The sequence below is a fragment of the Oncorhynchus kisutch genome, linkage group LG12 (genome assembly GCF_002021735.2).
Source record: "Oncorhynchus kisutch isolate 150728-3 linkage group LG12, Okis_V2, whole genome shotgun sequence".
NCBI lineage: Eukaryota > Metazoa > Chordata > Actinopteri > Salmoniformes > Salmonidae > Oncorhynchus > Oncorhynchus kisutch.
Window position 1 is genome coordinate 34,134,570 of NC_034185.2, and position 107,848 is coordinate 34,242,417.

General features: G+C 42.6%; 6 protein-coding genes and 1 long non-coding RNA gene across 13 annotated transcripts; 4 read left to right on the plus strand and 3 right to left on the minus strand.

Annotated features, from left to right (window-relative positions):
* Window positions 1-2,174: 2,174 nt before the first annotated feature.
* On the minus strand, window positions 2,175-4,669 carry LOC109900903 (alpha-(1,3)-fucosyltransferase 9-like). The gene is made up of 2 exons (XM_020496792.2): window positions 4,409-4,669; window positions 2,175-3,681 (listed from the first exon to the last, which is right to left on the minus strand). The coding sequence occupies exon 2, from the start codon at window positions 3,671-3,673 to the stop codon at window positions 2,573-2,575; it is 1,101 nt and encodes a 366-aa protein (XP_020352381.1). The 5' UTR covers window positions 3,674-3,681; window positions 4,409-4,669; the 3' UTR covers window positions 2,175-2,572.
* A 20,400-nt stretch (window positions 4,670-25,069) lies between these two features.
* Window positions 25,070-29,436, plus strand: LOC116376519 (uncharacterized). The gene is made up of 2 exons (XM_031837400.1): window positions 25,070-27,906; window positions 28,660-29,436. The coding sequence occupies exons 1-2, from the start codon at window positions 25,424-25,426 to the stop codon at window positions 28,742-28,744; spliced, it is 2,568 nt and encodes an 855-aa protein (XP_031693260.1). The 5' UTR covers window positions 25,070-25,423; the 3' UTR covers window positions 28,745-29,436.
* LOC109900909 (uncharacterized) lies at window positions 25,417-48,131 on the minus strand. Of its 4 annotated transcripts, none has more exons than XR_002256660.2 (3): window positions 47,950-48,131; window positions 47,172-47,237; window positions 25,417-25,523 (listed from the first exon to the last, which is right to left on the minus strand). It is a non-coding gene; the product is annotated as an uncharacterized LOC109900909 (long non-coding RNA). The 4 variants fall into 4 exon arrangements; XR_002256659.2 differs by lacking the exon at window positions 47,950-48,131 and adding an exon at window positions 47,460-47,915; XR_004211933.1 differs by lacking the exon at window positions 25,417-25,523 and adding an exon at window positions 45,358-45,533.
* LOC109900906 (lactoylglutathione lyase) lies at window positions 36,799-40,271 on the plus strand. Its single transcript, XM_020496796.2, has 6 exons — window positions 36,799-36,971; window positions 37,357-37,439; window positions 37,789-37,929; window positions 38,444-38,502; window positions 38,627-38,716; window positions 38,903-40,271. The coding sequence occupies exons 1-6, from the start codon at window positions 36,903-36,905 to the stop codon at window positions 39,043-39,045; spliced, it is 585 nt and encodes a 194-aa protein (XP_020352385.1). The 5' UTR covers window positions 36,799-36,902; the 3' UTR covers window positions 39,046-40,271.
* A 51-nt stretch (window positions 48,132-48,182) lies between the features above and the next one.
* On the plus strand, window positions 48,183-74,440 carry LOC109900904 (BTB/POZ domain-containing protein 9-like). Of its 3 annotated transcripts, none has more exons than XM_020496793.2 (11): window positions 48,183-48,372; window positions 49,367-49,585; window positions 51,543-51,906; window positions 52,158-52,425; window positions 52,604-52,823; window positions 57,624-57,743; window positions 57,856-57,965; window positions 58,140-58,329; window positions 58,447-58,554; window positions 58,666-58,744; window positions 72,142-74,440. In XM_020496793.2, exons 2-11 carry the CDS (start codon window positions 49,398-49,400, stop codon window positions 72,340-72,342), a joined length of 1,848 nt encoding a protein of 615 aa, XP_020352382.1. In that variant the 5' UTR covers window positions 48,183-48,372; window positions 49,367-49,397; the 3' UTR covers window positions 72,343-74,440. The 3 variants fall into 3 exon arrangements, with proteins under 3 accessions (XP_020352382.1, XP_031693261.1, XP_020352383.1); XM_031837401.1 differs by having other exon boundaries at window positions 49,367-50,032; window positions 72,142-74,004; XM_020496794.2 differs by lacking the exon at window positions 48,183-48,372 and adding an exon at window positions 49,759-50,032 and having other exon boundaries at window positions 72,142-74,004.
* On the plus strand, window positions 74,131-94,420 carry LOC109900905 (AN1-type zinc finger protein 3). Its single transcript, XM_020496795.2, has 7 exons — window positions 74,131-74,668; window positions 74,797-75,164; window positions 78,007-78,047; window positions 81,183-81,380; window positions 91,848-91,916; window positions 92,010-92,183; window positions 92,374-94,420. Exons 2-7 carry the CDS (start codon window positions 75,100-75,102, stop codon window positions 92,526-92,528), a joined length of 702 nt encoding a protein of 233 aa, XP_020352384.1. The 5' UTR covers window positions 74,131-74,668; window positions 74,797-75,099; the 3' UTR covers window positions 92,529-94,420.
* Window positions 94,421-94,752: 332 nt separating this feature from the next.
* LOC109900908 (protein yippee-like 5) lies at window positions 94,753-97,892 on the minus strand. 2 transcript variants are annotated; one of them, XM_020496797.2, is made up of 3 exons: window positions 97,643-97,892; window positions 96,620-96,785; window positions 94,753-95,994 (listed from the first exon to the last, which is right to left on the minus strand). In XM_020496797.2, exons 2-3 carry the CDS (start codon window positions 96,758-96,760, stop codon window positions 95,770-95,772), a joined length of 366 nt encoding a protein of 121 aa, XP_020352386.1. In that variant the 5' UTR covers window positions 96,761-96,785; window positions 97,643-97,892; the 3' UTR covers window positions 94,753-95,769. The 2 variants fall into 2 exon arrangements, with proteins under 2 accessions (XP_020352386.1, XP_020352387.1); XM_020496798.2 differs by having other exon boundaries at window positions 96,620-96,839; window positions 97,643-97,844.
* Window positions 97,893-107,848: the final 9,956 nt, after the last annotated feature.

The window sequence follows — 107,848 nt, forward strand, 5'->3', positions numbered from 1 at the left end:
TCCCCATCTAACCTGACAGAGCTTGAGAGGATCTGCATAGAAGAATGTGAGAAACTCGGCAAATACAGGTGTGCCAAGCTTGTAGCGTCATACCCAAGAAGACTCAAGGCTGTAATACCTGCCAAAGGTGGTTCAACAAAGTACTGAGAAAAGGGTCTGAATACTTCTGTAAATGTCATACATCTGTTTTTGCTTTGTCATTATGGAGTGTTGTGTGTAGATTGATAGGGATTTAAAAAAATCTATTTTAGAATAAGGCTGTAACGTAACAAAATGTGGAAAAAGTGGGTTCTGAAATCTTTCCGAATGCACTGTACAATAACACAGTTGTAAAGGGATTTTCCAGATGAAACAAAAGGAGAGCAGTCATTGATAAAACCAATAAAAAAATCTATCCGATTTATTACAAGTTCTAACAGGGAATCACCTCCAGAACAGAAACAGAGAACATTTCTAAAATAACTTCTCTGAGAAGGTCCTTATACACTGCTCAAAAAAATAAAGGGAACACTTAAACAACACAATGTAACTCCAAGTCAATCACACTTCTGTGAAATCAAACTGTCCACTTAGGAAGCAACACTGATTGACAATAAATTTCACATGCTGTTGTGCAAATGGAATAGACAACAGGTGGAAATTATAGGCAATTAGCAAGACACCCCCAATAAAGGAGTGGTTCTACAGGTGGTGACCACAGACCACTTCTCAGTTCCTATGCTTCCTGGTTGATGTTTTGGTCAAATCAAATCAAATCAAATTTATTTATATAGCCCTTCGTACATCAGCTGATATCTCAAAGTGCTGTACAGAAACCCAGCCTAAAACCCCAAACAGCAAGCAATGCAGGTGGAGAAGCACAGTGGCTAGGAAAAACTCCCTAGAAAGGCCAATACCTAGGAAGAAACCTAGAGAGGAACCAGGCTATGTGGGGTCACTTTTGGTCACTTTTGAATGCTGGCGGTGCTTTCACTCTAGTGGTAGCATGAGACGGAGTCTACAACCCACACAAGTGGCTCAAGTAGTGCAGCTCATCCAGGATGGCACATCAATGCGAGCTGTGGCAAGAAGGTTTGCTGTGTCTGTCAGCGTAGTGTCCAGAGCATGGATGCGCTACCAGGAGACAGGCCAGTACATCAAGAGACTTGGAGGAGGCCGTAGGAGGGCATCAACCCAGCAGCAGGACCGCTACCTCCGCCTTTGTGCAAGGAGGAGCAGGAGGAGCACTGCCAGAGCCCTGCAAAATGACCTCCAACAGGCCACAAATGTGCATGTGTCTGCTCAAATGGTCAGAAACAGACTCAATGAGGGTGGTATGAGGGCCCGACGTCCACAGGTGGGGGTTGTGCTTACACCTCAACACCGTGCAGGATGTTTGCCAGAGAACACCAAGATTGGCAAATTTGCCACTGGCGCCCTGTGCTCTTCACAGATGAAAGCAGGTTCACACTGAGCACATGTGACAGACGTGACAGAGTCTGGAGACGCCGTGGAGAACGTCCTGCTGCCTGCAACATCCTCCAGCATGACCGGTTTGGCGGTGGGTCAGTCATGGTGTGGGGTGGCATTTCTTTGGGGGTCCGCACAGCCCTCCATGTGCTCGCCAGAGGTAGCCTGACTGCCATTAGGTACCGAGATGAGATCCTCAGACCCCTTGCGAGACCATATGCTCGTGCGGTTGGCCCTGGGTTCCTCCTAATGTAAGACAATGCTAGACCTCATGTGGCTGGAGTGTGTCAGCAGTTCCTGCAAGAGGAAGGCATTGATGCTATGGACTGGCCCGCCCGTTCTCCAAGACCTGAATCCAATTGAGCACATCTGGGACATCATGTCTCGCTTCATCCACCAACGCCACGTTGCACCACAGACTGTCCAGGAGTTGGCGGATGCTTTAGTCCAGGTCTGGGAGGAGATCCCTAGGGAGACCATCCGCCACCTCATCAGGAGCATGCCCAGGCGTTGTAGGGAGGTCATACAGGCACGTGGAGGCCACACACACTACTGAACCTCATTTTGACTTGTTTTAAGGACATTACATCAAAGTTGGATCAGCCTGTAGTGTGGTTTTCCACTTTAATTTTGAGTGTGACTCCAAATCCAGACCTCCATGGGTTGATAAATTTGATTTCCATTGATAATTTTTTGTGTGATTTTGTTGTCAGCACATTCAACTATGTAAAGAAAAAAGTATTTAATAAGAACATTTCATTCATTCAGATCTAGGATGTGTTATTTTAGTGTTCCCTTTATTTTTTTGAGCAGTGTATATTAGGCCAGTCTACAAATACCAAGTTTTCATAGACAAATGTGAGTATAAAGGCACGGAGACACCAGTAGTGTCTGTCGGCCGAGAGTACTTAACACCTCTGAACAGAGAGCCAGCCATAATGTGCAAACAGAGTGTAAAGGGATTGTAAATGTTGGCAGTCAGACACCCATCTGCGGCTGGTCACTAAAACACACATTCGATGCGGTGTATGCACTCCCTATGTGCTGTGGGATAAATCAAGATACCTTTTTGGTATATTGAAGATAATAGACATGCAAATTATGATAAAAGCTAAATGACTAATTACACAAAATACCATTTGTAAAGGTCGTGAACAACCCGGTATTCTTTATGTTGTCCTACATGGTCACATCCATAACAAATAGATTGGATGAATTCTTGACTCAGTTGAACCAGATGTTGCTGAGCAGAGAAGTTTCTACGCCACTGAAAGTAGCGCAGATATGCCTCATCATCCTTGTCCAACTTGAGGAGGAATTCAGCCAGTGCTTTTGCATCGGGAAAATCATTAACATGGATGAAGGAATCTCCTGGGACAAAGTCTTCATAGTTCTGTCTCGGTGGGCCCAATACTACTGGCACTGTTCCTGCTGCAAGTGGTCCGTTTAGCTTCTCTGTGATGTAGTCTTTGTGGACTGAGTTCTCAAAGGAGAGGTAGAACTTACAGCTGGAGAGTGTTGAGTAGTAGTCCTCATATTTCAAGAATCTAGCAAAGGCCTTGCCAAAGAGTTCCACTTTAATATGTTTGGCCAGTTCTCTGTAATAGTTATTCCGTACCCCTGTTCCAGTTGCAGGGTCTTTATTACTCACAATCCAGCAAACTAATTTATCCTTCTTTGGCAACACAAAGTCTTCACCCTGGCCTTTCCTTACGGTCAAGCGCCAACGCACAGGGATGTCTGCGTCTTCCCTATAACTCAAGGTCAAATTGAAAAGGTTATCTAGACCAGGTATCCTAATTGTGTTTGTAGGTGATTCCACGTGATACCAAATCCACTTCTGGAATGGTGGTCGAGGTGATGGAGGCAAGTTGGATAAATCGTGTTTGATGGATTTGTGAAAGATGAGCACACCATCTGCCTTGTTGTACAGAGACCTGTCATCTGTCAGGTGGCAGCCATCAATGTTGAAGAAAGTGGCACAATCGCTAAAATCAAACCTGCGGTTTTCAGGCCAGAACCACAACAGCATGATGGGCTTTTCTGGCTCTGGCTGCTTAGACAAGGACCTGTTCTCAGGTGGCTTTGAGTAAGGACCTGGCAAAGCAGGCTCGGGGGGGCAGATCTGAGAAGGAGCTGATTTATGGTACATTAAAAAAAGCATCAGAAATCCTCCTAGACCAAGAATCGAGAACAGGATGACACGTTCCAATCCAGAAGCCATTTTTGGTCCTGCAAAAAACAGAGAACATATATTTTAAGTCAGATCAATCTTGTTTTATGTATTAACAACCTGTTTTGTGTACAGGAAGTATGAAAACATAACAAATGCAACAAAAGCAGAAAGACCGGAACTGTAAACCATATCCTTTTACACATCAGCGAAGTTGAACCAACTAGTCAGACTAGCTTCAAAAGTACCTATTCTGCTTTTATCCATAATTTCCCCCTGTATCAGAAAGACAACCACCTATGAACCCAATAACTGGGGTGTAAGGAAATGTGCTCATGGCTCACTCTTTCACTATATACCCACTACCTCAGTTTTGTGTCTAAGTTAATAGTTAACTTTTGTTCTCAGTACAACACAGGTTAATGGGATTTTTACAATGGTGGGTGAGGTGTGCTTTAATGTTTACAATTTTGCTTAAGTAATAGTACTAACCTGCAGTTCTACTTTGTGTTGCCTTGTGCTGTGCTCTTTTGTGTAAAAACATTAAACCAGACTCGACCTGAGGGTTAGCCAATACAGTAAAACGACCATACGTGTTTTGGATTATTTTACTTTTACTCAAAACTGCACTCACTCTGACATGAACCTCAAAGAGGATCCTCTCCCTTCCTGTTCACAACAGACATATGAAACTAAGAAACCATGTTTGCATAGCAAACCTTGGTCTTAGTTTAAGTCTGTAGTTTAATGAGTTATATAATTAAAGAGAGAAAGATAACAACTCACCAGTCAACAGGTTGTTCTTGTCACAGAGTATTCAGAGTTGCTTGGTGATTATTCTTGCTTTGCGGGTTAATTCAAACACACTCCCAGTGAGAACTGTGCAGCTGTATGAGTTTTGTAATTGTCACTTTGGTAGTAATCTGTTCAAGTAAATACATTTGAAACAGTGAGAAGCTGTATCAAATTATCTTCAAAATATATAGCTATTGTTTGAGTTTGAAAAGGAAGAAACCGCCGACAGACCCTCTTACAGAAACAGGAAGCCTTCTCATTACGCTTCAAAGGAAATTAGGGGAGGGGCAAGGTTTTATCCACAACCAATGAGCATTCATTTTGCCCTTACCTGACCTGGAAGAACCTTCAATCTCTAAGCATATAGAGAATGACTGCCAAGAAGATCTACTAAACAAACATATCTGATATCACCTAATAGCTGATGAGCACAAAACCTTTGTGAAATGAATTTGAATACCTGTGTAAAGCCTGAAATCCAGACCTGTTTTAAGCTAACATTCCACACTTGGTACTCAGTGTCATATGCAAAGCATGCTCTTGGCATATGTGCAAACACTTCTGAAACTAGTAAAATAAGATACAATCACATTTTAAACAGTTGCAGGGTGTGGGCATGGAGAGGAGGGGCTGCAACAAGATACATGTGCTAGCAGCTTTCAAAGTAAAAGCTGTGTGACTAACATTACCTGACCATCGCTCAAATTTTCTAGCTTTCACCAGATTCGTTTTTTTTTTTTACCTTTATTTAACTAGGCAAGTCAGTTAAGAACCAATTCTTATTTTCAATGGCGGCCTAGGAACAGTGGGTTAACAGGGGCAGAACGACAGATTTGTACCTTGTCAGCTCAGGGGTTTGAACTTGCAACTAGTAACTTCTGGTTACTAGTCCAACACTCTAACCACTAGGCTACGCTGCCGCCCACGCTTATAAAGGGGGCGGCATGTAGTTAGTTAGCTGTAGTGGCGATTTTAGCATGTAAGTCTTGGTGTAATCTTTCTGTACTGAAACAGCCCTATTTGGTGCAACAAACACAGAGACAGGAACAATCACCCACGAAATACCTAAAGAATATGGCTGCCTAAATATGGTTCCCAATCAGAGACAACGATAACCACCTGCCACTGATTGAGAACCACTCTAGGCAACCATAGACTTACCTAGACTACTATACTAAACACAACCCCATCAATCTACAAAACCCCTAGACAAGACAAACACATAATACAATTGCTCCAGAAAGAGATTTTGTTTAACAAGTAATAGAATAAATCTAAAAAAAGATATGTCAAATGTATTGGCACCCTGGCAGAGGCAACCAGGTTTCGGGCTAAAATGTCCTGGTACATGGTAAAGCTCATGATGCTGTTGACCTTAACAAGGGCCACAGGACCAGGGTAAGCAAAATAGTCCCATAACATGAAATATGCAAGCACCATATCTGCACATGCTTTTGTTTTTCGACGCCAAACCCACCACTGGTGTGCGTGGCCAAAGAGCTCATGTCATCTGACAATAGCACCGCCTAGAGTTTAATAGACGGCATTGGCACTTGGATTGGAACCGGTCCTATGACCACAAAATCAACATTTTGCAATGGCCATCTCTGTCTCCAGACTTAAACCTTACTGAAACCCTGTGGTTTGAATTGATCCTCTTTTTTATTTTTTAAATAACCTTTATGTAGGAAAGACCATTGAGGTTAGAAACCTCTTTTGCAAGGTGGACAATAGCAATTAGGTGGTACCATGTAGCCTCGCCAACTCAGTGGTTAGAGGGTTCACCTTGAGATTGAAAGGTCGGGGAGTTTGTTCCCCAGCCGAATCATACCAAAGACTACAAAATGGGACCTGATGCGTCTCTGCTCGGCACTCAGCATCAAGGAGATGGATTGGAGGTAAGGCCATGCAATAGCCTACTGTCTTGTCCAGGGCGTGTACTTGTACATCAAGCTGCCACACTACAGAAACAGGAGATGGGCTCCTGCTCCTATGAGCCTTTCTGGCCAAGGCTACTTAAGGGAGAGTGGGGTAAATTGAGATCACTCCATCGAGGGAAATATTGTATTGTGGCCTTGTCTACTGAGGAAACTACTGACAGTGGCAACATTTTATTACAAACAGGCAAACTGTCAATCTAGACCACCAGGTGGCGCCACGTGTACACTTTAAAGATGTGAAGAATCTTTGTTGAAGAATACACCTGTAGAGGTTCATACAACTTTTTGATGGCAACATTGATCAACATTTACTGAAAAACAGCCATTTTAAATGAGTGCCTTTACAATCGCTAACATCCTTTAGCCCAATCTATAGTCACATTTTCAAAACTCTCAACACAATTATCACAACATCCGTCTGTTGTGGACCATACACCATTAACACAATTTATGTTGTTTTCACAGAATACCCATTCAATTAACATGTTTTTAAAATGCTTACATTTAATTTACATACAAGCTCATCCAATTCCAAAATGATGGCTCTTTCTTGTCTTATTTACAAATGCTTGCACACAGCATTCCAGAAATGAAGACCTAATGTTCAAAACCTTAAATATAGTATAAAGCCTCTACTTCTGCAACAACAGCAGCTCAAAAGCTATATTGAAATAGCTGATAAGCATTTTTTTGAATGAACAGATGGAGAAATAGATGATTTACTGTAAGTTGTGTAAAATAGACCAACCACAGCTGATTCCAATCTCAATCGGAGACATAGCCAGGTGTTGAAGTTCTTTCAATTGCATGGACATACACAGTAAAAAGGGGACTCTTTTGACTGATTTTGTTTAATGTGGATACAGAACAACACAGAGGAGCAGAGAGAGAAAAAATAATGTCTGGTCAAGGGAGAGGAATAGCTGGACCAGGCAGAGGTGTAGCTGGACCAGGCAGAGGAGTAGCTGGACCAGGCAGAGGAGTAGCTGGACCAGGCAGAGGAGTAGCTGGACCAGGCAGAGGAGTAGCTGGACCAGGCAGATGAGTAGCTGGACCAGGCAGAGGAGTAGCTGGACCAGGGAGAGGAGTAGTTGGACCAGGCAGAGGAGTAGCTGAACCAGGCAGAGTAGTAGTTGGACCAGGGAGAGGAATAGCTGGACCAGGGAGAGGAGTAGCTGGACCAGGTAGAGGTGATGCTGGACCAGGCAGAGGAGTAGCTGGACCAGGGAGAGGAGTAGCTGGACTAGGCAGAGGAGTAGCTGGACCAGGGAGAGGAATAGCTGGACAAGGCAGAGGAGTAGTTGGACCAGGCAGAGGAGTAGCTGGACCAGGCAGAGGAGTAGTTGGACCAGGCAGAGGAGTAGTTGAACCAGGCAGAGGAGTAGTTGGACCAGGGAGAGGAGTAGCTGGACCAGGCAGAGGAGTAGTTGGACCAGGGAGAGGAGTAGCTGAACCAGGCAGAGGAATAGTTGGACCAGGCAGAGGAGTAGTTGAACCAGGCAGAGGAGCAGTTGGACCAGGGAGAGGAGTAGCTGGACCAGGGAGAGGAGTGGCTGGACCAGGCAGAGGAGTAGCTGAACCAGGCAGAGGAGTAGTTGGACCAGGACAATGAAGAAAGAAAAGGTAGGGGGAAAGGAGTAAGAATGTGTGGTGGTGTTCAAAGGTGAGTAAGAGCTGTTGTCACTGACTCATAGACCATGGTTTATCACATGGTCTATCACTGAGAGAGGCTGGTGAAAGAGTCCAGCCTAATACCATGGTCTATCACTGAGAGAGGCTGGTGAAAGAGTCCAGCCTAATACCATGGTCTATCACTGAGAGAGGCTGGTGAAAGAGTCCAGCCTAATACCATGGTCTATCACTGAGAGAGGCTGGTGAAAGAGTCCAGCCAAATCTCAGACGGTCAACCATGGCTTCCATTATCTGTAATTTTCAGCAAACCAACAGGTAAGTAATGCATTTCACAAGGGCTTCTTCTATCATTACTGTTGCTATGTCCCAAAGTAACTGTAGGCCACTAGTCCCAATGCAAATACATATGTAGTATTTTTGTTCCTCTAAAGGATGCAACGTCTTCCTCCCTCTCAGGGAAGAGGAAAGCTCCTCAGTGAAGACCAAGAGCATGCCATTGTAGGATTGATCATTGCTGACAATGCAATAAAACTGGGAAAATTCAGACCCGAATTGTAGAGGACAACCTGGTATTTCACAACGTGGAAAGCATCAACCTGACTACCATTGGCTCGGACTCTGACCAAACACAGTTTGAATGAAACGGTTGTACACAGTTGCTTTTGAAAGGAACAGTGAGCGGGTCAAGGATCTCCGGCACCAATATGTCCAGGTATGGTCTATCCATTATGTCTTGTTCTACAGTGAGTTTTACACTATGCTACTCTACATGTAAACATGGGTTACAGTACATTCAGTAGGACATACTGAAAAGCATTTACACATACTGTGTTTGACTTCTTTCAGAGAGTCGTGGAGTTGGAGGCTAATCAGACCCCACATTAAATAATTTATGTAGACGAGGCGGGGTTTAACCTGGCAAAAACACGTCGGCGGGGAAGAAACGTAATCGGGAAAAGGGCCACCGTTGATGTGCCGGGTCAGAGAGGAGCAAATATCACAATGTGTGCTGCAATCTTGAGTGCTGGTTTGGTCCTGCAGAAATGCCAGATTGGTTCCTACATTACTGAGTGCCTTCTTTCTTTCTTTTTAGACGACCTCGACCAACAACTGGTGCCAGAAGCAGAAAGGGAACAGGTGGGAGAAAACATGAGGACATTTGTGATTGCATGGGACAATGTAGCATTCCACCATTCACATGCAATCACAAACTGGTTCACCCCCCCCCCCTACTCCCCTTTCCTCCCCCCCACTTACCTTTCCTTAACCCCATTGAGGAATGTTTTTCTGTCTGGAGGTTGGTCACATGACCAAATGTCCCTCCTGGATGCAACAGATGCCAGCTGCAGAGACATCTCAGCTGAAGACTGCCAGGGGTGGATAAGGCAGGCCAAGCGTTTCTATCCAAGGCGCATGGCGAGAGACGACATAAGATGTGATGTGGACGAGAACATGTGGCCAAATGCTGAAGATGGAATAGATTAGAACAGAACGGGGCATTTTACTGTTTCTCCCTGTGCCTTTTTTACTGTAATTGTTTTAGTTTTACACATTTGGAACCAAAGGCCATGTATGTTGGATGTGTTGTTGAACCAAAGGCCATGTATGTCGGATGTGTTGTTGAACCAAAGGCCATGTATGTTGGATGTGTTGTTGAACCAAAGGCCATGTATGTTGGATGTGTTGTTGAACCAAAGGCCATGTATGTCGGATGTGTTGTTGAACCAAAGGCCATGTATGTCGGATGTGTTGTTGAACCAAAGGCCATGTATGTCGGATGTGTTGTTGAACCAAAGGCCATGTATGTCGGATGTGTTGTTGAACCAAAGGCCATGTATGTCGGATGTGTTGTTGAACCAAAGGCCATGTATGTCGGATGTGTTGTTGAACCAAAGGCCATGTATGTCGGATGTGTTGTTGAACCAAAGGCCATGTATGTCGGATGTGTTGTTGAACCAAAGGCCATGTATGTCGGATGTGTTGTTGAACCAAAGGCCATGTATGTTGGATGTTTTGTTGATCCAAAGTCCATGTATGTCGGATGTGTTGTTGAACCAAAGGCCATGTATGTCAGATGTGTTGTTGAACCAAAGGCCATGTATGTCGGATGTGTTGTTGAACCAAAGGTCATGTATGTTGGATGTGTTGTTGAACCAAAGGCCATGTATGTTGGATGTGTTGTTGATCACTGGCAGCAATTTCTTGTTGCTAATAAAGCTTTTACTGCAGCAATTCTGTCACTATTTGTTTCTACTGTACATTCTATAAAGTAAAGATGACTCATTCACTTTTAGATAGCATGTTGCCAAAAATGCACACATTCGACACTCAACCAAAAAATGTAGAGTGGTTTACAGTTAAAGGAAACTGAATTATAAAAAACAATGGGTTTCGTATTGCCTATTGTAAGCAGGTAGAACTGAGACATGAAAAGTAATGCAGTTTTGTAATGCTATAAACTGTTAGTCAATCATAGCACAACGACTTTCAAATACTATTTGTTCCTCTTGGATAGAAATTTGCTGGTGTTTTGACAGAGTGATTAGATATTGAGTCGGGTTTGCCGTGTTTTAATAGAGTTAGTGTATGTGTTAGTGTATTTTCAAATGTAGAGTTGGTATTTACAGTTGAAGTCGGAAATGTACATACACCTTAGCCAAATACATTTAAACTCAGTTTTTCACAATTCCTGACATTTAAACCTAGTAAATATCTTAGTAAATAGTAAATGTCTTAGGTCAGTTAGGATCAACACTTTATTTTAAGAATGTGACATGTCAGAATAATAGTAGAGAGAATTATTTATTTCAGCTTTTAGTTCTTTCATCACATTCCCAGTGGGTCAGAAGTTTACATACACTCAATTAGTATTTGGTAGCATTGCCTTTAAATTGTTTAACTTGGGTCAAACGTTTCTGGTAGCCTTCCACAAGCTTCCCACAATAAGTTGGGTGAGTTTTGGCCCATTCCTCCTGACAGAGCTGGTGTAACTGAGTCAGACCAGAGGACATTTCTCTAAAAAGTACAATCTTTGTCCCCATGTGTAGTTGCAAACCGAAGTCTGGCTTTTTTATGTCGGTTTTGGAACAGTGGCTTCTTCCTTGCTGAGCGGCCTTTCAGGTTATGTCGATATAGGACTCATTTTACTGTGGATATAGATACTTTTGTACCTGTTTCCTCCAGCATCTTCATAAGGTCTTTAGCTGTTGTTCTGGGATTGATTTGCACTTATCGCACCAAAGTACATTCATCTCTAGTAGACAGAGCAGTATGAGCCGGCTTGACACCTCAGCGGAGGTGACCAGTCGCTCCTGATTCCCGGATTGTCCCTTTGGTTGGGGTCCTGCGGCTGGAGCCGCACATCGGGGAGGGGGTACTGTCACCTGTGCTCCCTCTCCGGCCTCTAGGTCATCAGGCTGCTCATTATCCCGCACACCTGTCACCATCATCACGCGCACCAGCACCTCATGACACTCACCAGGACTCCATCACCTCCTTGATTACCTTCCCTATATCTGTCACGCCCTTTGGTTCCTTCCCCAGGCGTTATTATTTATGTTCCTGTTAAATGTCGGTGCGCTGTTTGTGTTTCTTATGATCATTTATTGATTAAATGTATTCACTCCCTGAACTTGCTTCCCGACTCTCAGCGTACTTCGTTAAAATGGTGCTACGATGCCCCCGAGATTCATACTTTTAATTCACACTTTGTTTTACCCACAATTTTTTACCACAAGGACAAGTTATAAGATAAATAACTGCCTTAGTGGAGCATGTGATTACACCTTTGATTGGGGTCTGTTTCCCTGTTTGAGGGTGTTTAAAGGATCTACATTTATAAATGCCATTGCATTGAGCACAACTTGTAGTTTCCATCCAGTAGGGACGCAAATAGAAGTTGTGCAGAGATATCTTGGGGTGGTAAATCAGAGTTTACCAATTAATCGCTGAGATTTCTGCCCCACGAGAATACGACCAAGGGACGGCCCGAAAACACATTACCGATACTGTCATCGGAGTTTAGAATGTGCCAATGTTTGAACTATTCCCATAATTTGTTCAGAGCACTTTGAATAGCGGGTAGTTAGAACGCAAGAATGCTTCTTTTTGCAAGACTGTCCTTGAAAAAGATAATGTCTCGGTTTGTTTTGCATTTTCTCAATGGCAGTGTTAATCTGACCATTCTTGTAGCCCCTCTCCTTGAATTTTCTTTGTGTCTCAGCCATATCTGTCGAAATCTGATAGTTTTTTGCAAATTCTTTTGATTCGACAGAATTGGCTGTAGGGCAAACTGTTTTTCAAGGGAAGCAGGTGACAATTATCAGCCCTCAACAAACTGTTATGATCAGTAGGTTTCCTATAAAGATCAGTGTATCTCCTTTCATTTTTCAAGTGATCTACTCCGCTAGCCAGCACCTCGCCTAAATTGGTGTGCGTTTCTTTCGCCTCTAGATTAAGTATACTTCACACAACTTTGTTCAGGACATACTGTAACAAGGAAGTATTTACACCGCTTCACTTATTACACCTTTTGTTGTGTTACAGACTGAATTCAAAAAGGATGAACGTTTTTTTCCCCCTCTCACCGATCTACACACAATACCCCATAATGACAAAGTGCGGGGGAAAAAAGGATTTAGAAATGTTTGCTAATTTATTGAAAATGAAATACAGAAGTATCTCACACCACTGAGTCAATACTTTGTAGAAGCATCTTTGGCAGCGATTACTGCTGTGACTCTTTCTGGGTAAGTCTCTAAGAGCTTTCCACACCTGGAATGTGCAATATTTGCCAATTATTGTATTATTCTTTATAAACTTCAAACTCAAATTGTCAAATTGGTTGTTGATCATAGATCTGGTGGAAATCAGACTGAACCAGGTTTTCCTCTAGGATTTTGCTTGTGTTTAGCTCCATTCCGTGTATTTGTATGCTGAAAAACAATCACAAACATGCACATAACATGATGCAGACCTTTGGAACATGTACATTTAAAAAATTATAATAAATCCATGTAATATAGCCTACACCTTCACAATAAATCCATGTAACATAGCCTACACCTTCACAATAAATCCATGTAATATACACTACACTTTCACAATAAATCCATGATTTATTTTAGACAGGTCTAAAGAAGCATGATATGAAGAAAATGTAGTCTATTTTAGGAGAACAGAATAGCATACTCTTAGTTGTCTTTATGTTAGGTCCTGATCTGGCTATGCCAAATGGCTGTGGGCTACAATAGTTCATTTAGCAGACTTGCTTAGAATTCCGTGGCATTATTTAATATTATTTTATAGTATGAAGAATAGAATTGAACAAAGCTGAATAAAAATAGAAAGGATATTTTCTCTGAACGATTTTAGGGAGTGATTATGTGTTGAACAGTTAACAACGAAATAGGTACTCCTATATGCTTAATTTAGAGTTATTAATGTAACTTTAGTTGTTCTACAAACACTTGGCTATTGCGTTTTGATTTTTAACACTTTGTAAGGCTGCATTGATGCGACTCTAAATGATGATTTGGGAAAAAGTTGCTTGAAAGACATGAGATCTGCTTTGTTTTGTGGACAGGCTGTACACACTTCATCAGTCTCTCGTTCACAATTTGACAAGCACTTGATGATGTCTCAAATTTCATGGCGGCATCCCCTTTGTGTGGCCGTCATGCACCATCAACAAAAAAAAGATGTATGCCTTTTGCGGCCAGTGCCCTTGGCCCAGAGTGCTGTATTGTGCCCTTCTCTGTGAGTGCTGCTCTCTCACTCACATGGCTCTCCATCACGATCAGGTCTTTCTCACAGTGTACACCTTCGACAATGATACCTAGTCAGTTGTACAACTGAATGCATTCAACTGGAATGTGCCTTGCACATTTAACCCGACCCGTCTGAATCAGATAGGTGCTGGCGATTGTCTTAATCAACATCTTCAGCGCCCAGGGAACAGTGGGTTAACTGCTCAGAAGCAGAACAACAGATTTTTACCTTGCCAGCTGAGGGATTCAATCCAGCAACCTTTCAGTTACTGGCCCAATGCTCTAACCACTAGGTTACTGTGGATTGTTATTTTTTTTTTATTTTACCATTATTTTACCAGGTAAGTTGACTGAGAACACATTCTCATTTACAGCAACGACCTGGGGAATAGTTACAGGGGAGAGGAGGGGGATGAATGAGCCAATTGTAAGTTGGGGATGATTAGGTGACCATGATGGTATGAAGGACAGCTTGTGAATTTAGCCAGGACACGGGGTTAACACCCCTACTCTTACGATAAGTGCCATGGGATCTTTAATGACCTCAGGGAGTCAGGACGCCCGTTTAACATCCCATCCAAAAGACGGCACCCTACACAGGGCTGTGTCACTGCCCTGCCCTGGGGCATTGGGATATTTTTTAGACCAGAGGAAAGAGTGCCTCCTTACTGGCCCTCCAACACCACTTCCAGCAACATCTGGTCTCCCATCCAAAGACTGACCAGGACCAACGCTGCTTAGCTTCAGAAGCAAACCAGCAGTGGGATGCAGGGTGGTTATGAATTGATAATGTGGGGAAAAGATGGAGAACATTCAAAGTAAGGGGGAGAGACCACATATCAGGTGAAAAAATTTAAGTTCAAACATAAAATACTATTCCACATTTTCCACATTTTGCCAGTTTTGTGAAGAAAGTTTTCAATGTGTCCTGCTGCTACAACTGCACCCCATGTGTATAAGGGACCTTCACTGACAGCAGGGGTAAGTCTTACGTCAAGACGTTTCTTCTTGAATTCATTTTGTCCTATGTACTTTATTGCTCCAATGCTTCGATTATATTATTTGCCTGTACGTTGTCTAATCTCATATCTCTTTTTTGCACTTCACACCTGAATATGAAAATGTATCCCAACAGTGGCAAGTATAATATCTTACCATGTTTCCCTGCTTCTCATAGATCAGCACGACTGTTTCAAGTGTCCAAATGGCACTTGGTCCCTTAAGGAGTGAACCCATTGGAAGCCAGGTGGAACGACGGTCATCCCATTGCCCTGGTGTCTTTGGCAAATGTTTGAGGTGGTGCTACTGTTTATCATCTTTATTATTTTCTTTGTGCACAAAGAATATCTGCCCATGAAAAGAGCTGAAGTTGTCGGCTGGGCTATCAGTAAGTTTTGCGAGCGTTATTTGTTTCATGGGCAAACCGAGCCTCCGTGTACGGCTTGGGCTTCACAATGTGTGTCTCCTGCGTTCTAGTCAAGGCCTTCCGCACGTTTCTGGCCTTTCTTGCCTTCGATCAAGAGAAACAGGAGCGCCTTCATTACAAGCCTCCAGTAATCATCACTAGTCATTGCTGTCCAGGGGGTAATTTGCACCCTCTTGCTGATTGTTGACTCTCCCAAGGTAGGCAACACAACATCCCCACAGAGTATGCAGATCCAAGTTCATAGGTCAGGGTATTAGGGTGACCTACAAAGCCCTTCTTGCCTTGGTCTGCTTCCTCTTGACCTTCAAATTCAGGAAAGTCCCACCAACTTCAGCTAAACAGGCTACATTAGCTTTAGCATACTAATGTACCTCTTTGTGTGGGTGTGTTTCATCCCCATCTATATCTTCATGCATGAACAGAGCGCCACCCTCCAGGCCACTTCTATTCTAGTCTCCAGCTATGGCATTATCTTCTGCCACTTCCTCCTCAGGGGCTATGTGGTAGGCCTACTCTGCACTGAGAAGTTAGATACTACTTCCACAGACTCTGGAGTCGGCACTGAGATCAGAAGGCCATACCTCCCTCAAGGGTCTGACACCCCTTGTAGCTCCACCTCAACTCTAGACAGGGCCATTGGGCCCAGTCACCCCAACTGGGTCAGAGGTGTTCTTTATGTCGCCCCAACTTCAAATTGACTGCATGTCCTGACGGGAGCACATACAGTAATAGCTACTATAGTTCCCAGAAGACAACAGCTCCTATCTGCCTCTAAGGCAATACATAAGCAGGGGTGGAGTTACAATATCAACATATCAACATTCAAGTCATTCTATGTAGAATAACAATGCTATTTCAGTTACTTTTTATGTGTTGATGGAGCCATGTTAAGAGGCTAAGGGAATAACACAAATAGGCTAATCAACATAAATCATAAATTCTGCCATAAGGAGGAAGTGATGGAGGTTAATGAAATTACACAAGTGGCAACAACAGACCTTTCACAGGCTAAGCTCCATCTTTCTCCCCTAACAGAGAGGTACAGACAGCTGTCATGACTTTACATTCATTAATCTGATGACTGTTACTTATTTAATCCACTAACTATGTTTAATTGTTACCCGATTAAATTAATCATGTAACAATTAACTCATTAGGATTTGGGGCACCACGGAAGAAGTTGTTTAGAGAGTTACCATCTCCCGAATTAAACTCTATAAGGTCTTTACCTATTTCATCTATAATCATTACCTATAATTATATCCTAATTCGTAACCTCATGCATCTGCAAAAACCCGGACTTTACTCATGATTCAGTACCACACCAATTTGTTTGATTAGTTATTTACTAGCTAATTAAAATGTAGAAAACAGGATAACATACACACATAATACATGAGAAGAAAGGTCGCTAGTGGACTGACAAAATATGGCAGCAAATGAAGAGGGGTGGGGAGGAGAGAGAGAGAGGGAGAGAAAAAAAGGACACTTATCGTGGATACATTCTAGAACTGTCCTCACATTAATCATATACCTTGCACACAAACGCCGCCCGTTTGGAATAAGAAATCATTAATGTATTTACGTGTTAATGCCATTAATGCCCTCCTTCGGAAGAATGTTGGTTTGGCCTTTCAGTGGCACTCTAGAATGCTCGGGTGTCAAAAAGGGGGGGTCCCACCTTTTCCGTCTTCTTACTGTCACACTCTGATCTGTTTCACCTATCTTTGTGCTTGTCTCCACCCTCACCAGGTGTCTCCAATCTCCCCTCATTATCCCCTGTGTATTTATACCTGTGTTCTCTGTCTGTTGCCAGTTCGTTTTGTTCGTCAAGCCTACCAGCGTTTTCCCCCTTGCTCCTGTCTTTTCTATAGTTCCTGTTTTTGACCATTCTGCCTGCTCCTGAGCCTGCCTGCCATCCTGTACCTTACCCCACCACATTGGATATTAACCTCTGCCTGCCCTGACCCTGAGACTGCCTGTCGTTCTGTACCTTTTGGACTCTGATCTGGATTACTGACCTCTCCTTGCCCTTGACCTGTCGTTTTGCCTGCCCCCTGTTCTAGAAAATAAACTTTTGTTACTTTGACACTGTCTGCATCTGGGTCTTTCCTAAAATGTGATGCTTACGTCTTTTCACTCTGGATGATGCGCCTAGGGTGATGGTTAGCCAGATGCGTTGACGGTTCCCCTTGGTGAGGAGATTAGGAACATTCAGTGATTTGAGACTCGTAGTAGGATAGGATGGTTTGCAGCGTAGTATGATGGTCCAACTTCAATTAACTTTTCTCAACATCTGACTGAGCTTCTAGCCTACACCTTGTGTTGATTATTCAAGGTTCAGGATCCAGACCACTTTACACACACAGCAGCAACCTGGCAATGTTCTGGTCTTATATGTTAATTCTTAGTCAGTCCTTTTAAGCACTCTGGTCGAAAAGGACAGTTCCATCACACTGACAAGCTCTTCTGACCTCACACGTGGCTACTTTTTTATTTTTTTATTTTTTTATTTCACCTTTATTTAACCAGGTAGGCAAGTCATTTACAATTGCGACCTGGCCAAGATAAAGCAAAGCAGTTCGACACATACAACGACACAGAGTTACACATGGAGGAAAACAAACATACAGTCAATAATACAGTATAAACAAGTCTATATACGATGTGAGCAAATGAGGTGAGATAAGGGAGGTAAAGGCAAAAAAAGGCCATGGTGGCAAAGTAAATACAATATAGCAAGTAAAACACTGGAATGGTAGATTTGCAACGGAAGAATGTGCAAAGTAGAAATAAAAATAATGGGGTGCAAAGGAGCAAAATTAATTAATTAATTAAATACAGTAGGGAAAGAGGTAGTTGTTTGGGCTAAATTATAGGTGGGCTATGTACAGGTGCAGTAATCTGTGAGCTGCTCTGACAGTTGGTGCTTAAAGCTAGTGAGGGAGATAAGTGTTTCCAGTTTCAGAGATTTTTGTAGTTCGTTCCAGTCATTGGCAGCAGAGAACTGGAAGGAGAGGCGGCCAAAGAAAGAATTGGACTAGACTAGAGAGATATACCTGCTGGAGTGTGTGCTACAGGTGGGAGATGCTATGGTGACCAGCGAGCTGAGATAAGGGGGGACATTACCTAGCAGGGTCTTGTAGATGACATGGAGCCAGTGGGTTTGGTGACGAGTATGAAGCGAGGGCCAGCCAACAAGAGCGTACAGGTCGCAATGGTGGGTAGTATATGGGGCTTTGGTGACAAAACGGATTGCACTGTGATAGACTGCATCCAATTTGTTGAGTAGGGTATTGGAGGCTATTTTGTAAATGACATCGCCAAAGTCGGGGATTGGTAGGATGGTCAGTTTTACAAGGGTATGTTTGGCAGCATGAGTGAAGGATGCTTTGTTGCGAAATAGGAAGCCAATTCTAGATTTAACTTTGGATTGGAGATGTTTGATATGGGTCTGGAAGGAGAGTTTACAGTCTAACCAGACACCTAAGTATTTGTAGTTGTCCACGTATTCTAAGTCAGAGCCGTCCAGAGTAGTGATGTTGGACAGGCGGGCAGGTGCAGGTAGCGATCGTTTGAAGAGAATGCATTTAGTTTTACTTGTATTTAAGAGCAATTGGAGGCCACGGAAGGAGAGTTGTATGGCATTGAAGCTTGCCTGGAGGGTTGTTAACACAGTGTCCAAAGAAGGGCCAGAAGTATACAGAATGGTGTCGTCTGCGTAGAGGTGGATCAGAGACTCACCAGCAGCAAGACGGACCTCATTGATGTATACAGAGAAGAGAGTCGGTCCAAGAATTGAACCCTGTGGCACCCCCATAGAGACTGCCAGAGGTCCGGACAGCAGACCCTCCGATTTGACACACTGAACTCTATCAGATAAGTAGTTGGTGAACCAGGCGAGGCAATCATTTGAGAAACCAAGGCTGTCGAGTCTGCCGATGAGGATGTGGTGATTGACAGAGTCGAAAGCCTTGGCCAGATCAATGAATACGGCTGCACAGTAATGTTTCTTATCGATGGAGGTTAAGATATCGTTTAGGACCTTGAGCGTGGCTGAGGTGCACCCATGACCAGCTCTGAAACCAGATTGCATAGCAGAGAAGGTATGGTGAGATTCGAAATGGTCGGTAATCTGTTTGTTGACTTGGCTTTCGAAGACCTTAGAAAGGCATGGTAGGATAGATATAGGTCTGTAGCAGTTTGGGTCAAGAGTGTCCCCCCCTTTGAAGAGGGGGATGACCGCAGCTGCTTTCCAATCTTTGGGAATCTCAGACGACACGAAAGAGAGTTTGAACAGGCTAGTAATAGGGGTGGCAACAATTTCGGCAGATCATTTTAGAAAGAAAGGGTCCAGATTGTCTAGCCCGGCTGATTTGTAGGGGTCCAGATTTTGCAGCTCTTTCAGAACATCAGCTGAACGGATTTGGGAGAAGGAGAAATGGGGAAGGCTTGGGCGAGTTGCTGTGGGGGGTGCAGTGCTGTTGACCGGGGTAGGAGTAGCCAGGTGGAAAGCATGCTTATTGAAATTCTCAATTATGGTGGATTTATCAGTGGTGACAGTGTTTCCTATCTTCAGTGCAGTGGGCAGCTGGGAGGAGGTGTTCTTATTCTCCATGGACTTTACCGTGTCCCAGAACTTTTTTGAGTTAGTGTTGCAGGAGGCAAATTTCTGCTTGAAAAAGCTAGCCTTTTCTAACTGCCTGTGTATAATGGTTTCTAGCTTCCCTGAACAGCTGCATATCACGGGGGCTGTTCGATGCTAATGCAGAATGCTATAGGATGTTTTTTGTGATGGTTAAGGGCAGTCAGGTCTGGGGAGGCACAAGGGCTATATCTGTTCCTGGTTCTAAATTTCTTGAATGGGGCATGTTTATTTAAGATGGTTAGGAAGGCATTTAAAAAAAATATCCAGGCATCCTCTACTGACGGGATGAGATCAATATCCTTCCAGGATACCCCGGCCAGGTCGATTAGAAAGGCCTGCTCGCTGAAGTGTTTCAGGGAGCGTTTGACAGTGATGAGTGGAGGTCGTTTGACCGCTGACCCATTACGGATGCAGGCAATGAGGCAGTGATCGCTGAGATCTTGGTTGAAGACAGCAGAGGTGTATTTAGAGGGCAAGTTGGTTTGGATGATATCTATGAGGGTGCCCGTGTTTAAGGCTTTGGGGAGGTACCTGGTAGGTTCATTGATAATTTGTGTGAGATTGAGGGCATCAAGTTTAGATTGTACGATGGCTGGGGTGTTAAGCATGTTCCAGTTTAGGTCGCCTAGCAGCACGAGCTCTGAAGATAGATGGGGGGCAATCAATTCACATATGGTGTCCAGAGCACAGCTGGGGGCAGAGGGTGGTCTATAGCAGGTGTTAACGGTTAGAGACTTGTTTTTAGAGAGGTGGATTTTTAAAAGTAGAAGTTCAAATTGCTTGGGTACAGACCTGGATAGTAGGACAGAACTCTGCAGGCTATCTTTGCAGTAGATTGCAACACCGCCCCCTTTGGCAGTTCTATCTTGTCTGAAAATGTTGTAGTTTGGGATTAAAATGTCTGAATTTTTGGTGGTCTTCCTAAACCAGGATTCAGACACAGCTAGAACATCCGGGTTGGCAGAGTGTGCTAAAGCAGTGAATAGAACAAACTTAGGGAGGAGGCTTCTAATGTTAACATGCATGAAACCAAGGCTATTACGGTTACAGAAGTCGTCAAAAGAGAGCGCCTGGGGAATAAGAGTGTAGCTAGGCACTGCAGGGCCTGGATTCACCTCTACTTCGCCAGAGGAACAGAGGAGGAGTAAAATAAGGGTACGGCTAAAAGCAATAGGAATTGGTCGTCTAGAACGTCTGGAACAGAGAGTAAAAGAGGTTTCTGGGGGGCGATAAAATAGCATCAAGGTATAATGTACAGACAAAGCTATGGTAGGATGTGAATACAGTGGAGGTAAACCTAGGTATTGAGTGATGAAGAGAGAGATATTGTCTCTAGAAACATCATTGAAACCAGGAGATGTCATTGCATGTGTGGGTGGTGGAACTAATAGGTTGGATAAGGTATAGTGAGCAGGACTAGAGGCTCTACAGTGAAATAAGCCAATAAACACTAACCAGAACAGCAATGGACAAGGCATATTGACATTAAGGAGAGGCATGCTTCGTCGAGTGATCAAAAGGGTCCAGTGAGTAGAGAGGTTGGTTGGGGGTCACGGCGATTTAGACAGCTAGCCAGGCCATCGGTAGCAAGCTAGCATAGGATGGAGGTCTGTTATTAGCCACCTCTTGCATTCCGTCAGTAGATTAGTGGGGTTCCGTGTGGTAGAGGGGATTAATCCAAATCACACACAAAAAAAAACAATAGATATAGTTATAGAGGCCCAAGAAGAAAAAATAATAATAATAATAAAAATAAATAAATAAATTGTCCGATTGTCTATTCAGATAGCAGCCGATAAGACAGCTAACGGTTAGCGGGCCGCAGATGGGCGTTCAGGTAACATCGTGACGGAGGAGCCAGCTGGATAACTCCTTCGGGTAGATAACGTCGGCAGTCCAGTTGTGAAGGCCCGGTGGGGCTCCGCGTAGGCAGTAAAACGGGTCCGGATAGGTGATTGTAGCCCAGGAGTGATTGATGGAACTCTTCAGCTGGCTAGCTCCGGAATAATGATGTTTACTCCGGAATCGACGAAAGCCGATAGTCACACGGATAGCAGCTAGCTAGCTGTGAGATCCAGGTATGAATGTCCAGAGTTAGCGGTTGAAATCCAGGGACATGGAGAGAAAAATTGGTCCGGTATGTTCCGTTCCGAGCCGCGCTGCGCCTTACAAAACTGGCGATAGATTTTTGAGCTAAAGGATAGCTGATGACCACAAACCGTGGTTAGCTGAATACTAACGATTAGCCAGTAAAGAAGCTAACTAGCTTCTGATTAGCTTCTGATTAGCTTCTGGATTAGCTTCTGGCTAGCTTCATGGAGGATTACAGATTTTAGGTAAATAATACTTTTTTTATAAATATAAATTGGTGAGGCGGGTTGCAGGAGAATATTTTGAAGATGAGTTTATGGAAAATTAAAAAATATATATAAAAAGGTATGTGAAAAAAGTTGTAAATATATATATATATACGGGACACGACAAGACGAGGACAAAATACGTCTGAACTGCTATGCCATCTTGGAAAGCAAACCATACTTAATGTGCAAAGGATATGATTAGAAGTTATTTTTATGACTCCACATTCCTATCTTAACAGAAATACTTCCATAAATAGTCATATCACAGACAACGTATTGGATTGAAACTTCACAGATGAAGGGGGTATCCTTCCCAAATTACAGTATTCTGTCCGTACAGTTTTTACTGACATCACAAAATGAAAAACAATATTACATTTGGTTTCTACATCTCCCCACTGACCATTCTCCCCCACCAATCTGACCCATTCTGACCTTCACAGGACAGTCATGACACAGCCCTCTGGGCACACCACGCTGTTTATGGATAATAGGTCATATTTGGTTGAGACGATGATAAATGAGATTACAACCTATATTTTCCCACTCAAAAAGACAGCAAAAAGTTTGTTGAATTTCCAATGTGTTGTCACTATGTTTTTAACAATATAAAAGCACAACCAAATTCCAATGGTAAAGACCATGTCAGATTTTTGGTGTAGTTGTCACTCAAATGTCTATCACTGCATTTCAACCATTTAAAAGTACAGCAAAGTTAAAATGGGAATACAATGTTAGATATTTTGTTTACTTATACAACATATTCATGTGTTGTCACTGTGAGCCATCTAATAGCAGAACTAAATGACCTTGATTGCAGTTGAGATTACATTAAAAGTAGGCCTACATTGTGCAAGTGATCAATGGCATTCGAGATACTGTGCAGATTATTACAGCAATTGTGAAGATCTCCACAGGACTGCAACGACCTATGCATGCTATCTTATATAAGAATAAAGATAGTTACAGTAACCTCAATGTGGCTATGGATGTGTTACTCATTTTAAGGTCGAATGTTACATCAAATCAAATTGTATTGGTCACATACACACATTAGTTCTTGGTTTTCAATGCAACCAAATATCAACATTTGAAGGAGATGTTTCTTTTGCTTGGATATTTGCTTGGATAGTTCCACTGACTTAGTCTGGCTTTTATTCCAGTTTGTCTAATAATTCATTGACATGTTGGATTCACATTTTCATCTCAAACAAAAATCTAAATTAAAGAATAGAGCTGTTGATGACTTTGCAAATGCTATATAGGCCTAAATAGCATCATTGATGATATACAGTATGAGTGAAAAAGTATGGTTACATTTAATTTGCTCTGTTAAACCTATCCTTTGGATAGACTTCGATAGCAACAGTGAATCTATTTAGTTTACGTGGAGACCTCTCATTTTCACGGCAGCACATTGGTAATAGTCAGTGACAAATATCATAGCTAAGCAGGGTTGTACTGGGTTAAAAACCTGGATGGGAAACCAAAGGGTAGCTGTGGATCCATTCTGCAGTAGGAGGAGCTGCCCAGCCTTTAGTTTGTTTTCTGATAGTGGATATAATGTTGAAAGATCTGACAGTGTTTTAAAGGTAGAAATTCAACATATTTTACACAAGGTTTGTCTGTTGAAATCTGGTTACCATGATGACATAATCCTGTGGTTGAAATGCCAGCCTCAAAACAACAAATCCAATGTATTTTCCACCTAGATTCCACATCACAAAATACATCAAACAATGACGCTGAAACAATGTTGATTAAAGCAGTTTGTGCCCAGTGGGAGGTGATTTCCTGGTAGCCTACATTTGTGTGTGCACCTGACTAACCAGGTGTGGCAGGGATTACAGTGAGATACTAACTGTGTTGAGACAGTTGGCTATGGGCTCAGACTGGGCATGATTACCCTGGATTCCTATCTTAGCCCTGATGTATGTCCACAAGTATGACCTGTCCAATGTATGACAGAAGCTGTGACATTCAATATGTCTAAATGTATATGATCTAAGCAGAGCAAACAGGTTTTTATGCATACTTTGGTATGAGTAGATTAGGCACTGAGAAAATACAGTATGTCTAATTTAGCATAAAGATCCCTGTTGTGGTTCATTAATTTCCGTCTGTGTAGAGTATCATAATCGCAATCATGTGTCTCTTCTGGGAAACTTGACAGGCACGCACCAGAAGAGGAATTCAAGGTTATAAAATACATCTCACTGGGAAATGTTCAGCTTTGGAGCAAGGGGGGTCAATTGATGTCCCTGATGTCACTTTGCTCAGAAAGAAGATTAACAGAGGTGTTAGTGAAACTATAAACATAACATCTCAATGTACCCTGTATTTTATGACTTCTGGTGTCTGCTGATCAATCACAACTATATACAAACTTGTACGTAATTGCAATTCAGTATGGACCGTTGGTTTCATCAATTGGTTTGATTTATTATCAAAATGAACTTAGAACTTGTAGATGACTTTATATCGGTTTTTCAATTCAGTAAATAACACGTCTGTACATTTAGAAACACAAGACAAGGGAAACTTTACAGGGCACATGGAGGAGAGTGTGGTATGTGTCTGTGAACAAGAATAGTTGGATAGTTGGGAAACAAAACAAAGTAACTCAACTAGAGAACATGGGCAGCTTCCTGTCTCTGATTTGACCCGTATCTTAACTCCACTGTTGCCTGTTGCCTGTAAACATTCATTAGACCTACGGTGGAAGAGGTTGAAAAAGACACCTGACAAACTTGGCCCCGATTACCTTGATGGGCTTAGTATTATGTGCATTTGTGTGCGTGCGTGCGTGCATCATTCACTTAATGTGACCATCTGTGTGCATGAGTCCTCCAATCCTACTTGATCCGTTTAGCTCCTCAGTCTCTCTAGCTCCGTTTCATTGGGGAGGACTGCATAGCTTCCAGAAGCCTCAGCCGGACTGCACATACACGAAACCCAGAAGAATGTTAAAAATGATAGACAGTCGGTATGAGCCATCTATTGAAGAACCCAGTAAAGAAGATGGATTGAGAAGCTGAATTGCTGTTAAGTTAAGATACGCACCCTGCTGAACACACAAGTTTTCAAAGGCAATCAGACATACGCACCAATGGATGAGCAAGACTATCCACACGTAAGAGGTTAAAGATTTGGTTCTGTATCTCTTTATTGAAATTACATCGTAAACGAAGAACTTAAATCAAAACTATTTTTCCGACATTTGGACGTAAAAATGGGCTGTTCCCCATCCAAGGGTCAGCTTTTCCCCGGGGTCGCAGATGGGATCCACAAGGATCCGCTGCCAGGACCACCAAAGTTGGATGACATCAAACCTGTTGAGGGAGAAAACCAAGATATTGACGATATGGATATTGACAAAGAATTAGAGGAATTCTCATTATCAGAGGTGAATCCTATGGCCCCTCTGGGCAAAGTGTCGGACATGGCCCCCAACACAGCCGTTGTGTCAAACCCAGGGGCTGTCTCTGAAATCGAGGTCAAAATGACGTGTCAGGTGAGAGACATACAGAGTGAGAAATTACTGGAAAAGCAGGTGAAAAAGGTAGAGCAGCGAAGGAAATATAAGGGCGTCAAACAGGGTTGCCGAAAAGAAAAGGAGATAAATACCTCCATCATGCAGGGGAAGGTGGACCTCCCCATACACATTGTGAGAGCTCACCAGGCCGCCTACACATACCTGAACCCCAACATCTCCAAGTGTGAAACCCTGCTGGAGATGCTGGACCAGGTCGCCCAGACCCACCTCTCCCTGCAGCCCATCATAACAGTCATTGTAATGCTCTTCGAGGAGGTCAACCAGGCCCTAGAGGAGATGGCTGATGATGGCGAGCTGATGCTGAAGGAACATGGCAACCACATGGCCTGGCCCTCCGAGACAAGGGCCCCATATCCCATCCCTGCCAAGCCCAGTGCTGACCCATCAGAACCCCCGCCAGACCTGCTGCAGCAGCTGCTCCAGGATTCCACTGAAAAGTTTAAGCTGGTGGGGAGCTCGGTCCAAGTCCTGGGAGACACCGCACTGGAAGAGGCGGCAGACTACTTTGCCTCGCTATCTAAACTACTGGGCAAGAGGCTGCAGGCCAAGCGAGCGGTAGAGGAGCGTCTGAGCCAGGTGCTGGCACGCGTGGAGGCAGCCGCCAAGTGCAACCTCGATGACTTGTCTCTTCACAGCGAGGACAGCGGCATTGGGGGAGAGAATGAGTCGCTGACGGGATCAGAGCGTCAACGTCGCCAACGGGGGAGTTCTGGGCCCGGTGGCAGTGCTCGCCCCACACCCCTAAGCCATTCACCTGACAAGGTATGCCTTAATAAAAGTGAGGAGGAAAATGAAGTGGATGATGATGAAGATGAGGAGGATGAAGAGAGGTCAGGGAGGGTGCGGTCCAACTCTTCCTTGTCAGACCCCATTCAGACCCCCAAGCGCAGTGAGAGGCAGCCACCCAAACAACCCCAGACCGCTGCCCCCTTGGGCAGGCCAGTGAGACCGCCACACTCACAGTCCATAGAATCTTTCGATGTTCAGGAGCTGCAACAGAAAGATCTGGACCAGCGGATGGGAGACGACACTCTGAGGAGACACTCTTCAGGAAGGAGGAAGGTTTCTAGATATGAACTCAAAGGGTCCGCGAAGGCAAACCAAACACCAACTTCTCTACCAGCGATAGCACCACAACCCCCTGGCCGCAACTCCGTCAAAAGACTCATAAACACATTCAGTGGTGGGACGGATGTTAGACAAGTCCAAAGTCTCACTAGTACACACCTTAGGGGGTCTAGGAGGAGTGAAACTCCAGGTCCTCCCTGGCCAGTGGAAGGCAGGGAGGACCTAGATGTGGACTACCTGCCCCCACCTCCCCCTGAGGTCCTGATGGACAACTCCTATGAGAGCAACGAGGAGAACCCGGATGATCAGGGCGGGGAAGAGGAGGACATCACCAGTAGGGGCCACCCTGTGCCACACCAAACAAGCACCACCTGTCAGCGCCTGAGGGCCTCGTTGCAGACCATGACGGTTCTGCCCAACCGTGGCAGTGTCGGACCAATCAGGCAAGATACCATGGTGAGGGGAGATCATCAGGCTACATCGCTATACAGTCAGGCCTGTAAGATCATCCACCTGCGCAATGCAACTGAATCCACTCCTACGAGACCTGATCAGGGGGTTCGAGGACCCCTTAGAGCTGGGGTGAGCCTCAGGCAAGGAAGCAGCAACCACTATGGGGGGGAGTATTACCCCACCAGCATGCCACCAACCATCCCAACAGTCTACAGAGTTCGCCTACCACCCTCTTGTCCCTCTATTCAACAAGAACTACCAATCCCCCCTGCTTTATCACAGCCTAATCCACCTTCACGTCCATCCTCACCCCGGGTCCTGAGATTGAGCACAGAGAAGAGTGGTGAAGAAGACAGGTCACCCTCAGTGTCATTCAATGATGCCCGATCGGTGTTCTGTCAAAATAGCCAATCGAACTCCCAGATCTGGACCCCCTCCTGTAGCTCCACGCTACCCAGGGCCTATGGTGAGCCCTCCCGGGGAAGGCTGTCCACACGAGGGTCCCAGACTGTCAGTAGGCGCAGCCAGTCTGACCAGAGACCCAGCCTGATGACACAACGAGATGAGTCCCTTGTCCCAGGCACATCACAGGCCAGGATTGGAGGAAGTGCGTCAAATATCACCAATAACAGTGAGAGGTGAGTGTCTCCCTTTACTCCCTGGGTCTAGCTAAAAGTTCAATGCACCTTACGTGATGATCAAACAGGCTCCGGGAGGCGTCCGCGTGCACCATCGTGTGCATGTTAAGTTTGTCATTTTAAAACGCAAATTGATCATTTGAAAACCGATTTGCAATTTTGTTAGCACAGCTGAAAACTGTTGTTCTGATTAAAGAAGCAATAAAACTGGCCTTCTTTAGACTAGTTGATATCTGGAGCATCAGCATTTGTGGGTTCGATTACAGGCTCAAAATGGCCAGAAACTCCCTAGTCTATTCTTGTTCTGAGAAATGAAGGCTATTCCATGCGAGAAATTACCAAGAAACTGAAGATCTAACCAGAATAGAAAGAGGTGGGAGGCCCCGGTGCACAACTTAGCAAGACGACAAGTACATTAGAGTGTCTAGTTTGAGAAACAGACGCCTCACAAGTCCTCAACTGGCAGCTTCATTAAATAGTACCCGCAAAACACCAGTCTCAACTTCAACAGTGAAGAGGCGACTCCGGGATGCTGGCATCTGTTTTTTAACCCAATATCCTGTTAGCAGTGTTTCCATCACCATCACCCACACACCCTACCTACTGGCTCCAGATTTAACTTGAAAACCACCTTTTGGCATAATCCTGAACAGATTAGCTCTCCTTCCTCACTGCATCTCTCAGCTACCTTGCACGCTACCCCACATAATCCACCCATGCACTGAAGCCTATTCTTTTCCTGTTGTTTTATAGGATGGTCAAGGGTCTTGTGACGGAAGGGGAGAACCAATCAGATCCAAGTGATGCTGCTCCTACTGACTTGAACCCTGAGCAGTAGTTCATGGCAGCCTTCCAGGGCAGAATCTACCAAGCGAATTAGAGGGTGATGATTGAGCATAGAAAGGGATTATGGATTAGGACTCTGAAAGCTAGAGGTTTTCTGTCTCTTCTTCTAATGAGAGAAGAGGTTTATTCTAAGAAAGTGTGTTAGGTTGCAATGGAGAAAAATACTAAATACATGTGTTGGTTCTATAACTTCCTATGAAATCTTAAGTTTTACAGTAATTACTGAAAACATTATTCCAACAACAATAAAATGTACTAAATTAGGATTTGTTGAAGATTAATAATGATATAATATATGATAATAATATTTGCAATCTGTCAATACATTGGTGAAAATAAAATTGTATAATTGACTATGACTAATTATATACTGGTAAAATGATTTGTTTCCTGTTCATGTCATACTGTTTTTGAATTAGCATTTGTGTTTGAACTGTTGGCATTTTTGTTATACAGTAACTACAGTGTTTGCTTATAAATGTTGTTTTATTATTATTGTTATTCATAGTCACATTTTTTGTATTTTGTTTAATTCTACTTCTTTCTAACTTTGTTCCTAAGAAATGCTGTACATTTTTTTTGTCTGTGCTTCATGAGAAGAGCAGTGACTTAAAAAACACATTACCTCACCCAGCCATAAATAGCTTCCTGATTCCTCTCACATACAATTCGCTGTGAGCATGAGTCCCAGTGTCACATTTGTCGAAATGATTGGACCAAGGTGCAGCATGCGTAGAGTTCCACATATTTTAATTAATAGAAACTCGACGGACAGCTACTCTTGTGCACACAGGCAACTAACTGTAGACAAGATCCCACAAAGCACAATGAGGAAATGGCTGCCTAAATATGATCCCCAATCAGAGACAACGATAAACAACTGTCTCTGATTGGGAACCATCCCAGGCCAAAATAAATCCCAGGCCAAAATAAACCATTAATCACCTAGATCACCCCAACCAACAGAGAATAAACAGCTCTCTATGGTCAGGGCGTGACACCCAGTGGAATTATGTACCCATTATTTTAGAGGGGGCACAAAGTATGTGAGGATTGAGGGGGGAAGTCAAACACCTGAAACAGCCTTTTCCATAATAATTATGCATAATGTTTACCTGTTCAATTGAATTAATGATACACATAGATTATTTAGGAACTTTTATGCCTTACGAGTTTAGTACAACTGCCACACTGGTATACAGTATCATGATCCAATAGTTAAAACATGCCAGCTAAGACGCTTAGACAACTTGATTAACTTCATTGATAGCCTGAAACGGCTTGGTAGCTAGTTAGGATGTTGGGAGATTGGGAACCTATCCAGCTGTCTAGCTAGCAAGCTAGGTGGCTAGTATTACAGATACACAACACAATGTATTAGTTTTATTTATTCAAGAAGGAATCAATATGGTACATACGGTAGCTTGATCAAATTAATTTACAAATATACCTCCTACGAGTCCTGCCCATCACCTGCAGCTAAAATCAGATCAAACCCCCATGTGTGTGTCACTCGACACTCTCTCTCATCTTCCACTGATGATAATATCTGCACGCACTAGATACTAGAGTATCTAGAATCCTACCTAGCATGTCTTTGCTCCGTGGTGCACCTTGGAAGGAACCACTTACTAGGGAGAATGGGGAGGTATTCTTTGTCTAGTCCAGTCAGTGCACTCCCTCCACAAAATACAGCTGACAGATCTCGTTCTAAATAATTGTGATAAAACGTGGGCAAAAAAAATCAAGTTTAGTTATTAATAAATAAATAAAATGTAAAAGGACAAATCTGAGGCGGCACATGCCCTTGTGCCCCCTATGGGCATGACACCTCTGGCATGACAGTCATTATAGGTTATATTCTGTTGTTATAGGTTATACACTTGTTTTTTAATTGACCTGATAATGGAGTATGTCTTCCTCAGGAAAGAGTAAACTGCTCATTTTCGAAAACAATTTGAATTGATACGGAATTTGAATAATCTATTTACTATATTGCAGAACTTAAAAAGCCATACAACATATGTTTTTTCAACAACAGGTTAAGGTAAATAATATCAAAGGCTGCACTGAAATCTAAGAGTACAGCTCCCACAAACTTCTTATTATCAAGTTCCTTCAACCAATCATCAGTAATTTGTGTCAGTGCAGTACATGTTGAGTGCCCTTCTCTATAAGCATGCTGAGTGTCTGTTGTTAATTTGTTTACAGAAAAAATAGCATTATATTTGGTCAAACACCATTTTTCCCAAAAGTTTGCAAAGAGCCGGCAGCAAGCTGATTGGTCAACTGATATAACCAGTAAAGGGTTCTTTACCATTTCTGGGTAACGGAATTACTTTGATTTCCCTCCAGGTCAGATTAAAAATAGGAGTGGCAATATAGTCCGCTACCATGTTCAGTAGTTTTCCATTTAAGTATTCAATACTGAATGCTGATTGGTTAAAAGCGCATTCCAGGCTGTGTCTATTCCACAAATTAGCACTGGTTAAATCTGACGTTAAAATACCTATTTACTCTGTTCCATCTGACTGCGCAATCCACTGTATCATCAACTCTCCACTATAAAAATAATCTAGACATTATCTCACATTTCTTTTACACTAACATTTAGTTTTCAACAGCAGAGATTTGTATAAACCCTGCTGTCTGTCTCTCCGACATTTACAAAATTGTTTAAATGTTACATCTCAAACAGTCCCATTGTAATGGCCGTGTAGGGGTCGGGAGTCGGGACGAGAGAGAGGCAGGCAGCGTTTCTCAGCCAGTCGAAATCATGAATCAGCTGGCATAATTTTTTATGGATCTATACAAAGAAATGTCAATTGAAAAAAGGTCAAACGAGACAGTCTTTCCAGCTTCAGTTTGAAATTAGTGTTAGAGCTCTGTGTGGTTGGCTACTTCCTCTGAAAAGTGTCCTAACAAGAGAGCACATTTTCTATGGCAGGTGAAATAGTGCCTCATCAGCTCATTGTTATAGACGTATCCAAATACATGTCACTAAAAAACAGCTTAATAAACAAATGCAGCTGCTGCTGTTATTCTGTCTACGCTGTTTGACGTAACTAAATTAGTTGGCTAGCTAGCAAGCAAGGGATAAGAATGTTGCCAGCCAGTATGGCAATGGAACATTTAGAACGAACGACTGGGTCGCGTCCGTAAACACAGAACAAAAAGACTGAACGACTGGGTCGCATCTCTGGCAACGGAACCAATAGAACGAACGACCAGCCGGCTTGGGTAGCAACCCTAGATTTGTTTCTGGACTATATCTGGAAGGAAGGATGAAATAGTAATAACTAAATAACGTTTTCAATTATAATATGCGAATCGTTATTTAATTACGTTGGTAACCTGTTGTATAAAAGTGATAATGCCCTAGAAGCCTGTGTTTGGTGGATATATTGGCACGTTTTGCCGGACCGAGACAAACAACACCCGTGCCGATAAGTCGTCCAAACACCGGCTTCTCGGGCATTATCACTTAAATGGACAACAATCATTTCCCCACCTCAACCACACTAACTCAACCACACTTTCTTTTCAGCACCATGGAGTGAATCCTTACCACTGCTACACCTAGCTATCAGCAGAGCTTTGTCTGGTAGAGAAACAGTTAATTCATCTTCATCTACTGCCTTTAAAAAAAACATAGCTGATATGGCTGACTTGCTTAAACAAATGTGGTTTGACTGACAATTGAGATGTACAAACTATGGCATAAGAGGACAAACATGGGCGTTCTTACAGTATTCTCCCTGTATACCAAGTCAGAACCGTAGGATAAATAAAGGGGGCGTATAAGCAGACAATGAAAGCTCTTATAATATTTGATGATGGCATTTCTCTAAAACAGGCTATAGGCTACATGTGTGCCACCAAGTCAGAACAGTAGGCTAAGGTATGAGGAGGAAAGGGGACAAATTTTTAGGATGAGGCACATGGGCTACAAACAGCTTACTACACAACATACACTTAGTGTTACTTTCTTAGCTACATTATACAAATCTCCCTGGCATAATTTATGCAGCAGCATACAATACATTTTTGGACTCGCCGTGTTTTGCTGTGCTCACTTAAACAGGAAGGTTCATCAATGTCTACCATTCATCAATGTCTACCATTCTCTGGATTTATGGCGCTTTCAAGAGAGCTGGGAAATCTGAAGAAAAAAACTATACTGAATCATGATGTCAGTAATCTTCAGGTCGGAGCTCTAGAAAGAGGCCATTGGCCACTGGATTGACAGTATGTCCAATGTTAAATGTTTATCATTTTAAGCTTGGAAAAGAGACCCTTAAACCCAGACTGATTGCTTTGCAATGTTTTCAGTTAGACACTGATTTCTTCCAAACCATTCATTGTTGAATTTGCCATTTTCAACTTGTTGTCTAATGTTCATGTCCAATGGCCGATGAGCACCAATACGTCTTATCTATAATTTCTCTTCATAATTTCTCCATAATCCTTTATGAAAAGAATTGAAAAGAATTTGCAAGTAGTTTGTCGACTTGATTCCTGATGATAACTGCTAGCTTGCTAGCCAAGATTTTGAAAGTATGATGTTGACATGATCAATACAATTAAAGCTACGGTAGATATAACGTGTTTTAACGTCATTTTATGACCTTTAGCCTTCTAGAATGGGCATTTCTAATGTAACTCTATAACAGCACCCAAGGGGCTTGAATTTTCGAGCTCTCCCTTTGATTTTGTGGTGACTTTAGTATCCTCGTGGCATCAGAACACTGAGCAAATCACAGCGCAACTAGAGATAATTACCAAACCCTACACTCTGTATTCTCTGCTGGCTGCCCCTCCACCACAGAAAGCACTGAGCTAGGCTGAAACGCCTGCATTTTGGAGCTGCCTTACTCAAGAAAGCAAAAACGACATCATGTTTATACATGATTTATACAGCTTTATTCACTTTTTTTTTAAATTTTACATTGTTTACAAACTGATATGTGACACTTATTAATACCAAAATATTTGGGTTGCCTGTTTTATATATATATAAAGTAACAGTCAAAAGTTTGGACAGACCTACTCATTCAAGGGTTTTTCTTTATTTTTACTATTTTCTACGTTGTAGAATAATAGTGAACACATCAAAACTATGAAATAACAAATATCATGTAGTAATCAAAAAAGTGTTAAACAAATCAAAATATTTTTGATTTTAGATTCTTAATTCAAAAGGCACTCGCACATCTGAGCAATCTTTTTTGCAGGTGCATGGTAACAGTTGAACAAGATGAAGGAAAAAAGAACCCGCACACTGCTCTTGATAGTATCACTGATCTTTAATAAGCTTACATATCGGCCTCACGGCATTCGCCAGAGCTTTTGTGAATTTCTTTAAATTAGCAACCTTATGTAGACCTAGCCCCACCCACATCCGTTCCACACATGAAAAGGGGTTGGAGGCAAAGGAAAAACAAATAAGTGCTACCAAATATAACAATATGCATTTCATAAATATTCAAATAAATTGGGTAAATAAGACGTATTAAACACGTCTGTAAAACCACAATGAGGACATAGACCTACCGAGCAAGTTTTCATGAATTATTGGGTACATCATATAAAAAACGTCAGAGTAATCTGAAATAGGGGCATAATTCATATTCTCATTTACAACATAACATACATAGGCATTTCATCATTAAGACCTTTAGGAAATAATGTCTGGAGGGTAAAAATCCAAAAGCATTCTCTTTTACTCAGATTATTATTAATCTATCTCCTCCCCTGTCTGATATCTTAACTTTCTCTATGCCACAAAATCTAATGGTAGAAATGTCATGCTTTAGGTCATTCAAATGTACTGCAACTGGATAATCCCTGTCGTTTCTCCTGATTGAACTTTTATGTTATCTGATTCTCTGTTTGAAAGAACGAGAGGTTTTACCTACATAGCACAGCCCACATGGGCATTTAATAATGTAAATAACATGGGTGGTGGAACACGTAATGATGTCATTTATTTGGAACCGTTTTTCTGTATGTGGGTGGCAGAAATATTCACACTTCATCATATTGTTGCACTGTGTGCATCCTCTGCATTTATAGCTACCATTTGGAAGAGGGCGTAAAATAGATTTTAGATTCTTCAAAGTAGACACCCTTTGACTTGATGACAGCTTTGCACATTCTTCGAATTCTCTCAACCAGCTTCACCCGGAATGCTTTTCCAACAGTCTTGAAGGAGTTCCCACATATGCTGAGCACTTGGTGGCTGCTTTTCCTGCACTCTGCGGTTCAACTCATCCTAAACCATCTCAACTGGGTTGAAGTCGGGTGATTGTGGAGGCCAGGTCATCTGATGCAGCACTCCATCACTCTCCTTCTTGGACAAATAGCCCTTACACAGCCTGGAGGCGTGTTGGGTCAATGTCCTGTTGAAAAACAAAGGATAGTCACACTAAGCACAAATCAGATGGGATGGTGTATTGCTGCAGAATGCTGTGGTAGCCATGCTGGTTAAGTGTGCCTTAAATCCTAAATAAATCACAGACAGTTTCACCAGCAAAGCACCCCTACACCATCACACCTCCTACTGCATGCTTCATGGTGGGAACCACACATGTAGAGATCATCCGTTCACCTACTCTGTGTCCCACAAAGACATGGCGGTTGGAACCAAAATTCTCAAATATGGACTCATCAGACCAAAGGAGAGATTTCCACCGGTCTAATGTCTATTGCTCGTGTTTCTTGGCCCATGCAAGTCTCTTCTTCTGATTGGTGTCCTTTAGTAGAGGTTTCTTTTCAGTAATTTGACCATGAAGGCCTGCTTCACGCAGTCTCCTCTGAACAGTTGATGTTGAGATGTGTCTGTTACTTGAACTGTGTGAAGGAATTATTTGGCCTTTAATTTCTGAGGTTGGTAACTCTAATGAACTTATCCTCTCCAGCAGAGGTAACTCTGGGTCTTCCTTTCCTGTGGCAGTCCTCATGAGAGCCAGTTTCATCATAGCACTTGATGGTTTTTGCAACTGCACTTGAAGAAGCTTTCCCATTTGGCAGATTGACTGACCTTCATGTCTTAAAGTAACTTGGGACTGTCATTTCTCTTTGCTTATTTGAGCTGTTCTTGCCATAATAATGACTTGGTCTTTTACCAAATAGGGCTGTGTTCTGTACCTTGTCACAACACAACTGATTGGCTCAAGTGGCCGGGGACTTTAATGCAGGGCAACTTAAATCAATTTGACCTCATTTCTATCAGCATGTTAAATGTGCAACCAGAGGGAAAAAATTCTAAACCACCTTTACTCCACACACAGAGACACGTATAAAGCTCTCCTTCACCCTCCATTTGGCAAATCTGACCATAATTATATCCTCCTGATTCCAGCTTACAAGCAAAACATGCAGCAGATGAAGCAGATGCTAAGACTGGAATTTGTTGAAAACAAATTGGCTCCCTATTTATAAAGAAGATGGAGAACAAGCTAGGGAGTTAAAATACGGGAGTTTGGTGCAGGTAAAGCCTACTAGTGCAAAAATAATATTGCTATTTTGTCAAAACGATACAACATCAAAAAGAATATCCTAATTTTGAACTATTGATTTTTAAGCACCTCTAGTGGTAAAGGAATGTGCTTTTTATCAAAACATATATTTTTAGGATGTTTAATTACATCATGCCTACTAAATCATTAATTCCATTTAATTCAACCATACATACAGTGTAGGCCTTCCGTGTTATTTACATGTCTAACCTATCACTCAATTCCACATTCTTGAAACGTCTAACAGTGGGGATCGTAAGGGCCTGCTTTTTCACACATTTATAGCTCCAACAGTATTATTTACCAGGGAAAGTTGTCATAGATCCTTCTGCACCTAATCCTCTACTCTGCCAGGGTCCTGTGCCACTTAAAACTGAGTAGGCTTTCTGACAGTTGTAGCCTCCATTGCAATGCACACCTCCTCGGCATTGGTTATACACTTATAACTAACATACTCTCCTAGTGCTTTCGGTTAAAAAAAATTGTGAACCCCTCCTACCTGCCAACTTTAGGGAGTGTCATACTTCGCTGTCAATTGTCTCGACTTGCCACAGTCAGCTTTGGGAGTGCCTATCCCAAGCTACTCGGCCTGTGAATTTGCCTGCTGTCAATTTGGTCTTTCACTGCAAAATGACAGAAAAAGGACTTACGGATGAGGCTGTGTCCGCAGCATGCAAAGAAGGGGACCCTATCACCCAGGTTAGTGTCACGCAGTAGAATGTCTAGCATTTCTTTGTCACTTATTCACAGTAGGTTTATTTTACTCGCTTGACACAGTCTGTCTCAGCAAACCTGTTGTTGAGCAAGAGTCTCCGGCCTCAGCTATGTGAGTTGTAGGCTATATAGCCAAGCCCCTATAGCAAATACCAATGGGAAAAAAACATTTAGGGAACTAGTCCCAGGCCTTAGAATGTAATTACTTATACTGAGTAATGTATTGGCTCTAGTTTAAGTACTTATTTTTCTTCTAGAGTTGCAAGCTGAGAACAAGGGGAGAAGTAAGGGGGTCAAGACATATTTTGCAAGCAACAACTCGTCCCGACACTCCCCCTTCTTCTCTCTGTCTCCCTCTGTCCCTCCCCAGGATTACATGTTGCAGCAAACTATGCTGAGGGTGAAAGACCCACTCAAGTCTTTAGACTTCTACACACGCATCATGGGCATGACGTGAGTCCCATACGTCTCTCTCACACAAAGATGAAGGGGCTTCGGGCCAAGTACCCTACCCCTCTAGATGAGTTCTCATTCTCTTGAACAAGAAATAGTGATTTATATATGTTTATGACTAAAACTTCTCCCATGTGTTTCTACCTTTGTGGTTAATGTGGCCCTATCCATTTTAACTTTATGTAGAGTGATCGGTTTGAACTGGATTCTTCAGAGTTATGAGAAATTAACCTCTGCTTTTGCATGTGATGTTAGTGACCTTTTCATTGATCCTTGAGGGTTGTAATTCTCCATCTTCACCTCCAATTGTCCCACCAGTTGAACCAGTTGTGATTGCTATTTGCCTCAGGTTGCTGCAGAAAATAGACTTCCCATCAATGTGCTTCACACTCTACTTCCTGGGTTATGAGGAAAAGAAGGAAATCCCTGCAGACATAAAGGACAAGACAGCATGGACTTTCTCCCGACGAGCCACCATTGAACTCACACAGTAGGCACCCCACTTAAAACCTCACTGGGCACACATTGGTTCAATCAACGTTGTTTCCATGTCATTTCAATGAAATTATGTTGAACCAACGTGGAATAGAATGAATAAATTGACGTCTGTGCCCTGTGGGTCAGCACACAAGCACATAGATTTCAGATCTGCTAGTAAGCAGAACTATGAAGTGAACTGTAAAAATGGAATATAATAGAAGATGATCCAGTAACATCAAACCAGGGGTGTCCAACAGGCAGATCGCCAAGCTATCAGTAGCTCGTGGGCTGTCAATGAGTAACTCTTTAAGTATCCCATTCATAGATGTTAAAGAAAGATTTCACCCAAAAACGATCTTTCGGTATTTGTTTCATTAGTTGTCCCTCTGTCTTCCGTCTGTCTTCTGAAAACAATCGCTGTATTTTTGTTTTGTTACTATGTTCATTAGAAACTATGGTTCCAACCCTGTCGCAATACTATGATGGTGATGACATATTTTTCTCTTTACTCTCTTCTCTTTCAGCAACTGGGGCTCTGAAAATCTATCTTATCACAACGGAAACGCTGAGCCAAAAGGTTTTGGTGAGAAAACGATATGATCTTTTAAATTCAACCTTTTGAATGTGGTACTGATCAGCCATTTTCCTTTTCCACCATGAGGCAATTTCCCATTATTTAAATATTTCCTCTCCACTCTATCATACAGGGCACATCGGAATTGCTGTACCTGATGTTTATGCAGCCTGCAAAGTATTTGAAGAAAAAGGAGTAACATTTGTTAAGAAGCCAGATGATGGTATTTATTTTTTCTCTTCCCTGACATAACCCTCTCACACAATTATTTTGTGTTATGTTTAGGGTCTCTCTGAAAAACGCATTTGTGTGTAGGATACATAACAATTTACTTTCATCTGTATCAGTCTGCTTTAACTGTATTCTCTCAATTTGTAGATGCAACACTCAAAGTTCTTTCTCCACACAGGTAAAATGAAGGGACTGGCCTTTATACAGGATCCGGATGGATACTGGATTGAGATTTTGAGTCCAAACAACATGTTCACCGTAACGTCATCCAAGCGTCAAACTGAGATAGTACAAACTGACTTGGTCAGAAAAAGGATGTGATGAAAAAGTAAGAGAGAAATTGGAGGAACCAAAGGGTGTTATGTGAGGAAATTAAGAGGTGAAGATTGAGTATTTGCTTACGATTGGGATCACATACAGATACCCGCTGAAGGCCTACTTAAAATAACAATAGCGGAAGTATATTTTAATATATTACAAATACACTGACGTATACTTAAATATACTACAAGTTCATATAATATACTGCAAATACGAGATGTACTTTTCTAGTATATCTTAGGTTTACTATACATATTGTATCATTACACTTCAATACAATTATTACAAGTGTACTTAAAATGCATTGATTTTCAGTCTTTAAACTATGTTACCTATCATTACACTTAACACACTTATTACAATTGTATTTTTAATTAATTATTTTCAGTGTTTTAGTATACTATATGTTCATTATCATTACACTTAAACACACTTACAAATACTTCATATACTTTAATTGTACTTTAGTATATTCATAAAAAATACACTTAGAGTTGTTTTTAAGTTGAACCATTGATTTGTTTAATGAAACTCTGCTGTGAGTGATCAAGTACACTATAAGTATAATTTCAGTGCCAAAAAAGATTTTTTGAGGTACTTTCTGAATTCCTGTTCAGAAGAGTGCAGAGAAAGAGAAAGTTGACAATGATAATAATTGTTTATTCCACATAAGGAAACATGCACAGCTGAGGAACATGCTTCCTGAGAGTATACTTTTTCATATCTCAAGAAAATATACTTAAAGAAAACTCCACCCAAAAACTATCTGTTGGTATATGTTTCATTAGTCCATTGTTGATATTGTCCCACAATAATTTGCATGTCAACAATCACGTTTTCAAGATATATAACTTTAAAAATACAGAAATACAACCGGTATGATGTATTTGGTATAGTTGAAAGAGATGGGGCAAAAGGAGTGGCAGACTTACTGCAAATTGAGAAATGATGTGAATAAACTACAACAACAAAAAATAAGAAACTGTATTATGAAGCCAAGAATCAATTAAATAAAGAATGATGGAAAAAAACTTGAGTTCTTTAAATGAAATTATGGGCAGAAAGACAAATTAAACTCCATCTTTCATCAAATCAGTTGGCTTACAGGGGGCAAAAAAGTATTTAGTCAGCCACCAATTGTGCAAGTTCTCCCACTTAAAAAGATGAGAGGCCTGTAATTTTCATCATAGGTACACTTCAACTATGACAGACAAAATGAAAAAAAATAATCCAGAAAATCACATTGTAGGATTTTTTATGAAGTTATTTGAAAATGATGGTGGAAAATAAGTTTGGTTGGTCAATAATTGGTCAATAACAAAAGTGTATCTCAATACTTTGTTATATACCCTTTGTTGCCAATGACAGAGGTCAAACGTTTTCTGTAAGTCTTCACAAGATTTTCACACACTGTTGCTGGTATTTTGGCCCATTCCTCCATGCAGATCTCCTCTAGAGCAGTGATGTTTTTGGGCTGTTGCTGGGCAACATGGACTTTCAACTCCCTCCAAAGATTTTCTATGGGGTTGAGATCTGAAGACTGGCTAGGCCTCTCCAGGACCTTGAAATGCTTCTTACGAAGCCACTCCTTCGTTGCCCGGGCGGTGTATTTGGGATCATTGTCATGCTGAAAGACCCAGCCACAGTTCATCTTCAATGCCCTTGCTGATGGAAGGAGGTTTTCACTCAAAATCTCACGATACATGGCCCCATTCATTCTTTCCTTTACACGGATAAGTCATCCTGATCCCTTTGCAGAAAAACAGCCCCAAAGCATGATGTTTCCACCCCCATTCTTCACAGTAGGTATGGTGTTCTTTGGATGCAACTCAGCATTCTTTGTCCTCCAAGCACGACGAGTTTAGTTTTTACCAAAAAGTTATATTTTGGTTTCATCTGATCATATGACATTCTCCCAATCTTCGTCTGGATCATCCAAATGCTCTCTAGCAAACTTCAGACGGGCCTGGACATGTACTGGCTTAAGCAGGGGGACACGTCTGGCACTGCAGGATTTGAGTCCCTGGCGGCGTAGTGTGTTACTGATGGTAGGCTTTGTTACTTTGGTCCCAGCTCTCTGCAGGTCATTCACTAGGTCCCCCCGTGTGGTTCTGGGATTATTGCTCACCGTTCTTGTGGTCATTTTGACCCCACGGGGTGAGATCTTGCGTGGAGCCCCAGATCGAGGGAGATTATTAGTGGTCTTGTATGTCTTCCATTTCCTAATAATTGCTCCCACAGTTGATTTCTTCAAGCTGCTTACCTATTGCAGATTCAGTCTTCCCAGCCTGGTGCAGGTCTACAATTTTGTTTCTGGTGTCCTTTGACAGCTCTTTGGTCTTGGCCATAGTGGAGTTTGGAGTGTGACTGTTTGAGGTTGTGGACAGGTGTCTTTTATACTGATAACAAGTTCAAACAGGTGCCATTAATACAGGTAACGAGTGGAGGACAGAGGAGCCTCTTCAAGAAGAAGTTACAGGTCTGTGAGAGCCAGAAATCTTGCTTGTTTGTAGGTGACCAAATACTTATTTTCCACCATAATTTGCAAATAAATTCATAAAAAATCCTACAATGTGATTTTCTGGATTTTTTCCCCTAATTTTGTCTGTCATAGTTGAAGTGTACCTATGATGAAAATTACAGGCATCTTTTTAAGTGTGTCACGTTCTGACCTTTATTTCCTTTGTTTTGTCATTATTTAGTATGGTCAGGGCGTGAGTTGGGGTGGGCAGTCTATGTATGTTTTTCTATGATTTGGGTATTTCTATGTTTCGGCCTAGTATGGTTCTCAATCAGAGGCAGGTGTCATTAGTTGTCTCTGATTGAGAATCATACTTAGGTAGCCTGGGTTTCACTGTGTGTTTGTGGGTGATTGTTCCTGTCTCTGTGGTTGCACCAGATAGGGCTGTTTTGGGTTTTCACGTTTCTTGTTTTGTTAGTTTGTTCATGTGTAGAGTCTTTATTAAAGAACCATGAATAGAAACTGCGCTGCATTTTGGTCCGCCTCTCCTTCACCACAAGAAAGCCGTTACAGAATCACCCACCACAACAGGACCAAGCGGCGTGGTAACGGGCAGCAGCAGGAGCAGCGAAATAAAGACTTCTGGACTTGGGAAGAAATCCTCGACGGGAGAGGACCCTAGGCAAAACCAGGGGAGTGTCGCCACCCCAAGATGCAGCAGGAGAAGAGGCAGCAGGAGCAGCGCGAGGAGGAATGGACATGGGAGGACGAATTGGACGGAAAAGGACCCTGGGCACAGCCTGGAGAATATCGCCGCCCCAAAGAAGAGCTGGAGGCGGCAAAGGCAGAGAGGCGCTGGTATGAGGAGGCAGCGCGGCGGCGTGGATGGAAGCCCGAGAGTCAGCCCCAAAAATGTCTTGGGGGGGCACACAGGAAGTGTGGCGAAGCCAGGTAGGAGACCTGCGCCAACTTCCTGTGCTTACCGGGGGGCGAGAGAGACCGGGCAGGCACCGTGTTATGCGGTGGAGCGCACGGTGTCCCCAGTGCGGGTGCATAGCCCGGTGCGGTACATACCAGCTCCGCGTATCGGCCGGGCTAGAGTGAGCATCGAGCCAAGTGCCATGAAGCCGGCTCTACGCATCTGGTCCCCAGTGCGTCTCCTTGGGCCGGCTTACATGGCACCAGCCTTGCGCACGGTGTCCCCGGTTCGCCTGCATAGCCCAGTGCAGGCTATTCCACCTCGCCGCACTGGCAGGGCGACCGGGAGCATTCAACCGGGTAAGGTTGGGCAGGCTCGGTGCTCAAGAGCTCCAGTGCGCCTGCACGGTCCGGTCTATCCGGTACCACCTCCACGCACCAGCCCTCCGGTGGCAGCCCCCCGCACCAGGCTGTCTCTCCGTCTCATCCGTACAGGTGCTCCCGCCTGTCCAGTGCTGCTGGAGCCTTCCTCCTCTCCAGCACTGCTGGAGTCTCCCGCCTGTCCAGCGCTGCTAGAGCCTTCCTACTCTCCAGCGCAGCCGGAGTCTCCCGCCCGTTCAGCGCTGCCGAAGTCTCCCGCCTGTCCAGCGCTGCCGAATTCTCCCGCCTGTCCAGCGCTGCCGGAGCCTTCCTCCTCTCCAGCGCTGCCGGAGTCTCCCGCCTGTTCGGCGCTGCCAGAGCTCCCGCCCCTCAGTTCAGAGGCACTAGAGCCCCTCATTCCAGAGGCGCCAGAGCTACTCAGTTCAGTGCTGCCAGATCCTTCCTCTCCAGCGTTGCCGGAGCTTCCCGTCTGCCCAACGCCATCAGAGTCGCCAGTCTGCCCAGCGCCGCCTGAGCCACCCGTCTGCCCAGCGCCGCCAGTGCCGCCAGTCTGCCCAGTGCCGCCAGTCTGCCCAGCGCCACCAGTCTGCAAAGAGCCACCAGTGCCACCAGTCAGCCAGGGGCCGCCAGTGCCGCCAGTCAGCCAGGGGCCGCCAGTCAGCCAGGGGCCGGCAGTGCTGCCAGTCCCGCTGCCAGATCCTTCCTCTCCAGCGTTGCCGGAGCTTCCCGTCTGCCCAGCGCCATCAGAGTCTCCAGTCTGCCCAGCGCCGCCTGAGCCACCCGTCTGCCCAGCGCCGCCAGTGCCTCCAGTCTGCCCAGCGCCGCCAGTCTGCAAAGAGCCGCCAGTGCCGCCAGTCAGCCAGGGGCCCCCAGTGCCGCCAGTCAGCTAGGGGCCGCCAGTCAGCCAGGGGCCGGCAGTGCTGCCAGTCCCGCTGCCAGATCCTTCCTCTCGAGCGTTGCCGGAGCTTCCCGTCTGCCCAGCGCCATCAGAGTCTCCAGTCTGCCCAGCGCCGCCTGAGCCACCCGTCTGCCCAGCGCCGCCAGTGCCTCCAGTCTGCCCAGCGCCGCCAGTCTGCAAGGAGCCACCAGTGCCGCCAGTCTGCAAGGAGCCGCCAGTGCCGCCAGTCAGCCAGGGTATTTCCTTTGACAGCTCTTTGGTCTTGGCCATAGTGGAGTTTGGAGTGTGACTGTTTGAGGTTGTGGACAGGTGTCTTTTATACTGATAACAAGTTCAAACAGGTGCCATTAATACAGGTAACGAGTGGAGGACAGAGGAGCCTCTTCAAGAAGAAGTTACAGGTCTGTGAGAGCCAGAAATCTTGCTTGTTTGTAGGTGACCAAATACTTATTTTCCACCATAATTTGCAAATACATTCATAAAAAATCCTACAATGTGATTTTCTGGATTTTTTCCCCTCATTTTGTCTGTCATAGTTGAAGTGTACCTATGATGAAAATTACAGGCCTCTCTCATCTTTTTAAGTGGGAGAACTTGCACAATTGGTGGCTGACTAAATACTTTTTTGCCCCACTGTAAGCCATCTGATTTGATGAAAGTTTAATTTGTCTTCCTGCCCATAATTTCATTTAAAGTACTCCAAAGGTTTTTTCCATCATTCTTTATTTCATTGATTCTTGGTTTCATAATACAGTTTCTTATTTTTTGTTGTTGTAGTTTATTCACATCATTTCTTAATTTGCAGTAAGTCTGCCACTCCTTTTGCCCCATCTCTTTCAACTATACAAAATACATCATACCGGTTGTATTTCTGTATTTGTAAAGTTATATATCTTGAAAACGTGATTGCTGACATGCTAATTATTGTGGGACAATATCAACAATGGACTAATGAAACATATACCAACAGATAGTCATTGTCAACTTTCTCTTTCTCTGCACTCTTCTGAACAGGAATTCAGAAAGTACCTCAAAACATCTTTTTTGGCACTGAAATTATACTTATAGTGTACTTGATCACTCACAGCAGAGTTTCATTAAACAAATCAATGGTTCAACTTAGACCATACAGTGAAATGCTTACTTACGAGCCCCAACAATGCAGTTTAAAAAAATACAGATAAGAATAAGGAATAAAAGTAACAAGTAGTTAAAGAGCAGCAGTAAAATAACAATAGCGAAACTATATACAGGGGGTACCGGCATAGAGTCAATGTGTGGGGGGACCGGTTAGTTGAGGTAATATGTACATGTAGGTAGAGTTATTAGTGACTATGCATAGATTATAACAACAGAGAGTAGCAGCTGTGTAAAAGGTTGGGAGGGGGGCAATGCAAATAGTCTGGGTAGTCATTTGATGAGGTGTTCAGGAGTCTTATGGCTTGGGGGTAGAAGCTGTTTAGATGCCTCTTGGACCTAAACATGGCGCTCCGGTACTGCTTGCCATGTGTAAGCAGAGAGAACAGTCTATGACTAGGGTGACTGGAGTCTTTGACAATTTTTAGGGCCTTCCTCTGACACCGTTGGGGCGGTATGCTAATTGGAGTGGGTCTAGGGTTTCTGGGATAATGGTGTTGTGTCACTGGGCAGCTCTCGGCTGTGCATCCCTTTGTAGTCTGTAATGGTTTGCAAGCCCTGCCACATCCAACGAGCGTCAGAGCCAGTGTAGCACGAGACGATCTTAGTCCTGTACTGACAATTTGCCAGTTTGATGATTCGTCAGAGGGCATAGCGGGATTTCTTATAAGCTTCTGGGTTAGAGTCCCGCTCCTTGAAAGTGGCAGAAAGTGGTAGTTACAAGACTGACAGCTATTTTGCAATCTGTATGGCACAGTTGTAAACATCCTGGTCCTCAAATGAAACTGGTATACTTCTGCACAACACCTGGCCCGCCACAAGGAGTCGCTAGAGCATGATGGGACAAGGACATCCTGACCGGCCAAACCCTCCCCTACAAAAAATGTAATTAAAATAAATAATACTAATCTCTTCCCAGCTATTTTGCAATCTGTATGGCACAGTTGTAAACATCCTGGTCCTCAAATGAAACTGGTATACTTTTCTATTTATGCTATTTTGTACCTCTGCCAGTTTTGATCATTTATATTGGGTAGACAGACCAGTTTCCTACCTCCTCCCGCTGCCACCTCCTTTTCCATTTTTGGTGTCATGCTGTAATCAATTGTTTGTAATCTTGGATTGAGCAGACCTTCCCATACAATTCCAATAGCTCCATGAAAGACATAACTTTACCATTCCAAATAACTATATCATTTAAAAACAAAATACCATTTTCAAACATCTTTTTCATAAATAAAAGTATTTTATCAACCAGCACAACCATAATATTTGTTATAATATTTGTTATTTTTTCTGGGGGGATGAAATTTAAATTGTAACCCGCTCTGCAATGCTTGTTAGAAAAACAGCGATACTTTGAACAAGGTTTAGCTTTCAATTAAACTATTTTTAACTTACATTTTCACAAAATATATTTAAGTACAGTATATTTGCAAAACGTATGTGCAGTTGAATTTTATATGAGAGATTCAGACCTACTATGGTGTTGAATGCTGAGCTATAGTCAATGAACAGCATTCTTACATAGGTATTCCTCTTGTCCAGATGGGAGAGAGCAGTGTGCAGTGAGATGGCGATTGCATCATCTGTGGATCTATTGGGGCGGTAAGCAAATTGAAGTGGGCCTAGGGTGTCAGGTAAGATAGAGCTGATATGATCCTTGGCTAGCCTCTCGAAGAACTTCATGATGACAGAAGTGAGTGCTACGGGGCACTTAGTGGGACTATAATAGGTTTTCAACAGGACAATGACACCTCCAGGCTGTGAAAGGACTATTTGATTAAGAAGGAGAGTGATGGTACTGCATCAGATGACCTGGCCTCCACAATCACCCGACCTCAACCCAATTGAGATGGTTTGGGATGAGGTGAACCACAGAGTGAAGGAAAAGCAGCCAACAAGTGCTCAGCATATGTGGGAACTCCTCCAAGACTGTTGGAAAAGCATTACAGGTGAAGCTGGTTGAGAGAATACCAAGATTGTGGAAAGCTGTCATCAAGGCAAAGGATGGCTACTTTGAAGAATTTAACATGTAAAATATATTTTGAACACTTTTTTGGTTACTCCATGATTCTATATGTATTATTTCATAGTTTTGATGTCTTCACTATTATTCTACAATGCAGAAAATAGTAAAAATTCAGAAAAACCCTTGAATGAGTAGGAGTGTCCAAACTTTTGACTGGTACTGTATATATATTCTTTAATCTTGGGTATACTATGGACACCTAACAAACTGACTAAAAGAAAAGGATGGGATACCCGTAACATACAGAGAAATTATTGGATATATTTGGATGAGACAAACTGAGAATGAAGATGACTTACTAATGCCAGGGTGATTAGCTGCTCCTGATGTTATTTGACTGAGGTTGATCTGATCCCAGCCTGTGTCTGCAATAAACAGAGATGTGGATCATCTTCACGTATTTTCGACATCGCGTTTTTATTCCAATTGTAAAGATTTAGCCAACTAGACCATTCAGACTATTTATTTGGTAACCATAGTAGTAGTTTCCTTATGTAGATTTACAAGAAGTGTGTAATTGCGACCCGCAAGTTATTATCATAAATAACTTCTAATTATTATTTGTAGATCAGTCAGTCACAATTTACCCATGATACATCACAGTTTTGATCCTCTCGAAACACGGCCATTGTTAGGACTCCGGTACACAGCAGGCGGGAGGTGGGGCACCGGTAGCTAGCTAGCTATGACAACTATACTTTTATTTACATTTGGTCCACATGGTAATCACATGGCAAAGTAGACTTTACCACAGCCACAGTAATAACAATGACTAAACCCTGCCTATTTCTACAACGTATCTTCTTAGAGTCCGATTTTAAACTTAACCATAACTGCACTGCTAACATTACGACTAACCTTAAATTAATGAATGTTTACCATTTGGCCAATTTTGACTGTGGCTTTGATAACTAGTGCCACCCCTTAGACAATGAGAGGAAACCGAGAATATCAAAAGTATCACCAAGACAGTAACTTCAGAGATGAGCTGGGTTAGTAATAAAAAAACGTTGGTAACTCTGGTTTCACACATGCATGAAGATGGCGCTTAAACTGTAAAAAATAGAGATTGCATACTTGAGGGGGGCGTTCATGCAGGAACCAATGGTATGCTCAAAGGGAGTTCTTGCATATTCAAGAATGTCCAGATGCAGGAACAACCCGAATTCCGCAATCACAAATTTGAAATTTACAGGAATTTACATTGTTGTTAGGTGATCATTTTCGCATGTGTTACATCCAACCACCTGCATTTACAATGTTTGTCCATACACAAGGGGCGCTATTGTTTCATGGAACAGTGCCGTTCTCCCCACCCTAACAACATCCGGGTTGTTACCCTACTTAGTGGTGTTTGCGATGGTAGCGTTTTTTTAGTACTGATAGCAATTATTCATGACGAAATGTTCAATACGATCATTTGATTGAATAAAGGGGAAAATAACGTCAAGGAAGAGGCTTTGTGGAAGGGTGAACGACGTGGATATGCTTATTGTGCAGGTATGTCACACGGGTGAAACCCAAGCTGCTGTATCAGTTGACCGCATCACAGATCAGTAGGACAGATAGAACAATGAGACAGATATTTCACCGGATGTACAAATGTGAAGCAACCGCTTAGCGTTATGGTAGTGAGGGGAAGCACAGTGGCAGGTAGTGGAAGAAGATGGAACGAGATGGATTTTGCCCGACATTCTGCTAATTTTCTCATCGATGAAACATTTGATCTCAATACATTTTTCTGTTCCCAAAACTAGAATTTGTTACGAACAGAGTGGACTGCGTTTTGTAGACTTGACCATTTGCCAAAGTAAAAAATTATTGCATCGTTAAGCAAGATTGCAAAGGCGAATTAAGTTATTGCACACACGCCCTTCGCAGAGTAGGCGGCCCTTAAAGGAAATATGCAAATAGTATCTCGAACGCGCCAATAAGATCTCGCTAGCCCGTGCATGGCTGGGCCCACCTTGCCTGTTCTGCCCACTATTACTAATTTGTTCCCATTTGAAATGACAGGCTGTGGTGTGGCGTGGTTTAGTTATACGGATCTTTGCCTCAGTGGCTGATATTGCTAGCTACGCTGAATATTTTCACATTCATGATTTATTAGCTAGTTCGATGATTCCTGTCTACCTATTATAACAAACACATAATGTCATTGTTACCCACATTACACAGTAGCTATCTAACTGTTATCCGCTAGCTCCGTCTACAGCGGGGCTGTTCAATTCCGGTCCCGGGGCCAGGGCCGAAACACTTCTGGTTTTTGTTTCTACCTGCCTTTTAGTTGATTGCACTTATGATGAACTAGTCCAATATTAGAAGTAGATGATGAAAACCAGAAGTGTTTCCGCCCTCCAGGACCTTCATTGAACAGGGCTGTTAAAGGTCTACAGTTATCAAAAGTTAGCTACTGTAGCTAGATACTTGAGACAGTGTGTGCACTGCTAGGTTCAATGACACCAATTAACCAGCTTGTCTTCTCTTCTGTCAGATGTTATTGAGACGCCCCAAGTCTAACCACAATGAGTAGCAACAGCCATCCTTTGCGTCCACTGGCCTCCGTGTCAGAGATTGACCACATACATCTACTCTCCGAGCAGCTGGGTGCTTTGGTTCCAGGTGAAGAGTACAGTGATGTCACCTTCATTGTGGAGGAGAAACGATTTCCGGCCCATAGGGTCATCTTGGCAGCACGCTGTCACTACTTCAGGTACAGCTGTTTTGGGTGGTTGTAAAATCTTTTTGGTATCTCAGATTGTTCTGGCAATTCTCACATAGGGACTGCATTGGGAGGAAGGATTGTTTGACATGCTTTTTACATTTGTATCACAAACCATTTTTGAGAAAATCATGATGAAAGTGGCCATTTTACGTCCTTTTTAGGATTCCTCCTGTAAGACCTTGTGATCGGTGAACCATATATGATACAGACAACATCTTGATGTCAATCTACTCTTTATTGGGTGCTTTAACATATGGAGTATGTCTAGATTAGAGGTCGACCGATTAATCGGCATGGCCGATTAATTAGGGCCGATTTCAAGTTTTCATAACAATCGGTAATCTGCATTTTTGGATGCCGATTATGGCCGATTACATTGCACTCCACGAGGAGACTGCGTGACCACCTGTTACACGAGTGCAGTAAGGAACCAAGGTAAGTTGCTAGCTAGCATTAAACTTCTCTTTTAAAAAACAATCTTAACATAATCACTAGTTAACTACACATGGTTGATGATATTACTAGTTTAACTAGCTTGTCCTGCGTTGCAAATAATCAATGCGGTGCCTGTTAATTTATCATCGAATCACAGCCTACTTCGACAAACGGGTGATGATTTACCAAGCACATTTGCGAAAAAGCACTGTCGTTGCACCAATATACCTAACCATAAACATCAATGCCTTTCTTAAAATCAATACACAAGTATATTTTTTTAAAACCTGCATATTTAGTTAATTTAGTTAAATTAATGTTAAAAGGCAATATTATCTAGGGAAATTGTGTTACTTCTCTTGCGTTCTGTGCAAGCAGAGTCAGGGTACATGCATCAGTTTGGGCCGCCTGGGTCGTTGCGAACTATGTGAAGACCATTTCTACCTAACAAAGACCGTAATTAATTTGCCAGAAATTTACATAATTATGACAATGTAACAGCAATATTTATTTGCAATGTAACAGCAATATTTAGACTTATGGATGCCACCCGTTCAATAAAATACGGAACAGTTCCGTATTTCACTGAAAGAATAAACGTTTTGTTTCCGGATTTGAACATATTAATGACCTAAGGCTCGTATTTCTGTGTTTATTATATTATAATTAAGTCTATGATTTGATAGATCAGTCTGACTGAGTGGTGGTAGGCAGCAGCAGACTCGTAAGCATTCATTCAAACAGCACTTTCTTGCGTTTGCCAGCATTTCTTCGCAATGCTTGAAGCACAGCGCTGTTTATGACTTCAAGCCCATCAACTCTCGAGATTAGGCTGGCAATACTGTAGTGCGTATAAGAACATCCCAATAGTCAAATGTATATGAAATACATATGGTATAGAGAGAAATAGTCATATAATAACTACAACCTAAAACCTCTTAACTGGGAATATTGAAGACTCCTGTTAAAAGGAACCACCAGCTTTCATATGTTCTCATGTTCTGAGCAAGGAACTTAATCGTTAGCTTTTTTACATGGCACATATTGCACTCTTACTTTCTTCTCCAACACTGTTTTTCCATTATTTAAACCAAATTGAACATGTTTCATTATTTGAGACTACATTTATTTGTATTATATTAAGTAAAAATACGTGTTCATTCCGTATTGTTGTAATTGTCATTATTACAAATATATAAAAATCATCCGATTTAATCGGTATCTACTTTTTTTGGTCCTCCAATAATCGGTATCAGTGTTGAAAAATCATAATCTGACCTCTAGATTCTAAAATACAAATGTTGACATTAATTTATTCAACATTATAAATATCTCAACTACCAATTTTTGATTTAGCTTATTTGTAGACATTTTAGATATTCATATTTCTAATCTTGAATAAATTGTGAACATTTGTATTTCAGAATCTTAGCATACTCCATATGAGCACACTAAAAGGAGTAGCTAGGACTTGGTAACAGTTTATGAGATGTGTAATCCTTTTTCCCAGAGCTCTGCTGTATGGCGGGATGAAGGAGTCCCAGCCGCAGGCGGAGGTGACCCTGGAGGAGACGCGAGCCGAGGCCTTTTCCATGCTCCTCAACTACCTTTACACAGGCCGGGCTAGCCTCAGCTCAGCCCGCGAGGAGGTGCTGCTGGACTTCCTGGGTCTGGCCCACCGCTATGGCCTCCAGCCACTAGAGGACTCTACCTCAGAGTTCCTGCGCACCATCCTGCATACACACAATGTGTGTTTGGTGTTTGACGTGGCCAGCCTGTACTGTCTGAGTGCGCTCAGTGCAGCGTGCTGCGCCTTCATGGACCGTCGCGCCCCGGAGGTCCTGGCCTCAGACGGCTTCCTCACATTGTCCAAGGTGAGTGAGAGTTGGCAGGGTCTTGTTCATTAGGCAACAAACATGGAAGAACATGGACCAAAACAGGAAGGGAACTACCTGGACTAATAAGAAATGCATTTAAAAATATTTAAAAAATTGCTAAATGTTTTCAAACGATTTTCATTGTGTGCCCTAATGAACAAGACCCAGATCCAGTAAATATGACTGAATCCAATTTGATAGAAGTAGTATTAACTGAATATCTTTTTCTCCTCTCTCTCTCTGTGCAGACTGCTCTGCTGACCGTGTTACGGAGGGACTCATTTGCAGCGAGCGAGAAGGAGATCTTCCAGGCGCTGTGTCATTGGAGCCGGCAGAACGGCGAGGGAAGTGCCACGCAGGATGTGATGGCAGCTGTGCGGCTGCCGCTCATGAGCCTGACGGAGATGCTAAACGTGGTGCGTCCCTCGGGACTGCTCAACCCAGACGACCTGCTGGATGCCATCAAGACCCGCTCAGAGAGTCGTGACATGGACCTCAACTACCGCGGCATGCTCAGTGAGTCTGTCGCTTCCGGTCCTGTTCTAGTAGTCGGCAACTAATAGCTTAAATTGTCAATGGGAGTCTGTGTATTCTGTTTGCGTGTGAATTCTGTATGTGTCTCTTTGTATTCCGTGTGTGTGAGCGATATGTATTTAATATTATGTATTCAATGTGATGCCTTTGTGTCTTACAGTCCCAGAGGAGAACATTGCCACCATGAAGTACGGGGCCCAGGTGGTGAAGGGAGAGCTGAAATCAGCTCTGCTGGACGGAGACACCCAGAACTACGACCTGGACCACGGCTTCTCCAGACACCCCATAGAGGAGGACGGCCGCGCTGGCCTTCAGATCAAACTGGGCCAGGCCTCTATCATCAACCACATCCGTATCCTGCTCTGGGACCGGGACAGCCGGTGAGTGAGACATCCAGCATGTTTTAAGGTATCAGTTTAAGCAAGGCAGGATCTCTAATTTTGATCACATAATGAGTAATTATTTGGGATGCAAGGTGATATGCCAATCAGTGATTCTGCTAAGTCTAACTGCGTTGTAGGCTATCAAACACGCATTAATTCCTCTCTGAAGGTTTTGCTCAACTGATGAGCAATGTTTTTATATACAGTACATGTCAAGTATGGACACACCTACTCATTCTAGGGTTTTTCTTTATTTTCTACATTGTATAATAATAGTGAAGACATCAAACCTATGAAATAACACATATGGAATCGTGTAGTAACCAAAAAAGTGTTAAACAAATCAAAATATATTTGAGATTCTTCAAAGTAGCTATCCTTTGCCTTGATGACAGCTTTGCACACTCTAGGCATTCTGTCAACCAGCTTCATCACCTGGAATGCATTTCAATTAACATGTGTGCCTTAAGTTAATTTGTGCAATGTCTTTCCTCAATGTGTTTTCAATTGTGCTGTGACAGGTAGGGGTGGTATACAGAAGAGCCCTATTTGGTAAAAGACCAAGTCTATATTATGGCAAGAACAGCTCAAATAAGCAAAGAGAAATGAGTCCATTATTACTTTAAGACATGAAGGTCAGTCAATACACAATATTTCAAGAACATTGAAAGTTTCTTCAAGTGCAATCGCAAAAACCATCAAGCGCTAAGATGGCACCGAAGAGGATGGTTGATGTTTTAAATGCTCCTAACCAACTGCTATTTTAACTTTTTTCATTGTTTTTAGCTTACTTTTTAACTTATTTTGTACATAATGTTGCTGCTACCATCTCTTATGACCAAAAATAACTTCTGGACATCAGAACAGCGACTACTCACCGCGAAATGGAAGAAGCTTTTTCCTTTAACAAGTCCGACGAGAAGGATATACTGCTTTCCCGGGAACAGGCCCAAATCCCTGTCATCTGCGTGAAGAAAAGGCGGAGGAAAAGGGGGCACAGATCGGGCTGCCTTCTGAGAATCCATAGGCAAAACATGTAAACTCTCACAACCATCCATCCTACTGTCTAACGTGCAATCATTGGAAAATAAAATTGATGACCTATGATTAAGATTATCCTACCAACGGGACATTAAAAACTATAATATCTTATGTTTCGCCGAGTCGTGGCTGAACGATGACATGGATAATATAGAGCTGGCGGGATTTTCCATGCACCTGCAGGAGAGAGAAGCTACGTCTGGTAAGACAAGGGGTGGGGATTGTCTATTTGTCAAAAACAACTGGTGCGCAATGTCTAATATTAAAGGAGTCTCGAGGTATTGCTCGCCTGAGGTAGAGTACCTTATGATAAGCTGTAGACCACACTATCTACCAAGAGTTCTAATCTATATTATTCTTAGCCATCTATTTACCACTACAAACTGATGCTGGCACTAAGACTGCACTCAACCAACTCTATAAGGCCATAAGCAAACAAGAAAATGCTTATCCAGAAGCGGTGATTCTAGTGGCTGGGGACTTTAATGCAGGCAAACTTAAATCAGTTTTACCACATTTTTACCAGCATGTCACAGGTGCAACCAGAGGGGAAAATAATTCTAGACCACCTTTTCTCCACACACAGAAATGCATACAAAGCTCTCCTCTGCCCTCCATTTGGCAAATCTGACCATAATTCTATCCTCCTGATCCTCCACTAAAGCACTTGCTCAATACGGAAGTGGTCAGATGACACTGTTACGCTACAGGACTGTTTTGCTAGTGCAGACTGGAATATGTTCTGGGATTCATCCAATGGAATTGAGGAGTATACCACCTCAGTCATCTGCTTCATCAATAAGTGCATTGACGACATCATCCCCACAGTGACCGTACGTACATACCCCAACCAGAAGCCATGGATTACAGGCAACTTCCGCACTGAGCTAAAGGCTAGAGCTGCCGCTTTCAAGGAGTGTGACACTAATCTGGATGCTTATAAGAAATCCTGCTATGCCCTCAGACGAACCATCAGACAAGCAAAGCATCAATACAGGATTATGATTGAATCCTACTACAATGGCTCTGACGCTCGTCGAATGTGGCAGGGCTTGAAAACTATTATGGACTACAAAGGGAAACCCAGACACGAATTGCCCAGTGACACAAGCCTACCAGACGAGCTAAATGCCTTTTGTGCACGCTTCAAGCAACACTGAAACATGCACGTGAGCACCAGCTGTTCTGGATGACTGTTGTAACGCTCTTGGTAGCCGATGTGAGCAAGACCTTTAAACAGGTCAACATTCACAAAGCTTCCTGCCCTTCGGGACCTATATAATTGGCGGTGTCAGAGGAAAGCCCGTAAAATTATCAGTCCAGTCACCCAAGTCATAAACTGTTTTCTCTGCTACCGCACGGCAAGCAGTACCGGAGCCATAAGACTCCTGAACAATTAATCAAATGACCACCGGGCTATTTACATTTTCACCCCCCATTTGTTTTCACTGCTGCTACTCGCTGTTATCTATGCATAGTCACTTCACCCCTACCTACATGTACAAACTACCTCAACTAACCTGTACCCCCGCACACTGACTTGGTACCAGTACCCCCTGGATATAGCCTCGTTATTGTTATTTTGTTTTGTATTTTTTACCTTAGTTTATTTGGTAAATATTTTCTTAATTCTTCTTGAACTGCACTGTTGGTTAAGGGCTTGTAAGTAAGCATTTCACGCTAAGGTCTACACTTGTTGTATTCGGCACGTGTCAAAGTTTGATTTTAAACTAGATCTCATGAGGACTGCCACAGGAAAGGAAGACCCATAGTTCCCTCTGCTGCAGAGGATAAGATCATTAGTTATCAGCCTCAGAAATTGCAGCCCAAATAAATGCTTCACTGTAGGGATGCACGATATGTCGATGAGCATATTGGAATCGGCCGATATGTGCTAAAAATGCCAACATAGACATTGGCCCAATGTCTGTCTAGTTTAACGGCGATGTGCAAAACCAATGTCAAAGCTGACGTGCATACCTATATAATGTAAGTAGATGACGTAATGACGCGACGGAAAATTCAGCGCTACACAGAACAAAAAAAAAAGTTAAGCAGTCATTTTAAAGAGTAAGAATTTCAGCAAGACGACTCAAAGGTCGGAATCCATTAACGCCAAGATAATAATATCATTATTTGCCCTTGACAATCAATCTCTGTCGTGGATGATGTTGGCTTTCGCCGACTGGTCGAGCCCCAAGTGCACACTTTTTCAGATGTTACCCTACCGGAGTTAGTGTTGTTGAAACGTACGTCTTTGAGCTACTTGCTATGAGTGTCACTGCTATTTGCTTCACGACTGACATTTGGACCAATGATGTCAGCCCCATGATCATGCAGAGTCTGAAAGCACAGTGGGTCAACGAGGATTTCGATGCAGACCTGAAAACAGGGTTTACGTGAAGTGTTACATGAACAGCTGGACAAGATGGAAACAGACAAGTAACAGTGCGCACCGAGGAAGAGAGGCCATGGACTGACAGAGCTGAAACTTCACTGCTTGACATGTATGATGAAATCCTGGTTGAGACTGAAACGACTGAACAAATGAACAACGAAACAGCACAGCAAGTAAGTGAAATAGGTTTTGATGATCTTTTACTGGTAATGGGGACATACGTAAATGCCAACAAAGTAACTTTTTGGTGTGTATGACCTTTTTTATTTATCTAGGCAAGTCAGTTAAGAACAAATTCTTATTTACAATGATGGCCTACCCTGGACGACGCTGGGCCAATTATGTGCCGCCCTATGGGACTCCCAATCACGACCGGAAGTGATACAGCCTGATTCGAACCAGGGACTGTAGTGATGCCTCTTGAACTGAGATGCAGTGCCTTAGACCGCTGCGTGAGTGTGTGTTAACTATTTAACCGTATGGTCGAATTGCTGCAAGAAACCACTACTAAAGGACACCAATAAGAAGAAGTGGACATTAGACAGGTAGAAATCTTTGGTCTGAGTCCAAATTTGAGATTTTTGGTTCCAACCACAGAGTAGGTGAACGGATGACCTCTGCATGTATAGTTCCCACCGTGAAGCATGGAGGAGGAGATGTGATGGTGTTGGGGTGTTTTGCTGGTGACACGGTCAATGTTTTATTTAGAATTCAAGGCATGACCACCAGAGCATTCTGCAGCGATATGCCATCCCATCTGGATTGCACTTAGTGGGACTATAATTTGTTTTTCGACAGGACAATGACCCAACACACCTCCAGGCTGTATAAGGGCTATTTGACTAAGGAGAGTGATGAAGCGTTGCCTCATGTGACCTGGCCTACATAATCACCTGACCTCAACCCAATTGAGATGGTTTGGGATGAGTTGGACCGCAGAGTGAAGGAAAAGCAGCCAACAATTGCTCATCATATGTGGGAACTCCTCCAAGACTGTTGGAAATGCATTCCAGGTGAAGCTGGATGAGAGAAAGCCAAGTGTGCGCAAAGCTGTCAAGGCAAGCGGTGGCTACTTTGAAGGATCTCAAATATAAAATATATTTTGATTTGTTGTAACCAAAAAAAGTGTTAAACATGATTCCATATGTGTTATTTCATAGTTTTGATTTCTTCACTATTATTCTACAATGTAGAAAATTGTAAAAATATAGAAAATACCCTTGAATGAGTAGGTGTGTCTGAACTTTTGACTGGTACTGTATACATTGCAGTAATGTTACGATCATGCTGATAATCGAGATACTCATCAGCTATGCTTTGGTATCTGGGTTTTGTATGGTCTATCTGTTTTGGTGTAGGTCTTACTCCTACTATATTGAAGTGTCCATGGATGAGCTGGATTGGGTGCGGGTTGTGGACCATTCCAAGTACCTGTGTCGCTCTTGGCAGAACCTCTTCTTTACACCACGTGTGGCTAGGTAAAGCCTCACCCTTTGCATCTCTACCTGTGGCTTCGTATGGTTGGCACCAATTTTGACTTTTGGTTCTACAACAGTGGGTGTGATTTTTATTTGTTCCCTTGTGTCCCAGGTATGTGCGCATTGTGGGGACGCATAACACTGTCAACAAGGTCTTCCATCTGGTGGCTTTTGAGTGCATGTTCACACACCGCTCCTTCACTCTGGAAAAGGGTATTCTCGGTAAGGCAGGAATATCAATCGTTATACTAGTGTTACATATGATTCTTAAGATGCCAGGTCGGATCAACATAAACATATCTTACTCCTCTCTCCAATCCTCTTCTTTATTCCCAATCCTCTCTCTCTCTCCTACTGGTTTTTGCCTCTGCTTTTATTCATCCTTCATATCTGCAGTCCCAAATGAGAATGTGGCTACCATCGCGGCCTGTTCCAGTGTCATCGAGGGTGTTAGTCGGAGCAGAAACGCTCTGCTCAACGGGGACACGCACAACTACGACTGGGACTCGGGCTACACCTGTCACCAGCTGGGCTCTGGGGCCATTGTCATTCAACTGGCTCAACCCTACACTATTGGCTCCTTAAGGTAGGGATGTGTGTGTGTTCACTAATGTTGAGTCTTGTAGGTTTTGTATCCGTCTGCACATTTGATTTAAAAAAAATATGCTAATGATTTAGTTATTTTCTATTTCTATCTGGACAGACTGCTACTGTGGGATTGTGATGAGCGATCCTACAGTTACTACATTGAGATCTCCACCAATCAGCAGCAGTGGACAAAGGTGGTGGACCGCACCAAGGTGCCATGTCGGTAAGACTCCCAGTCTGTCTTCATGTCTCCCTTTCCCATACTCTTTTCAGATGATCTTTTTATAATACTGTCCATCTGAGATCTTTTAACAGTTTTGTTTTTCTTCAACAGATCGTGGCAGACGCTCAAATTCGACAAGCAGCCTGCCTCTTTTATTCGCATCGTGGGAACTAACAACACTGCAAATGAGGTGAGAGGATTGCGCATAAACCGTAATAAAAAATATTTTGTCTGGATTTTTCATTTACAGGGCTCCATACTGCAACCATTTAGTCACATTTTGCAACCCTTTGACTTGGCTGTGTAAGTAAAATGTTGTATTGGTTGCATCCAGAATATATCTGGAATATAGAAATAGATATGTACGGTGCCTTCGGAAAGTATTCAGACCCCTTGACTTTGTCACATTTTGTTAGGTTACAGCCTTATTCTAAAATGTATTTTCCCACAAAGCAACATTTTTCTTTCTTTGCTCATTACAAATAAAAAAACAAGTGTTCAGACCCTTTTCTCAGTACTTTGTTGAAGCACCTTTGGCAGCGATTACAGCCTGGACGCTACAAGCTTGGCACACCCGTATATGGGGAGTTTCTCACATTCTTCTCTGCAGATACTCTCAAGCTCTGTCAGGTTGAATGGGGAGCATTGCTGCACAGCTATTTTCAGGTCTCACCAGAGATTTTCGATCAGCTCCGGACTCTGGCCGGGCCACTCAAGGACATTCAGAGACTTGTCCCGAAGCCACTCCTACATTGTCTTGGCTGTGAGCTTAGGGTCATTGTCTTGTTGGAAGGTGAACCTTCGCCCCAGTCTGAGGTCTTGAGAGCTCTGCAGCAGGTTTTCATCAAAGATCTCTCTGTACTTTGCTCCGTTCACCTTTGCCTCGATCCTGAATAGTCTCCCAGTCCCTGCCGCTGAAAAACATCCCCACAGCATGATGCTGCCACCACCATGCTTCACCATAGGGATGATGCAAGATTTCCTTCAGACTTGGCATTCAGGCCAAAGAGAATGCTTGGCATTCAGGGCAAAGAGTTCTGTCTTGGTTTCATCAGACCAGAGAATCTTGTTTCTCATAGCCTCTAGGTGCCTTTTGGCAAACTCCAAGCGGGCTGTCATGTGCCTTTTACTGAAGAGTTGCTTCCGTCTGGCCACTCTACCATAAAGGCTTGATTGGTGGAGTGCTGCGGAGATGGTTGTCCTTCTGGAAGGTTCTCACATCTCCACAGAGGAACTCAAGAGTTCTCTGAGTGACCATTGGGTTCTTGGTCACCTCCCTGACCAAGGCCCTTTTCCTCCGATTGCTCAGTTTGGCATGGCAGCCAGCTTTAGGAAGAGTTTCGACGGTTCCAAACTTCTTCCATTTAAGAATGATGAAGACCACTTTGTTCTTGGGGACTTTCAATGCTGCTGACATTTTTTGCTACCCTTCCCCAGATCTGTGCCTCGACACAATCCTGTTTCGGAGCTCGACGAACAATTCCTTCAACCTCATGGCTTGGTTTTTGCTCTGACATGCACTGTCAACTGTGGGACCTTATATAGACAGGTGTGTGCCTTTTTCAAATCACGTCCAATAAAGTTCTAGAAACATCTCAAAGATGATCAATGAAAACAGGATGCACCTGAGCTCAATGTCAAGTCTCATAGCAAAGGGTCTGAATTCTTATGTAAATAAGGTATTTCTGGTTTTTATATTTCAATTTGGAAACATTTCTAAAAACCTGTTTTTGCTTCGTCATTATGGGGTATTGTATGTAGATTGAGTTATTTTTTATTTAAATCCATTTTAGAATAAGCCGGTAACGTAACAAAATGTGGAAAAAGTCAAGGAGTCTGAATACTTTCTGAAGCCACTGTATATGATGGTGTGTATGGACAGTATATGAATAGAAAATGTGTGTACAGCAGTAGTTAAATAGGATGAGCCTTGACCAGAATACAATTGAAGTCGGAAGTTTACATACACTTAGGTTGGAGTCATTAAAACTCGTTTTTCAACCACTCCACAAATTTCTTGTTAACATACTATAGTTTTGGCAAGTCGGTTAGTAATTTTTCCAACAATTGTTTACAGACTTCAATTGTTTACAGTTGACAGATTTCACTTATAATTCACTGCATCACAATTCCAGTGGGTCAGAAGTTTACATACACTAAGTTGACTGGAGGTGTATCTGTGGATGTATTTCAAGGCCTACCTTCAAACTAAGTGCCTCTGCTTGACATCATGGGAAAATCCAAATAAATCAGCCAAGACCTCAGAAAAAAATTGTAGACAACAAGTCTGGTTCATCCTTGGGAGCAATTTCCAAACGCCTGAAGGTACAACATTCATCTGTACAAACAATAGTACGCAAGTGTAAACACCATGGGACCATGCAGCTGTCATACCGCTCAGAAAGGAGACGCGTTCTGTCTCCTGTAAATCAATCCCAGAACAACAGCAAAGGACCTTGTGAAGATGTTGGAGGAAACCGGTACAAAAGTATGTATATACACAGTAAAACAAGTCCTATATCGTCATAACCTGAAAGGCCGCCCAGCAAAGAAGAATCCACTGCTCCAAACCGCCATAAAAAAAAGCCAGACTATGGTTTGCAACTGAACATGGGGACAAAGATCGTACTTCTTGGAGAAATGTCCTCTGGTTTGATGAAAGAAAAATAGAACTGTTTGGCCATAATGACCATTATGTTTGGAGTGAAAAGGGGGAGGCTTGCAAACCGAAGAACACCATCCCAACCGTGAAGAACGGTGATGGCAGCATAATGTTGTGGGGGTGCTTTGTTGCAGGAGGGACTGGTGCATTTCACAAAATAGATGGCATCGTGAGGTAGGGAAATATGTGGATATATTGAAGCAACATCTCAAGACATAAGTCAGGAAGTTAATGATTTGTCTCAAATGGGTCTTCCAAATGGACAATGACCCCAAGCATACTTCCAAAGTTCCGATCAAAATGGCTTAAGGACAATAAGGTCAAGGTATTGGAGTGGCCATCACAAAGCCCTGAACTCAATCCTATATCCCTGACCCCAATCCATTTGTTCCAAGATGGCGTAGCAGTGCAGATGTTGTTTGTCATTCTCCCGTGTACATTTCTTGTTATTTTTCTTATATTCTCGATCTCTTTTTCCATTTTTCTTGATTAAATATACCTTCCGGCAACCCGCCTCACCCAATGTGATACGGATCTGCTATTTTTAGACCTTATTTTTAGACCTTAGCCTGAACCTCCATCAGAAGATAGCCATCAGCAACTAACCAGCTAATTGGCTACTAGCTATTTAGTCATTGTCAATCACTGCTAGCGGCCTTTAGCACAGACAACAGCCGCTTTTACCCTGGATAATACTTGCCAGTCTTCACAGCGCGTTATCAACCCTGAGCATATCGGGCTGTTTTTCTCCACGACAACACCGGATTCCTGCCGTAAGCCCTGAACCATTTACTCCAGATCATCGCAGCTAGCTAGCTGCTACCAAGTGTCCCAGCCCCGATGCCAGCCTTGAGCCAGGCCCATCTCCCGGCCTGCTCAGTGGCCTGCTCGGCTACACAGCTGATGCCTCCCGGGCTCTTCAATAACACGACTAGAATCCTCTACACCACCAGGTTCTTGCAATAAGCACTGGAACTCTGCATCGGATCATCGCTGCTACCGAGTGGCTATTGTGGCTAACGCCCTTGTCCCAAAGCTAGCACCAGTTAGCCGTGAGCCAGGTGCATCTCCCGGCTAGCGAACTAAATTACTCCAGCTACAATACCTCTTTTTCCAACTGGCCTGGACCCTTTGTCCACACGGAGCCCTGCTGTTCCGTCACGACTGATCTGCCAACGTAATTCCATCCGCTGTGCCCTCAACCGGCCTAGCCCCGGCCTGCTAACTTTTTTGGAATGCCGTGTCTCCTGCTTGCTAGCGTAGTAACGACTACCTAGCGGCTTCCTTGTTTAATCTATTGCTGTTCACTGGACCCTATGATCACTTGGCTACATAGCTAATGTCTGCTGGACTGTTCATTAATCACGATACTCCATTTTGTTTCTGTCCGCCCCAGCCTCGACTCAGGCCTTGTGTACAGTTAAATGACCCTCTCTGCCCATTCATCACCATTTTACCTGTTGTTGTCTTACCTGTTTTCTTAGCTAGCTCTTCTCCCAATCAGAACCTGGGATTGTTTTATACCTTGCTTTATGTCTCTCTTTAATGTCAATATGCCTTGTATACTGTTGTTTAGGATAGTTATCATTGTTTTAGTTCACTGCGGAGCCCCTAGTCCCACTCAACATGCCTCATACCTATTTTGTCCCACCTCGCACACATGCGATGACCTCACCCAGCATAACTAGTGCGTCCAGAGATGCAACCTCTCTTATCGTCACTCAATACCTAGGTTTATCTCCACTGTACCCGCACCCTACCATACCCCTGTCTGGACATTATGCCCTGAATTTATCCTACCACGCCCAGAAATCTTCTCCTTTTATTCTCTGTCCCCAACACACTAGACGACCAGTTTTGATAGCCTTTAGCTGTACCCTCATCCTACTCCTCCTCTGTTTCTCGGGTGATGTGGAGATTAACCCAGGCCCTGTGTGTCTCCAGGCGCTCTCATTTGTTGACTTCTGTAACCGTAAAAGCCTTGGTTTCATGCATGTTACCATCAGAAGCCTCCTCCCTAAGTTTGTTTTACTCACTGCTTTAGCACACTTCGCCAACCTTGGTGTCCTTGACGTGTCTGAATCCTGAATTAAGAAGGCCACCAAAAATGTCCATCCCCAACTATAACATTTTCCATCGACATAGAACTGCCAAAGGGGGAGGAGTTAGCCTGCAAAGTTCTGTCATACTTTCCAGTTCTATGCCCAAACACTTTGAGTTTATAATCTTACAAATTAATCTCTCCATAAATAAGTCTCTCACTGTTGTCGCCTGTTGTAGACCCCCCTCAGCTCCCAGCTGTGCCCTGGACACCATATGTGAATTGATTGCCCCCCATCTATCTTCAGAGTTTGTTCTGTTAGGTGACCTAAACTGGGATATGCTTAACACCCTAGCAGTCCTACAATCTAAGGTAGATGCCCTCAATCTCACACAAATTATCAAGGAACCCACCAGGTACAACTCTAAATCCGTAAACATGGGCACCCTCATAGATATTATCCTGACCAACTTGCCCTCCAAATACACCTCTGATTTTCAATCAGGAACTCCGCGATCACTGCCTCATTGCCTGAATCCGTTATGGGTCCGCGGTCAAACGGCCACCCCTCATCACTGTCAAACGCTCCCTAAAACACTTCTGCGAGCAGGCCTTTCTAATCGACCTGGCCCAACTATCCTGGAAGGATATTGACCTCATCCCATCAGTAGAGGATGCCTGGTTGTTCTTTTAAAAGTAATTTCCTCACCATCTTAAATAAGCATGCCCCTTTCAAAAAATGTAGAACTAAGAACAGATATAGCCCTTGGTTCACTCCAGACCTGACTGCCCTCGACCAGCACGAAAACATCCTGTGGCGGACTGCACTAGCATCGAATAGTCCCTGCGATATGCTACTTTTCAGGGAAGTCAGGAACCAATACACACAGTCAGTTAGGAAAGCAAAGGCTAGCTTTTTGAAACAGTAATTTGCATCCTGTAGCTCTAACTCCAAAAAGTTTTGGGACTCTGTAAAGTCCATGGAGAATAAGAGCACCTCCTCCCAGCTGCCCGCTGCACTGAGGCTAGGAAACACTGTCGACACCGATAAAAATATACGATAATTGAGAATTTCAATAAGCATTTTTCTACGGCCGGCCATGCTTTCCACCTGGCTGCCCCTACCCCGGCCAACAGCTCTGCACCCCCCACAACAACCTGCCCAAGCCCCCCTCCGCTTCTCCTTGCCCAAATCAAGATAGCGGATGTTCTGAAAGAGCTGCAAATCTGGACCCCTACAAATCTGCTGGGATAGACAATCTGGACTCTTTCTCTCTAAAATTATCCGCTGCCATTGTTGCAACCGACATTACTAGCCTGTTCAACCTCTTTCGTATCGTCTGAGATCCCTAAAGATTGGAAAGCTGCTGCGGTCATCCCCCCTCTTCAAAGGGGGAGACACTCTCGACCCAAACTGTTACAGACCTATATCTATCCTACCCTGTCTTTATAAAGTCTTCGAAAAGCCAAGTTAACAAATAGATCACCGACCTTTTCGAATCCCACCATACCTTCTCTGCTATGCAATCTGGTTTCCGAGCTAGTCAAGGGTGCACCTCAGCCACTCTCAAGGTCCTAAATGATATCATAACCTCCATAGATAAGACAGTACTGTGCAGCTGTCTTCATCGACCTGGCCAAGGCTTTTGACTCTGTCAATCACTGCATTCTTATCGGCAGACTCAATAGCCTTGGTTTCTCAAATGACTGCCTTGCCTGGTTCACCAGCTACTTCTCAGACAGAGTTCAGTGTGTCAAATCGAAGGGCCTGTTGTCCAGATCTCTGGCAGTCTCTATGGGGGTGCCACAGGGTTCAATGACTGGAATTATTTGCAAAAATCACTGAAGTTGGAGACTTATCTCCCTCACTAACTTTAAGAAACTGCTATCTGAGCAGCTTACCGATCGCTGCAGCTGTACACAGCCCATCTGTAAATAGCCCACTCAACTACCTCATCCCCATATTATTTTTTGTTGTTGCTCTTTTCCACCCCAGTATCTCTATTGCACTATCACTCCAGTTTTAATGCCAAATTGTAATTATTTCGCCACTATGGCCTATTTATTGCCTTTACATCCCTAATCTTTCTACATTTGCACACACTGTATATAGATTTTTCTATTGTGTTATTGACTGTACGTATGTCTATACCATGTGTAACTCTGTTTTTTGTCGCAGTTGTAAATGAGAACTTGTTCTCAACTGGCATAGCTGGTTAAATAAAGGTGAAACAAAATTTTAAAAAACTGCTTGCCATCCAGGACATCTACAGCACCCGGTGTCACAGGAAGGCCAAGAAAATCATCAAGGATCTCAGCCACGGCCTGTTCACCCTACTAATTTCTAGAAGGTGGAGACAGTACAGGTGCATCAAAGCTGGGCCCGAGAGACTGAAAAACAGCTTTTATCGCCATCAGACTGTTAAAAAGTCACCACCGGCCAGCCTCCGCCCAGTACCCTGCCCTGAACTTAGTCACTGTTACTCGCCAGCTACTACCCGTTACTCTACCCTGTACCAAAGAGACTGCTGCCCTATGTACATTGTCATTGAACACTGGTCAATGAAATTATGTTTACATACGGTTTTAGTCAATTCATATGTACAGTTCAAGTCAGAAGTTTACATACACCATAGCCAAATACATTTAAACTCAGTTTTTCACAATTCCTGACATTTAATCCTTGTAAAAATTCCCTGTCTTAGGTCAGTTAGAATCACCACTTTATTTTAAGAATGTGAAATGTCAGAATAATAGTAGAGAGAATGATTTATTTCAGCTTTTCTTTCATCACATTCCCAGTGGGTCAGAAGTTTACATGCACTCAATTAGTATTTAGTAGCATTGCCTTTAAATTGTTTAACTTGGTTCAAACGTTTTGGGTAGCCTTCCACAAGCTTCCCAGAATGTGGGTGAATTTTAGCCCATTCCTCCTGACAGAGCTGGTGTAACTGAGTCAGGTTTGTCGGACTCTGTGCTCGCACACTTTTTTTTCAGTTCTGCCCACAAATGTTCAATTTATTTAACCTTTATTTAACAAGGTAGGCCACTTGAGAACAAGTTCTCATTTACATCTGTGACCTGGCCAAGATAAAGCAAAACAGTGCTACACAAACAACAACAGAGTTACACATGGAATAAACAAATGTACAGTCAATAACACAATAGAAAAAGTCTATATACAGTGTACAATGCCTTGCGAAAGTATTCGCCCCCCTTGAACTTTGTGACCTTTTGCCACATTTCAGGCTTCAAACATAAAGATATAAAACTGTATTTTTTTGTGAAGAATCAACAACAAGTGGGACACAATCATGAAGTGGAACGACATTTATTGGATATTTCAAACTTTTTTAACAAATCAAAAACTGAAAAATTGGGCGTGCAAAATTATTCAGCCCCTTTACTTTCAGTGCAGCAAACTCTCCAGAAGTTCAGTGAGGATCTCTGAATGATCCAATGTTGACCTAAATGACTAATGATGATAAATACAATCCACCTGTGTGTAATCAAGTCTCCGTATAAATGCACCTGCACTGTGATAGTCTCAGAGGTCCGTTAAAAGCGCAGAGAGCATCATGAAGAACAAGGAACACACCAGGCAGGTCCGAGATACTGTTGTGAAGAAGTTTAAAGCCGGATTTGGATACAAAAAGATTTCCCAAGCTTTAAACATCCCAAGGAGCACTGTGCAAGCGATAATATTGAAATGGAAGGAGTATCAGACCACTGCAAATCTACCAAGACCTGGCCGTCCCTCTAAACTTTCAGCTCATACAAGGAGAAGACTGATCAGAGATGCAGCCAAGAGGCCCATGATCACTCTGGATGAACTGCAGAGATCTACAGCTGAGGTGGGAGACTCTGTCCATAGGACAACAATCAGTCGTATATTGCACAAATCTGGCCTTTATGGAAGAGTGGCAAGAAGAAAGCCATTTCTTAAAGATATCCATAAAAAGTGTCGTTTAAAGTTTGCCACAAGCCACCTGGGAGACACACCAAACATTTTTTTATTTTTTATTTTTTTATTTCACCTTTATTTAACCAGGTAGGCTAGTTGAGAACAAGTTCTCATTTGCAACTGCGACCTGGCCAAGATAAAGCATAGCAGTGTGAGCATACAACAAAGAGTTACACATGGAGTAAACAATTAACAAGTCAATAACACAGTAGAAAACGAAGGGGGGGTCTATATACAATGTGTGCAAAAGGCATGAGGAGGTAGGCAAATAATTACAATTTTGCAGATTAACACTGGAGTGATAAAAGATCAGATGGTCATGTACAGGTAGAGATATTGGTGTGCAGAAGAGCAGAAAAGTAAATAAATAAAAACAGTACGGGGATGAGGTAGGTGAAAAGGGTGGGCTATTTACCAATAGACTATGTACAGCTGCAGCGATCGGTTAGCTGCTCAGATAGCTGATGTTTGAAGTTGGTGAGGGAGATAAAAGTCTCCAACTTCAGCGATTTTTGCAATTCGTTCCAGTCACAGGCAGCAGAGTACTGGAACGAAAGGCGGCCAAATGAGGTGTTGGCTTTAGGGATGATCAGTGAGATACACCTGCTGGAGCGCGTGCTACGGATGGGTGTTGCCATCGTGACCAGTGAGCTGAGATAAGGCGGAGCTTTACCTAGCATACACTTGTAGATGACCTGGAGCCAGTGGGTCTGGCGACGAATATGTAGCGAGGGCCAGCCGACTAGAGCATACAAGTCGCAGTGGTGGGTAGTATAAGGTGCTTTAGTGACAAAACGGATGGCACTGTGATAGACTGCATCCAGTTTGCTGAGTAGAGTGTTGGAAGCCATTTTGTAGATGACATCGCCGAAGTCGAGGATCGGTAGGATAGTCAGTTTTACTAGGGTAAGCTTGGCGGCTTGAGTGAAGGAGGCTTTGTTGCGGAATAGAAAGCCGACTCTTGATTTGATTTTCGATTGGAGATGTTTGATATGAGTCTGGAAGGAGAGTTTGCAGTCTAGCCAGACACCTAGGTACTTATAGACGTCCACATATTCTAGGTCGGAACCATCCAGGGTGGTGATGCTAGTCGGGCATGCAGGTGCAGGCAGCGACCGGTTGAAAAGCATGCATTTGGTTTTACTAGCGTTTAAGAGCAGTTGGAGGCCACGGAAGGAGTGTTGTATGGCATTGAAGCTTGTTTGGAGGTTAGATAGCACAGTGTCCAAAGACGGGCCGAAAGTATATAGAATGGTGTCGTCTGCGTAGAGGTGGATCAGGGAATCGCCCGCAGCAAGAGCAACATCATTGATATACACAGAGAAAAGAGTCGGCCCGAGAATTGAACCCTGTGGCACCCCCATAGAGACTGCCAGAGGACCGGACAGCATGCCCTCCGATTTGACACACTGAACTCTGTCTGCAAAGTAATTGGTGAACCAGGCAAGGCAGTCATCCGAAAAACCGAGGCTACTGAGTCTGCCGATAAGAATATGGTGATTGACAGAGTCGAAAGCCTTGGCAAGGTCGATGAAGACGGCTGCACAGTACTGTCTTTTATCGATGGCGGTTATGATGTCGTTTAGTACCTTGAGTGTGGCTGAGGTGCACCCATGACCGGCTCGGAAACCAGATTGCACAGCGGAGAAGGTACGGTGGGATTCGAGATGGTCAGTGACCTGTTTGTTGACTTGGCTTTCGAAGTCCTTAGATAGGCAGGGCAGGATGGATATAGGTCTGTAACAGTTTGGGTCCAGGGTGTCTCCCCCTTTGAAGAGGGGGATGACTGCGGCAGCTTTCCAATCCTTGGGGATCTCAGACGAGATGAAAGAGAGGTTGAACAGGCTGGTAATAGGGGTTGCGACAATGGTGGCAGATAGTTTCAGAAATAGAGGGTCCAGATTGTCAAGCCCAGCTGATTTGTACGGGTCCAGGTTTTGCAGCTCTTTCAGAACATCTGCTATCTGGATTTGGGTAAAGGAGAACCTGGAGAGGCTTGGGCGAGGAGCTGCGGGGGGGGCGGAGCTGTTGGCCGAGGTTGAAGTAGCCAGGCGGAAGGCATGGCCAGCCGTTGAGAAATGCTTATTGAAGTTTTCGATAATCATGGATTTATCAGTGGTGACCGTGTTACCTAGCCTCAGTGCAGTGGGCAGCTGGGAGGAGGTGCTCTTGTTCTCCATGGACTTCACAGTGTCCCAGAACTTTTTGGAGTTGGAGCTACAGGATGCAAACTTCTGCCTGAAGAAGCTGGCCTTAGCTTTCCTGACTGACTGCGTGTATTGGTTCCGGACTTCCCTGAACAGTTGCATATCACTGGGACTATTCGATGCTATTGCAGTCCGCCACAGGATGTTTTTGTGCTGGTCGAGGGCAGTCAGGTCTGGGGTGAACCAAGGGCTGTATCTGTGGAAGAAGGTGCTCTGGTCAGATGAAACCAAAATTGAACTTTTGGGCAACAATGCAAAACATTATGTTTGGCGTAAAAGCAACACAGCTCATCACCCTGACACACCATCCCAACTGACAAACATGGTGGTGGCAGCATCATGGTTTGGGCCTGCTTTTCTTCAGCAGGGACAGGGAAGATGGTTAAAATTGATAGGACGATGGATAGAGCCAAATACAGGACCATTCTGGAAGAACCTGATGGAGTCTGCAAAAGACCTGAGACTGGGACAGAGATTTGTCTTCCAACAAGACAATGATCCAAAACATAAAGCAAAATCTACAATGGAATGGTTCAAAAATAAACATATCCAGGTGTTAGAATGGCCAAGTCAAAGTCCAGACCTGAATCCAATCGAGAATCTGTGGAAAGAACTGAAAACTGCTGTTCACAAATGCTCTCCATCCAACCTCACTGAGCTCGAGCTGTATTGCAAGGAGGAATGGGAAAACATTTCAGTCTCTCGATGTGCAAAACTGATAGAGACATACCCCAAGCGACTTACAGCTGTAATCGCAGCAGAAGGTGGCACTACAAAGTATTAACTTAAGGGGGCTGAATAATTTTGCACGCCCAATTTTTCAGTTTTTGATTTGTTAAAAAAGTTTGAAATATCCAATAAATGTCGTTCCACTTCATGATTGTGTCCCACTTGTTGTTGATTCTTCACAAAAAAATACAGTTTTATATCTATGTTTGAAGCCTGAAATGTGGCAAAAGGTCGCAAAGTTCAAGGGGGCCGAATACTTTCGCAAGGCACTGTATGTGCAAATTATGATGTGCAAGTAGAAATACTGGTGTGTAAAAAAAGTAAGTAAAAACAATATGGGGATGAGGTAGGTAGATTGGATGGGCTATTTACAGATGGGTGATGTACAGCTGCAGCGATCGGTAAGGCGGCCAAAGGAGGTGTTGGCTTTGGGGATGACCAGTGAGAGATACCTGCTGGACCAAAGACTTATTGATGACCTGGAGCCAGTGGGTCTGGCGATGAATATGTAGCGAGGGCCAGCCGACGAGAGCATGCAGATTGCAGTGGTGGGTGGTATATGGGGCTTTGGTGACAAAACACAGTGCACTGTGATGGATGCAGTGGCTCTGAAGATCGATGGAGGGCAATCAATTCACATATGGTGTCCAGGGCACAGCTGGGGGCTGAGGGGGGTCTATAACCAGCGGCAACGGTGAGAGACTTATTCCTGGAAAGGTGGATTTTTAAAAGTAGAAGCTCGAACTGTTTGGGCACAGACCTGGATAGTAAAACAGGACTCTGCATGCTATCGCTGCAGTAGATTGCAACTCCGCCCCCTTTGGCAGTTCTGTCTTGATGGAAAATGTTGGATGGAGATTTCTGAACTTTTGGTGGCCTTCTTGAGCCATGATTCAGACGAGGCTAGGACATCAGGGTTGGCAGAGTGTGCTAAAGCAGTGAATAAAACAAACTTAGGGAGGAGGCTTCTGATATTAACATGCATGAAACTCAGACATTTTTACGGTTACAGAAGTCAACAAATGAGAGCACCTGGGGAATAGGTGTAGAACTGGGGGCTACAGGGCCTGGGTTAACCTCTACATCAGAGGAGGAGTAGGATGAGGGTACGGCTAAAGGCTATAAAAACTGGTTGTCTCGTGTGTTGGGAACAGAGAATGAAAGGAGCAGATTTCTGGGCGTGGTAGAATAGATTCAGGGCATAATGTACAGATGGGTATTTTTTATATTGCTTTGAGATCATGTGTGCGAAATGCGCATTGACCACTGCGATTGCATAGGCCTCATTGGTAGGCTATGCCTGCAAAGTTTTTTAGGACATTACATTTACTGTTAGATTAATACATGGCTACTAGCAGTGGGTATTATATTTAAGCAATAAGGGCTGAGGGTGTTTGGTGTATGGCCAATATACCACAGCTATTTGCTATTATTATAAACTGGTTACCAATGTAATTAGAGCAGTAAAAATTAATATTTTGTCATACCCATGGTATACGGTCTGATATACGACGGCTCAGCATTCAGGGCTCAAACCACCCAATTCATAATTAGAGTTAGTGATCTAGCTAACTAGATCTCCACTTACTCAGGTGGGAAATTAGTCCTAAATAAATGTGCCCATTATATTAGTGCACATAAAGATCTCTAAACATCTGGAGATCTCTGGAGCCCTATTTTAATAGTAAAATATAATGACAATGGTCTAATTGTCAACCCAATATTCATGACTATCACTGGATTTGGTTGTGCATATTTTTAATCACAAAATGTTAGAGGAATGAAAATATTTATATCTCACTTCTTAATAAAGCACTTTAATTATTTGATAATTACATATGTTTTTCTATTGCATGACGGTGCGGGGGAACACATGATGCAACCAAATCATGGGCTGGCACCACCATCTGGAAAAATGTAGTGGCACCAGGGGAAAATGTTGTATATCTGTTCCTCATTCCCTGTTTCTCTCTCTCTCTTTCAGGTGTTCCATTGTGTCCACTTTGAGTGTCCGACCCAGTTGGACACGGAGGTGAAAGAGGGTAGTCTTGGGCAGGCATCACCTTTTGAGTCCAGTTCAACATCCCAGAACCCTAGACCCATGCAGCCATCCTGCACCCACAGCCTTCTCCCCTCCCAGCCCTCCTCATCCTCATCCTCCACTTCCTCACAACCCCACCTCTGAGAGAAAAGGAAAACCCCCAAGAAAACAATTTTGCACAACCTTTATCACACAAGATGCACTGCTAAAATGCTGCTAAGCATACAATTCATTTTGATAACAAAAATAAGCCTCTAACACGTTAACAGAATCTTACATCAATTTCAGGTTTTTAGGGTGCTCATACAGTCCTCCCTGTCTTAAATGATAGACAATGGTGGGAAAAAGGCTATGGATTAAATTGGTCCATACATTTCCTGTGAAGGTATTAGCCCACATTTGCTGCCGGTTTAAGGGTACTCAGTTGGCACTCTTCAAAGCCTAGTCAGGCCAGGTGCTATCCAGCCAGTGGAGACGCAATCAGTACTGCTCATCCAAAGATTAACCAATGCAATACCACTATCAATGATTTTCTACTCATGTTGAAGAAGAAAAATCATAGGTGAACATGGTCATATTCACCTATGCTCAAGGTTTATATCCGGGAAATGAATTTGATTCACCCCCCCCCCCCCCCCCCATTTGGACTTAAAGACTAATATTGCAGTCTTGGCTGAGCGGGAACTTCAATGTTTGGTAAATTCATCAGCACTTTGTGGAAATCGGAGGGAGAATCTATGAGCAGCTGATATTTGGCACTTTATTGTTCCCCATTTACTGTAAGAAAGATGTTACCTAGGTCTATTAAGCACTGGGGAAATGTGCAGTGCTGGTAATAGCTATTTCTGTCTATAGATTTGTTTTTGTCATTTTATTGTTGTCCTCACCTTTGAGGACAACTTTAATTGCTGCTTGTGCTTACTGCTAAATGTAGATATGATATGTATATTGTCAATTATTTTGTTTGTGGTTTGATTTGTTAAGTTTTGTGTTGGCTCTACGGTTTATTTCTCAGTGCCGTGCTTCCTATTATCTCTCACCTCTTCCCTCTTTCTTTGTTTTTTGGCTCTTAATATTGCTCTCTACTTTTTCATATCTCCTTTGTTATTTTACAAGCTTTCAAGTAGATTTTAGCAATCCTTTAGATACTTTCACATTGCTGCTATTGCATGAGGGCTGAACATTGACTTAAAGTAAAATTAAGTAGAAAGCAGATTACCCTTCTCATATCTATATATTTTCCATTCTCTTTCCTGAATAGTTTTGATTGCAATTTGTTGTATCATCTTAGTACAATATCATTACTGTACTATATCACCATTGCTTGGGATGACTTTTATCCATTTTTCTATATCACTGCCATTAACATACGTTGGGATATATTTTCAGAAGAGGTCTCTTTTGTAGATGTTGATAGAGATTCAGCAGAAAAGTCTCTCAACCTCTTAGTGTTCAAAACATATTGATTGATTTCTAAAGTCAAGTAGGTTTTGCATTAGTGAGTGCCAAAGGCTTCTTCAGACTGGTGATCTCTGCTTATGGCCAATGTTAGTGGGCCAATACATGTACATTTTATTGCAGGCAGTGGCTGCAGGAAACGGCATTAAATGTTGTCGGACTCATTTTGCAGTACTTATTGTTAGCAACCCTCATCAAACTTGAAAGACCAAATGTTTTTTTTTTTAACATTGCTGATTTAATACAGGTTTTAAATGCACCCTTGTCCATCCATCCTCATGATACCCTACCAGCTGGCAATCAAGCTTTTAAACAATACTGTATTAAAGATGTGGAACAAAACATGTACAACTTGTGTGTCATGAAGACCCATGTAAGTCAGTATGTATTTGACATGTTTTACACCACTGTAAATTTACCAATTAATACTGTGAAAGATTTAAAACGCTCTATGGGAGTGCGGGACGATAGATTGCAAACCAATTTTATCTCAAGAATGCTTGTCGTTCATGCTTCAAGCACTCCAATTGCAAATTTTCGCTGAGCAATATGTTTGATCCATATATTTAGATAGCTAAGTGACTTCGAATAAGATGTGTTGTGCAAATGGCTACTCTGACATGAAATATATTTTGTGATCCTCCTGCTTCACAGCTGATTCATGTTTTGGTTTGTCCCAAAAAGACCAATGGGTATTGGGACAACGTATTCATTGTCGCGTTTTGGTAATAGTAATTTTCAACGATTCAAACCGTGAAATAAGGAAATAAACGTTTTTATATTGCTTCCGTTTAAAATATATTAATCCAAATAGTTGCTTGTGTGTGTGTGTGAGTTTACATTGGTTAGTCAGGAACGCTAGTGGGAATTGCGTTCAATGAACGCCATTTTGATTCTGTTGATACGGCACAGTACGTTTTATTCTAAATGAAGGTCTAGGTACCGGTAGTTTCCTGAACAGCTTACTTCGTACAGTTCGGCCCACTGAAGATTGGGGGACGCAGCAGATGGTGTAAGTGGAATGATATTCGATGTGACTGCTGCTTACTCTGTGTCGAATACTCGTGATTAATATTGAGATTGTTGGAAATATTTGTTGTTGTGGTGTTTATGTTTTGTGTTGTATCTTTCATGTTACAGGTTGGACAAAGCGTTAACACCCCCCCTGTGGCTGTTAGTAGTAGCCGAGCTCCAGCTGATTGCTTTGAGTCCAGTGAGGACACTTGGATGATCAATTAATCCAAACTGAGCTGTTTAGGACTATTCGGATCCCTGTGGCCGCTCGTGTCGGCAAAGCCATCCACCTTCGTTGTCCAATTTGACCACCGAGGACTATTTATAGAAGCGGATATTTGCTACTTGAGTTGGCTGAAGATCCTTTACAACGACAAGGCCCCTGTCTCATCCCCAGCCTTGCGTACCCTTGATCATTTTGTTGAAGTCATGGGGGATACTGGTAGTGAGCGCAGCAAACCCTTACCACCTCGGTGTCCATGTGGATTTTGGGGGTAAGATGTCGCACATTATGTATTGTGGAGATGGTTTATTGTAGTGATAATGAGGATGGATATTAATAACGTCTAGGTTAAAGCCATTGTTATGTTGGGCATACCGGGTGGGGGTTGGGGCAAATGTTTGAGTTACAAAACTGATTCCTATCTGAATGTTTTGAGGTTTGCTGAACGTTTGGGCTTGTTTTCATTCTCTATCCATGAGTGTAGATATATCAAAGCGTCGAATCATGTTCTGTGGTTCTGAACGCGTTATGTTAAAATGTCTGGTTATAATCTGATCATCATTCGCTCTAGTTAGGCTCTGTGTCCTTAAATGGAAATGTATCCATTCTAAAGAAATTATATCCTAACTAAAGATTAAACGTTAACACGTTGTGTCCAATATTCTCCAGACTGTCATTGCCTTGTAACCACATTAGTTATCAAGTTACAGCACGTTCATCCCTCACATTCCAGTCAAGTTGTGATTACATACCGGAAATGTTTATTTAATGTTATTTAATCGAGCCCATTTAGGCAGTACATTAAACCGTCTTTAGTGAAATAGAGGGTATGGCCTACAAAGGGTATGGCCTACTTATAATAAAAATGGGGCCTTTGTTTGAGCTGGACAGTTCTTCCTGTATGGTCAGCTATTGCCACGTTCAAAACAACGGGGAACTTGGAAATATCCGACTTTAGTGCGTTCAAGACAACTAGGAACTCTGAAAAAAAACGAGCTCTGACGGGGGAAATTGTTTACGACTTCAAATTCCAAGTCGGAAACTCTGGCATCTGTCTAGAGCTCAGAACTAAAGATCACTGACGTCATGAATTGACATCGCTTTTCCTCCAGTTGTCTTGAAAGCACCATGTGTAGCAACGAGATGAGGACTCTGGGATATAACTCCCTGGATGATTTTTATGTACTAAAACCCTGCCCTTCTTTCTTGTGCCATGCTCTCTAACTAGTCACGCTGATCTTTAGGGTGTGTTATATGTGAGCGAACTGAGAATTACTCACACCTCTCAATGTCAGGTGACACAATCAGAAGCATGTTTACGGCTCTTGCGGTCAACACCTGGTTTGAGGCGTCTAAAGCTTGTCACAGTTTTCCACTTTGAAGCCCTCTGGCTTTCTTTGTAGCCCTTCCCTGCTGTGTTCAAACTATCAAGCTTTCTGAGTATGCCTGATTACAGCTAGAGCCAGGAACAAACATCCTCTTCAGTTTGAGATATCTCATTAAACATTGGGAGGGGAGTCTGTATCGTGAGACTGCAGGATATAGGCTTCGCCTTTAGAAGTGAGCTAGTTTAAAAAAAATCTGGGCTGAATTTCCAGCTTTCCTGTTTTTAGGTCAGTTGGTTCTTCTCTGGTAAAATGGAGCCTGTGCATATCAATTTGACCGAATTCAAAGGACATTCTTTTGATAGTGACAAACCATTCTAGACTGATACTCTGTTTTGACGAACATGTTAGCTCAGTTGAAGCCCTTATCGAGATGGGGAGTGAAGGAGGACATTAGGTTATAATGCGTTAGCTGAAAGTGGGTAGGCAAACACATCTTCAATGTAGTGCAAAGATTAGGCTAGCATGGGGCTTGTCAGAACTCTCATCTAGGTATACTGCAAATCCTCTTCTCGGTTGAGGTCTAGTTACTCTAGCACTGAATGACACACGTGCTGTTGGGAGGAAAAGTCCAATTGCAGTTAAGGTCATGGTAGGATGAGTACTAAATGTATCCCAGGTCAATTGGAACAGTCCATTGGCCACATTCCCTCCTGAGGGCACAATGGGCTGAATACCCTATGGAGTTCCAACCTTTTACTGTATTGACAGAGCTCACACAGCCCAGAACAGAAAAATCCCAGCATTATGCATTGTGCCCTCCTATTAAAGTGAGTGTCAGAGGTCCAGAATGTGAACAACCATTAGTCTACCACTGGAAATGTAATGTCATTGAGGAAAGGATTCAAAGGAAAGCCTGAGAAAATGGTGCATGTTTTGGTGGGTGATTTCAGTTGAACAGATTTGAGGCTATGTGGAAGGGTTTGGGTTGTGTTCCTGGAGTTGAGTCGGCTGTCGTGAGTTAGCCTATTACACATTAGGATTGTGAGGGAAGTAAACCTGATTTTAGAAAAAAAAAAAAATTCTATTTATGCCTATTTTTTTCTAGGCTATTTCTGACCACAACATTTAGTGTAATGTATACATAGGGTAATGCAAAAAAAAATGTGATAGAGTTTATGTAGCAGTTGTTATCAATGTTGAGTTGACTACCCTACTTCAGTCAGTAATGAACCCTTGAATCCTCAGGCCAATGTCAATGGTGGTCAAAAGCCCCTGTCAGGTTAGGCTTCTTGGCACAATTGATTATCCTGGACTGATTAGCTTGTTAACCGGTGAGAGATGGTATCAAATGAGTGCAATGGTGTACCTGTCATTTGTTGCTGTAAAAATATAGACTTTTGCTACCTTATCCTCCTTCCCTTTTCAACTGTTTGCAACAACCTCTACCCCACCCCCACCTTTGTTTGTTTCCCCCTTTTCTTCCCTGCCATGACTTTCTGTGATCTGTCACCCCTGCCATCCATTTGTTTTCACTCACTCTCCGTAGCTATGGCAACCTCAGAGCCATCTGACTGTCTGGGTACAAAAAAAAATGGGTCAGGTTTGAGTGTCCCAAGAGCCATTGAAATGCATTCTTCTTTTTAAGTGTGATTTTTGTTGCAAGTAAGAGGGCCATATTGCTTTGACTGACGTGTGTCTAGTGAGCCTTTATCCTATTTGGCCATCTCCACCTTGGTACCATTCCTTTGTGGGACTGACTTTTATTTTTGTTTTTTCTCTCCCCAGGTCCAGTAAAACCATGAACCTCTGCTCAAAATGTTTTGCTGGTAAGTCTTGCTGTTCCTTGCGCAAGCCAACTAAATTCCCATAAAGGTGGAAGACAATAGGTTTCTGTTATGTGGTAGAGCCCTGTGTGTACCTGAGACATCAGAAGGGGGTGTGCAGAATACTGCCTGTCATGTTATGCCTCTGCTGTATGGAAATGGCAGGTTTTTTTTACACCTCGATTAGGTTACGTATATTGGTTTGTTAGATATGTTTTGTAGAAGATATGTATGTACCTTTTTTGTATAAAAATATCCCTGTGAAATATTCCAAAGGCATGCAGTAAAAATACAAGGCTATTTTCAGAATCCAAAAAGTCAATTTTCAGATTAGCTTCTCTGAAATAATAGCTATCTCAAGAATAAAACTGGTGTCAGGAAAAATATGTTCTCAGGTCTGATATCTTGCTTTGCTGTATGTTGGGGTGTTGGCTCTCAATACTCCTGTGGATAAAGATTGCAGCTCTAAAATGGAGCTTATGACGGAAGTTTTGAGATGGGCTTCTGTAGGCCTTTTCAGCAGCAACATTGCCTAGAATAGATTCAATACACAAGAGTACCACGACAGCAGAAATGGGTTCTATAGAGGATTAAGATAAGGCCCAGCTGCCTTTTGACCTTGTGCAGCCCTCTGGGTTTTGATGGATAGACTCCCTGGTAGCCTAAACTGGGGTCATGCTTAGGGCTGTTGCAGTGACCGTATTACCGCCACACCGGCGTCCACGAGTCATGAAGGCAGTCCAATATCACGTGACCGTTTAGTCACGGTAATTAGGCGTCTCCAAGCTCTGATGCGGCTCATGGTCATTAGTAGCCTACCAAACTTGCTAACTCCCTGGTACTCAGCACTCTATTGTCCCTCTAATCACTCTGGCATCAATACAAATGTAATCGAAAATCGAATCAAACGCTTCATGAGGGCCCATGAGCTCATGTTGCGCAACTTTTCTATAGGCTATGCAATGGTGTGATAAAGCAGAGGGGTGGCTTTTACTAAATAGAGGATCCCATCTGCTTTGTCTATTTATTTGTCACCTTCCCTAATATTAAGCACATTGCTGTTCTTTAGAATAGGAGTATAGTCTTCCTGGTTGGCATGAAAATGAATCATGGGAAAGCATCCCCCATCTGCTATTTAAATGCATAGATGACATGTATTTTTTCTGCTGCTCCTGTTTCAAGACTGGTGCATGATAATGGTCCGTTCTAAATCAAAACAAATATCACACATATTATTTAGTATGTGTAAAGACTAGATTAAATCAAGAATAGTCTGATGGGTGAATATATTAGCCTATCACTTGTGAATGATATATTATCACTTGTGAATGATGCCCAGCGTAAGGCAAAGAAACAAAGCCGTTTTTTGTGACTCTTTCGAATCATAGTCGAACACCTCCTGTAGCCTAGCCCATAGGCCTATGTGTTTTGATAAGGTTTGTATCACAACTAAAGTGGCCAAATAACTTATTTAAAATGAAGCACATTAATCAACTTTACAAGGGGGTTTAGAGTCTAACTGGGATACATAAGCTGCGAGTGAGTTTCAAGTTTGGGGAAGATCATTTTCACCATAAAAATTCACCTTTATAATAAAAGCATTACATGCATAATCACATTTGCGGTCACTTTTGATAATGGTCTTTTCCCGCTAATGAAACATTCACGCTTATAGCCCACTGCCGTGTGCGTGTTGCTGCGCTTATAATGTGAAGAAATAGCTTAATAGTTTATCAAAATTTTAAGATAAATGTTCTGATCTGTTGTCAGCTACATTGATTTAAATGTTGTTTTTTACTGCTTGTGGTTGTATTAATATAGGATCTGTTGCATCCCACAACTGTCCCAGACTGTTTGGAATAGTTATTTCTCGCACAGAATAGAATAGGTCGACTTTTGTACTGTGGGGGATAGCAAAAGCACTAGCCTGTGTCAATCTACTATGTGTTAGGCCTATTCATCTTGTTGGCTGGCGGAAAGTAAATGTCTTCAATATCTTCAATATGCACCTCAGAATTGGATAAGGATGCGCACAGTTACGTCCCCTGTGTCTGTCTTCACTTGTAGCCTGTGAGAAAGACCTGATCACGTGATGGAGAGCGCACAACACTCAGTGAGTGCTTCGGAACAGGCACTCTGGGAGAAGGGCACAACAAAGGCATGGATTTTTTTTAGGGTGTATTAAAGGCACAAAGGGGATGCTGTCATGCTTGTCAAATTGTGAATGAGAGACTAATGAAGTGTGTACAGGCTGCGCAAAAAAACAAAGCAGAGCTCAAGCCTTTTCAAGCAACTTTTTTAAATCATCATTAGTCGTATCATGCAGCCAAAATGTATTAAAAATCAAAACACTGCCAAAAGTTTGTAGTACAACTGGAGTTAGTTATTAAAGTGAAGCATATAGGAGTACCTATTGCTTTGTTAACTGCTCAACACAGGTTAGATTTGCTTAGTGTGCGCACTCCCGCAAATCGTTTGGATAGTTTTTATTTATAGTTTGTTCAGCTTTGTTCAGTTTTCTTCATACTGTAAAATAATGCCATGGAATTCTAAGCAAATCTTGTCTGCTAAATTAACTAGTGTAGCTCACAGCCATTTGGCATAGCCACATCAGGACCTAACATAAGGACATCTCGGAGTATGCTATTCTGTTCTCCTAAAATAGACTACATTTTCTTCATATCATGCTTCTTTAGCCCTGTCTAAAATAAATAATGGATTTATTTTGAAGGTGTAGGTTATATTACATGGATTTATTATACTTTGTAAAATGTAATGTTCCAATGGTCTGCATAAGTGGCTTGTGGAAGCCAGGAGATACTAAATGTGTTTAGGTTAATTTATTTGCAATTACTGTTAGACTGACAGTTATTTGCTTGACAATCACCGGCTGACACAATTTTTGTGACCGCCACAGCCCTAATCATGCTAAAGGGTCATTCTGAGGTATTGACATCCTCTCAGGTCGGGCCATCTGCGATTCTGAATGATGTTTTGGGGAGAGGGAATGGTGACTCATGCCCCCCCCACATGTATGTTTGTGTGTACTAATGCTCTGAAGCTGCTGGTCCATTAAGAGCCAACGTACAGTATGTGGTGCTGGGGTCACTAAATACCATTATTTTGTCTGTCTTTCAGATATCGAGCAGAAGCAGACAGACGAGGACTGTACATCAAAGCCCAGCCCAAGCACTGGCAGTAGCCAATTGTCTGTCTTCAGTGGCGAGACAAGCAGCAACAGTAGCCAATCCCTATCGTCGTCACCACCCACTAGCTCCGAGCAGCCATCGGTGTCAACCGAAGACCCTGTCCCCACATTAACAACTACACAGGAGGGTAAGATGGAGGGTCCACAACTTTAGAATTTTGTGATGACGCACATTCTGAAACCTTTGAATGAATTACCATAGCTGAGATCATTGTCAGTCATACAATCATACCAAGTTCTAACTAAATCTCATATCAGACTGGACCCTCACTCTAAAGCATTTTCAATCTATATGGTTTATACAGTGCAGTATTCCAACCCCTTCCCTTTTTTTCAGTTTGACGTTACAGCATTATTCTAAAATGTATTACATCTAAAAATAAATCCTCATCAATCTACACACAATACCCCATTATGAGGAACTTATTATGTTGCTAAAAAACTTTCATGAGCATGCCTTCCTTCATGACCTGGCCTCTGTAAAATGGTATAGAATCAGCTTGATCCTCTCTGAAGATGCTTGGACCTTTTTTGATATTTTCAGTGGTATTGTTAACAAACCTGCCCGCATAAAGAAAATGAGAATTAAAAACATGTTCAGACCCTGGTTCGACCGTGATCTTGCAGACGCATACGCATACTCAGGCTGACTGGCTCTCGGTCAGGCAAATGAGAAATAAGTGCGCTCAGGCTATCCGGAAGACCAAAGTTTGTTACTTTAAGGAGCAGTTCTCTCTGTGGGTCTAACCCCAGGAAGTTCTAGAAAACAGTTAAAGACCTGGAGAATTAACCCTCATCGCAGCTGCCCATGTCCCTTAATGGTGATGATATGGTTGTTACTGAGTCAAAAAAAAACATCTGGGTCAGATGGTTTAGACCTTTTCTTCTTTAAGGTTTCTGCCCCTATCATCGCCAAGCCTATCTCTGACCTTTTAAACCTGTCTCGCCTCTCTGGGGAGGTTCCCATTGCTTGGAAGGCAGCCATGACGTGTCCTTTATTTAAGTGGGGAGATCAAGCTGATCCTAACTGTTATAGGCCTATTTCTATTTTGCCCTGTTTTATCAAAAGTGTTGGAAAAACTTGTCAATAATCAACTGACTGGCTTTTTAAAATTCTATAGTATTCTCTCTGGTATGTGATCTTGGTTCTGCTCAGGTTATGGATGTGTCACTGCAACCTTAAAGGTCCTCAATGATGTCACCATTGCCCTTGTTTCTAAGCAATGTTGTGCTGCTATTTTTATTGACTTGGCCAAAGCTTTTGATACGGTAGACCATTCCATTCTTGTGGGCCGGCTAAATAGTATTGGTGTCTCTGAGGGGTCTTTGGCCTGGTTTGCTAATTACCTCAGAGTGTAGTGTATAAAGTCAGAACATATGCTGTCTCAGACACTGCCTGTCACCAAGGCTCGATCCTAGGCCCCACACTCTTCTCAATATAGATCAACAACATAGCTCAGGCAGTAGGAAGCTCTCTCATCCATTTAGATGTGGATGATAGTCTTATACTCAGCTGGCCCTTCCCTGGATTTTGTGTTAAATGCTCTACAACAAGCTTTCTCTGCCCTTAACCTTCTTCTGAACATCTCCAAAACAAAGGTCATGTGGTTTGGTAAGAAGAATGTCCCTCTTCCCACAGGTGTGATTACTACCTCTGAGGGTTTAGAGCTTGAGATAGTGTACTTGGGAGTACACTGTCCTTCTCTCAGCACATATCAAAGCTGCACTTTGATAGACTTGGTTTCCTCTATCGTAATCGTTCCTCTTTCACCCCAGCTACCAAACTAACCCTGATTCAGATGACCATCCTACCCATGTTTGAGTACGGAGATGTCATTTATAGATCGTCAGGTAAGGGTGCTCTCGAGCGGCTAGATGTTCTTTACCATTCGGCCATCAGGTTTGCCACCAATGCTCCTTATAGGACACATCACTGCACTCTATACTCCACTGTAAACTGGTCATCTCTGTATACCCGTCGCAAGACCCACTGGTTGATGCTTATTTACAAAACCCTCTTAGGCCTGACTCACCCTCCCCCTATCTGAGATATCTACTGCAACCCTCATCCTCCACATACAACACCCGTTCTGCCAGTCACATCCTGTTAAAGGTCCCCAAAGAACACGCATCCCTTGGTCGCTCCTATTTTCAGTTCGCTGCAGCTAGCGACTGGAATGAGCTGCAACAAACACTCAAACTGGACAGTTTTTTTCTCCTCCATCTCTTCATTCAAAGACTCAATCATGGACACTCTTACTGACAGTTGTGGCTGCTTTGCTTGATGTATTGTTGTCTATACTTTTCTTGCCCTTTTTCGCTGTTGTCTGTGCCCAATAATATTTGTACCATGTTGTGTTGCTAACTTGCTACCATGCTGTGTTGTCATGTGTTGCTTCCATGCTATGTTGTCTTAAGTCTCTTTATGTAGTGTTGTCTCCTGTCGTGATGTGTGTTTTGTCATTTAAAAAAAAATGTGTTTCCCAGCAGGAGGCCTTTTGCTTTTTGGTAGGCCGTCATTGTAAATAAGAATTTGTTCCTAACTGACTTGCCTAGTTAAATCAAATTAAAATGAGAAAGCGAAAATGGGTTTTTAGCAGAAAACAGAAAAAAATTGATACCTTATTTACATAAGTATTCAGACCCTTTGCTATGAGACTTGAAATTGGGCTCTGGTGCATCCTGTTTCCATTGATCATCCTTGAGATGTTTCTACAATTTGATTGTAGTCCACCTGTGGTAAATTCAATTGATTAGACATGATTAGGAAAGGCACACACCTGTCTATATAAGGTCCCACAGTTGACAGTGCATGTCAGGGCAAAAATCAAGCCATGAGGTTGAAGGAATTGTCTGTAGCGCTCCGAGACAGAATTGTGTCGAAGCACAGATTTGCGGAAGGGTACCAAAAAATTTCTGCAGAATTGAAGATCCCCAAGAAAACAGTGGCCTCCATCATTCTTAAATGGAAAAAGTTTGGAACCACCAAGACTCTTCCTTGAGCTGGCCGCTCAGCCAAACTGAGCAATTGGGGGAGAAGGGCCTTGGTCAGGGAGGTGACCAAGAAGCCAATGGTCACTGACAGAGCTGTAGAGGTCCTCTATTGAGATGGGAGAACCTTCCAGAAGGACAACCACCTCTGCAGCACTCCACCAATCAAGTCTTTATTGGTAGTGGCCAGAGTTTGCCAAAGGGGACCTACAGGACTCTCAGACCATGAGAAACAAGATTTTCTGGTCTGACGAAACCAAGATTGAACTCTTTGGCCTGAATGCCAAGCGTCACGTCTGGAAAATACCTGGCACCATCCCCACGGTGAATCATGTTGGTGGCAGAATCATGCTATGGGGATGTTTTTCAGCGTCAGGATCTAGGGAAAGATGAACGGAGCAAAGTACTGAGACATCCTTGATGAAAACCTGCTCAGGACCTCAGACTGGGGTGACGGTTCACCTTCCAACAGGACAACAACCCTAAGCACACAGCCAAGACCGTGTCGGAGTGGTTTCAGGACAAAACTGAGTGGCCCAGCCAGACCCCGGACTTGAACCCGATCAAACATCCTGAGAGACCTTACAATAGCTGTGCAGTGACGCTCCCCATCCAACCTGAGAGAGCTAGAGAGGATCTGCAGAGAAGAATGTGAGAATAAATGGCACACCTAAATACAGGTGTGCCAAGCTTTTAGCATTATTCCCAAGAAGACAAGGCTGTAATCGCTGCCAAATGTGCTTTAACAAAGTTCTGAGTAAAGGGTCTGAATACTTATGTAAATGTGATATTTCAGTTTTTAGTAATAGATTTCAAAAAGTCTCTGAACCTTTTTTGCTTTGTCTTTTTATGGGGTATTGTATGTAGATTGTTGAGTGGGGGGGAAACAATTTAATCCATTTTAGAATAAAGTTGTAACGTAACAATGTGGAAAAGGTCAAGGGATCTGAATACTTTCCGAATGCACTGTTATATACATCTTCAATCTGGACAAACACTACATCTCTTAGTATTAGATGTCACTGAGGAAGAGAAGAGTGCACACTTTAGTCCACATACACCCCCCTCTGTATTTCAATGGACGGTGAAGCTATAATGTTAAAATTTGCTTCTGTACTCCAGCATTTTGGATTTGAGATCAAATGTTAAATATGAGGCGACAGTATAGAATGTCCGTTTTGGGGGGGGGGGTCTGTTTTTACCGTTTTTAAATTGAAAAAACTATATCTAGTCCCCCTATTTGGAGAATGCAATTGTATTTGAACAAATTCACTTCAATGGTGTATTGAAGTAGTACAAATTTAGTGTTTGGTCCCAAATCACTAGCACACAATGCAGGGATTTTCAGCTGGTTGGTCGAGACATATTATTATTTTTTTACTCACTCTTGCAACCCTTTCTAAACCTCCAGCAACCCACCAGTTGATTTTGAATTGGTTGTGAGTGCATATTTAAATGAAACTCTCCAGTCTGAACTTAAATTACTAAAACCAGGTGTGATAAATCTTTTTTAAGAAATATAAGCTCTGCTATTTTTATTCCATCACAGTTTGTTCAATATAGTTATTAACAGTCCTATTTAACATATTTGGTGGATCTTGTTGTGACACCAGTGAGCTTAACATTCTTCGTCAAGAATATGGGCAAAATTGAATTACTGACAATGAAAAAGGTGGGACTGTTGTGTTTCGGATTATGTTTTGGCCAATAGGAACTGAATAGTGAATAATGCGTTGTCATTTATTAGCCTATTTGATTGTAAATAAGAATAAAATGTTTCTGAACCCCTGCTACATAAATGTGGATGCTAACGTGATAACGGATAATCATGAATGAATCATGAATAATGATGGATCATACCCACTCAAATACTAACCTCTCACCTAGGGCGGAGTGATATCATATGAATTTAAATGTGTTTGTTTTTTAGCACAATATTCCAAATGCCTTTATCACAATAATCAAGGTTTTTGTCCGCTCGTTCTCATGTTGACTTTTTGGTCTCGTGTCACTAGCTCCATTCTGTGCTGTGTGCACCTTCTCATATACTATACCTATAGGCTATACCGACACGCCCGGTGCCCATATTGATGACGTATGTCGTGCAGTGAGAGTCGAGTGAAGGCTAATGGATTTTGTTCAGTCAGTTGCCCTTCCCAGCTAGCTAGTTTGTGCTTGTAGCTAGAAACTTATACTACAAGTTATTTATCCCTCGCCCATCGAAATAAACAACTTTATTTTCCAAGTTTTACCTCATGTCATGCTGCTGATGCCAGTTTGAACTAGTTCGCTGGGAAGGACTCATCAGAATGACCTGGGTGAACTAAATCCATTCCTCTCGACTCTCAGCTGCGCGACATGCATCATCAGATGTGTCATCAAGCGTGTCTGTATAGCCTTTCCCCATTCTGTCACTCTGTCACTTACAACATCGAAGATGAGCGATCACTTCTCTCACAAGCGGTTTTAACTCGCTATTTACTTTTGCGGTTTAGTCCAACCGACTCAGTCATATTTTCACAAAGACATTTAGACATTACTGTAATAGAGTAGTTAACCTTTATAGCGATACCCTTTTTTTAATGTCTCAACTCGTCAGATTGTGCCGGGGGCAGACACTACTAAAACAGGAGTATTAATTAACATTGATTCTAGAGAATTAATGCTCAAGTTTGTCGCGCCCAGTATTGTACCGCTAGCAGAATTTTATCCAAAGACTTGTACTAGCTGTCTAGTCTGTTTTTATAAATGTACAATAAGCATAAAACACAATTATGTAAGGAGTTGGCAACTCGTTCTCCTTCTGAGAAATAAGATGGGCCGCTTGATTTCAACGTCTAAACGAAGTGGACAGGCTAGCATGCTGTTCAAACAGTTGGAGATGAACAGAAGAGTGTGTTCATAATTGAACTGTTCTGCCTTGTTAGCTAGCAAGTAGTTCCAAGTTGGCTAAACTTGAAATATAAAGATTAGCTGAATACTCACTTGCACGTGGGCTTGTGCTTGTGGGATCGTTTGAGACCTGTGTTCATTTTCTATTATGCCTGCTACAAGATATTTGTCATTATTAGTGAATGAATGTGCATTATGGTTCTGGTTAAATTTGTAACAAAAATGCCATTTTCATAGACATGAAAGCCAGAGATCAGTGATTTAAAAAAAATATATATATAATTATTATTTGCAAAAAAAGCAGGTTAAACTATTTTGATTAAATTAATTGATTAGTGGGTCTTATGGTTGTGGAATAGGCATATTTAGCCCTGAATTAGATTTGACTTATTTAGCCTAAGAAATCATATATATTGTGACTCACCCTAACCGAAAATAATTTCCAGCATTTTCATAAATTTGTGCATTTCCTGCATTCATTTGAGATAATTCCCACACTCCCGCGTAGGGCTGCACAATATTGGCGAAAAATCAAGGCCTTATTTTTAACCAAATGTTGCAATTGCGATTTGACTTCCGAATTAGATCAAAACACAGTGAACTGTTGGAATCATGGGAATAAATTATTGTTCTAATTCTATAGTTGGAATATAATAGTGGGCACTTTAAATATAGTATTTGACATGGCAATGAATGAAAATGCCAGGGAGGAGTTATTGTGACAGGAACCAAAGTGTTGGTCAGCGTTTCCTAGGAGACCCTATAATCTTTCACTAGAAATGTTTTTTCATGTAGCCAACATTCATGCTTCGCCTATTCCTCTGATTTAGAATATACTGTTGCACAAACATGTAGATTTAGGCCTACACCATCACTATTATCAGGCTGTGTAAGCTAGCTACTTTTGCTCTGACTCTTACATTTTATTAGCTAACTAACTAGTGATTTAGCATTAGCGTATAACACGATTTAAGGAAAACTTGCTAAGAAAAGACAAACTAGCTTTTTGCAGATGTACGAAAGTAATGGTTCCATTTATAGAATGCTTGTGGATTTATATTAAGAAGCAAAGTGAAAATAACATTGTTGTCGTCAACATTGTTGCATGTGCTGCATTAACCGTGCAGACTGAACGGAAGCATCTCGTGGTCAAGCAACATGCACTCCTTGAGTGACGGGGCTAGGATTGTGTGGAAAGTGGCATGGAGAGAGCGGAGAGGGTTGACTCAAGTAGCTGTGTACACTATACAAATTTACGTTACACACGGCATATCACATTTTAACAAACCAAAAATTCAAATACCCAAACCGTACATCTGTGTGTAGTAAAATACAGTATACTGACCAGCACTAATGGAAATATCCTCAAATAAAAGGTGACATTCCATACTGTCACTTTGTGAAACATTTGATCTCAAATCGAAAATGCTGGAGTATAGACACAATTTGAAACATTTTTGCTCTGCTGTCAAATAAGATACGGAGGGAAGTGTGTATATACGTATGCATTTCATGAAGTCTCTGTTGGCAGAGGTCTGTAAGGTTGGACTGATATGGTGACAGCCTGCTTCTATTTCTGCCTTAGGAGGAGTGGTGGTTGTGTGTGTGTGTGTGTGTGTGTTTCTCACTCCGTTGGCAATACATGTACTAAGCCTGGCCCAGATAGGAATCATACTGGGGCAGTATGGTCACGTTGACCATCTTTTAAGACCTGCTTGGTTCTCCCAGGATTTCACTTAAGATTTCCAGTTTTCAACCAAGCAGTTTCTTGTTGCATTTGGTGTTTTTTTAGGGGTGTAACCATTCACCAATGCGCATCGGTTCCCGATTCAAATGTTTAAGATGTAAGTGCATCGGTCCACGGACCCAAAACCGATCCAAATGTAGCATGCATCAGTCAGAAAGACGATTCAAGCATTACAAATTGCTGGTTCACTAAAATGTTTGGCTCATTCCATTCTGTCTACCTTCAGAAAATAACTAATATTTTATAACAACTGAAGTCCTCTCCTTCAGTGTCAAACTGCATGTAATTGTGTTGACAGTCATCTTGCGTGCTGAACAACCCCAGGCAATATCGGTACTGGTTAAACTGCACACACTACCCGGCCTATTCCTGATCTTGCACATCTGTGCAGCACTTTCGGCATGCAAATGCTCTGGAGCAGGTTGTCATCAAGGATGTCTCTGTACTTTGCTACGATCATCTTTGCCTCGATCCTGACTAGTCTCCCAGTCTCTGCCGCTGAAAAACATTCCCACAGCAGGATGCGGCCACCACCGTGCATCGCCATAGGGATTGTGCCAGGTTTCTTTCAGATGTTGACGCTTGGCATTCAGGCCAAAGAGTTCAATCTTGGTTTCTTCAGACCAGAGAATCTTGTTTCTCATGGTCTGAGAGTCTTTAGGTGCCTTTTGGCAAACTCCAAGCTGGCTGTCATGTGCCTTTTTACTGAGGAGTGACTCTACCATAAAGGCCTGATTGGTGGAGTGCTGCAGAGATGGTTCTGGGAGGTTCTCCCATCACCACAGAGGAACTCTAGAGCTCTGCCGGAGTGACCATTGGGTTCTTGGTCACCTCCCTGACCAAGACCCTTTCCCCCGATTGCTCAGTTTGGCTGGGCGGCCAGCTCTAGGAAGAGTCTTGGTGGTTCCAAACTTCTTCCATTTATGAATGATGGAGGCTACTTTGTTCTTGGGGACCTTCAGTGCTGCAGACATTTTTTGCTACCCTTTCCCAGATCTGTGCCTCGACACAATGGGTTCTCGGAGCTCTACGGACAATTCCTTTGACCTCATGGCTTGGTTTTTGCTCTGACTTGTACTGTCAACTGTGGGACCTTTTTTTATATAGACAGGTGTATGCCTTTCCAAATCACGTCCAATCACTTGAATTTACCACAGGTGGACCCCAATCACGTTGTAGAAACATCTCAAGGATGATCAATGGAAACAGGATGCAACGGAGCTCAATTTCGAGTCCCATAGCAAAGGGTCTGAATACTTATGTAAATAAGGTATTTCTGTTTTTATTTGCAAAAATGTCTAAACCTGTTTTCGCTTCGTCATTATGGGGTATTGTGTGTGTGTGTGTGTGTGTGTAGATGGCTTAGGAAAAAAGTATTTAATTCATTTTAGAATAAGGCTGTAACGTAACAAAATCTGGAAAAAGTCGAGGTCTGAATACTTTCCGAAAGCAATGTATGAGCTGTTAATGATGTTTTACTGGAGTAGTAGTAATAATCTATCAGAAACACAACTCTCATCTACCTGCAGAATTTATTTTTCCAATATTTTATTTAGATTTTTCAGGTTCTGGTAGTTTAGCAATAGTTTGGGTAGTTTTGCTTTAAACAATCAGTGCATATATATATATATATCTTTTTTTGATATACAGGGTAAAGTTGATAATTTACTAATGAGGACAGCAATCACTTTTGCGAGGCGCACTGCGTGGCCGACGCGAGAGGTGAACTTCCAAGCGGTCAAAACCATTCTATTTTTAGATGGGGGGGGGGGGGGGGTGAAATCCAAATTGTGCTATTGTAACGGATGTGAAACGGCTAGCTCAGTTAGCGGTGGTGCGCGCTAAATAGCGTTTCAATCGGTGACGTCGTTTGCTCTGAGACCTTGAAGTAGTGGTTCCCCTTGCTCTGCAAGTGGCTTTTGTGGAGCGATGGGTAACGATGCTTCGTGGGTGACTGTTGTTGATGTGTGCAGAGGGTCCCTGGTTTGAGCCCGGGTATGGGCGAGGGGACGGTCTAAAGTTATACTGTTACACTATATATTCATTGTCTACGTCATAGCTCATTTGTAAACGATAAATATTGATCCATTACTAGCTCAAGCACTTAATCTGCTAAAATGACATGTTAATTAGTGGGTGATGGTGATTTTAGAACCAAAGAAAGAAACCCCAAAAAGGCTACATTGCCGCCCCTCCCCCCTACATAGTGCATACATCATTTACATACCTCTTGTATAAAGCCTTGTTTTTGTGTTACTCTTGCCTTTAGCAAATATTTGTCTTACTTTTTAACACTGCACTGTTGGGAATGGGCTCGTAAGTAAGGATTTCACTGTAAAGTCTACACCTGTTGTTTGTATCCGGTGCATGTGACCAATAAAATGTTACTTGATTTTAAACAGGCCAGCTCAGACAGATCCAGCACAGAGAGGCCCAGCTCAGACAGATCCAGCACAGAGAGGCCCAGCTCAGACAGATCCAGCACAGAGAGGCCCAGCTCAGACAGATCCAGCACAGAGAGGCCCAGCTCATGAGCTCCATCAGCAGCGGATTTTAATTTAGAATAAAGAAATGTTATGCAACAAATGTTAGTGCACCGAATCGATTTGTTCTCTAACTAACCGAATTGCACAGACTCGTTTCAAACTAAAACGTATCGTTCCTGGATCGTATCGGAGCCAATGTATTTAGATACACGTCGAATCATCTTGAAAGGGAAAGATGAACATCCCTAGTATTTTTAACCTTCATGTTAAGAATGTAAGTCGAGCGATATGTTGACGTAAATAGACTTGGCATGTCTGGATTTGAGCTTATCTGGTTGCATGGCCACGAGGTCTTAAATCCTTCAAGGTTCTGATATTGTCTTTCTGGCTCCAAAACATCTTGTTCTAGGTGACACACATTTGGGCTCTTGATCAATGAAGAATGATTCCCTTGTCTTGCTCTTCTTTTTGTTCCACAGGAGTATCGTCATGCACAGAAACAGCCCAAGGCACCCTCTGTACACCCACAAAACGTCCTTGTGAATCAGGTACAGCCATGCTCCTGCTCTCTGTCTATATTTCTGTGCAATATTGAACGTCCCACGGTTACTCTGTAACCGTGTAACCTCCTGTTCTTTCAGCTTCAGGGTCGGAGAGCGAGGCGTCACCAGAGAAACGGGCACGGCGGGACTTGGAGGGGGAGGCGGCGAGCGAGGAGCCTAGCCGAGGACCCAAGCAGAAAAACCGCCGGCGCTGCTATCGCTGCCAAACCAAACTGGAGCTGGTACAGCAGGAACTGGGATCCTGTCGCTGCGGTCAGTACTACATAGGAACAGCACAAACACGTCTGCCCTTGGTTTCCGTGTCTCCTCACCCCGTGTCTCCTCACCCCGTGTCTCCTCAGCTTGACACAGATTTTTATTCTCTCTTTTTCTGTCTCGTTCTCTTTCTCGTTTTCGCCTCTCCTCTTTCTCTCATTGTTTCCCTCCCTATTTTGTTTTCTAGGCTACGTGTTCTGCATGCTCCACCGTCTACCTGAGCAGCACGACTGCCTGTTCGACCACCTGGGACGTGGGCGCGAGGAGGCCGTCCTCAAGATGGTGAAGCTGGACCGCAAGGTGGGCCGCTCGTGCCAACGCATCGGAGAAGAGTGCTCTTGAGTTGCCCCCGCTGCCCGCCCGTCACCACCCATCCACACAACAGAGAAACGGCACTTAAATAGAGAGGGGGGCGTAAGAGAGAGCAAGGAAGAGAGGGGGGGAAGGGGAAGAAGGAGAGAGCATGGTTGTAATAGATCCACACTTACCCCACCATTCTGGAGCTGAGGGTTGTTGACCCACTCCTGTTAGTCTTGACCCCTCCAGATGGGAACAGTTTGGACACTGCCTTGGACACGGTCACCATGGCAACCTCTGGAGCCACACTGTCACTATCGCACGTTCGTTTTCACACAGCCTTAACTTGTCAGAGGGGTATACTACAAAGCAGGATCAATTGGTTAGCCAGCTATCTTTGATGAACAAACAATTAACTATTGATTTTCAGGTTCAATTAAGAAAGCTCAATTTAGCTATGTGTTTTTGGTTGAGTAAATTGGACCATGCCCATTTCAAGCTTATCTTTCTAAAGAATTAAGTTATTTCACAATATTTACACGTTAGCTGGCAAACTTTTTATTTATTTTTAATCACACAGCAGCGCCATCGCTCAACAACAATCTTACCCCTCAGTCTTTGTTTCACTGATCACAAAAGATTAGTCTGCACCAGTACTTTCTAAATGAAACTGACCTCTTTCTCGGCTCCTTGGTCATCTTGGTAAGCAGGTTTTCAGTACATCATTGGTGACAGATAAATGGAACATAGCCCTGTCTGTCCCTTGACCACTCCTCAGGTTGTAGGGTGGAATGTTGACCTTTAACCCCCCCCCCCTCTCTTCCTTTTCTGCTCCCTCCTCACCCAATGGCTCCTGCATGGCATTGGATTGAAATAGCGTGTGTTAAGGACGTCGTCGTCCCCGGACATGGGTCAGTTGTTGTGTGGCCATGTTTGTTCTTATGAGACTGCTAGACTGGTTTGACTACAAACCGGACCACAAACCCTTGTACTGCAGCCTACTCCTCCGCTTCTCTCAGCTGGATTAGAGCCTGAACAAATGGACTAGTCACACACACAGAACTTCTCTGAAGCAGAAGCCCTTCTCTGCCTGCTGCTCTTTGAATAAGTGATGCTGTTGCTGTTAATGCTCTCCTTCTGTTTTGTAACACCCCATGCACTCTTACTCCCTTTATTTTTACATACACACTACACAATCCCTGACTCACTGGACTGTCAAACTATGGCTCTATTCGTATGGCCATACAAGCAGACCACTTAAAAAGCATGCATAATACATTGCTTCATTTTTTTTTTTTGTAGTATGCTAGTCTGTTCCATATTTTACTCCTCCTACCCCAGTCACACTACTTTACTTGAGTGTGCTGGTCCCAATGCTCATCTCATTCTTCTTCCTCACTTCCCTCTCTGCTTCCTTCTCTTACTGGCCCCCTTCCTCCGGTGCGAGGAATGACTGAAGGATGGCAGGAGCGACGTGTAGAGTGGCATAGTGGGTGGTTTCATTTTGGTATTTCTGCGACCCATCATCTCTCGAGTGCCGATGGGGAAAATTTAAGAAATGTTATCTTTCTGTATCTTAAAAGAAATTTTATTTAACCATATATTATTTTGATTTACTTACACATTAGCATAGAGCTGCATATTTAGTTAAATGTATAAAACCAGAACAATTGTTTTATGTTCTCCTTTCATTTGATTATTTTTCCCCTTTTTGCTGAGGATGAATAAACTGGATTAGAGGAATTGGGTGGCCTGTGTGATCTTTAACATTTGAATTATTTCATTAAAATAAGGGTAAACATTTTGCATTATTTTCTACAGAAACTTAAAGCAGTTCATCAAAACAAGTGATAATGGAAAGTGTGAACCTGATTCTATGGAAAATTTTGCAAATGTCTGTAACGAAAAATAAAAAGCTCTCTAAAATAGACAACGAACATGACCCTTTGTGTTTTCTGTCAGCCTTCAGGGGTCAAATTTGCCAACATTCTAAGGCCGTGGCCACATTCATCCAGATGGGGCCAACGGTTGCCGAATGAATGACAATGGATGTGATTTTCTGCCTAAAATGCCACATTCTCTTTTTCCGTATTGACGTGAGTTGTACTTTTGACACGGACAATGAATTTCATCTGCGTGCCCGTACCATTATGCTTCGAGGTGGCTGCCTAATCTAGCTCTTGTTTTGAGGATTTAGTCCTGCCCAATAAATACCCTTCCCCCATATTAGTGTCCTATATTGACCAGAGAAGTGATGCAATACAAGAGGTAAAGTTGATTTCATATGATCAATTTCTTTATTATAATCCATCACCTGGAGGCCTGACAAAGAAAAAAAACAGTAGCTTTAACTCAACCCCTACTAAGTTTTCCAGGCTTTCTCACGATTTCATTTTGTTCCAATAGCTGAGTGATGAACGAGGATTGGAAGGATGGCATCGCAAGACTATGCAACCCAAAAAGAAAACACAGCACTGACCAATCCTAATACAGAACTTAACCACAATATTGTCAACAATGCCAGTTCATGGTTTTTTTTTGGTCACATTTACACAATGGTCAAGTTGTCTTTTGATAATTGTTACACAATTGTAAGCATTTGAGGTTGATCACAGGTTCTATAGTCTAGGTGTGCTGTCGTTCCATTGGCAGACATGAGGCTTTAGTACACACATGCATGTTATTGGGATCAAAGTGAGGGTTGACATCAGTTTTATAATGTGCAAACAGTCAACTAAAATCAGCACTATCAAATCTAATATTTGTTAATAAAAGCAAATGGAAACTGGGTTTAATGACAATATTCAGAAAGATTATTTCCTCAAATCAATTTTCACACCCATTCTCACTAAAACTTAAATAATATTTCATCCTAAACACAAGCATCTCTCACGCAACAGCGGTTTTATCATACACAGCTGTATCACTGACAAAGGCATTAGCATCTGTCCATGCTCTCCACTTTTGGGTCATTAAGTTACTCCCCCACCACAACCCCTACTCTTCAGGCAGTTGTAGTCCAATGTCTACACATGTATCGTGCAGAATCTAATGCATGTACATTATACACATTATAAGCACTATAGCCTGTGAGCGAGTGCATTCTCAAATGTTGTGTACAATATGTGTGAGGGGCGGACATAATTACAGGCTTGTCTAGCTTGACACAATTCTTGCTGGTGGGAAGCTGATACACAGGTAGTTGCCTATAAGGAGAGGAGTGTAGGGGACACTGGGGATTGGGAGAGATGTTGGGTGCACAAGGCAGAAAGGGGGGACGGGGGACTCAGGAGTTATCAGAGGGCACATGCTCCTCGAAGCCCTCGCTCTCCCTTACTAGCGCCCTTTCGAGGATGACGCGCCCTTCCTTGTAGCGCTGACTGTCTTCTGTGGCAAACTCGTAGATCCAGCCCAGCTTGCTGTTGCAGTTCTTGCAGCTGACGTCTCGCACCATGTGTCTGCCCGTCAGCATCACACGATCCTGCACCTCGCTGTACTGCAGGTTCACCACCTGTGGGTGACAAACATATAAAGTATCTGAACCTGCAAGAGGGACTAGCAGTGTGTCCCATAGAAGTATGCCCTATCAATGAGTTTGGAACAGCACATTCAGTATGGGACGAGGCTAGAGAATAATGACATGGTGTCATGTGTTTTGGGTAAGGACATGGTGTTATTCACAGGACTTAACTACAACCTATTAAAAAAGGTCCAATGCAGCCATTTTTTTTAAATCTCAAATCATTTCTGCGTAACAAGTATCTTACTGTGAAACAAAAATAGTTTATTAGCAAAGAGCAATTTTTCAAGCAAGAATTTAGCTAGGAATGCCAGAGGGGGAGGGGAACATTTAAAACTAGCTATTGGCTGAGAGGTTTGGAACCAACGTATTGGTCTCATAACTAATTTACCGCCTGGTAATGTCACCAGGCAGGCCAAAACTCCATCCAATCAAAACAGGCATACATTTCAGGTGATCTTTTCAAACAGCTCTTACACTAAAAGGGTTCATCATCATTTTCAAAATGTCACAGTATTATTCCAACCTCAGTGTGAGAAATGTATATAAAACACAGGGAAATCACATTTTTGACTGCACTGGGCCTTTAAGAGTAGTCAACCCTCACCAGCCTCACCTTGTTGAAGAGGAAGGCTCGGCCCGTGGCGCCAGTGAAGCGCGTGGAGATGAGCTCAGAGCGGTTGGTCAGGATGGTGTCACAGTTGGCGCAGGAGAAGAGGCGGGTCCCGCCGATGTGGTCCAGGAAGATCCGGCCCATAGTGCTGTTGTCAGCAGAGACCGACCTTTAGGAAGGGCAAGTAAGTCATGTAAGACACTAACTCATTCACAGACAGCAGCTGAAAGAAAGGAGAGCGGGCAGGCACATAGTGAAACAGGTGCACATAAAACAACTACTCACAAAGACATACTGGGTTTGAGACTGCATACTGCCCGGTTAGAGAGTTTTGTGTTATAGTGCGAGCCTATTGAGATCAATATGGATTCCAACTAGTTTAGGTGAACACATCATAGCAAAGATGCCTAGAATTAACAAGTGTATCTTCTATTCGGTTTCATAGTGAACGGTTGTCTTCATTGGCTGATGTAGACAAATCATTGGGGGTGAGTAACGATGCTGCTACATCTACCTTCTACATAGAAACAAGGGCAGTTGAATTGTGTCTGCGTCAGAGAGCCGCTGCGGTTGCCATTTCCATTCCATTTTCACTGGATTGGAAAATATTCCAAACTAAATCGACGTTTGATTGAACAACATGTAATCGAGAAGTTAAACAAGACCTGCGCGCATATTAAAATGTAAACAGCTGTCATGAGACTATGGCAGCGGTCAGTCCTTTTTTTTCTCTCGAAATTGTAGCTTTTTGGGAACCAAATGCCAATCAATCAGTCTTGATCGATGTGTGAAGCCATTCATTAAAGTTGTCAACAATACCATGACCTCATTCAGATTCACAACAAAACTAGAAGTTTATCAACCGTTGTCTCTTATAAAACACATGGACAGCATAGCATTTCACGGCTAGCTAGTACAATCAAATAGGGTTTGATAATGATGATAGCTAGCTAAAGTAGCAAATATGACGTCAGTACACAAAGCCAATGTTGTCGACGAAACATCGCGTGCCCAACTTTCTCTTACCTTGAATCTGTAATTTTCAGAGTTCTGTCGACACGAATGTTAATAACCTGTTTTCTTGACCACTTCTATAGTCTTTATCAACCTCGAATCCAGTTTTGTTGTTGTATTTTCACCTTCTTTTCGTCCTTCTCGTCGAATTCTGTAGCTAGAAGTGGCGTCAGCTTTGTTGTTCTCTCACAGCTGTTCCGCAGACTGTATCAACATCCGGTAGATGTGGTCCCGCCCCTACTGGGTAGGGGAGTTCTTAGACAGACCCCAAGGAGGCAGCAGAGACCAAATTGAGTAAAAGCCAAAGTGAAATTAAACTGATGCAATGACAAATATTTTTTTTAGGAAGCAGGCTGAAATGATGAAGCTCAGCTCAGGCTTCATTGTACATTGTGGTGTGGTGGATTTCAGGCAGCTGATGGATCAAAATCCAGGTAGGCTGTCTAATAATGAACATAGCCTTCTGACAGTCAGGTAGAAAAGTTTGCATTAAAATACTTCCTGTGCTGGAACAATGCAGTGCAATAACTGGACATGCACTCACATGAAAGAACACAGCAGGAAGATCACAAAGAATATCACAAAAATGTTCATCTCATTCCCAGACACTTCAGCCCAAGGAAAGTCTGGTGGAGCAACAAGTCAAACTTGGCCTTTGTTAACCCAAGTACAGAAAATCTTTGGGCACGAGGTTACAAATAGATTTACCTGGCATCTTGAGCTGCACAAACTGTTCAGCTGTAGACTTAAGATAAGCAGCACTCCTGAAGATAGATGGAGCATTGTCATGCTTGAGTGTCCTTGGGAGACAGATAAGAGTCTTGTGTAAAGACTAATCTCTGCAGTTATCACAATTGAAGTGAGCATGTGATTATTGTATCAGATTAGGAGTGCTGATCTAGGATCAGTCCCCCCCGCCCATGTCGTCTTAATCATTTAGATCTAAACGTTAAATCCACTCTCCTAACTTCAACTCAGATCCATTATCATAAAGTCTATTAGCACAAACATGATTTCAGATGTACATTACATTTACAGTACGGCAAATCAAGAAACATAATTGACTGTCCTGCTAGAGCTGACCCGGTCAACTGTAAGTGCATAGTGCCAACTGTAAAGTTTCTTGGAGGAGGAATAAAGTTATGGGACTGTTTTTCATTCTTCAGAATAGGCCCTTAGTTCCAGTTAAGGGAAATCTTAACGCTACAGCATACAATGACATTCTGTGTTTCCAACTTTGTGGCAACAGTTTGGGGAGGCCCTTTGCTGTTTCAGTGTGATGATTCCCCCTTGCACAAAGCAAAGGTACATACAGAAATGGTTTGTTGGGATCGGTGTGGAAGAACTTGACTGGCCTGCACAGAACCTTGACCTCAACCCCATCGAATAACTTTGGGATGAATTGGAACACCGACTGCGAGCCAGGCCTAATCGCCCAACATCAGTGCCCGACCTCAGTAATGCTCTTGTGGCTGAATGGAAGCAAGTACCCGCAGCAGTGTTCGAACATCTAGCGGAAAGCCTTCCCAGAAGAGGGGAGGTTGTTATTGCAGGAAAGGGGGAACCAACTCCATAATAATGCCCATGATTTTGGAATAAGATGTTCGAACAGGTATCCATATACTTTTGGTAATGTAGTGAACGTCGTGTAATCAACTATATTTCTCCCTCACCTTTCAATCTGGCAGTCCCTCTCCTCTGTAATCATTACAGATAGATAATGAACAGAGACTGATAATCATAAGTGATGATCAATCAATTTAACTTCACTCTTATGAAACACGTGCCTATGTTGCTGACCAAGAGATTGGCCCTGACAATCTATAAAGAAATCAAGTGTGTACATCCATATCAATTTATGATGAAACCATGAAAGACAACTGCTCTTGTAATTGCTATATGCATGATAGTTATTCCATCAACCAACTGCCCCATGCCTATACCCATAATTAATACTAATATTAATTAATACTAATAAAAATTCGTATTTATTTTCATACGGTTTGAAATGAAGTATGTTTTGTAACAGGGAGTCATTAGCTGCCTGTCCGTGTAGCAGAAAGTTGAAGCAGGAAGTCTTTAACGTCAAGGATATAAGGTATTTCAAAATATCTCTTATGTCACCGTCTGTCAATATCGTCGTAAGAACATTCGGACCAAAGCACAGCGTGATATGGGTTCCACATATTTATTGAAGTGAAACGCATAAAACAATAAAGAACAAATGAAACGTGATGTCAATGAAGTGCTCACAGGCAACTACACAAACAAGATCCCACAAAACACAGTGGGGAAATGGCTGCCTAAATATGATCCCCAATCAGAGACAACGATAAACAGCTGCCTCTGATTGGGAACCATACCAGGCCAACATAGAAATACACAACCTAGATTACCCACCCTAGATTACCCACCCTAGTCACACCCCGACCTAACCAAAATAGAGAATTAAAAGGCTCTCTTTGGTCAGGGTGTGACACTGTCAATCTATTACCAAGGAGACTTAGCCATCCATCAACTCACTGACGGTCTCTGACTCTTTCCGTTCACTCTCCTCCAATTTCTCCCTCTTCTCCCAGACTGGCTCTGGTTCACTCCTCGGCTCCGCCGACCACCCCGTGTGCCCCCCCCCCCCCCCAAAAAAAATCTTTGGGGCTGTTTTTTGGGCTTTCGTTGTGGCCGCAAACCCCAGCGTTGTCGCTGACCTCCCTTTATCTCCTTGTGTCTGCTTCCAAGGAAGGCTTTCGTATTCTCCCATGATTTCCTTCCAATTCCAGGTTCCCTTCCCCTCCTTGATCTCCTCCCAAGTCCAGGATACTCTCTCCTCCTGGGCATGCTGCTTGGTCCTGGTTTGGTGGGATCTTCTGTCAATATTGTCGTAAGAACATTCGGACCAAAGCGCAGCGTGATATGGGTTCCACATATTTGTTGAAGTGAAACGCACAAAACAATAAAGAACAACCGAAACGTGATGTCAATGAAGTGCTCACAGGCAACTACACATAAACAAGATCCCACAAAACACAGAGGGGAAATGGCTGCCTAAATATGATCCTCAATCAGAGACAACGATAAACAGGTGCCTCCGATTGGGAACCATACCAGGCCAACATAGAAATAAACAACCTAGATTACCCACCCTAGTCACACCCTGACCTAACCAAAATAGAGAATAAAAAGGCTCTCTATGGTCAGGGCGTGACACTGTCAATCTATTACCAAGGAGGCTTAGCCATTTTAAGGACATTTCCCCACGAGATTGCATGTTAGAATGTTACACAACGTATAGCCTACTAAAGGATTGTGATTTGCATCTATGGAATACAACCATTGCCAGAAGCAGAACAGATAATAAGGTAAAAGTTTATAATAACACCATGTAATAAAGGATTAGAAAATAGTTTATTCATCATCATTTAATTCATCATTAAGGCTATGTGTCACACTCCAATAGGGGATTTTTTTCCTCTTAATCACATCACAAGGAACTTATATCAGTTAAATAAAAACACCAATATAATACTTTTTTTGTATTACAACTTTTTAAAAATGTTTTATAAAAAACATGCTAATTAGGCAATGTCTCATTAAATATGTGCATATTTGCATTTACCGCAAATGTTTTTTGCTGTATATGCAAGCCTACATATTTAGGTTGAACAAGTAGAGCAGGTTATGGATACATACTTTTTTTCCTCTTTCTATCTGTGAAATCATTGTTGGTGCATATTTCCAAATAAAATGCTATTCAGAATCTAGATTTGGCAACAAATCAACAATTCTTTCTTTGCAAGTCTGGAGAATCTATCTAAGGACAACCACAAAACATGTGTAGAATGCAGATGCTTCTGAAGCTGATACAATTTTGTTGGTGTGTGGGAAGAGTCTTACTTTTGGGAAACGGCAATTAAAGAGAAGTACAAAGAATGTAGCCTACCAATTGCCAAATTCCTATTTGCAGTGCCTTCAGAAAGTATTGATACCCATTGACTTATTCCACATTTTGTTGTGTTACAGACTAAATTCAAAAAGGATTAAATATATTATTTTTCTCACCAATCTCAAATAAAGTCAAATGTTATTGGTTGCCTAAACGTACAGTATTTAGCAGATGTTATTGCTGGTCTAGTGAAATGCTTATTATGCTTGCTCCAACAGTAAAGTAATATATAACAATACATGCATAACAATACACAGACAGTGTGGTGAAGAAGGCGCAACAATGCCTCTTCAAACTCAGGAGGCTAAAGAAATTTGGCTTGTCACCTAAAAACCTGACAAACTTTTACAGATGCACAATTGAGAGCGTCCTGTCGGGCTGTATCACCGCCTGGTACGACAACTGCACCGCCCTCAACCACAAGGCTCTCCAGAGGGTGGTGCAGTCTGTACAAACGCATCACCGGGGGCAAACTATCTGTCCTCCAGGACACCTACAGCACTCGATGTCACAGGAAGGCCAAAAAGATCATCAAGGACAACAACCACCCGAGCCACTGCCTGTTCACCCCGCTACCATCCAGAAGACAAGGTCAGAACAGGTGACTGAGAGACTGAAAAACAGCTTCTATCTCAAGGCCATCAGACTGTTAACTTTAAACAGCAATCATTAACTCAGAGAGGCTGCTGCATACATACAGACTCAAATCATTGGCCACTTTAATAAATGGATCACTAGTCACTTTAAATATTGGAACTTTAACAATGTCGTGCAATAAAATGCAAATTAATTAAAAATCATACAATGTGATTTCCTGGATTTTTGTTTTAGATTCCGTCTCTCACAGTTGAAGTGTACCTATGATAAAAAATTACAGACCTCTACATGCTTTGTAAGTAGGAAAACCCGCAAAATCGGCAGTGTATCAAATACTTGTTCTCCCCACTGTAATTACTCCTGTCTAAATAAAGTAATTTAAAATCTTCACCAGGGAGCATGACTTAGCCACAGGGTATCATTAGCTTCTTAATTTTTTATTTCTGTGGGTTATTTTAAATCACAAGTGTGTTTGGGAAGCCTGAAATTTGGGTATTGCCTGTGGCAATATGTCTAGCTGACTGAGTTGCGGCTGTCAGTGAAAGCGTCTAAAATATGTGTGAAGATAGTGTCTTGAGTATAATTAAAAATGTTGCCTCAAGAAGAAGTTGAGGAGCAATGTTGCAAAGATATTGTGCGTCTCTCTCCAGAATGCATACATATGTAGGAAGGTGCCCATTTGGCAGTCTTTCTTTGCCTCACACAAGTCAACAAAGTATGTTTAAATAACATCCATTGCGAATGATAGTTCAGTCCTCAGTAGTCCTCAGATAGTCCTCAGTATTCAAAAAATCTTTCCAATACACCCGGCCTCGATATTCACCAAGCCTCAGTGTGGAAGATCAAAATATCATGATCTGATGATCCCATATATGCAGTGGAAACGTCATAAAAGACCACTTTCTGTCCGGAGTTCATTGGCGCAGGAAATTTGAAGGCCCGGAATAGGCTAGTTGATACAATATTGCAAGTTCATTAGCGACAACTTCCTGCCGGACCCTGTGACAATTTGATATGATGTTGAACTTCGCTAGCAATAACTCCAGTAAAGACATATAGAAATGGAGGCATACAGGCGGAGAAAAGAGATTAATGTGATTGAAAGAACCAGAAGTTAACTTTCTACTGTTTTTATTTGTCGGCTTTAGGCCTATGTATGTTACTTAGTTGATGATGGAAGTTATAGGCCTACTGCTGCATTGGACTATAGGTTATCGCTGAGTTCTATGCTCTCATTTCTTTAGCCACCATGGATCACAGTGTATTAATGTGTCCATATGGCAGAGGCTCAGTGGTGACCCGTCATTCACATCAGGTGGGGCAGAGCAATGTAAAACAAATGTTATTATATATATATATATATATATATATATATATATATGTAAATGTCATTGAGTTAATAAAACCGCATACAAACATGTTCTATTTATTGTTTTCTTGAGTAAGGCAGCTCCAAAATGCAGGTGTTTCAGCCTAGCTCAGTGCTTTCTGTGGTGATGGGGCAAGCCAGCAGAAAATATGGAGCATGCGCCGTGATTGGCTCAGTGTTCTGTCACTCATGTGGACGATGAATCACCCCCAAGTCTCATGCCCCGTGTACACTAGCACGTGGTGCCGCGCGGTGAAACACCTCTTCCCATTAATTTTCAATGGAAGGAAAGCGGTGAGAAGCAGAGAGGGTGGTGGATCATTGAGCGGGACGAACGTGGTGTGGGAGAGGGTGAAAAGTTCAACACTTCCCAACTTTATGCAAATCACCAGCGGCGACCGCTGGGCGAGGACCAATCATATCAAGTGGTTCCCACAACAAATTTGACGCTATGCAACCCAAGGCTGGAGACTTTCTTCAGCAAAGATGGCTGACAAAAATACTAGGATGGAAGCAAATGTAAGTAATTATAACATTATAACGAATCATGCAATAAATGTAAAGTTGAGAGGAATATGTTAATGTAGTGACAAACGATTATGCATATGTTAATTTACAAAAATTGCTATTTAGCAAGCTAGCTGACTAGCTAAAATGAATCTGCTAGCTTTATGGGTGTTGTGACATGCATATGAAATTGAAATTCTGTTTTTTCATGTTTTAGGGACTCCTGAAACAACCAGCAAACCAGGATGTCATCTTGTGAAACAGTGGATGTAAAGAATCTAGCTAGCTAAGCATTTACTGTAAATTGAACATACAATTTTGTAAGCTTGCCTTGCTGATATTTGCCATGCAATGCAGAAGAAGTAACGTAGCTAGCTAGCTAGCTAGCTAGCTATTTTCTTGGTTATTGTGCAGTGGAGGATAAAAATACCTGTATGCCTATAGATGTGTAACTAGCTATGTAGCCAATCTGTGTATGGACCCTAAAACGTTTAGTATACATATTAGTTCAGAACCTAGCTATTCATCTCAGTTATCATAGCCTGTTGTATCAACTTCAAAACAGTCTGAATGACATTAATGAAGACTATGGATTGAGTAGAATATAATATAACTTTGTGCCAAGGATTGTATATACATGTAGTATATGTATATACATGTAGTTATTACCATGCATGTAATAACATTGTAGCCTGTACATTTAATATATTCACTGATCATGTATTCTACCTTGGAAAATAAAGATGCAGTTCAGGTATGAATGTCTTTTCAGATTATTCTTCAGTCAAATCCTGTCACGCCCCGATCTGTTTCACCTCTTCCTGTGATTGGCTCCACCCCCTGCAGGCGTTGCTTATTTTCCCCAGTGTATTTATCCCTGTGTTTCCTGGCTCTCTGTGCCAGTTCGTCTTGTATGTTAGTCAAGTCAACCAGCGTGTTTTTCCCATTCTCCTTTTGCATTTCTCTTTTTGATAGTCTTCCCGGTTTTGACCCCTGCCTGTCTCTGGACTACTTTCCCGCCTGCCTGATCATCCTGTCTGCTCTGACCTTGAGCCTGCCCTTCGGTACCTTTTGGACTCTGAACTGGTTTTGACCCTTTTTCCTGTCCACGACCATTCTCCACGACCATTCTCCTTACTCTATTGAATTAATAAATATTGTAAGACTCCAACCATCGGTCTCTTGTGTTTACATACACCAAATACATTTAAAACTCAGTTTTTCACAATTCCTGACATTTAATCCCAGTACAAATTCCCTGTCTTAGGTCAGTTAGGATCCCCACTTTATTTTAAGAATGTGAAATGTCAGAATAATAGTAGAGAGAATGATTTATTTCAGCTATTCTTTCATCACATTCCCAGTGGGTCAGAAGTTTACATACACTCAATTAGTATTTAGTAGCATTAACTTTAAATTGTTTAACTTGGGTGAAACGTTTTGGGTAGCCTTCCACAAGCTTCCCACAATAAGTTGGGTGAATTTTGGCCCATTCCTCTTGACAGAGCTGGTGTAACTGAGTCAGGTTTGTAGGCCCTCTGGCTCGCACACACTTTTTCAGTTCTGCCCACAAATTTTCTATGGGAATAAGGTCAGGGCTTTGTGGTGGCCACTCCAATACCTTGACTTTGTTGTCCTGTCGTGGAAATTTCCTGTATTACCAAATGAGAGAGCAAACCACACACAAGTCAGAGTTATCATAAAGTCCATCTTTAATTATATGAGCTTCACCATAACCCTGTGGCTCTCAAATCAATTCAGTGTCTATAAATTAATTCTCTGAGTGCTTACATATTGGCAACTGAGATCCTTTATAGCAAAGACACACATAGCCAGACAGTATTGGCTATAAATTATCGTTAAGTTGGGTCTCCTAAACTAAGTTCCTATCTCATTCTTGGTACCACTTAGGACCAAAAACATTACCTCATCCAATTTTTATTTTTTTATTTTTTATTTTACCTTTATTTAGTCAGTTAAGTCAGTTAAGAACACATTCTTATTTTCAATGACGGCCTGGGAACAGTGGGTTAACTGCCTGTTCAGGGGCAGAACGACAGATTTGTACCTTGTCAGCTCGGCAGCTCAGCAGTCCGGCAGCTCAGCAATGGCATATATCAAACACACCCCCTCCTGGACAAGATCACAGAGAGACGTGACTGGCACACAGACATTGTGAAGCCACCTAACTGGTTCCCCATTAATCACCCCATCCCTTCACATGGTTTAGGAATAGTTTACAGACCTCAGCTAAGACTAACCCGACCTCTCCCCTCTCTGGGTCCAAGTAACTTTTTCCCCATAAGCATGCTTATGAAAATTAATTAATTAATTCGTTATTATTTATTTATAAATGTTACCGAACGAATTCTGATTCTGCCACGACAGTCCTTAAGCCATTTTCCCACAACTTTGGAAGTATGCTTTGGTTCATTGTCTATTTGGAAGAACCATTTGCGACCAAGCTTTAACTTCCTGACTGATGTCTTGAGATGTTGCTTCAATATATCCACATAATTTTACCTCCTCATGATACCATCTATTTTGTGAAGTGCACCAGTCCCTCCTGCAGCAAAGCACCCCCACAACATGATGCTGCCACCCCTGTGCTTCATGGTTGGGATGGTGTTCTTCGGCTTGCAAGCCTCCCCTTGTTCCTTCAAACATAACGATGGTCATTATGGCCAAACAGTTCGATTTTGGTTTCATCCGACCAGAGGACATTTCTCCAAAAAGTACGATCTTTGTCCCCATGTGCAGTTGCAAACCGTAGTCTGGCTTTTTTTTATGGCAGTTTTGGAGCAGTGGCTTCTTCCTCGCTGAGCAGCCTTTCAGGTTATGTCGATATAGGACTCGTTTTACTGTGGATATAGATACTTTTGTACCTGTTTCCTCCAGCATCTCCAAAAGGTCCTTTGCTGTTGTTCTGGGATTCATTTGCACTTTTCGCACCAAGGTACGTTCATCTCCAGGAGACAGAACCCGTCTCCTTCCTGAGCGTGGTCCCATGGTGTTTATACTTGCATACTATTGTTTGAACAGATGAACGTGGTACCTTCAGGCGTTTGGATATTGCTCCCAAGGATGAACTAGACTTGTGGAGGTCTACAAATTTTTTTCTGAGATCTTGGCTGAATTCTTGAGATTTTCCCATGATGTCAAGCAAAGAGGCACTGAGTTTGAAGGTTGGCCTTGAAATACATCCACAGGTAAACCTCCAATTGACTCAAATGATGTCAATTAGCCTATCAGAAGCTTCTAAAGCCATGACATAATTCTCTGGAATTTTCCAAGCTGTTAAAAGGCACAGTCAATTTACTGTATGTAAACTTCTGACCCACTGGAATTGTGATACAGTGAATTATAAGTGAAATAATCTGTCTGTTAACAATTGTTGAAATAATTACTTGTGTCATGCACAAAGTAGATGTCTTAACCGACTTGCCAAAATCATAGTTTGTTAACAAGAAATTTGTGGAGTGTTTGAAAAATGAGTTTTAATGACTCCAACCTAAGTGTATGTAAACTTCCGACTTCAACTGTATGTATTACAATTATATACTTCAACAGTGTTTACCAATCTTGGTCCCGGGACAGCAATTTTTACACATTGTAACTATGCATTAGACTAGAAACATGATTTAACTAGTTAAAGGCTGATTTGTAATTCATATATACAGAAATATTTTTTTTTTAAACAACACACTACACTTCCTATGCATCATGTAAGTACTCTAAAACCGGTTCATCTCAATATCTAATTTCCTTCATCTGTATTGATCTGATAAACACAGGATAGGTGTAG

What these genes read in the sequence shown, in the direction of transcription:
- LOC109900903 (XM_020496792.2), bottom strand. Translation starts at nt 3,673, where the DNA reads ATGGCTTCTGGATTGGAACGTGTCATCCTGTTCTCGATTCTTGGTCTA.
- LOC116376519 (XM_031837400.1), top strand. Translation starts at nt 25,424, where the DNA reads ATGGGCTGTTCCCCATCCAAGGGTCAGCTTTTCCCCGGGGTCGCAGAT. An exon ending in ATCACCAATAACAGTGAGAG is followed by an intron (nt 27,907 to 28,659) that starts GTGAGTGTCTCC and finishes GTTGTTTTATAG; the next exon opens with GATGGTCAAGGGTCTTGTGA.
- LOC109900906 (XM_020496796.2), top strand. Translation starts at nt 36,903, where the DNA reads ATGACAGAAAAAGGACTTACGGATGAGGCTGTGTCCGCAGCATGCAAA. An exon ending in GCCACCATTGAACTCACACA is followed by an intron (nt 37,930 to 38,443) that starts GTAGGCACCCCA and finishes CTTCTCTTTCAG; the next exon opens with CAACTGGGGCTCTGAAAATC. An exon ending in CGCTGAGCCAAAAGGTTTTG is followed by an intron (nt 38,503 to 38,626) that starts GTGAGAAAACGA and finishes TCTATCATACAG; the next exon opens with GGCACATCGGAATTGCTGTA.
- LOC109900904 (XM_020496793.2), top strand. Translation starts at nt 49,398, where the DNA reads ATGAGTAGCAACAGCCATCCTTTGCGTCCACTGGCCTCCGTGTCAGAG. An exon ending in CTCTGGGACCGGGACAGCCG is followed by an intron (nt 52,824 to 57,623) that starts GTGAGTGAGACA and finishes GTTTTGGTGTAG; the next exon opens with GTCTTACTCCTACTATATTG. An exon ending in TTTACACCACGTGTGGCTAG is followed by an intron (nt 57,744 to 57,855) that starts GTAAAGCCTCAC and finishes CTTGTGTCCCAG; the next exon opens with GTATGTGCGCATTGTGGGGA.
- LOC109900905 (XM_020496795.2), top strand. Translation starts at nt 75,100, where the DNA reads ATGGGGGATACTGGTAGTGAGCGCAGCAAACCCTTACCACCTCGGTGT. An exon ending in TGTCCATGTGGATTTTGGGG is followed by an intron (nt 75,165 to 78,006) that starts GTAAGATGTCGC and finishes TTCTCTCCCCAG; the next exon opens with GTCCAGTAAAACCATGAACC. An exon ending in ATTAACAACTACACAGGAGG is followed by an intron (nt 81,381 to 91,847) that starts GTAAGATGGAGG and finishes TTTGTTCCACAG; the next exon opens with GAGTATCGTCATGCACAGAA.
- LOC109900908 (XM_020496797.2), bottom strand. Translation starts at nt 96,760, where the DNA reads ATGGGCCGGATCTTCCTGGACCACATCGGCGGGACCCGCCTCTTCTCC. An exon ending in GAGCCTTCCTCTTCAACAAG is followed by an intron (nt 95,995 to 96,619) that starts GTGAGGCTGGTG and finishes TGTCACCCACAG; the next exon opens with GTGGTGAACCTGCAGTACAG.